This window comes from Apus apus, chromosome 2 (assembly GCF_020740795.1).
Source record: "Apus apus isolate bApuApu2 chromosome 2, bApuApu2.pri.cur, whole genome shotgun sequence".
Taxonomy (NCBI): domain Eukaryota; kingdom Metazoa; phylum Chordata; class Aves; order Apodiformes; family Apodidae; genus Apus; species Apus apus.
In genome coordinates, this window is record NC_067283.1 from 26,175,804 (window position 1) to 26,319,684 (window position 143,881).

General features: G+C 43.3%; 3 protein-coding genes across 4 annotated transcripts; 2 read left to right on the top strand and 1 right to left on the bottom strand.

Moving 5' to 3' along the window:
• The first annotated feature begins 5,954 nt into the window (after positions 1-5,954).
• Positions 5,955-9,639, top strand: DLX6 (distal-less homeobox 6). Its single transcript, XM_051610980.1, has 3 exons — positions 5,955-6,425; positions 7,326-7,519; positions 9,266-9,639. Exons 1-3 carry the CDS (start codon positions 6,065-6,067, stop codon positions 9,515-9,517), a joined length of 807 nt encoding a protein of 268 aa, XP_051466940.1. The 5' UTR covers positions 5,955-6,064; the 3' UTR covers positions 9,518-9,639.
• Positions 9,640-18,110: 8,471 nt separating this feature from the next.
• DLX5 (distal-less homeobox 5) lies at positions 18,111-20,696 on the bottom strand. The gene is made up of 3 exons (XM_051610935.1): positions 20,342-20,696; positions 19,037-19,221; positions 18,111-18,797 (listed from the first exon to the last, which is right to left on the bottom strand). Exons 1-3 carry the CDS (start codon positions 20,694-20,696, stop codon positions 18,465-18,467), a joined length of 873 nt encoding a protein of 290 aa, XP_051466895.1. The 3' UTR covers positions 18,111-18,464.
• A 26,741-nt stretch (positions 20,697-47,437) lies between these two features.
• On the top strand, positions 47,438-114,168 carry SDHAF3 (succinate dehydrogenase complex assembly factor 3). 2 transcript variants are annotated; one of them, XM_051610495.1, is made up of 3 exons: positions 47,438-47,815; positions 89,905-90,005; positions 114,013-114,168. In XM_051610495.1, exons 1-3 carry the CDS (start codon positions 47,654-47,656, stop codon positions 114,128-114,130), a joined length of 381 nt encoding a protein of 126 aa, XP_051466455.1. In that variant the 5' UTR covers positions 47,438-47,653; the 3' UTR covers positions 114,131-114,168. The 2 variants fall into 2 exon arrangements, with proteins under 2 accessions (XP_051466455.1, XP_051466457.1); XM_051610497.1 differs by lacking the exons at positions 89,905-90,005; positions 114,013-114,168 and adding an exon at positions 76,009-76,789 and having other exon boundaries at positions 47,521-47,815.
• Positions 114,169-143,881: the final 29,713 nt, after the last annotated feature.

The window sequence follows — 143,881 nt, forward strand, 5'->3', positions numbered from 1 at the left end:
TTTACCCCCACCCCCCGCCTCCTTCCAACTTCCTTCACACTCGCGGTATGGAAAGCCATTGACGCCTGCCTGTCTGTTAAAATGTTAGTGGGTTGAAATCCAGAGGAGCCTCCGCTCTGCGCTCTCTCTCGCACTGGCAGCGCTCAAATTCCCCAGGCTTTCCGTAAAATAGCTCGTTTCCAGTGTGAGGAGGTGAACTCCTTTTGCGGGAGCCCTTGTTCACTACTCAGCTGCTATTAAGACGATGACACTATGACATGATAGCGGGGGGGGGGAAAAAAATAATAAAAGAAAATTTAAAAAACGAGGCTGTGTGTTTTGGAGTGAACAGACTTGAGAGAGCGGGGAGAAAAAAAAAACGCCATCGACAGATGCCAGGCGAGATATTTTGTTGTAGCCTCTCTGGGAGCTGTAAATAAAGCGGGCAGAGCCGGGGCAGGACGGGGGCAGCCCAGGCGAGCCGTGCCCAGCCAAGCAAAGCCGGGCAGCAGAAGCGCACATCCGTGTGGTGCGGCCGCGGATACCTGCGGAGCCCCGCGGACACCCGCGCAGCCCCACGGTCCCGCGGGGCGGGGGCGCAGTTTTGGCGGCCGACGGAGCCGCTCTCCTGCCTGGGAGAGTCCCGTGCCTCTGCAGAGGGAGCCTCTCCGCAAAAATGCATCTGGAAAGGATCGCCGCCAGCGGGAATATTCGCCGGCTTCCCACTTCTCTCGAGATTTCCCCACCACCGCTCTGCAGGAGATGCCCACTCTCTCCCGAACGCCTTTCGATTGCTTTGTGCATTCCTTTATATCACTAAAAAAAACAAGGGATCCCATTCTAACCTTTTCTTTCCCCCGCCCCCGCATTTCTCTGCCCGTTTTTAAAATCCTGTTGGAAGATCCGCTTCCTGCGTGTAGATGGGCTTCCCGAGGAAAAACACACGCGCTAGTATCATTCGTGATATAAGCCTATTTCGAACTTTCCCAGCCAACCTAGTCGGGGTGGGACAGAAAAACTCTCATAGACTCCGGTGTGAACTGGGAAGGGGGGCATAGGTACTGCCAGAGAGCAGCCCTCAGCCCGTGCGCACTCTGCGAGCAGGATCCCCCCAACGAGAGCATCTTGGGGAGCCTCGCCTGCTGAATGCCATCAGCGATCAAGCATCCCCCAACAAACCAACAAACAAGCTAAACAACCCCAAAGAGGGACTTCGCTCGCAGAGCCCACCCATGCAAACACCAGCTCAGGACTTCCCGGGAAGGAGGGAATGGGAAACGGAACGGGAATGTTTGTTTTCCCCTGTTGTTGTCGTTGAACGCATGAATGAAAGAATGAATGGATGAATGGAACAGAAGGTGCTCGGAGGCATATAGGAAGCCTCTGGCAGCTTATTTTAACTTCCTATTATACCCTAAAAATAGAACCCGGTTTCCTGTTGTTCCTCAGCTCCTTCTAACAGTTGTGTCTGTTGTGTGACATCTTTCGACTCACAAATGTGACCTTAAACCATGCACACACGCTTTGGTCTTTTGAAAGTACCACCTTCAAACATCATTAAAGCGACGCGGTTTAAGGTGACACGGAGGACTGGTAGCACGAAGTCGCCTAGTCCTGGGGCACAGGGAGCCCGGTGCGCCGTGCCACGCTCTCTGCCCATCACCGCGGCAGCGGAGCGGGTGAGCACCGGGGGTGGGGGCGAAGGCCGCTCTGCCCCACGACTCTCAGCCAGCCTGGGGCAGGAGAAGGACTGGCCCTAGTCCCACTCGAGGAGAAAACGCCACGCTGCCTTCCAGGAGAAAGAGCACGACTGGTGGAGTGCATCCCCAGGGAAGATTAACCAGGGTGGTGAGGGAAGGAGAAGCCCGGATAAGGCTGCGCGGTCAAGGCGCGCTGTTGCCTGCGGTCCGGAGTATCCCATCGCCCTCGCCCAGGACTGCAGCCTCCCTCTCTGGGAGCTCGGGTTTGGCCGCAGAAGGAGCAGAGAAGCCGGGCAGCCGGGTCGCAGGGGATGAGCTCCTGCTACCTTTTCCCGCGGAGGCTCGGCTGCTCCAGGGGGCCGGTGCGGATGCTCCATCCCCAGGGCAATTCTGCCGCCCCCTAACTCGCACCTTGCCCAGACGGCCCGGCTGCAGGCCCGCCCGGCCACGCGCAGCTCCCGGGGAGTTCGGTCGAAGCCGGACATCTCCTCCCGTGGGCTCCTGCCCCCGCAGCCCCGTGCCCCACTCGCGGCTGCTGCCTGCTCGCTTTCAGTGCCAGGGGCCTAGGAGGTGCTGGATGTTCGCCCCCACCTCCCACTTTCCATGAGTCATTCACCCTGGAAATGAGCACCCCTCTGCTCCGGTGCGCCCAGAGCCACTGATTCAGGTCTAATTGCCTCAGAAGGAGGCCAGTAACGGAGCTCGGCTGCACGCAAGCCGGAGGCGGGGAGAGCCGGTGCCCGGCAGTGCGGGGTCCCGGAGGGCAAGGACACCCCGGCCACTCCGGCACCCCCCGCCTCTCCTCCAAACAGAAGGGCATGGGGCCTGCCTGCCGCTCGGGAAAGAAATACTGCTGCCACCTGTACCAGGGCACGGCTCGGGTCTCTATTGCCCCACAGAGCCACTGTCCCCTTTGCCATACGCCCCCCGGGGAGGGTAACGGGAAGGGGGGAAGAGCGGCGGGCAACGGGGCGCAGGGCAGCTCCGTCGGGCAGGCAGCAGAGCCATGCCAGCCGTCCCGAGTAGTGTCGGGCATCCCAGCCCCGCTACCCCTCAAGTCCCGGCCCCGCCGCTCTCCCCCTTGTCGCAGGCGCGGATCCTTCGTGCCAGAGCCCACGGGAAAAAGGGAAAAAGAAAATAAAACAATAAACATTGACAAGCAGCGTGACTCCTTGCAGCCGAGTCATTAACATCGACCAATCACCGGCAGCTCCATTACAGAGAGATTTGCCTAATTAAATTGAGGAAATTGTCGGTGTGAGGCTGGATGGAGACAACTGTCCTGACGACAGACTGGGATGTCTGAGCACTGCGGGGAATAGCGGCGTGGGGTGCCCAGCTCTTCCCTCCCGCCGGCTCCCCTTCCACCGGCCCCCTCGGCACCGCCGCTGCCCCCGGCCCGCACGGCAGCCGCTGCCTGTCCCGCGGCTGTGACACCCGGCCGCCCCGCCGCAGTTAGTCCTCAAGCCAGGCTGAGCGAGGGATGCATATGTAACTCCGTTTGCTTACGAAGGGAGAAGCCCCCGCGGACTATCCCTGCCTTTTTTTCTCTTTTGTTTCACGTTGCCTGACTCAGACGTTTTACTCGCTTCGCTAAGGCAGCATCTAGGTATTATTTCAAACCAGTCTCCTCTATTGCCCAACTTTCTGCACTTCCAGGGTCAGCATCCATAATGCGGCAGGAATGACTTCGGAATAAGAAATAACCTTGTTGCAAACACTCCCCAGCCCTTTTTCTGACACCTTTTGTTATGCATGCTCTTGCTGCTGGAGAAAATGCTAGTATGTGCACCTGCAAAAAAACGCCTTCATGATGTTAACAGCAAGCTGGAGGGTATAAAGCAATAAAACTGCCAAATGTACCTGTTCCTATTGAGTACATTACCTACACCTATGAATAAAGACTCTCAGTAGGAATTCCTTCTCTTCCCCTTTCTCTATATTTTTATTCATTGTAGATTTGTACACGCCTGGATCGGGTTACCCTTTCGCGTGTTAAAGTGGAACTCTTGTTAAAGCAGGAGAACAAGGCAAGACACTTACAACTGCATTCAGAGTTACTGAACCGGCTCCAAGGGCTCAAGATGTGAAACAACGATGAGAGGGTGGGTAAGGGGGCATAAAACATCCTAGACGCTCAGGAAGAAAGATCCCCCCACGCCCCCCTGAAATAAGTCAGCTGAACTCTAAGCGCCGAGAGACTGTGGGTTATGTTCTGCCACCGATCGAGCATCGCTTCGTATCCCCCCTTCCCTCCCACTCCCATGAGCAGTGCGGTATTCAAACAGGGGGCTCATATCCCCCGGCTTCCCAGAGCTAATGACCGGGCTGTGGAAAAGCAAGCCCCGAAATAAATTAAGGAAAGTGGAATAAAAGAAAGAAAAACAAACCAAAAAAGGCAGAGTGAAAAATAAAGCCCTTCTAAATAATTCCAAAAGCGATGCGTTAAGAAAAAAAAAAAAAAACAACAACAAACAAAAACCCCCAAACAAATTAAAAAAACAAACCCCAACAAACTGCAAAATCTAGAAAACAGTCCCCAGGCTGCGAGAGGCAGTGTCAGGACCTGCGCTGGATCTGGGGATGTCTCTGGGCTGTGCGGGGTTTTGCGAGCGGCGGCAGCTGGTGCCGGTGTTGGTTTTCAAAGCCCGGAGCCTTCAGCCCGTTTCCCCATCTAGAGTAACTTTCGGATTTCTCTAAGCTTAGCGAGTTCCTTCCTACCTCAGTCTTCTGCGGTGGGGTCTGCCTCTGGAGTTCATGCTTAGCTGGACGCGAGGAGATTTAAGCGAGGGAAAGGGGGGAAAAAAGAGAGAGAGAGTGAGAGAGAGAGGGGAGAGAGAGGAGAGGGGAGAGAAAGAAATCTTCCGCCGTGCTGGATCAAACTTAATGTCTTTCCCCAGTCCATCTTTGAAAGAGAAGTGGTAATACCACCTGGATGTTCGGATATAAATCCCCTTGCAAATAATAAATGGATTAATAATAACAAGGTATGAAGTTCTTTTTATAGAAAAAAGGAGAGAATTGAAACTAAATGCGGCAGTTAGACAACCATTTTGATAAGAGGATAATTGAGGCGACACTGGTGTATAATTAGAGGATAATTTATGCTATATCCACTTTTATTCCACCTCCCAAAATAAACCCAGTCCATAATCATTACAGGCAAATTGTTCTGAATTTTATAGCAGCAATTTGAACAAAGTACTGCAGTTAATCATGGGAGATTTTTGTGTATTCCTGATTAGAAGTCTAATTGCCTCCTTCCAGAAAGTAAAAATAACTGTAAAACGACTCTATTTTTATCATTAACAATGTTGACAATAAAATAAAATCAACTGGAATTGTAATCTAAAGACAAATTTAGGGCGCAGGCACTTTTTTTTTTTTTTTCCTTGCGTCGTTTATATCCTAATCAAGCTTTTGCCAAAACCGCCAACCGCACGTAGCCATTTGCATATATTTGAAAGCGATTACGGGAGCTGCTGCTGCTGCTCCTTTCAGTGGGGAAAAAAAAAAAGTGCTGCGCGTCTCTTCGCCGCAGCGAAAATACCGCGCAAAGGGGGGGGGAGAGAAGAATGTAGGGGGTCATGCGGTGTGTGTGGGGGGTGCCTAATTTTTTTTTTTTTTTGGGGGGGGGGCGTGGGGAGTAGGCCCTCGCCTTTTCCCCACCCGCGCTTGCTCCGCGCCCCCAGCGCGGGTGGGGAAAAGGAGATGGGGGGGGGGGGGAAAGGGGGGCGGGCGCGGGCAGCGCGCGCTGCCGGCGCGGCGGGGCGGTGACGTCACGAGGCGGAGTGACCAATGAGGGATCCGCTGCCCTCCGGAGACGAACCATTCGACTTGTGCGCGTCCCTGCCCTTCGAGTCGAAGCGCCGGAGCCCCAACTTTCCCCGGCTCCCACCTTAAAAAAAAAATAAATCAACAACAACAACAAAAAACCACCCCCCCAAAAAAACCCAACAACAAAAAAAAAACACACCCACGCCCGGCCCTCCCCGCCTTTCCCCCCCTCTTCTTCCCTCCCCCCAAAAAACTACCCACCCCACACGCCGGGGGGATGAAGGGAAAGAGCGGAGCAAAAAAGCGGCGGGAGTAGCCCGCCCTCCCCCTCCGCACACCGCCCTCCCCTTCCTCCCCTCCCTCAGTGAACGAGGCCCCTCGCACAACGGCTCCTTGGAGAAGAGGGGGGGGGGGAAAGGGAAAAAAAAAAAGGCGGAAAAGAAAAAAAAAAAAAAGGAAAAAAAAAAAAAGAAAAGAAATTAAATTAAATCACCGCCGCCTCTCCAGCGGTGCCGCGGCGGGTAAGGGGAGCGGCGGTGGCTGGGCAGAGAGGAGGCAGAGCGCGGGGGGCGAGCCGGGGAGCGCCGCGCTCTCCCTCCCAAACTTTGATGATGACCATGACTACGATGGCTGACGGGCTGGACGCGCAAGACTCCTCCAAATCCGCCTTCATGGAGTTCGGGCAGCAGCAGCCGCCGCCGCCGCAGCCGCCGCCGCCGCCCCACTCCCAGCAGAGCTCGCCGGCCATGGCCGGCGCCCACTACCCGCTGCACTGCCTGCACTCCGCCGCCGGCTCGCACCCGCACCACCAGCATCACCACCACAGCTCGCCCTACTCCGGCACCGCCGGCTCCTACAACCACCGCTCGCTGGCCGCCTACCCCTACGTGAGCCACTCGCAGCACAGCCCTTACCTCCAGTCCTACCACAACAGCAGCGCGGCCAGCCAGACGCGGGCGGACGATGCAGGTGAGCCGGCACCGCTTCCCTAACCCGCCGTCCCCCGCCCTTCATCCCCGGGCCTCTCCCCGGCCACCCCCGGCATCTGCATCACGACCCGCGCCGTCGCCCCCACTGCTGCCGGGGGAGATGCCGGCCCTGGGGTGCGCGGGGCAGCGGGGACAGGAGAGGGGGTTGCTTCTTTCTGCGGCCCCTCCGCCGGCCTACAGCTCCGGTACCGGGCGGCGGGGCCGCCGCGCTCCCCCCTCCGGTACCGCGGCGCTGGGCACCGGCGCCTCCCCGGCTCAGCCGGCGGGCAGGAGGCTGCTCCCGGGGCTCCTTTGTTACGGCGGGACCGGCTTTAGGCAAAATTCCTGCTAACACCTGAGGAGTGAAAGTTTCCAGGCGAGCGGGTCGCATTCCGCTCTGGGGCCGTCTGATTTATGTATTTTTTTTTTGCAGGGAGCCTCGTATTTGTACGTATTCATCCGGAGGGGCACCGCGGGGGGAGGCAGGGGGAGAAAAGCATTGTTAAAAGTCTCGGACTGGTGATTCACTGACCACCAAACTGGCGACGCGAAGTCAATTAGCTGGGTAAAACCTGGATGGCCCTGGAGCCAGGCATCCCCTCACGGAGCAGGCGCTGCACTGCATTTTAAATGTTTTAATATATATTACGATTTTTTATTATTTTTTTTTCCCCCCGGGGAAAGGCAGTGTGCCCACTGCACCCGGGCAGATGTTTTTCCTGCCGATAGCTGCCAAGCAGCAGCGTGTGTCGCGGCGTGCATTCAAGGAGCAGGAGCCTGCGTGTACGCGGTGGTGTCGGACCGGCTTCGGGGCAGGCTGCTGGATTTGAAGGAGCCGTGGCAGCCGAAACGTTAAGTAGCTAAGGAGGGTGGTGTTTCAGCTGTGTTGTTTTGCTTGCAGATCAGCAAAAAACCACAGTGATTGAAAACGGTGAAATCAGATTCAATGGAAAAGGGAAAAAGATTCGGAAGCCTCGAACCATTTACTCTAGCCTACAACTCCAGGCTTTAAATCATCGCTTTCAGCAGACTCAGTACCTGGCACTTCCAGAGAGAGCTGAACTAGCAGCTTCATTAGGACTGACCCAGACACAGGTAATTGCTGGGAATCCCAAATCACTGAAATCCTGCGCGAGCAATAAAGGCCAAGCACAGTACGATGCTCCCTAGGCGTTTTGGCCTCTGTATGGGAAAGGCAGAAAAGGTAAAGCACACGTTTCCCCATCTATGTGTGACAGGACTGATCTAATGCACGACAGAGACCGCTCTACCGCAGGAACCGAATGCTCCCTTCCCTCAGCCGTCTGGCGAGCAAACGCTCCCTTTTGATGCCGCACGAAACATTTTAAAATTGCCTGTATATTCAGATAATTCCAGCACCGAGGTGCAGTTGCCCAGCTATGAAAAGCAGAACAAAACAAAGGCAAGGAATCGCAGGGCCTGAGATAGAGCTTAAAGCAAAGGAAAGCGGCCTCATAGCAACCTATAGGCAGAGAGGAAGCAGGAACACGTTAGGAAATACCTGTAAAATCAATAGTTAATTCATCCTGGATGACTAACGCAAATGCAGTGGTTACCCTTGGGCAAAATGTACGAAAGGTGATAATAGATCTGAAGATCAAAGACAGCCGTGTACAAAATTATAGCAGGTTAAGCCATAGTTAAGTGTGGTTGGAGTAGCTGTGCCATTCTGCTAATTTAAGCTTGAAAGACACGAGGCATTACAGTCTTCCCAGGCTGGGGTTTGCGGAGAAGTGCATGGATAGATGGGATCAATTCGGGTAAAATGTAATCATGTGAACTTATGAGCTTAACAAATAACTTCAGGATTTTATCATTGTCATTGGTAATAGTCCCTTCCAGCCAGAGATTTTTAAATACTCAGTAATCATTAATCATGGGAATAGACCTGATGGTTTTACAAATGGGATTTTAGTGTCCTTAGCATGCATGCTGTCTTGCAGTCTCTCCTTTGCATTCTCTCTCGCACACATGGATTTAGGGGCCCGATCCTGAGCATGCAGCTAGACAAACACCCCTGCTTATGCCCTAACATTACCTCTGCAAAGTCTGCAAGGTCAAAGACACATGTGGGAGTTGTTTTATTTGTTTGTTTGATTTTAAGAGATATGCGTCCGTATATGTCTTATATATGTATCTCGTGCCTGTGATAATTCTGATCTGTCAGAGTGGGCCCGATCCTTGCACAACTCATAGAGTGCAGGCTCCCTCCCTGGGACTTCTCCTTAATTAGGAGCAGGATGAGACCCAAAGCAATCTTGATAGCCAATTACTCTCAGAGAAAAGAGAATTTTATTTTATTTAAAAACAGCTTTAAAAATAAAGCCAAGATCCTGGTTCCATTGTGCCTTCTCTCCCTTCACATCTGCAGGGACTGCTTCATCGTGCATATTTTTGGATGCACGGTTTCCCTGTGAGATGCCCTTTGTCTATTGGCTCCTGTCTCCTGGCACAAAATCATATGATTGCCCGTGTTTGACAACAGTTTGCCCAAATGATCAAATGACCTCCAAAATTCTGAATGAGGCATTTAAAGCAAGAGAGCTCAGAGCATATATTCTGTTTCAGCTCAATCAATCTGGCCTGCCCATGGAAAGTAACATTCCAGGTAAAATCCTGCATCCCTCTCACTTTCCTGCACCACTCTGCCTGTCCTGTTCTCCAGCTGCATCCACAGCCAGCGAGCAGCAGTAGCTACCCCTCTTTCATCATCCCAACTCCACAACCAACTGGCGTGGGCTCTCCAGAGCAAGCCCATGGCCCACGGTGCCTTCTCTGCGTGCCCTGGGTGCTAATTTCTGCTGCGTTTTTTGTTTACAGGTGAAGATCTGGTTTCAGAACAAGCGCTCCAAATTCAAGAAGCTGCTGAAGCAGGGCAGCAACCCCCACGAGAGCGACCCTCTGCCCGGCTCTGCTGCCCTCTCCCCTCGCTCTCCAGCTCTGCCTCCAGTCTGGGACGTTTCAGCTTCTGCCAAGGGAGTCAATATGCCTCCCAACAGCTACATGCCTGGCTATTCTCACTGGTATTCTTCTCCACATCAAGACACAATGCAGAGACCACAAATGATGTGAATTGTCCAAGAGAAATAATCTCCCAAGAACGCCTCGTCTCGACATGGCAAAAAGTTCCCCTGCTTTGCCAAGCCGTGCCAGCTAACAGGCTCTGTGTGAACTTGTAGATGCGGCAAAGAGACAGTGGCTTTTTTTTTTTTTCCCCTTTTTTTTTTTTTTTTTAGTAACCTCAGCGATTGATCTTGAACAGAAAGACACAATTTTCATTCTGGCGCACAGAAGACACTTCTCTTTAGGATATTTTCCTTTGGACTCCAAGGCACCAGCCTCTTTCTCTGTGGAGTATACGTCAAAACAAACTTTTTACAGACTTTACCCACAAGAAGAACCTGAATCTACCATGGCAGCCGTTTTTACTTGTTTAATGAGCTAAAGACATTACATGATGAAAGAGAGACTATTCAAAGCTCCTTCATTTTTATTCACCAAATCCGGACTGGGGAAAAGAATTAAAAGAGAGGAGAAAGGATTAAAAAAAAAAGAGCGGAAAAAAAGGAGAACTGGTTGAAAAATGAATATATACTTTAAGATTAGAACATTGCCACGAAGCAAACCTGCATGCTTTCTCAAAATGCAATGGGCTGTGGCTCCGAAGAAACCACCATCTCTCCTGCGAAGAGCCCCCTCACCCGCACCCGCACACAGCCGGACAGACACCCGGACACGAGCAGGAAAGACAGAACGAGGGATCCGCGGCAAGACCCGCCGCCGCGGTCTGGGGAAGGAAGGTTCAGCGCTGCCTGACGGCAGCCTCACCCCCGGAGCGAGAGGGACCTTTCCCCCGAGCAACCTTTCTGTATATATTGCTGAATTTTAGTTGTACATATACTTTGTATGTTTTTGTCTTCTTTCATATATAGAGTAAAAGCCACAAAACACCCGCCTAGCTCCTATTTCTCTCCACCTTAGCCGATTCCCACCTCCTCCCTACCTTTCCCCCCCCCGAGTTCGGCCCGGGCAGCTGGACGCTGCCCCCCCGGTTGCCTGCACGCACGGACACCACTACCTGAACATACATCTGCCAACAAAGACAGAAAAGATGGGGTTGGGAGGAGGGGAGGTGTAGCTGGTGGTTTGGTTAGTCTTAAGCCTACGACTAAGACAGGAGATACCGAAACAGCAAAGATAAGCCTGGAAGAAGTTTCTAGTTCACCCGGCTATTTCTGCTGCGATTTCATTGCTCCGGTGCTCAGCTGAGCTGAGCTTTCTCGCCGAGGCAAATCTCAGAGCCCTGCCTTTCTTCCCGAAGGTCGGAGACTGCAAATTATTAAGAAAGGAGGCGCCCTCCTTTGTTTTTAAAGAGCAGACAGTGCAAGCTGAGGAATGTTTTGCAAAGCCCTGAGAGGTGCCCAGGCACACAACACGCTGTCCAGCCAGCTCCAGCCTCACCAGTTTGTGGAAAACACAGCAACTACTGACAATGAAAAGCCCTTTCCTCATCCAAGCTGGGTGCCCCATACTGCGAGAATTAATGGCTAGAGACCTGGACATCCTTCAAATTATGAACCTTGAAACCACTGAGCCATTTATCAGAAGTCAATAGAGATCCTCAGAGTGCTCCATATAATGACAGCTACATACAGTCGTGCAAAAGGACAGTCACTATAATTAGACACAAAGCAAAGACTACTTACCAATATACCAGTTTTTGGGGGGGTGTTTTTTTGTTTTGTTTTGGTTTTTTTTTGAGCAACTTCCACGCTCAGTCAGTCTTCAGAGTGGTTTAAAACCGATCAGTCTTGTCATTTTCTACCATTCGTATTGTTACATTAGGAAAAATGTTTTCTTTTCTTTTTTCCCCTTCCCACTGTGAAACTTTGGGTTCAGAGCTCCCCAGGATCAATTCTGAACAAAGCCTCCAGCTGCAGTGCCATCCAATTTGAAGCAGACATTGGGGACAATTTAAGGTTTTTATCCACAAGAAGGTTTTTTTCCATTCTCTTAAATGCAGCCATAATTAGAGTAATTTTTCATGTAGCCCGCTGATTACAGCGTTTTTACCGTCAAAGATAATTACCTGTAATTTTCTTCCACTTTTAATACTAAAAAGCCATCTTTATTTAGATTCAGGAACAGGAAAGGCGAAACAAAAGAGGAAAATTATTCTGTTATTCATACACAAATTGCAGAGACGTAGGGCCTAAAATTGAAAATTAACCAAAATTATAATGCTGAAAAGAATGGAAGAGGCTTCAGAAGTACAGCTGGTAGTGGGGCTCACTGAATTATTCAAATGACACTGGAGAGAAAGCTACCATACATTTAAACCAACAGCACTGGGCGGGGGGGGGTGTGTGCATCCTTCAGAAAACCCTGCTGTACACTCCCCAAGCTGGCCCCCGTGCGGGCTCACCCTCGCCCCCACAAAAGGCTGGTGGGTGCCCAGGTGAGCGAGCCTCGAGCCCAGGGAACCCGGCCCAGCCCCGCCGAGCCCGCACTGCCGGGTCCCGGCTCCCGCAGCCGCCTTAACCCTTTCACTGCAACCCCACAGTGGGGACGGCGGCGGGAGGTTACAACCCTCCCCTCTCCCGCGCTGGCGGGCCCGAGGGGGTGGGAGAGGGGGGCTCGCTGCTTCCCGTTGGCTTCCGGGGGGCTCGTCCTCTCCTGCACGCCTCGCCAATGCCGGCGTGGGTGCCGGCGCGGAAAGCCTCTCGGTGAGACGTGCCCTCCTCCCCCAGGGGTGATTTCTCAGGTAGGCTTAAATAAAGCGCAGGCAACAAGCAAGCAAGCCAGCAAATAAATGGTAATAATTAAAAAACCCAAACAAACTCGAGAGCTTAACGAAGTGGGAGAGGGTGCGGGAGGCTGGCCTTCGCCGGGAGCGGGGTGGGGGGAACCGCAGCAGCAGCAGCAGCGGCAGCGCCCGCTCCCACCCGCGCGGCCGCCGCCCCGGGAGACTCTCGTGAAACAGCGTCATCTATGGATGGAGAGGGGCAGCTCCCTCCTCCGCCGCCAGACCTGTCGGGCCGCCGGCACGGGGGTCGCCCGCCTTCGGGCTCCGCCGCCCCTGGCCCGCCGGGACGGGCGCCGCGGAGAGCCGCGGAAAGACGCGCTGTCTCCGCCCCGCTGAGGGACCGGGCTGGCGCGGCTGGCCCCGGCTATGGCAAGGATTCTCCGTTGGTTGCCGAGCCCTGCACCGCCCCTCTGGGAGCCCCCCCCTCCGCACTCTCGGCACCGCCCGCCACCTCCGGCAGCACCGGAGGGAAAAGGGGGCCCAGAGCTGCCGGCGTCCGACCCCGTGAGGGAAACGACTGGCGCAAGAGCGACGGCGAAAGCGGAGGAACGAGGAAAGATGGAGAATGTCTCGAAGGGGAAGGCGCGAAGCAGTCACAAAGCGACCCCAAGCCCAACCGAGCCCCAAAACTTACCCCCTGTGACAATCTGCTAAGCAAGGATCTGGGTCTAGAAATCTACACTGAACAGAAGCAGTGGAGAATATTTTTCTGAGTCTCAGGGCAGAAGCTCTTTCTCTAGATTCTTGGTTGAGTGAGCACATCCAGGTGTGAAATTGTTTGCACACCCCAGCACCTCTTATATTGCCAGCAAAATTAGCTGTTATTACTGTCACTGTTTAGTGATGGTTAGCTTGATAAAAAAAAAAAAAACACACACACACAAAAAAAACCCTGCTGTAATCAAGACCTGGCGCATCTTTGCAAATTACAGATAATTGTAAACGTCCAGATTATGATAATAGCATCCTAATCCAGCCTGCAATATAATTATTACAGAGTGTTACATCTGAAACTGTCCAGTAGGGCTAATTCAGCCATTATTTAGACCCTATTTTTGCACTGCAAATGGGTTGCTGAGTTGAAAATGTACGATTGTAATTTCACGGGGCACTCAATGAGTAATGGTATAGGGAGAGAAAAATACAAAAGTGAAATGTGAACAGTAGCGATCAAATCAAACTCTGAAGGACAAAAGACTGTTTGATTCATACGGAATGAGAAGAGCGGGAATTAAGAAAATAGCAAATCAGTGGTCTGCAGCGTTACGTGTCCAAATCTCAACGAGTGCGAGCCTGATGTGCAAGCAGGAGCTGATGCTTCGGGCTCCCTTATGCATCAGTCCGCCTCTCGGCTCAGCTCTTCCCAGCAGCCTCTCCTCCGTACCCGGAGGATGCCTGGGCTCCCCACCCATCCCTAAAATCGGGCTCGCCCTTGTGTACCTCCTCTCAGATGACTGAACGTCATTTTCGGGCAAGAAGCCTCGGGAGCCTCATAACTGGGCGGGGGACAGTGCGGGGATGCGGGGTGCGGGGATGAGGGGATGCGGATGCAGGATGCGGAAGCCGGGGCCGGGCACCCTCCACACTAAACTGCGGCTCCCGCGGGCTTCTGCCCTCCCGCATATGCACTGGACCAGTCGCCAGAAGCCCTTCAGGAAATTATCACAGACCCGTCTCAATTGTAACTAATTAACCAAAAGAGCCCGGCTAACAGGACTACCTGCAGCTAGAGAGGTTAACTCATTGGGCTAGTTCGCTTTCGACTCCTGATTAGCTTTTATTAACCTTGGGCATGAAATACACAAACCTGTTTCATTTTTAATGGGCCAAATCATCAAAGCGCGGTTGCTGCCCCGCCGGCAGGTACCGGCAGGGTCCGGGTGCGGGAGGGGGGGCAGCGGCCGGAGGTGGGAGTACCGGCCCTGGCCCTTACTGGCCTCCCCCTGCTGCAGCCGCCCCTGGCAGCCCACAGCCTTCCTCTGCGCGCTTTTCTCCACAGGACTTAATAAAAATAATGTGAAGAAAGGGAAAGGAAAGCTCAGTGGATACCGCGAGGCCAAAGCCCTATAAAACAAGTTATATGGTGCATATCGAGGAGACTGTAAAGATTTCCTGGCACGGAGGGCCAGCTCCGCAGTCAGGCAGACGATGCCGCTGCATGGAGCCAAGTCAGGATCCGGCCCCGCGAGGCTCGCAGGTCCCTGATGTGAAGCCCAGGCTGAGGTTTAGGCAACCTCTCTGGGACTGCAGTGGGGCAGGCAGCAGCGGGAGGAGGGCGAGGAGCCATCCCCAGGCTCCTTCTTCCTTGCCAAGTGCTGAATCAGTAGCAGCTTCTGGCCGGGGCCGACTCCCTGGACCTCACCTAGGGTGAGGGGACCTGGTAGTTTTTCTCACTCTTTGAAGGTCGTGTCCGTGGATAGTGTTCACACAGACGCCCAGGGCGTGGGTGCGTGTCGGGATTTATCAGGTCTATATTCCTGGAAGATAAGCCATTGCTTATGTCCCCCAAACCGCGTGTAAACAGGCATACCGTCGAACAAAGAGCAGAAACATTTAATTGATGTAACAGAGATTGTCCCTAAAATAAAAAGGGTGAAATAGAGGCTTGACGTAAACTCTGCCGTTCCTATTTGTACGGCTCTTGCCTGACTTACAAATCAGGTTATTGAGTTACTGAAGGCAGCCGTTCAATCAACCGAAAGCACTAAAAGAGCTTTCCCCCTCACCACCCCGACTTTCCTTAAGCAGCACATCTCCTTTCCGTAATCCACAACAGAACCACCTGAAGTATGTCAGTCGCAAAAGCTGCATGGTAGAAATCGTTGATCCGCGCCACATGCGCCGTGCACGTTTAGGATCCTGCGCTGCCGGCTGCGAAGCGGGCAGAGCCCGAAGGCCCGCTCAGGCCGGGGGGGAAGGAATTTCTGGAGGTGACCGAAGGGAGCGAGGGGGCGACAGAAATGCCTGACTAGCGGGTGGCCTTGACGCGGTGACAGGTTGGAGGAGGTGGCTTTTTTTTTTCCCCCCTCCCTCGGTTTCCCAGGGAGGAAGGGGAGGGAAACCGAGGGCGAGGAGTCAGCTCTCTCCGGGATGAAGGCTCGTCCCTCCCAGGCGATGCCAAGATGCCCGGGCAGGGAACAGCGGGAGACTCTTCGGGGAGCCGGGGGAAGGTGTTCCCCCGGTGTTCGTAGCTGGGGGTGGCAGGCAGGCAGTCAGCTGTGTGTGTATGGGTGTGTGTGTGTTGTGGGTGTGCGCCGCTTCCGGGAGCGACCGCATTTGGGGGACTTGGGAGGGTGAGGAGTGGGGGGAAATCTGCTGTGGGTGGGAGAGCGCCAGGGGTGCAGGCAGTGACAGGAGCTCTGGAGCTGGGGCAGCTGGGGTTGCAGACGGCTCTGTGTGTGTGCCTCTGTGTATGTGTCAGGCCCTGTGGCTCAGCCCTGGAGCCTCTCGGCACCCACAGGAATGTGGCTCCTCTCGGCTCCCCGAGCTGCCTCGGCTCCACATGGAAGTGGCCGCCAGGAAAAGAGAAGGGAGGGGAAGAGAGAGGGGGAGGAAAAAAAAGAAAAGCCAAAAAAAAAAAAGCCCCAAGCCAGCAATCCGCCGAAGCCAAACCCAGCATCAGACAAAGGACAGTTCATCCCATCCCTTTCCCGGGGAGGCAAGGGGGGAGGCCCGGACAAGCCAGGCTCCCTCCGGCCCAGCCAGAGCCCTGGGGGTGCGCCCGGGCGGGGAGAAGCGCTGGGGTGTGCCTGCCTGTCTGTACGGAGACGGGAAAACAGGAGCGTTCCCCGGGCCCGGAGCTGTCACGAAGAGGCCGGCAGCTGTGAATCCTGGGTGTGCATCGGGGCCGGGGCCTAACCGGGTCTACACTCTCTCGGGAAGGGGTGCCATGCTCTCTCGACCTGTCCAGCACCACCCTGACCTGGGAGGAGGAGAAATTAAGCAAGAGAGAGGGACCAGCATGGAAACCGAGCCGAGCTGACTCGGCTGGCTGGAAGCGGGGAGCGGTGCCGCAGCCAGCGCCGGCAGAGTGAATTCCCATCGCTGTTTGTTACCCTGGCTGCCGGCATCCCGCCTGCCCGGAGCTGTTCCTGCCCTGTCCGCCCGAGCTCTCCCGGCCCCTGCAGGTTACCGCAAGCAAACAGCACCGCGGCAGCTCTTCAGAGAAAAGGGTGGGGGAACCGACTTGGGAAATAGACTTCCACCTCTTAGGCACAAGCCTTTCTGCAGAGGGGAGACCTTGGAAAGGAGACAATGTCTTAATGCAGGTTGAAACAAATATTAATGCTTATCTGGGGGGAAAAGAACGGAAGAAAATTTAAAGGTTTAGCGGTTTTTTGGGGGTGTTGTTTTTTTTTTTTTTTTTTTTTTTCCCCCACAGGTTGGAAGTTAGCAGAAGAGACAAAGACGAACTTTTCAGCAGACCAGGAGTCGGGGAAAGTCCTTGAAACCTTGCAAGTGAAATGAGCAGGAGCCGGTTCCCAGAGCCGCTGCGAGAAGGCCAGGAGGGGCGGGCAGCGGCAGCAGCCTGGCCCGCTACCCCGCAGCGGGCAGGGGTGGGCAGCCGGCAGCCCTCGCCGCCCTGTCTCCTGCACCCACGCATCCCTCCCCGGCGTGCAGGCAGCCGCTTTACCGAACAAACTGGTCTATTGTAATGCAAGACATTTACCAACCCCCAAACCTGTTACAAAACAGCAACCCCGGGTTTCTTTCTTTGGAAAGAAGCACACGCACAGTCACACACACACGCACACCCGCAAAACATGGCAGGCAGCAGCAGAGGGAGAAGAAAGGAGGGGGCGGGCAGCAGGGAGGAAGACTAGAGACAGGTAAGTGCGCCCCAGGGCAGAAGCGTGCCTTTTCAGGCCTCCTCTCCCGGCCCTGCCAGCGCTCTCCCCGGGTGACAGGGGGTAATTTTCTATCTCGGGGATCCTTCAAGCGACGCCTTTGTCACATTCACCGCTGCAGCCTTAGTCCGCACGGCGGTGAATTCCCAGTGCGGCTCCCCGCTCACACCTGATGGCCGGGGAGAGCAGAGAGGTGGCCGCGGGAGCCGGTGCTGCCGTGGGGGCCCCGCGGGCCGCCTGCTGCCAGGGAAAACCCGGTGCCTCTGCTGGGAGCGGGGCCCACGCTCGGAACGAGCTGCCAGGCCGGTGCGCCGAGCGCCGTGGGCAGCGCACTGGCCCCCGCTGGTGCCGTGCCCCCGTCCCCTCCCCGGTACACCGGACCGCGCTTGGGATGTCTCCGCCGCCCGGCTTTTTTTCCCTAAAACGTGTAGACAGAGATTAAAAAACAAAGTACCTCCGCGAAGTCCCTCCTTCAGCCGGAGCCGCCGCAGGCTTTTACCGGGAGCAAGGGGAGCGGGGCCCTCATTTTATCCTTTTTCTCATATTTACTGGCTCCCTTTGACGGAAACGTAATTTGTATAATTAGCCGAGTGCACACGGGCGACTGATGAGAGTGTGCAGCTCTCGACGCTAATTGCTCTCAGGAAAGGATTATGGCGAGAGTGAGATTTGCTTTCTAGCGTCAGGATGGGCAGCTTTCACTTCAGCTTGTATCATTCTGCGGTTAAGGTGCTTGTGGTCTTGGAAAAGCCCCTCTTCCAGTGGGGAGGGAGCATCCTTGCCCATCCTTGCCCTCGGCTCGCCCGTGGGGACCTACGGGGTCAGATCCTCCCAACACACCCTGGCTGCAGTGGCCCAGTGCAGCACAGCGACCGAACGAGAGAGCCCAGCATCGGGCCCCTCAAAAATCCCCCTTTCCTCACTTCTCTCTGCAAGCAGATTTGCATCATTATTATTCTGATTTTCTCCCTTCATATGAACAGAAGAAGGGGTGATTTGGAAACATTTCTCGTGGTCGAAATAATTTTATTTGATTCAGAATATACAGTTTAATTCCTCTATCTACAATTATTTACAGGGTTAAAATAACATTGAAAAAAAGTCTCTGGAAAAGTTGAGGTCATAGATTTCAAGGCACCATTGATAGTGTCCACAGCTGAGCCAAAAAATGTCCGTATTGTATAAAAAATGGTTTCCTCTGAAATGCAATAAGTTACATGCACAAGCTTTACACATTTTCATCTTTTTGTTTTGTTTTGTTTTCCCTTTTAAAAATCCCCCGTATGCATTCTTTTTGTTATTATTCCTTAACAGCAAAACACAGGAGTCCAAGGGAAAAAAAAATAATAAAATAATAAGGGTCAGACTAATAAATTGTCCCAGAGGCCAGCGCTAATGGGTGCTGTAGGGAGCTGTGGGGTTGGAGGTGGGAGTTGATGGAGTTGGCAGCAGGGTACCAGGAACTGGAGCCTTCCAGGTAGCTGGATGCAGGGGACGGGTTGGAGTTTGGAGGGTGAGCGTGTGCGTGGGCATGGTGGCTGAGGGAGCGAGATGAGCCCTGAGGTTCCCAAACTGCAGGCGACTGTGGAGAGTTGCAGGCCATGGGATCGCTGGAGCTGGGGCTGTGCTCTGGAGGCATCTCCCCATTCTTCATGATCTTCTTGATCTTGGATCTTTTATTCTGAAACCAAATTTTCACCTGGGAGGAGAGGAGAGGCAAGAGGGAAGGGAAACCGACACTTTTAATGCCCGCCAGGCAAACCGGCGTTCCACGGCTGCGACGGACCCTCTCCCCGCCACTCTCCCGGTCCCTCCACGGGGCCTGACCTGTCCCCTCCCGCCGCGCCGCGGGGGAACCCCGAGCTCTGCGCCCCACTGGGCCGAGCCGACCCGGGGCAGATAAAGCAGAGCTAAACCCAGCCAAGCCGAGGGCTGTACCTGCGTCTGTGTGAGCCCCAGGGAGGCGGCCAGCTCGGCCCGCTCGGGCAGGGCGAGGTACTGGGTCTTCTGAAACCTCCTCTGCAACGCCGCCAGCTGAAAGCTGGAATAAATAGTCCGGGGTTTGCGCACTTTCTTTGGTTTGCCGTTCACCATCCTCACCTCGGGCTCCGCCACCTCCTTCTCTGCACGAGCGCAAGGGGAGGAGAGAGACATAGACGTTAAGGCGCGGGACACGGCTCCGCTCCGCGACGCGCAGCCTGCGCCGCCGGCAGCAGCGTCCCGCCCGAGGGCCGGGCCGAGCAGCGGCGCCGGCCCGACGGGCCCCCGCGGCTTCCCCCCGGGGCTCCCGCCAGCAGCGGTGGCCCCGCGCACCCTCGGCCGGCTCCCCGCAGTGAGGCGAGGGGGGGCCCCGCTTCCACTCCGCTGGACCCCGGCCACCCCCTGCCCTCCTCCGCCTCCCGCGACCGCCCTTGGCATCTTCCGCGGAGGGCGGCGGCGGCGCCGGCCGCGCAGCGTTGCTCGGCCGGGAGCGCAGAGCATGCGCGCCCGCCGCGGGAATTAGGAGGATTATTGGTGTCCTGCTGGGAAGAGGCCGGCCCGGAGCGCAGACCTATCCAGGGCATCGACCGCTTCACCCGCACGCCCGCGCCTTCCTCCCGCTGCCTCCGGCGTGTCCCCAAGAGCCGCCGCCGCACTCGTCCTCGCCAAGCCCCAGCCACCTGGCTTGGCTACGGGCTGGTTTTACTTCCTTTTTTACCCCGTCTTTTAAATTTTTTTTTTTTTTTTCCCTTCCCCCCTGCCAACAACTTACAAAGAAGTAAACGGAAAGCGCTAAAAACGCGGCGCTTTCTGGTAAAAAACCCTCCCGGCTTCGCTCCCCCCCCCCCCCCAAGTCTCCTCCCCCGCCTCTCCAACACAGGGAAACTTTCTTTGCCACCACGAACCTAGGTTTGAGACACACAACAAGACTCGGCTATTTTCCCCCCTCTTCCTGCGGGGGGAGGGAGGAGGGAGCCAGCCGTGGGGGCCTGGGGGCAGCTGACCGACGTTTGTTTCTCAAAACACTAGTCCTAGGATTTGTGTTTTAGATTGTGCGGGCTGGTCATGAAAACTATATCCATCTTTCCTCTTTTTTTAAATTTATTTTAACTTGAATTTCCCCCCGTCCTTTTAATGATTATTTAAAAAAAATATTTTTTTAGTTTATTTCTCCTCGTGGTTCAGGGAAAGTTGCATCCCCGCAGAGCTCTGCCGGGGCGCGCTTTCCCAGCCTCCCCGCATTCCCCGGCCCCCGGCTCTCACCTGGCTGGCTGGCAGAGCTCTGTACGCGGTTGTAAGCCCCGCTGTACTGGTGGTAGGGGCTGGCGTAGCTGTAGTCTGCATAGGCTTTGGCAGGATAGCTCCCAGCAGATCCATTCATGCCGTGGTACTGATACTGGTAAGGGTTGAGCGCTTTGCTGTAGGAAGCCGAGGTAGGCGAGCAGTAGCCGTGCGGGGCTCCCCCCGCCGGGCTGTAGTAGTCGGAATCCGTAGCCGAGGACTCGGGTAAAGTGGGAGATTCCTGGGACGGGTGGTGCATGGCTGCGGCCGTCTGGAAAGGAACCTGGAAGTCGCCGGATCTGATGTTGGGGACTCTTCTGTCAAATACTCCTGTCATAGCTCGGAGCCGGCTGCTGGCTGGGGCTGGCTGCTGGGGCTGCTCGGGACTAAGCAGACATGTCTGGGGGAGGAGGCTGCGGCGCGGTGTCTGTCTCCGGCAGACTGCTGGCTGGGGCGCAGCATAGGCTTGGTTAAATCCTTAATTGCGCTCTTACGCACAGCAGGGTGGATCGGGTTCCATTGGCCAGAGCAATCGGGAGCAGCGACACCCTAACTCGTCCAACTAGTTTAGCACAACAAAGCTTTGGCTTAAAAAAAAAAAAAAAGAAAAAAAAAGAAAAAAAAAAAGAAGAAGAAAAAAAGACGGGAAAAAAGTTCTATTCAAGCTCTTTTAAAGTGAATAACAACAGCAACCTCCGAGATGGAGCGTCGCGATCAGGAGGTTTCCCGCTTCCCCCCCCAACACAACCGGCGAGACGGCTCGGCCGGCCCCTCCACCCCCCGGGCGAGCAGCCCGGTACCCCCGCGCCCCCCGCCCGCAGCGCCCCGGGGGAGGGCCGCAGCAGCGCCGCTCCGGTTTTCCGTCCGGTCCCTCTTGGCTACGTTGATCGCTTAGGAACAACGCACTGGGTACTCCCGGTTCCCAGCGCGATCCCTGGTCTGGTAGATATAACCGAGATCGTTTCACTCGGACTGTCCTTCCTCCCCGGGGGGACGCCGTCCGGGACGTCCGCATTGGGAAAAGTAAATCACGTTACCCACCCCTCCAAAACTTGAATTTTTACATCATTTCCTCGCACGGCCCGGAGCCAGGCGGGAGTTTCCCGGCAGGACGCCCTGCCGTAGGGCTGTGGGGGAGCTTCTGGGGACACTGGTGGCACCATTCTGGCTTAAGAGCACCCATTCCGCAGGTTTTGCGAAAGACGACCTGGATGTGGCGCGATGTCCGTGGGCGCAGAGGCCCCGGCCCACCGGCAGCGCCGATACCCATATGAGTGGGCCTGTGGCCCCTCGGCCCCACGCGTGGCAGCCCCTCACCGCCCCGTGGGGATGCTCATAATCGGGTCCCGTTCCGGCCCAGGTCAGATGCCCATCACGAGGGGAGCTCAAATCACCCTCACTTGTGGGCAGGAACACTGGGAGGTCGCTGCGGGGCTTCTCCACTTGGAGGCCGTTGCAAGAGCCTACTTTCCGGGTTACAGCCCCCCAGAAGTGGCTGGTGCTGGGCAGGAGTGTCTCTCCCCCTCCCGCAGCACCCTGACCAGCAACACCCTCTCTCACCAGCACCCGGCTTTCCGCGCCCGTTTGCGCTCACAGGTCCCAGGCAATGGGCTCAGGGGCTGGGCCGGGGTAAGCCACGGTGATGCCCGTCCCTGGTGATTTTACAGCAGTGTTGCAAAAAAATGGATCAGATTTTACTAGACACTCAGGAAAACAAATAAAAGGCTGTTTTCAGTATCCTGGAGTTGTAGATTTTTCAGAAGTTGTTTACTTTCCAGATTTAGCCTGTTTGCTCATCGAAGATCTCCTAGCCAGCTGGGTAACACTTGTAACACAACCGTGCATGTTGTACTTGAACTTATTGTTTGCTTTGGAAATGCCCACAGCTCATATAAAATCACATTAAACAAATCCCTAAGCATTTCATGATATGAATCACTTACTTAAATCCATTGGAAATGTCTCTCTCCCCCTTTACTTTTTTTGTTGTTTTGGTTTTTTGTTTGTTTGTTTGTTTTCTAAAGAGGGGAACCGGAGAGCCATACATGTTTACGACTGGGAAGGGGGAAGTAGGTTTATTAAAGCCCCCAATTTGCATCCAGTTGGAAGGGACGGTAGAGATTTTAAACAGATGAAGAGAGGGAGAGAGTAGGGGGAAAGCCCATTTGTGTCATAAATTCCAGGGCACTGCACTTCTACACGTCCGGGCAGGAAGGTGCCTTTTGGAAGGAGAAAACAGGAGAGGACCCGGGCGCTGGTATCGCACCCAGCCTCGGCAGCGTCCGGTCCTGACAAGCTGTTTTTGCAGCTCAGCGGGGAAATCTCGATCGGTTTCCTGCAGCAGAGAAAGTTTGCTCTCGTTTTATACAGAGGCAAGGAAAGAAAAAAAGGCAAGGAAAGAAAAAAAACCCACTTTCTATATTAAAAGCGGAAATAAATAAATAAATAAAGACAGGAATCCACCAGATCCAACCGCAAAACCCCCAAGCTCATTTTTTAGGGCATCGCAGCCCTTGCAGTCCGTGCGAGGATTACTGAGCTGAGGGCATACAAATCCGCCTGTTTGCGGGTTTCCTGTCCCCCGTCATTCCCAGCCCGAACCCGATTTTCTTGACTTTCTGCTCTTTTTTTCCCCCAGCGGTTTTTATTTAACACATCCGGTGGGGAGCGAGCGTTTCAGAGGGAGCCGGAGTCTGTTTTCTATTTCACAATACGGTCATTGTTTACCGGCACATGCCCGCCGCGCCGGCTGAGCAGCCGCCCAGGGCCCCCGCGTCCAGCCGGGGCCCTTTGGGGCCCGAACCCCGCTCCCCCGCGGCCGCGGAGGGGCAGCCCGCCCGCCGCTCCCGGCGCGGGGGCGCAGCTGCCGCGGACACGTCGGAGAGGCGCGGTGGCGGTGCCCGGGCCAAGAGCGCCACGCTGTGGCCGCGCCGGCGCAGCGCAGCCGCGCTACCTGCGCGCCGCCTCCCGCCCGGCCCGGCGCGGCCCGGCCCGTCCCACCGCCCCCGCCGGGGCCAGACTGAGCGGCGGCGGCGGCCGCGGAGTTGGGCGGCACCTCCAGCGCTGTCCCCGCAGGGCACGGGGCGCGGGAGCCGCCGGGCCGGCGGCCGCGGCCGGACAACGCGGCGATTGTTCCCGCCCGCGCCGGGGAGATGCCGCGAAGGCAGCGCTGGGGCCCCCGACGGAGCCCCGCGGTGGGACGGGCGGCTCTGTCCCCGCCGGCCGCTCTGCCCTGCCCCGGTCCTGCCCCGCTGCGGTCCCCCGGGCCGAACCCGCGGCGCTAGGCCTGCCTGGAGAGGGTGGGGGGAGGTTTGCAGGGTGCTCTCCGGCCTTTCCTGGCCGACAGGGCTTTGTTTCCAGCCAACGAGCGAAATATTTCGGATGAAGCCTCTCAGACTTTTGGATGAAGTCTTGCAATTGTTCAGGGAAAATCTTTCACTTTCTGGATAAGAAGTTCTCGTTTGGGCACTGAGTTTTTTGCTGGAAACTTTATTTCCATGGAAGTTGCTGGCAGAGAATGAAAGGATTTTTTTTTCTTTCTTTCTTTAAAAAAAGCAACCCAAGCAGCTCTCAACAGTGGAAACACGGATTAACTCTTTGTTTTACAGCGTCAGAAAATGGTGATTTCCAAACAACTTCAACAAGTGAGGGCTTTCCTGGTGCTCCAGTGCATTGGTTTTAGGCTTGGAATTTGTTTATCCAAGGGAATGTTTTCAGAATGAAGAGGTGAAGGGACTGAAAGTCTTTGTATTTTTGCCCAAGGCTGGGCAAAAAAAAAAAATTACATCTGCTTCAAAGTAAAAATCATTTTTAACGTTTTGAATGAGCGGAAGTTAGTGGGAATCCAATGGAGAGGGCAAGTGAACTACCTAGAAGGATGTTCAGGGGGCAGTGATGAAAGGTAAACATGCAGGAAAGCATTTTTGAAAAAAAACCACAACAATTTGGGAGCAGCAGAGGAGAAATAAACCTGATAGATAACCCAGAGAAAGAGTCTAGCTCTTCTTGGTCAGATTTGAATAGCTTTCTGCAGAGCCTCTGGCTCCACGTACAGCTGGTTCAGGGAGAGGAAAATGGGTATTCCCCCACCTAGGCATGGTGTGCTCTGCTTTGAAGAACTTCCATCCTTCAGAAAAACAATGAGGTTTTGTGTTTCTGTGAAGGTCACCATTTGTGTGCATGAAAGGATGCATGTGTGACCTTGGGGTGGAAGCCTGCCTGGCCTCTCTAGCACTGGAGTAGGTGTTGTTTTTGCTCTGCATCTCAAAGTGTTCACTAAGCTCCTGTTGTCTCCCTTCCCTGGAAGAGTCTTTTCCAGTTGCTTGTGTGTGCCCAGGAAATGCCAGGCCACTGGTTCATGAAGCAAGCCTGTCACTTTGGCGTTTCCATGGCTGATGGACTCACTGTTGGGTTGGCCTCAGCCTGGTCTCCACTGGCCTGGCTCATCTGCCCCGTAAATTGCACTACACATAAAAACTGTGATGTACAAAGGTAGGAATTAGAATTTGCCTTTTAGGGCAAATCATGGCTGTCTCTCTTACTTGCCAAAAAGCTGACAGGAGCTTACACTTGCACCTATTTCTCTCAAATTGCACTGATGTGGTTGAAGGGAAGATCCAGGACTCCCTGTCAGCTGTGTGAGCTAGATGTATGGGACAAGATGATGTTAGAGATGCCTGGAGATGCAAGACTCCTGCCTGCAGCCTCCCCTTCCTTCCTCTCTTTGGGTTCGCCTCCCAGGGTTGCTGAGTGGTTCCTTAACTGTTTCTTGAGGCATCATAACTTTCCCAAGGCAGGGCATTTCTTGACAGCCACCGTTCAGCCATGGTCTGCCTTTCCAGAATGGGAAATACTCAATGAACTTACCCATTCCGTTCCCTTTTGGAGCTCTGTCTGCATGAGCTCATGGGGAAGATGGGACATTGTTCTTTGATTCAAGGGATCGGTGTGGATGTGACCATCTTTATAAACAAGGAGACCTGCCCACCCTCCCAGGGTGGGCAGAATGTTTAAGGAAGAGCTGATCTGTGGATTTCTTCGCCTTTCCAGTCCATGGGCTTCCATCACAGTGTAACACTAACCTCTTTCTAAGATCATGGACCGGGCCATCAGAAACCCCAACTTCTTCCATCTCAGTTGTTGTTCTGCCTGTCTTCTCCCTTAGTAGCTGGGTGTTGTTATTCCAGGACCTATAGGTACTTCAACTGATGTGGGGCCTAGTGGTTTCCAAGAAAGGCAAGACACAAGCGGGTGGGGCCATCTACAGATCAGTGGTTTGGATCGGCAGCCAGAACTGTCCTTGCTGCTCGGCTGTGGTGGCACGGCAGTTGGAGCTGTGGAGGTGCTGGCACGTAGGGAGGGGCCTCTCACCAAGAGCAGAGCAAGAAAGGACCTCAGCTGAGGCAGCAGGAGGGGCAGGAGGGAGCGCCTGCAGGAAATCCAGCATCCTGGATGAGTGGGCAGCTAGGCTGGATGACTGTAATGATCTTTTCAGGCCTTAAAATTTATTACTGCAGCTTTTAGCTCCAAGTAGCCAAAGGCAGTTGCTCCTCAAGGAAGAGGGTTGATTAATCTCCAGTAGGGCTGTTCAGTCTGCTTATTCTCTCCCGCCTGTCACATCTCCTTCAGCCATAACTCACTTCTCAGCTTTTCAGATAGGAGCAGGGTTGCTGCCTCTCTGCAGGACTTCAGATGTGAGATAAATCCCTTTGCATCCCAGTGCCGCAGGAATGCTTTCCCAGATCTCTGACATCCCTGTTAAAAGATGACCAGTCAAAGAATTTGAGGCGTAGCTCTTCAAGTCCTTTGGTGTGTTTTCACCAGAGCAGGGCAGGGCTCGAGGAAACAACACAGATTTTCCCCTGCAAACCTTGAGAATTAACCTTACAGTTTTCGTTTTCCTCTTTTAATAATGATCTAATACATTGTTATCTGACAGAGGTCAGCCAAACTTTGATAATTTAGACCTTGAAGGATTTGTGGACGACAGCAGCGTTAGGAGAACTCTCTGCAACTGCTGTTTAGCTAACATTAAGTTTAGTGTGAGGTTGCCATGCCTGTGCAATCAGCTTGGATCAGGCCATGTTAAACCGTACAAATGAATGCAGAAATGAAGCACAGCAATTAGGTTGCTGGAGCAGTGAATATGAGAAGTGACACTCAACAAGGGTCCAGGACACCTTGCAGGTTAAAGATCAAAATCGCAAAACCACATCTCTTCTCATATGATTCTGCCCTTATGACTTGTGTTACATGGTCTGTCTGGCCTCGCCTATTAAGCTTATCAATATGTATTCACCAACTGTATATACACCAGCTAGCAGTAGATAATATCTGTAAAATGACTTAATAACTCGCATCTGTCTTAAACCCACTTCAGTTCCTCAGTTATAGCTTAGCCTTACTACTATTTTTAAAATAAATATATGCTAGACTTTCCCCATGACTGAAATTCCAGGGCTATATTACTTTATTTCATTTTCTGCATTAGCTTTTATGTTCTTAAATATACGCTGCCATAATCCAGACTTGGTCTCCTAAAAGTTTCCTATGCAGCACAGGGGAACCTTCTCCTCCTTCATCTTTTGCAATCCAGCCTGCAGCTGTGAGCAGCCCTGCAGGGAAACTGGATGTCACTGGCTGCGTTGTCAGTGCTGTCTCTTCAAGGGGCTCTGTAAGGTCACTGTCATATTCATAAGTGTAGAGGAAAAGACTTTTCTTCTTTTTCTGGTCTCCATATTTGAATTACATCTTTGTCCTTGAAAGAGGCCCTGCCACAAGAAGCATCAAGATGCTCTACTTTAAGATTCATTTTACATTCCTGGGAAGATCTTCATTTATTGGAAAAATGGAGGTTATTTTCTTCTTCAGCTCAGATTTCTTCATCATGATGTTCTCTAGTCAGTGACTGAAAAATAGCTCTCGGGGCTGTATAATTTGTGCTTCTGTGAGCCTGCTAGTTCTTTTATTATTAGAAAAATGCCTTGGTTTGAAAATGAGAAAGAAGGTGTTTTTCTTCAGAGACTTTGAGGCAGGCACGTATTTTGAGGTAAAGTATCACCTTGGTGAATATCTACAGAAGGAAAAGAATTTTTTTAGAAGAGATTTACCTGAAAATACATTTGTATTAGAAATAAGATATTTTCTCTTTTTTCTTTCTTCTCCTTTCAAAAAGGGTCCATTATCCTTTTTTAAAAAAACCCAAAGGGTTATTGTGGCTTCGGCTTGACTTGTCCTTTTTCATTAAGATCTTGAAAGTGATCTCACCTTTCCAAGGGAGATCTGTGGATCCAGCAGAGGATGAATGAATGATGCAGACATGACCAAATTAGGTTGCATGGCTTGTGCTGTGCAGGAAATCAGAGTAAATGATTGCTGTGGTCCCTCCTTGCCTTAAAAAAGGTATGTTTTCAGTAATAATGTTGTCAGTTTCATTAAAAATCCATTTTTTTCTCCTGTGCTGCCAAATAAAAGTCCTCATAATTAATGTGCCACCACCCTGAATTCACAATCCCTCTTAGTTAGAAATGGTGGATGCATGGCAATGCCTGGATTTGTGCTTGGTACTTTTCATCACTTGAAGGACCAGCAGAGCATTGGAGCTCTTTACAACAGGGTGTGCATGGCTGCTTTTTTCTTTCCCTGATTTCTGCGGGGAATCCATCTGATACAAATGACCACCATTATCCAGGTTCTTCTAAAACTGGTAGAAAGGGTCTCCTTTGGCTTCAGGAAGGGTAGATAGATGTTTTGTGTGCCCACACTCCCTCTCCTGGTTCAATACCTGGAACCACAGAGCAGTAGCTTCTGTCTTAGCCTACCAGTTTTGGTGCCCATGCCTTAGAGGCTCTCACTTGCCCTCTTTCTTCTCCATCCCCCTTTGCTGGAGGATTCTGCCGTGATGAGCTGGACATGAAATCTTCTCTTCCTCTGGCACTTGTTACTGATTTTAGGCAGATCAGAAATCCTTGTCTTGCTTGCTGTTGCTCTTTGCCGCAGCTTACTTACAGTCTGGAGAAGGTACAGATGGACAGGAGAGCAGAGAAAGCTGTCGCCCCAAAGCCTGTCCTCATCATTTTTACTGTGTTATACAAGAGATGCCAATTATCTTCTCTGGCTTTGGAAAAGAAACTAGCTAAAATGCAGAGATTATAAAGGGAGGCAGTCGTATTACAACAGCTCTGGGCAGTGAAATAACAGTTGTGGATGGAGTGAAAGGATGGTACAATGTGATCCAAAGGTGTGCGGTGCCAGTGTGAGGCTTTCCAGCCACAGTCAAAAGAACTTTATGCAGCCCCTTTCTGTGCTTACACATCATGATATGGAATATTCCATAGACCAAAGTGGCCAGAATGTCATTAGTGTTATCTTGGATAGGATTTCAGGGGACATTGCTCTGAGTGTTTGCAGACAGAATTTGGACTGAGGATCTCTATCAAAATCTGTTTCTTCTTTTGGTGAAATAATAGGTGATGGAGGTTGGTTGGAGCTCGAATGCAGCTCCTTATTGGGGGCTTCACATTATATCTTTTCCCACTAGGACTTCAGAAGATGTTAAAAAAATAGTGACAATCACATAATTCTGCACATTTGGTTTTTATAATTGTGATATTATAGTGCTGTTTACTCAACCAATATAAGCCTGGTGCTCTCAGCGAGCACTTACAATGTGTGTGCTCTGAATTTATTGTTTGCAAAGCAGACTTTACACGCCACAGATGAAAACGCTTCAGCCTCATTTAAATAGGAAATAAAAGGGATTGCATTACTCTATTTCTTTGCAAGCTGAAAAAAAATAAATAAAAGGCATTGTCCTCTTTCAAAGTTCAGATTTCATTTTCTTCAGATGAAGTTGCGGTGGTTAGATTTACAAAACCTCTATTCTTTTTTTTCACAGATCTGCAAATTTCCTATCTTTAAAGTGCTTGCAAAGAGTCAAAAAGAAAACAATAGCTACACAAATCTTCAAGCCAAAAGTTCCAAGCTGGCATGAAAAATGGCAAGAACAAGATTTGAACACTTCTTAATACCAGCGTAACCACAGAATTACTTTTAAATTCCTTTTCTCTAAAATTCTGTATTTTAGTTATCAGGGCAAAACAGAACGTAAAGCAGAAAAGACATTTATAATGATTTCCTTGAACTGTTTAAAGCTGTATCTGAAGCCATATAAACCATAATAGAAACATACAGACAAAATTATGATTGTGTTTTACATTTTGGCATTTTTGCAAACTTCCATAATTATGTCATTTTAGTACATTAAAACAAACAGCAAGGAAATAGAAAATACTTCTTCCACAGCTGTGTTTACTACCTTAAATGTGTTCTTTTCTCAACCAGGCAACCAGTCTGTGATAAGAGGTTTCCCTGCTGTGTAACACAGCATAATCAGAAGCACATGCAACACCCACCTGGAGTATTCCAACGTACAGGAGTAGTGGAAAATTAAAGCAATATAATGGAAAAGCCAATAGCTTTTTTTCAGTGAGACACATTTGACATAGTAATAGACTTACTTTTTAAATATATGAATGTACAGAAGATCTCGGAGGGTTCTTTTGAGTGAAAACCCTGTTTATACAGGGAAAAAAAGAATATTCAAACTTCCTTGAAGAAATCAAAATTTTAATTGAGAGGCTGTAAAACATATCCTTATTTTACCACAATGTGAAACAAGTTTACACTTTGATTTCTTTCATTTGAAAGAAATGAAAGCCTAATCAGCTATTCCTAGTTAAATAGAAATATTTTTTCAAAATTGCAAATATCCAAAGACTGTTATTTAGTTGAAATCAGCAGCATTTTCAGAGATTTCCTGAGGAGTTTTAATCTGCTTGAATATCTATTTAGAAATTAAATGGAAAGTTTTCTTACTGCTGCTTCTGCAGCAGAAATCTCCCTAGCTCTCCTTCTCTTGCCTCAGTTTTTGTTGCTGAGCATGATGTACATGGCAGAGAGGTGAGCAGCTGCAAAATACAAATCCTTCCTCGAAGGATGTGGGAATTTCAAGGCACTTGTGACCATTACAAAGTAGAAAAAATAGATACAGGAATAAATTCATCCTATCTGTGATGCTTAGGTAGTCCTTTCTGTAGGATGGTGTGACAGACAGGGGGATGTGGGTTTCCTCAAGGAAGACAACTGGATAAGAGATGTTTTATTTTTCCTTCTCTCAAAGGAGGCAATGAACATTCCCACTTCATTTCAGAAGAAACCTGCAGTTGCAACTACTTAAAAACCACTTTCTGCAACTCAAAGCACCGATCTTCTCACAGAGATATTTATAGAGAAAATTAGCACAACTTCTTGATAAATCTGTTGGATTAAAAAGTGATGCCTCTGGCAAATGCAGTTTCCCTTTTAAGCTGTTTGAGCATTTCTGTCATAACTAACATTGTCCCCAAATTGTGGCACCTTTTCCTCTCACAGATTTTTGAGTTGTGCTGGAACACACTCTGATATGATTCCCTTTCATTTCTGACACCGTTATGTCATTTTATGGATTTGCACTGACAGCATTTCATTTTGACATCATTATAGCATCTCAACTGACTTTCCACACTGAGTGCACCAAGAGAGTTTTGTGATTATACTATACTAAGAACAGTTAGAATGCAAAATAACTCTGCTGAGGAGTAATTATTTTGCATTAAAATAATCAGGTTTTCTTGCTTAAGTTTTCAGCTGTTGCAAAGTTTGATATTTTCTTTCTTTTAAAATGTCCAAGAGATGCAAGGTATATGAAAGGCTACCCTGAGGCTGGAGGATGCAGAGCCTGGTGGGTGCACAGCTTGCCACTGTGGCTAGCAGAGGTGGGCACAGCACTCATCAGTAGTCAGGAGTCAGTCCATCGTCTCTGGCTCTTTGGAAGTCAGCTGGAGAAAAATACCATGGTAGAAAAATCAAACCAAACCAAACCCCACCTCCCTCAACACACCTGTTTTTATGCCTCTCAGTGCAGAGATTCATGGCTGCGCAAGCTGGGTGTGCAGTTAGAGAGCTACCTCTTTGGTGTGCAGAGGAATCCCAGGTGACAAGCCTAAGCTGGGTGCCTCTCTGAGGCCTCTGTGATGAGGAGGAACTGATCCCACCCAAGATACCTTGTGTGACATCCATGGAAGCCAGCAATGTGGCCATGCCAGGATCATACACATCTCCCTGGCCTCCATGGAGGGTGACTCTGGTTCCCTGTACCCTGCTGCAAAACCTCCACCTGCACCTGACTGTTCCCATGTTCAGATCTGCTCTAAGCAAGGAAAGATATGCAAACTCTGGCACAATTACATTGAAAATTAAAGAGTATTAGGGGAGTGGCAGCTCTAAATACATCAACCCGGGTTTTTATCAAAATGTATGTTACTCAGAAAGTCTTCATTCGTCTCCCATATGGAAGTGTGTGCTAACACGGGCTTTAGTTACAGCATCAACGAATTTTTTTCTTTTAATTGGAACATTTGTGTTGGTGAGAATATTCAGGGCATGCTTAGGAAGTGAGTTAGTTCAGTATTTTTGCTGTAAATTTTAAGTTAGTGATCCTCTCCTTTAGTTACTTTGTTTGGTACAAGTAGAGTCAGTCATCTCTTCATGATCTTTTGCAGGAGTGGGAATTTTCTGGTCTCTGTAGTATGTAAGTGCATTACTAGCCTTGATAACATTTTTCCTCAGGTGAAATGTGATAATGAATAGCATTATCTCTCCTGTTTGAGATGGAAAAATGAGACAGAGGAGACTTGCTGGAGTCCAGATTAAAATTAGCTTGTTGGGCTCCCACATCCATCCCACCAGTTTACATGCCACTGTCTCCACCTGTGTGTGGATGTCCTCAGGCAGATAGAAAAACAGGGCTCTATTTTCTTCTCCTTTGCATTTTGTGTGTGTTTACCAGTGTCAAGTTATAATGTAGTAGTAGGTTGCCTGAGAACAGTGTGTACCTGGAAGTGGAAAAGTTCCTGATGCACTTTTAGTCAGCCAAATCCTCAGTAAAAGGTGCTGGCGAGCCCCGGCTGCTGGGGTAGGGTGCAGGAGTGAGAGGAATCAGGTGGGCAAGCAGGGAGCTGGCAGTGCAGCTTTTCAAGACAGTGGCAGCATGTTTTTTTTATTCTAGATGTACAGCTCAGCTGATGAGAATCAAGAGAGTTACCTGAGGGTGATTTTAATAATCTTACTCTGATGAGAAATCCCAGGTAAATGTGGAAGTCTGGAGGCACAGCACTGGCAGCTGGGCAGCCTGGGCCCAGCTGCAGTTGAGTAGTTCAGAGTTTCCTCCGAGTGCATCAGACAGGGAGCAGCAGTAGGATTTATCTCATGAACGTGGAGTGGTGTGTGAGACATGGGTATGTCACCTGTAGCCGGACTCATGGATAGTGTTAGGATTATATTTTGTCACATAATATTTTTTTCATAAGGGGTGACATTGGAATATTATTAAATATTAAATAAAATTCTGCAGTGCTGATGGCTTGTACATTTGCAGATAAATTTATCTGTAAAGCAGCAGGTGTTGCTGCTGTGATCCTTAGACATGTCCCATGCATCTCACAGCCCAGAGGAAACTGCTGTAGTACCTCTGAGCCCCACTGAGTATCCTTCTACTCATCCAAGTGGAAGGGTTTGGTGGTCTAAGACAGCCAAAGGGGTCCTCAGTGACAGGGTCTCTGTGCCTATGGCATGTGCTTCATATCCAAACTTGGAAACAGCTACAGTTCCCAGCCACAGTTGTGGATGCCCCATCACTGGAAGTGTTCAAGGTCAAGCTGGATGGGGCTTTGAGCAATCTGATTTGGTGAAAGATGTTCTTGCCCATGGCAGCATGTTGAATGTGATCATCTTTAAAGGTCCTTTCCAACCAAACCAGTCTTTCATTCCTCACTATGCAAAAGTCTCCCAGGCCAGTAAAGGGCTTTGGCATTTCTGTGAGAGAGCGAGAAGACGAGCCACTCTTCTTATAGCTCCCGTAGGCATTGCATTTAAGAACATAATTTATTACAGCATCATCTCAGGTTATTCCTGAGCTAGTAGAGTCTGAGCAGAGAGAGACTTATGAGATGGAGCTTGTCCTTTCAAATTCAAGCCCACGCCTTGCAGCTGCCTCACCCCAACACAGATGTGCTGCGCCCAGCCTCCAGAAAACCTGATTCATGGCTTCATCCACAGCCCTTTGCCAGCAAGCAAAAGATTTCCATTGACTTCACTCAGCTTTGTGGCTGGCCCCTGGGACTCAAAACACGTTGCAAAAGGCCAGTTCTCTGCTGAATCTGTCAAGGGTCTCCTGAGTTGTTAGAGCCAGCAGAGCCTTGCTGGTTGCTGCCAGCGAGGAATTTGGCCCTGTGTGCCATTTCTAGCACGGATGTCGCAAGCTGACTTCACTCTGTTCATTTTGTGCTTCTTCTTTAGCTTGGGAAATGAGCTGTAATTGAGAATGTAGCTTTTTAGCTATCAAAGCCTGCTTACATTCATTAGGTTTATGAAAGGATGGTTAAAAATAAAACCTAAATGATGTCTCTTGAGTTTTTGCTGATAAAAAATATGTCAGACTTTCTGGAAAACCCTACCTCTGGGATGACTGCCAAGTGTTTGCTTCTCTATTGCTACCATATTTTGACCTCAAATGGAACTTCCTAATTACATCACAAATATTATTATATCATGCAAATTAGGAAGTTGTTAACTTACTCCAGAATAAAATAACTGAAAAATAACAGGCTGCAGCCACTTTTCATTACACTCTGAAGATCTAAAAAGTTCTGAAGTATAAATCCTCAGTCCTGTGTCTTCAACTATTGAAGAGATTACCTCACAGCAAAGCAAGCTGGTTACTTAAAGAAGCTGGTTAATCCATGAGATGTTATTTCTGTCTTCTTCTGTTGGCATCTTTTGTAATTGTTTATTAACAATGATTTGTGTCCTGTTGAGTAAGCTGTTTGTATAACACCACTGGCAGTATATTAGCTGAGACCAAGGGTACTCTGGCTAGTTAGTCACAGCTATCAAACGCTTGGAACTTAATTTTCACTCTTTTCTGGCTAAGCATCTTCAACAAATATTTTGCTGCAGGGTAGAAAAAGTCCTAAATAGTCAACAGCATTGTTTGCAGGACTGGACATGCATTTGCAGCCAGATGAGTATGTCTGACGCGCTCTTGCAGTGGAAACACAATGACATCTACTGGCCAATGCAGAGGGCTTTTAAGAGCATTTGCGGAAGGGTTGAATGTAGAAAACAGGACAGATTGGACTCTGAGAGTAAAGGCGATGCCATCCTTCTGAGAGGCAGGATGATGAGTCAGAAGAATGTCCACGGATATCTCAAGGAATACAATGGAAACTGCAAAACAGAAAAGATAAGGTATTTTACTTATGGAGTACTTGTTTATATTTAGTTGAAAAACAAACAAACAAGGAAAACATTGGCCAAATCCTCTGCTGGTGCAAAGCTTCTCTATTGTCTTCACTAGTGGCTGTCAGAGGAAAAAAGGAGTTAGAGCAATTTAGCTGGGTATAACCATCTGAAATCCACAAACAAGAACCAAAATGTACAAATGCGCTTCCTCTGCTCTTGAAAGGAGATACATGTAAGCAGGGGTTTCTGGTACCCTAAAATGGCATCTGCTATCCTGATTTCTGCACCGTGTTGGTATAAGTGCCATGATGCCATCCTAATCAACCCCAAATGCACAGTGCTTCAGAAGTAAGGTATTGCTCTTGCAAATAGTGTTATTTAAAATAAATAAAGGAGGCAATTAAAACATGTCTGGTTCTGAAAATGTGAATGCTAATGATAGCAAAAAGAATAAATTTCCTACCAGCTTAGACTTCTTATGTTCCAAGTGTGTAATTTTGAAATCTCTTGTCTTCCATCAGCTCTGCTCCTATAATTTTTACTTCTGTTGCCTCAACAAGATGATGCAGTTCAGCAGAATCAGCACCTCTGAAAATCATCATACTTGCTTTCTAAAATGGGTAGGCTGTGCCAGTTTACACAGCAAGCAGCACTGGGTTGGGAATGTTACACAGATATGGTATCAGCGTAGCATCCAGAAGAGGAATATGCTGTGCTGAAAGGAAGGCTTTGGGTCCAGTTCATGAAAGCAGATCAATCCAGAGCTGAGGGATACAGCATGGACTAGATCCATTCCAGGCTTGTACAGCCCTGTAGGTGGTGAGAAGAAAATCTGGGTTGTCCAAAATGGGCCAATATTGTACATGAACTAGAGCAAGAGCAGCAAAAATGAGCAATGTGTTGATATAAAGTCCTGCATTAAAGGCCATCACCCTAATCCATGGAGACTTGAATATAGTTGCATTTTTATATTAGCTGGAGTCAAGAATGTGCTCAGTGTGAAGCATCATCTTGTAGGCTCTGTTTATAACATAAGCAAATGGTCTAAAGCTCTGTACAATTTAGTATGTTACCCTCTCACTTAGATTTCATCCCTTACAGAGCAGAAGAGGGAATGTGAGCAAAGGGGGAGGGAATTGACCCTCATGTCACAACCCTGCTGCTCAACAATGGGCTTTTCACAGTGCTCTTTGCAAGGAAGAAACGGGAGAGGGGGAGAGGGAGGAGGCAGAAAGAGAAAAGGCAAAACACAGACAAGAAAAAAAAATTGAGGTGTTACTAGTTCACTGTGTGATTATAAAGATCTAAAGATGGTCTTCCTCATAGAAATAGAGAGATTATCTGGGATAAAAATAATCTGACAGTCAAAATATGACAGAAATTCTTACTAGACCATATACAGCAGTCATATCCTTCTGCACATCACATTTAGACATCCCCTGCAAGGGAGGTAGGGATGCTAGCAACAGGACAACCATGGGCTGGATTTCCCTCTTCAAATAATTTCAGGGCATCAGAACTGGCATTTGATTCCTGACTGGAAGCATTCAGAATGCAGGACAAAACAGGAATGTGTGTATCTGCAAAGCTGCTTGTTTGGATATAACATCCTGGCATTTGTTTCTGAATGGCTATATTGTATTGAGAAAAAAAAAAAAAAAATCAAGAGCAAGAAGTTCTTCCATATTTTCTGATACATATAACTTCTTTAAACAGAGCTATTATGGGATGTGAAGTTTCATATTAAACACAGTGGCACCTAATAATTAATAAAAAATAAATCAGGTGCAGATTTCTGGGCTGCTGCCCTATGTTACCAAGCCATCCATGACTTCTGCTAGTGGTCCTGTGTGTTAATGGTTCTCTTACTGCAGTAACTAATTGAGATGTGGCCTGAAAACTCTGTGTGCCACTTATGTCCCTGCTTAGTGCTGGTATAAACCTTCTGCCTTTAACACTGGCAGGTGGGTGCACACGTGCATGTGTCCATAGGTGCATTCCACAATAATTCTGGGTAATAATCAAAAACTCTCTGGAGTCCATCCAGTTAATCTTTTCCCTTGTTTGACTTTTACTTACATTTCCTATGAATGTGAACATGGTTACGTAGGAACTGCTAAGAAAAAAAACATTCACTCAGATAGTAAAGGGTGGGGTTTTTTTAATCCAAACTCCACAAATTTGCCGAATCTCTTGACCAGAAAGAAGACAGTTAGTGGTAACCTTTGCTCCTTCCAAAAAGCATTGCATTGCCTGAGTTAAAATTTTAAAAGGACACTGTGACATCAAACTGGGACCTAAAGATGGTAATTGTAAACTCTGCTTTTTCTAACAAACCGAAGACTGGTGGAGATTTTTCTGTGTTTATAATTTCCAGTGGATACAGGGGATTTTGGTATATCTTTATTACAAATAAACATCTTCCATTCAGCCTATGCATCCCAGACAATGCAGCTTTATACTCATGCATTAGAGTCAGAGAGAGAAAATTATGAAAAATTCATTACTTAAACTTGAAACAGATTAACCCACTTTGTTTGTCCAAGTTTGGAGAAAGAGGACATACAGAGAGGCAGTTACATATTTACTCCCCAGCTTTCCCATACTTCAGGTACTGGGAGGCCACTATAAGGCCTCCCTGGAGCCTTCTCTTCTCCAGGCTGAACAACCCAAACTCTCTCAGCCTGTCTTCAGAGGAGAGGTGCTCTAGCCCTCCGATAATCTTTGTGGCCCTCCTCTGAACCCACTCCAAGAACTCCATGTCCTTTATGTGCTGAGGTCTCCAGAACTAGACAGTCTGGTGGAGTCTCATAAGAGTGGAGTAGAGGGGCAGAATCACCTGCCTTGACCTGCTGGCCATGCTTCTTCTGTTGCAGCCCAGGATACAGCTGGTTCTCTGGGCTGCAAGTGAACATTGCTGGCTCATGTCCAGCTTTTCATCCACTAGGACCCAGAGTCCTTCTCTTCAGGGCTGTTCTCAATGCTTTCATTCCCCAGACTGCATTGATACCAGGGATTGCCCATACCCAGGTGGAGAGTCTTGCACTTGGCCTTGTTGAACCTCATGAGGTTCACACAAAGCCACTTCTCAAGCTTGTTCAGGTCCCTCTGGATGGCATCCTGTCCCTCAGGCATGTCAACTGCAGCACTCAGCTTGGTATGGCAATGACAGATTCCATCTGGGCATATTTCATGAGCAAGCTGGTGTTATTTACCTTTGGGTTCTCACTTTGAGAAATCCTGGAAGAATCTGCTCTTTGGGAGCACATAGTCTGTGCCTTCTTTAGGTCACTTAATTTAGACAACAGAAGTGATGAACACTTTGTTTCCAGCCTTACAGCAACTTCTGTCAAGCCCAAAGACAGAATTCCTCTGAGACATGAAAACTGGACATGGGAGCTCCCTGGGTGAGTGCTGAAGCCAGGAGAGAGAGGTGAGAGTGCTGAAGCTGCTCTGCTTTCACTATGACGTTTTGTTTTTCCTGGGTAAATCTCTTAATTTTCTTCAGTGAGAAGGCAAAAAGGAGACATTTACCCACCGAGGAAGACATAATTACTATGTAGTGAATGAGTAAACTGTGGACTGGGTAAATAGCATAGCCATGCTAATTATTCTTTGCAGCTTTTAGTTCTCATTTCCTTTTAAATATGCATTTTGCCCTGTGGCAATGCTCAGCTGCCTTCCTCTAGTCCTGCAGTGTGGCACAGTGCTGAGATTTGATTTACCACGATCTGGAGGTGAGATGGATGAAATACAAAACTTCTTTTTTGCTAAATGAGCAAACACAAACAACCATCTGTGGCCCTTTCCCATTCCTCTTTACCCTGAAAAGACAAACCAGAGGATGGGATAGGATGCATATAAATATCCTTAAACCTGTGAGCATCTCCCGGTAGGTGTTGTTCAAATGACTTTTGAATGTTTCAGCATATCTTTAGTTCTCTTTGATTCTTCTGAGGTTATATGGGTGGTTACTGGCAGAATTATACAAATACAGTCTTCACAGCTCAGCAATCCTTGGATCCATATTTGGAGCTCAATGTGGGTGGCATAGGAGTAAATGCCAATAAGAAGGCTAGGACAGAGTTGTTACTTACAGAAACTAAATGACTCAGTATAGAGCCTTTGCACGCTGCAATTAAAGAGCCAGAATATTTTGTAACTACTGAAGTGTAAGGGGCAAACCTCAGTTTTTTGTAATGCTGTTTTATTTTCCTCCTTTAATGAATGTTTTAATCTTGCCTTAAGACATATTTCTGTTACTCAACATCAATCAGAGACAAACAGTATCTTTCAAGTCATTTGCTCCTAAGGGCATTTGCAACTCTGCTGTGGGAACATCCTTCAGTTCATTTTAGGGTTAAGACTTCAAATCTCAAAAATTGCATGTTCTCTTTGTTGAGAGAGCCTCTACAGTGTATACAGAAAGATTTTACTCAGCTTCCTATAGACTTTACATTGGTCTCATATGGGTAACTTGTCACATGATAACGAGGTATTGTCCAAAAAGTGTTTAATAAAAGCCATCACATTGACACCGTGACAAAGTGGTGTAAACCTCAAATACAATACAACCTATTGGCTAAGGCACTGAATTGAGGTGCAGGGAAGTTTTAAGTTATTGTACAGTCTCTGCCACTGTCTCACTGAATGTTGTGTTTGCAGGATGTCTCAGTGTCTCAAGTTTCCCATCTGTTGAATAGAGACATGGTATGCACAGGCAAACTTAAGGTGGCTGAAGGCACATTTTGAAATGCAAGCATGCAAATCAATCCCTGAGTGTGAAAATACACATACACAGGGTCCAGTTTATATTGTGGGAAGTACTGGGATGAGTTACTAGAAACAAAAAAGTCACCATATTAAAAATCTTAAAATATCTCATTACAAAGTTAACCAGAGAAATTGATCCATTACTTCAGACTGCTACAATAACAAAACAGTTTTGTGTGCACTCGTGTATGTGTCCTTATGTGTGTATGGGCATACATGTGTGCTTGGAGGGGTATGTGGGTGTATGTATGTATATACATTTATATAAAAACAGCTATACACATACATATGCAGACTCTCCTGGTGTGGCATATCTGTGGCATATCTAGTCTTCTGCTTGTACAGCAGCACATGTATCATACAGACAATAGCTGAGTGGGAATCAAAAGCATTTGCTGACAGCAAGAAAAATTACCTGTGTTCTAGAACCAGAAAAGCAATTTTTTACTTTGTTTTACTCTTTTTCTAATCAATCAGTAGTGCTAAATATTTCTAAACTGGCTTTTTATCAAATTTCAGTAATGACAGTTTGATCAGCTGAAGAGCTGAGCTCAGGATCAGACTGTAATGTATACATATTTCATAGGATTTATACCTTCAGATTTATCTGAGCTGTTAATGAAAAAAACAATAATTAAAATTTGCTAAAAACAGTTCCACAGGGAGGGAGGAAGGACCCCAAATTTGTACCATGAACTGTCCTGCAATCACTGTCATGACTTGAGTTTTCAAGACAATCATCATATGCCGGTGTATTTCAGAGCATATTAAATGCAGTCCTCCTGGGAAGGTTGAAAAAAAGGGGTATTATCTGAAGACCTGCTAGACCAACTGACTTCAGACTTGCATGGATAATGTTGCCCCTGGCTCTGACGAGGTATGAAAGTTTTCAAAACATGTTGGAGATGCCTGTGGATTTTAAAGCACTTTGAAATCCAGGTCTTAAATGAGAAGTTTTGCTCCCAGGGCATAACTTTGAAAACAGAGTGCAGGAAGACAGTAAATGAGTCACAGCAAAGCCCTCTGGAAGCTGTGAAGAGCACAATTTTGATATATGAAGCTGAACAACAGAAGGGATACAATTCATGTCCTTCTGAAGAATTTCTGATGGACTGATCCCCTCCAGTACAGCTCATGGTATGTTCGTGCTCCTCCATGCATAAAAATTAAAAAATGATCCCTCGAATGCAGTAAGACTGGCCAGATATTAATGCTGGGTTAATTTTTTAAGGTGGGATTCATCTTGGGTAGCCATTTTTTAAGCAGCCTGACATTTGAAATATAGACTGTACCCTAGAACTGAATGGGATTCTCCAGTTTCTCAATATGACACAGCAAACAGTTGCATTGTAGAGCTCACAGAAAAATCAGCTGTCCTACAGAATGCTGCTTTCAACATAAGCTCCAAAACTTCATCATTGCACCATTAAAACCTTTGCTTTCAAGATTCCTTGTCAGGGATTTTAAAAGATACATTATTTTTTCTACCCTACTAATTAATATAAAAATATAGTAATTTATATATGGTGAAAAAAAAAAAAATTAGGAGAATAAACAACACCATTACACTTTGTAGCTGCTGCCTCCCATCAGTGGTATCTTCCAGTCTCTTTTTCATTTGAAGAGATTGTGACCATCCTACTGTCTCACACTGATTAAATCAGTTCCTATTTTTTTTCCTACAGCTGGCTTTTACAATTCAATTCAAGGGCTTTGTGCTTTCTTTAGCACTTGGAGCTGCTACTGCTCCATAGCAGACAATATCTCAGTGTAAAAAGAAATCTCAAAGTAGTAAAAAACCAACTGCCACTTTCATAAGTCAGTGAGGAGTTTGTGATCACTAACTTACTTGCTTTTCAGTCTAAAAACTATTCCTGTGGCTCTTTGTAAATAACTTTTGTTTTGGTTTAGGAGAAGTGCAAAGCCATAATTCACAAAGCAAACAGCAATAACTCATTATTAAAACCATAATTCACAGATGTGATCATTTCAATACTAAGAAATGCAGCATGTCTTTTGATCGCTACCGATCCTGCCTTCAGGTGGTTTGGGAAGGGGGTGGAGGAGGGACTGATGAACAGCGATAGGGCTGTTGGATGAAACGGGCTTAAGGAACCTCGAGTATTTATGTTAAAGCTACCTTTTTTTCATGTGGTATCCTACAGTTCCATCCTGAATCTCAACCATTAATACGAGATGTTATATCAAAAAACCACAAAGGAAAATCCTGACTACCAAGAAATGTAAACCCAAATATTACCAGATCCAGTGAATAATGAACCCAGGATGAGTAACCATCCAGATACCCCCCAGCTTGCAGTGTGGTGCTGAATTTCAGGGCAGGGAACAAAACAAACAGACATGAACAGTTTCAGAGCTACACAGTTTCGTGTTGGATTTGTTTTCCTGATTGATTGCAACATCAGAAACTGGATAGGGACAAGAGATGCCTATCCGGTGCTTCACATTAAAGGTGATGCCAAGTGTTTTAATGTAAGGCCAGTTAAGTATTCCAGTTATTGGCCAGTATATTAAATTGTTGTGGACAGATTGTATGCATTCAGAGGGCTAGGAAGAGCCTGAGGTAAGAAATGTGCTTTGCTGATAGCATATTGTTTATGCCAAAATGATTAATTACATTGGATTATGTGTGCTTAATTTTAAAAAGCAGACAATGATCTGGATTAGTGAAGTATCAACAGTTTTATAGGAAAGTCTTCCACCTGTAAACCTGTAACCTCTGAGGAAGGTAGAAGGAGAAATTAAAAAACCCTCAAAAAATGACAAAATTAATATTTGGCTTCAGATTTTGAGGCTCAGCTCTGATTTCTGCTCTGAAGCATGCAGCACGGTCTGGGCGCTCACAGCTGCACCACCCGTGATCAGTGCAGTCAACAGCTCCATTCCTCTCTCAGTGGGAAGGTGGGGGCTCCTGCACTGGTATGACCCATACGGCTCATGCTGCACCTCTGACATGGCATCTGTCATCCATATATCCTAAAAAAATGAGAAGGAATTTCCAATTGATCTATGATTGGTTTACTCGGTAGAGGGAGGGAAGGAAGAGAAAGCTGCTTCCCAGTCCCCTTTGCCACAGTACTGCTGCCAAAACTGAAGCAGCCACACAGAGAGCTGAGGAAACTTTTAAAACTTAATTAGGGAAGAAAGCAAACAAAATAGTACTATAGTGTGTTTACTTAGAGCTGCAATGCTGCCAGAGAAACCACATAGCTTGCATTTGTAAGCTATGCTTTTCATATAAAACATATTTAATTAACACAGGAGACACGACAACAAGCTTTCTTCTGACTTCATTTAAACACATGTTTATGTTGTTTTTTAAATTCCCTTTGGGTTAATATGAAGCTGGGCTAAAAGCTTATAAGTGATGCAGCCTAACTAGTTTTATTGCCTGAGTTTAGACTTTGGGGCCCAAGGGCTTGTCATCAGGAGCTCCCAGGACCCACAGACACCATTGTTCAGAAAGGGCTCACATGTGCTCCCCTCCTGATGCTCCAAGGCTGAGCTACAGTTTTGCATTCACACGCATATGGTCTTTTCTGCAGCTTTATGAAATACTAATTTATTTAGTTTGGCCATCTTCTGCCTTGTTCTGTTTCCCCCTCTGTTACAACCATCAACATAATTTCTGTGCTCTTTTTGTGTTCTTCTGGAAGGAATTTTAATGGATTTGTGGAAGCATCTTTGCATGGCTTCAAGTTTTACAATGACTTACTAAGTAGACCATGAAAGCAAAGCTTCACCCAGGAATGGTGCACACTTTATATTATATTTGAAATAACAAAACATGCTCTTTCAAACTGTACTCATGTGAATTAACAGAATTTATAGCATTTTAATGTGGTTGAACAGAACAGCACACGTGGCAGAATAACCAAGCAGATTAGTAGTGTAATTACCAAAAAGATTGTTTTTAGAAGGAGAAGACACACAGTGATTCTAAATACTGACATTCTCAATTTCTGTTTGAACTTTCAGAAGTGGAAAAATTGTTTTTTTTTTTAATATAGGTGGTCTATTGGGTGTTTTCTTTGAATGTTCAAAATAATAATAGCTTAAGGACAAAAAAGATTTCCAGCTTGGTCTTGATTTGGCACCACTGCCTATAAATGAAGGTGTGGGATTTTCCCCCTAAAAATATTTTGCCTGACATTATGTTGAGTTTGATGCTCTTTAATAATTCCACTGATCAGTTCACTGAGTTCACCCTTTTAGAAAATTTCAGCAGATGTTTCTCAAAATGAAACTAGAGAAAACCCTCACAAGTTCTTCACAATTCTTTTCTCTTTCTTGCACAACCACTTCTGGGCTTCAAGTTCTGGCACTGGACTATGGAGAGGAAAGCTGGAGAGAGGAAGGTGAAGAGATGGTGAGCAGGAGGGTCCACATACAAGCCTGGCACTCCTTCACCATGAAGCTGCATTTGACTCACTGCAAAGCTCTGCTCACATATGTTCAAGCAGAAACTTGATAGAGTTTGGCAGCTAAATTCTATGAAGACACTTGGCATCTTTCAAGTCTGCAGAAAGCAAGCAGAGCTTCCTCAGGAATTGCTTCTTTTGACTGTCAAAAAAAATGTGTTTTGGATGATACAGATCATATGCTTCAGATGAAAGAACAAGAAATCCTGCAATGAATGAGTAGCTCAAGCAGAAGCTGAACCAAAGCAGAACTTCCTTTTAATGTACAAAAGCTATCAGCATGCCAAGCATGCAATTGACTGAAGTCCAGAAACAGCTGTCTCTTTCTTCCAAAATCATAATGTACTTTATTTATTTAATAAGAAATACTTTGTATTATTTGGTTTCATCCTACTCTGAGTACCTGAAGCCATAGTAGCCTGAGCTGCACCACACAGCATTTATTATGGCATCTGAGATGGAGTTTTTGAATGCGAATCATCTGTCCTGCTCTCACTACCATGCCCTGCTGACAAGCCTGGGTAACACCAAGCACAGCATCCAGGTATAGTCATTTGCATGCCCAACTTTTTGGTGGGTTTTGAAGCAGACCAACCCATGCTAGGGCTGATTTTCCTCCTGTTCAATCAAGGACAAAGCTCTGCTCAGCTTCAACAGAGGCAGAAGCATCCTGTGAGTATCCAATTACCTGTACCTTGTTATAAGCTGTTTATGAAACTATTAATTTTGCAGTTGTTTCCCACAAAGAAGGGATAATTCCACGTCTTTTTACTTTATGAGGCACACTGGAAGATGCCAAAGAATATTTAGCAGGCAATTTGTGCCGTCATAGCAGATCTCTGGCTTGGCTTCTGAATCAGAAGAGTCTGCCTGGGTCTGGAATAGTATGCAAAAAAGAACTGTCTTGAATCTATTTGAATATTTAGAGAGTTTATTAAAAACTTAATCACTGTGTAGAGTGCAATTTTGTTGTGATCTACACAATGCAAAAAACAGGAAACATGGGACAGGACAGTATGCTCTTTTTTATTTTATTTTATTAATTTTTTTTAATAGCAGGAACTTAGGCTGTACCTCAGTGTTTACCCACAGTCTAGAAAAGAAGATTGCAGATTATCCTGTGTTTTTGTTTGTTTGTTTGTTTGTTTTAACAGATGACAATACCATTCAGCTTTGTCAGGACTACCAACTATTCTGGAAAGGAATATAACAGCATTACACTCTATATTGAATAATTTATTTTTATTCATAAAAAGAACTCCTCTCAGGATGCTCTTGATAATTTAAAAAATTACAGCAATTATAACAGTGCAATAAATATTTCAGCTTCATCTTCTTCCATCAACGCAGTACTAAAAAAAGGAAAAAATAAACATGGAAATGTTCCTCCAGTCTTTCTACATTTGGAGGTAGGACTGTAGCAAGCATCATGGCCACTCTGGCAGATTCACAGGGTCAAAATCTGTCTCTACTCACACAGTCCTAGTCATGTGCATAGAGATGCAGTATCTTGTCTAAGCCACTGTTCCTGCTTTGGTGCTGCCCTGTGACAGAGCTGATACTCCCTCCCCAGATCCAAAGGCACTACAGAGTATGGTACAGAGGTACTCTGGTATCTTTGTAGGATCCACTCCGATTTTAGCATAACTAACAATAAGCCAGTGCTCAAAAGCCCAGCAGGATGCAGGAGAATCCTTTACAGGGTATCTAAAACACACGTACCCCAATACATCCTTCTATCAACAGCTGAAAAGGAAGGATGAATTGCCTCCACATTCCCTGACAGTGCAGAGCCCTCTGAGGACTTGGGGATATAAAAATTGTTAATGGGCAAAGGCCAACAACTTAGCCTGTTATCAAACAGCTTGCTGAGCCTACAGCTGTCTTCTGCTCCAGGGGGAATTTATTGGCAAATCCCTTGCTTCTGGGGCAGCACCTGGGGGAAGGTGCAAGGAAGAGGCTCAAGAGCTGTTGCTGAAGCAGCCCAGAGGTCCACAGATGCTCCAGGAATCCTCTTCTGCTGCAGGGCTGGAAGCACCTGCCCCAGAGGATGGCAAAATGGCTTTTCATCTCTGAGGACAGAAAGACAAGGTGTAAAAAATGTTGAAGGTCACAGATCTGGTGGATGTATCCTCGTTAGTATTTGAGCCTCAAAGCAAGCGCCCAGTAGAGGGCTTCAGCGGGCCACCAAAGGAAGGGACTCCTAAGTACCACACAGGGTGGATCTATATTAAAAAGATTTAAATAAAAGCTGTAAATGAAGGCACCCTCAGATGATTCCGTGGAATTGCACCACTGCCAATAAAACTAATAAAGCAAATAAGCTTTTTAATTACATTTTTTTCAAAAATTTGAGCATATTGAAGGACAAGGGTAGACAAAATGAATTGAGTCCAGAAATCTTTCCTCAAATAAATGCCTGCAGAACACAGAGTTTGAAAATATAGCGAGGCCAATCAATTTGAGAATCAGGCCTCCCCTGCCAGGGCCTGTCCACCCACCCTGAGAGCAACACAGACACCAAGAGAACTGGAAACTGTCAGTCAGGAGAAGTGAAACTATAGCCATTTTCTTTCACTTCAATAACTGTTGTTTCTGGGAACTTCAGTTTTCCATCACCGAAGTGCTTGGGAGAATAAATAAACATCAGAAGTGGTTGTGAGCTAGAGTCTAGTTTGCTCTTTCCTCTGTTGCTCACATATAATTACTTGTGCTTTTGACAAGCCAGTACATTTTAATGACATTTCTGAGTATCCTGGGAAAGCTTAACATGCTCTGGGCCTATGGAAATGTTTCCTTTTTGTTTTGAAGGGTCAGTTATTTGACTAGCTGGAAGGAGCTTAACAGGCAGCTGTGACGAGGGAGGATGTTTGCCGCTGCCGCCTGATTTTCAGTCTGCTTTTTGCAAAATATCCAGGGCTGTGGACATTTGAAGATTTTCCCATGTGGGTAGGTTGGATGTACATGTTCAACAGCTGAAAAAAGCTGCAAGGAGAGCTGGGGAGTTGCAGCTCAGGCTGTAGGAGGGAGGTAACTGACAGTGGGAGCTTGGTGGTAACAACAGGGTTGCACCAAGTCCTGAGCAGCCCCACAGAGGCAGTAAGATTTCTCACTACATCTCCTCTTGTCTCTCACCCATGCTTAGAAATGCAGCTAAATCAAATTTAAGCTTATGAAGCTTGGGCTGGGTGGGCTAATTAACTAGCACCACATTCTACCCAGGTATGAAGAGCACAGCTCTTTATCTGGTGCTGCAAACAGAATTTAAAATCAAGGGATTATTTATTTCTATCACGGTCCCTGCGGTGCCCACACGTCTTTCTGCAACAACGCGAATTGTCTGTTAATTCTCCATCTATTTGAAGAGCAGTATTTGCAACCTCATTTCCTGGCAACGTTTTCCATACTCTGCAGGCGGACGGTCACAGATCACAGAGCAGACTGGGCTGGCAGTGACCTTAAAGGCCACCCAGTTCCACTCCCCCGGCCGTGGGCACGGGCGCCTGCCCCGAGGCCACGCTGCCCAAAGCCCCATCCAGCCTGGCCCTTTCTGCATAAAAAGCAGGCTCGGACTTTATCCAGCCTTGTTTTGTGACACGTGCGGCAGCACCGCAGCTTCCACACGCTCTCCCCGGCGCTCCCCCGGCCAGCTCGGCCCCTCGCCCCGCCCCGCCCCGCCGCGGCCGCCTCCGGGGCCCGGGCCCGCTCCGCCGCCGCCGCCGCCGCCGCCGCCGCCACCATGCCGGGCAGCCCGCGGGGCCTCTACCGGCGGATCCTGCTGCTGCACCGGGCGCTGCCGGCCGCCCTGCGGGCGCTGGGGGACCGCTACGTGAAGGAGGAGTTCAGGAAGCACAAGGCGGCCGGGCCTGCCCAGGCCCAGCGCTTCCTGCGGGAATGGGAGGCAAGTGCCCGCAGCCCGCGGGAGGCCGAGGCGGGGGCCCGGGGCCGGTGGGATGGCCCGGCCCGGTGGGATGGCCCGGCCCGGTGGGATGGCCCGGCCCGGTGGGATGGCCCGGGGCCTGTCGCTCGCTGCCTGCCCCGGCCGCGACGGGCGGCGGGGCCCGCCGGTGCTCAGCGGAGGTCCGGGCGAGGCCCAGGCAGGGCCCTCCCGGGAAGGGGGACTGGCGGCCGCCCTGCAGGCCGGGCCTCGCTCGCCGCCTCTGCTAGCCCCTCGGTACCTGCCGCAGCAGCAGCAGCGCGCTGGACTTGGCGTTGTGTAAGGAGGTGTGGCAGAAAGGGGGGCAGAAAATGCCTGTGGGCTCATTCTCTGGTAATCGCCCCTGGTGTGGCCGTTGCTGGGGCGTGTGCCGAGTGCCTGGCACGCTCCTCTGAAGGGCAAATTTCTCGCAGAGTTACAGAATTCTTTGTAATTCTACATCTCTGGGCAGGTTATTTTCCGTGATTCTTATTTCTGTGCCTCATCTATGGGTGTTTATAACTATGCACAGACACAAATATATATAACAGAATGACAGCAATTGTATCATTAGCTATATATGCACATATAAAAATACAGGCACAAGATTACCTGTATAATTTATAATACATTATTTAAATGTGTATATATTTATAACTGCATATGTAGCTAATTGTATAATTGTAATTAGCGAAATACATAGGTGTAAATAGCTTCTTCATGAACTTGTATTTCATTTTTGAGTGACATTTTTTCAGAACATATCCTAGGGAAACAAGTCTGATGTGAATATTGCTTCTCTGCTCACCCCCACCTCTCCCCCTGAACTCGGCGGCTGGTTTTGCCAAAGACAGAAAAGGAGACAGCTCGCGAGCAACGAGGGTGTAACAAGGTTGAGGAGCAGCAGATGAGGAGACCCTAGATGCCTGAACTCCAGAAGGTGCTAGCATATTTATCGACTCCAAAAAATCTATAGGCAGGCAAATGTTATAAACCATTCACAGAGGACAACCCCTCAATTAGACCACGGAAACAACTGCAAGAGACAGAAGCATAGACACCTTCCCATTTATTTTCTACTACTGGTAGTATTTTTGAATCTGAAAACTATTTTCCTTTCTGTGGAAGAAAATTGTTTTCTGCTCTGCCCTGGAAGCTGGTTAGCACAGGTTGTGTCCAGTGCCTCACAGGTTACTGAAAGAACGTAATGAAGGGAGATCTGACCCATCCCTTCTACCCACTGTAGCCGAAATATTTGGGGAGGAAAGCAGCTCCACTACCCTTGTGCTGGGGCATCAGGAACCAGCAGGGAGAACACTGCCTGGTAGTCTCTTCAGAGGAAGGGAATAAGTGTATTTTAGTTGCTGCTTGCCTGAAATCAGGAAAATGTATATCTGTCTCTCAAATGCCTGATGCTATTGTAATTTTCAAATTGCCGTTTATTTGATATTGCCAAAATGTTTCTGCATCGCTGCTTCCAGTTTTAACATGAGCTAAAAAGACAAGTTACAGGTTGCTATTTTCAGTGCTAAAATGATCCTTAAAGTAGTTTTAGAAAAGGAAGAAGATGTTTACATTGAAATATAGCAATTTTTGTGAAGTAAGCAAATAATGAAAATGCTTGTCAGTTGTTAAATCATTTAAAAGTAGATTATAGGGAAAACTGCGGAAAAATTAGACTACTTGAAACAGAAGTTGAATTTTGAAACCTGGCATTTAGTGCTGTGAAGTATATGTTCAAGGAAAGGAGACTAATTTAATAATTGTTTTGAGTGTGTGCGTGTAAAGTACTTTGCAAATATGTCTCTTTTCTAACAAGATGCGAGGAGATATTAACACATAGTTAATGTGGCTCATCTCATTTTTCATTTTTGTTTTGTTCTGCGATTTTTTCCCCTCCAAATAATCATCTGTCTGAAGGCTGGAGTTTAAAACAGACTTTCATGTTTATAGCCTGTGGGACTCTGCATCTTACGATATGTTGTGGTTGCCAGACCCCTGAAGACCCAAACTCGGTAACTGAGGCTGGACTGTAGGTGGTTTGGGTTAGGTAACAGAGAAAGATGCTCTAATTCATGTTGGAGCCCTCTTTGCACCCTTCCTGGACAGCAGGACACTTTTAATCAGAAATAGGCTGGAGGCTCTGGAAGGGTTCTTGCTGAGCACACCAGTGTCCCAGCGAAGCACCCAGATCTTGAAGAGCATGTGAATTACAGAGCAACGCACAAAGCTGTGATGTGCTACTTCACATACAAGAGCCATAACTGTACTCCTTGCCTCCCTATCTATTTTTATTAAAAAAACCCCACAAAACCAACCAACCAAAAAAAACTCAAACCCAAAAAAATCACTATGTCATTAGTACAAACTTCTGTTTGTTTTCCCTGTTAAGGTTTAGCCAGTTTTTCAGGAAAAAATGCAGAGTTACAGCTCTGTTAACAATATTTTGGCGTGTTACACATCAAGCACTTTTATTTCCAATTTGCTTCTTTGTTAAGGTATGCATATACCTTACTGTATACACCTTAGTGTTGTCAATATTCAACTTTCTTCATGTATTCTGTTGCATGCAGGATGTCTGGTACAGAATGGCATCATGTCTCCTATTACAGAAAGGTAGTATTTGTAATTTTATATTAAAATAGTATATTTTGATGTATATTCACTAGAGGGTAAAGATTATGGATATGATTATTGTGTCAGTGCTTCTCGACTTTGAATAAGGACTTCAATATGAAGTATAATCTTAATAAGCTATGCCATATGTTTTAGAATGAAAATTTCCAAGAACAACTTACTTTAACATGAAACTCTTAGCTTTTAGGTTGTTTCTTGATAGTCAAACCTTATGTGTGTTTGAATATATTAGTTCATAGTTTGTGGGATGCTTTCTTGTCCTCCAGTTTGATTAATTTTTGCTAACTGTTTAGTTAACAGGCCTGGCATTTTAATTGCATATGGTTGTGCTAATGATTTTTTTCCTCGTTGGTCTTTAAATCATTGTGATTCAAGGGAACTGGGCACATTGTATCTCAAAGAAAACAAGCTGAGCAAATTTCCTTTATTTCTTGTGAAACATGGTGAAAAAACTGTAGAAGTTTACTTTTAAAAGCTTTAAAAAGACCTGTTAAAGGAATCTTATTTTTACAGGGCAATTAAGTAACCATAACTTCTAATACTGTCATAGTTCTTTAGTATTAAGTTCTGTTCTGTGGCTTTTGGGAAGAACCCAAATCTCAGTGCAGGACCTGAATACTCAGCCTCATTCTCAAACAGGGGTACAGGCATTTTGAATACCCTTACAATCCACAGAAGTACAGGTGAAACATTACAGGGAGATTTCTAAGATTAACTTTAAGAAGAAATGTGGGAAAGAAAGAGGTAAAAAGGCTCCCACATTGTCTTGTCTTAGTGTGTGGATGATTTGTATCATTTTCATGTAAAGGAGATGAGAATCACAGAATCATTCTGGTTGGAAAAGACCTTGAAGGTCACTTGAGTCCAACCATCAGCCTAATGCTGCCGAGTCCAGTTCTAAACCCTATTGCTAAGAACCACATCTACAGAATCACAAGAATGGATCCCCCTGTTTGCCATGCACAGAAATCAAAGGGTTTAGTATTAGATCAAAACCTCTTAGAAGGCAAATGTCCTGAGGCCTAAACTGACCTGTTAGTGTTTACCAAATAGGGAAACTCCTTTGAGTATTCTTGGAGGAGTTCTTAAGTGAGTAGGACCACTAGAAATAGTCTGTAAGTATGCATGCATTTATATAAAAGTAGAACAATGTAAATTTAGCAGATTTCCTGTCATTTGTTTTGGATTGGTGGTTTGTGTCTTTAAACTTGTTGAAAGTATTAAAGGGGGATACAAAGAAAGCAAGCTTTGTTTTTCAGGAATTATGGTTGTTCAGGTATATTCAGATCAAGTATATAAATTATTAATATATGTTCCTTTCTATTTTCTAACTATTTAATATTTTAATTAAAATAATTGGTACTAATTTACAGGAGACAGCTGATATAATTAGATCGATAGTGATTATTACCTTGAAATGCTGTTGAATTAATGTTGACAGATAAAAGTGAAATAGTTCAACGGTCTTCTAAGTCATATGGTAGCTGATGAGAGTGCTTATTTAAGAGTAGGTAATATTAAGTTAATATTGATTACTTTATTCCAGGTTACAAATTATGTAATGTAGAATATTCAGCTAAGCAATTTCGATATTTTTTTTTTTTTTTACATCATTTAAGTTAATTCTTCTTTTAATTTTGAAAATGACCATTTCATACTTCACTTGTTTAAAAAGCCTGACCCTGCAGATGGAAAGGTGTGGACTGTATTGAGATGAGCAGAATCATTATGCTGAATTACATGACATTTTCTCATATCTATTAGACTGAATAAATTGCCTGTGAAATGCTTTGGCCACTCTTGACTCTGAAAGCCTTCTTATAGCTTTCAAATTAACTGAGACTGACTTGGGAGCTGGCATCTGCTTTTGTATACTCAGAAGAAAGGTGACGATTTTCTCTTCCCTGCTAACAAATCTGGGCATCATATTGGTAAAATATGATGGAAGCCTCTGTCCTGCGAACCTGGTCACATAGCCTCTGAAGAATGGCTAATTTTTTGAATCTGTATGATATTTTATATGATACAAATAATTCTTCATCAAATTAGTTTTCAATTGCCCATGTAACTTGCAGTGTTTAGTTTGCTGGGATGATTATGGTATGGCCTCATAATATTTCCCAGGACATAGTTGTCCAGGTATGTTTTTCTGCTTGTGAGTGAATAGATACACTTGAAGAATTTTTTGCTTCTTAATTCTTTGGGTTACTATGATCTTCCTTCCCCTTCTTGACTTATTTTTCAGCTTTTAGCACTCAAAAATACGTTGAGAGATTGAAAGGAGAATTTGAAGAGCAAATAGCCAAAGAAAGTTGCAGGGATGGAAGTGGAAGCTGTGGCCAGTACTGGAGTCAGACTGGGATGGAATGGGATGTCTGGTTTGCCCTTTTTACTGTCTTTCAGGAAATGTATAGATTGCATAAATCTAAAACTGCTGCTGACTTTCTGTATTCTGCTCTCAGTTTTGGTGAAGTGCATTATATAAGTGATTTTTCTTTGCTTGACAAAGAAATACGTTTTTTGGGAGTGAAATATGACTTTAAGATTCTTGTGATTTTATGACTTTAATAGAAGTTGTGAAATAGGATTTAAGGGTAGTATTTCATTGTAACATTACCGGATACATTGGAATTTGCTTTTAGTGATTTTTATGGCTATCTGGATGAAAACCTTCTTATTAAGAGTAAATACCCACTGAGACTTATGTATTTGGCCCCCACTAAGGATATTCACTAGGTATTAATTTGCAAGAAGTAAATTGGAGACAGTTTCCTCTCTTTTCTTTGGTATTTCTGAAAAGGCAGGAAAGAATTTCTCACTTTCCTGAGAGCCGTGGAGTTGTGGCTTATAAATTGAGGAGCATATGGTATGACCAGCCATGGGAAATGAGCCTGCTGCTCTGACCTGGCATTCCCGGTGGCCTGCTTTGCTGTAAGACTTGAAGTCTACCTCTGTAAGTTGGTGATTTAGCCTTGGTGTATCCATGATTTTCTGAGTTTCCTGAACCAGCATTCATATGCAGTTGTCCCTTCAACCAAAATAAAATAGAGGCAATGACCACATGGATCCCAATAGCAAAGTTTCACAGTAACAACATCCTTTTCAGTGCTCTTTCAAATCTGGATTTAGAAGCAGGAGCTGGTGTCTGCTCCTTTTTCACAGAGAGTCCAGGCAGTCTGGAAGCTTTCTGATGTGGAGAGCCTCGGGGTAACCTAGTGGATACCTGCTGCCTGGTGCGTGGTGCATGCCCGTCGTGGGAAAGGGACATTTGGTACTTGTCTGGAGAGCAGCAGCATTCTCTTTCAGATTTATCTGTCCACTGCTAAGGCCAGAGATTTACTGTTTGTTTGTTTTCCTGTGTGTGTATTGGTGTGGGATAGTATTTGATTAACTGCTTTTGTTTAACTTTGTTATGTGTAAATACACTGCATTTTTTTACCTATTTGAAAAATTATGTGGTATAGAGTTGAAGGAGAATAAGACTTGAAGGCAAATGTGAGATTTTTAGACCTTTACTGTATTTTCGAAATTCAAAATTGCATAAGCTGGGGCATCAGTGCTCTCAATGCTTCTGTCGCGTTACTATGCCAGTTATCTCTGTGTTATCATATCCATGATTGCACGTAGGTAGTCAGATGGCTGTCATGATAACTGTGCCTGTTTGCAAGTTGGAAGTTTTTATTTACAGCTGGTTTGACACAGCAGGAAATAATGTCTGAGTCATTTGGGTCACATCAGACAGTAATATCAGGTGCTTGCGTATATGTCACCTCAGGTTATAATAAATTGCACAGTGAATTCCACTGAAGAGATAAAACTGTATAAATACATGTGCAAATAGGTTTGAAAAATTTCATGTGATTTGATCATTGCATGTATATGTAAAGTATGTAACGTCTTTGATTTTTCAAGTGTGACATTAATTAAATCCCAGCTGAAATTTGTTGGCTGAGTACAGAGATTTTTATTACTTATAACTTAGATTAAGAAGTTTAAATTGCTGTAGAAGTGAGATAAATCTCTAGTATGTGTAGTGGTTTATTCCTTACATTGAGTAGCACTTGCTTGGGAAATGAGCAGAGTATGTTTATGTTAATGCTCTCAGATCTGAAGACACTGTAGAAGTTTTGTGTATGCCTGTTCATGGGTTCCTTCCTAATGAGTACAGGTTTGTGGCAGCCTGCATGTGATTAGATCTCTAAATAAGAAAATAGAACTAGTTGGACACAGTGGGAGGGAGGGAGCAGAACCAGCAGTGGAGCGTTGATAGACTTATCAGTTAAAAAGGTAATTCAGGTTTCCATCTAGTGGTGGTATAAAATTCTGTCTCAGCCGTATGAGGCACAGCATATGCATAACCGTGGTAGCTGACACACTGTAGTACTTGGGTATGTGTTTGAAACTTTGGAAATCGAAAGCCTTCATTATGTATAAATTATTTACATAATAGCACAGAATTCTCAGGGACTCCAGATTTTTTTAAGTTAGAGCTGTCGTGATAAGGAATCCATTATTTTAGCCATGTGCATTCAGCCATGAGTACTCTTCAACAGTTTATCTCATTTGATGCAAATTAGTTTGATCCCACTTTTTCAGTGTTCCTGGACAGCCATTTCAAAAAGTTTAAGTCAGTACAGGTTACAGAAAGAAAATGGATGTCTTAATAAGTTCTTAAGTTGTACGTGTGCAACTGTGAGTCTTGTTAGATTTCTTGGTTTCCTCTTAGATGTTAGAAAAAAAAAACAAAGAGGGAAGAGAAGATGCTTTGCCCCATCTTGTTCCAGCACTGCCTGCTTCAATTATTTGAAGTATTTTACAGTAGAATTTAAAGAACCTTGCCAGGCTAGGTTTTCAGATTAAGATAGTATAGAAGTAACTAATACACAGATTTTTTGAACTTTATGGTATTTTAAGACAATGTAGTGGGTCAAACAGACAAACTAAGTATGAACTGGAATTGCAAATTTCTAAGATTTCAGCTTGTTTGTATTTTATTGATACCTTCCTTCTGACATTTATTTGGTACTTGAGTAAATATTGTGAGCTTATAGTGTTTTGTAAGCATGGTAGGTTTTACTGTGTTTTCAGTGCATTTCCACTGTCAACACCATAAACACTGCCAACTTTGTACAAGTGCTGTCAAGTACCATATTTTGTAATTACTGCAATAACATTATGAGTGCTGTAATTGCACATACTGTATAGATGTGCTTTTCTGTCCTGTGTAGGTACAAAATTGGTATTTCCTGTGAGTTAAAATGGAATGTGGAGCACATCTGAATAATTGTTTCTGAACAATTTATTATTTTTTTTCTTCTTTCAGAATAATGGGAGGTGTCTGCACAAGTACAGTTATACAAATTGGAGAATCTTTAAAGTCCCAGATGTTTTTATCACAACTGAATGTAGAGCTGTACTTAGGAGGCACTGATGTATTTGGGTCCATTAAGGGATTAAGGCTTTTTTTATACAGTTCACTAATATTAAAGTCAGTTAATCAAATACGGTTTTTTGCAAGAAGTGGAACTGCAGATTTCGACTTCAAAATACTGTGTTTAGTAGCATCTTTATCAATCTTCATGTTGTTTTAGCCATCTTTTGTAATGCCAAGTGTTATGGCAGTTTTAATGCTAAAGCTGACTATACCTGCAACCATACATCTTCTAACTGATATCCTGCTGTTTATGCAGCTCACTTCCGGGAATACACTGAGCAGAAAATTTCTGCTGAAATATTTTTATTTCTGTGTCTCAAAATTGCTAATTTCTAACTATATTTTTTGAAGGACATGATTTGGAAAACATACTTAATCATAGTGTCTGATAAAATGTTCAAATGTATAGGTTTTTAAAGGTAACTTCCAGAAGTAATGTTAATGAGGTATTTAAGATGAAATGTTCATTATGCTAGAAGTGACATAGAAGTAATACTAAAAGCACAGTTACTGAGTGTTGGTTTTTAGGCTTAGTGGTATTTGGGGAGTTTGAGTGCTCTTAATGTGCTCCTGGTTTTTTGCTTCAAGGATATTACTGAGAGACAGAGCAGACTGAGGCTAAAGAGAGCATAGTGCATGTTTTTTCCACCTGCAATAACTAGCTAAATCTTTCACATACCTCCTAAATTTATCTTGCACCCGTCTTTCAATACTGGATAGCAACTGATCCTTAAAATGTAGATGGATGTTCCCTTGCTCCATGGGAATTTCTGAATTATGTAAAATTGATACACTAGCTTAATGCTATTTTATACTATTTTTTTCTTCTTCTGAACTGTTCTATTCCATAAATTAGAGGAAATGAATAGATCATTAGGTCACTGCAACATCTTTTTTCCTTTTCCTTTTCCTTTTCCTTTTCCTTTTCCTTTTCCTTCTCCTTCTCCTTCTCCTTCTCCTTCTCCTTCTCCTTCTCCTTCCCCTTCTCCTCTCCCCTTCTCCTCTCCCCTTCTCCTCTCCCCTTCTCCTCTCCCCTTCTCCTCTCCCCTTCTCCTCTCCCCTTCTCCTCTCCCCTTCTCCTCTCCCCTTCTCCTCTCCCCTTCTCCTCTCCCCTTCTCCTCTCCCCTTCTCCTCTCCCCTTCTCCTCTCCCCTTCTCCTCTCCCCTTCTCCTCTCCCCTTCTCCTCTCCCCTTCTCCTCTCCCCTTCTCCTCTCCCCTTCTCCTCTCCCCTTCTCCTCTCCCCTTCTCCTCTCCCCTTCTCCTCTCCCCTTCTCCTCTCCCCTTCTCCTCTCCCCTTCTCCTCTCCCCTTCTCCTCTCCCCTTCTCCTCTCCCCTTCTCCTCTCCCCTTCTCCTCTCCCCTTCTCCTCTCCCCTTCTCCTCTCCCCTTCTCCTCTCCCCTTCTCCTCTCCCCTTCTCCTCTCCCCTTCTCCTCTCCCCTTCTCCTCTCCCCTTCTCCTCTCCCCTTCTCCTCTCCCCTTCTCCTCTCCCCTTCTCCTCTCCCCTTCTCCTCTCCCCTTCTCCTCTCCCCTTCTCCTCTCCCCTTCTCCTCTCCCCTTCTCCTCTCCCCTTCTCCTCTCCCCTTCTCCTCTCCCCTTCTCCTCTCCCCTTCTCCTCTCCCCTTCTCCTCTCCCCTTCTCCTCTCCCCTTCTCCTCTCCCCTTCTCCTCTCCCCTTCTCCTCTCCCCTTCTCCTCTCCCCTTCTCCTCTCCCCTTCTCCTCTCCCCTTCTCCTCTCCCCTTCTCCTCTCCCCTTCTCCTCTCCCCTTCTCCTCTCCCCTTCTCCTCTCCCCTTCTCCTCTCCCCTTCTCCTCTCCCCTTCTCCTCTCCCCTTCTCCTCTCCCCTTCTCCTCTCCCCTTCTCCTCTCCCCTTCTCCTCTCCCCTTCTCCTCTCCCCTTCTCCTCTCCCCTTCTCCTCTCCCCTTCTCCTCTCCCCTTCTCCTCTCCCCCCTCCCTTGCCTTTTGCCTTGCCTTCCCTTCCTCCTTCTCCGCTCTCCTCCCCAGTCTGGACGAGAAGAAGCCTGGTGGAAGGGTTTGAACTTAAGCCCCCTAAACCACTGCCACTTTGGAGATGTCATGACTGAAGGTGTTCAGTTGCATTGATAGTATTGATATCTGCGTGGAATGAGTCGAAGTAATTGGTTTATTTTCTGTGGACCACCAAATGCTATTGAGCTCATAATCAGTTCCTTGCTTTTTATGATTGTGTAGTGGAAGCATGTGATCTTTGTAATTGAATTGAGTTTGTGTGCTGCTTCATGTAAATCACTCTGTATTGAGGGAAGGATTCATATTACATGAGCAATCTTTGAAACTTCGTCACCTTCTAAGTGAAGACTGCAAGACCCTCGTGTAGTCTGATAGCTGATTTTTCACCTGATGAATAAGTACCCTTCATGAGAGCACAGTTTTTTAAGTGTACACATGATGGCAGCAAATACTTAAATTCAGAAGGCCTGTTCCTGTACTAGAAACACATAGAATATTGATTTTTCTAATATAAACTATAATTTTCAGATATTTATTTTTAAATTATTTATTAAAATATATTTTGAGATTTGTTAATGTACTGCTGCAGATTTAGAAAAGACTTTTTAATTCAGAAACTTTATCATGGTTTCCACCTGGTTTAGCCATAATATTTTCATAATGTGCTTTCTGGTTTTGATTTGCATTGAGATCATTTGCTACCTCCATAGCAAAACGCTGCAGCTACCTCAGTACTTTGCAGTGTTTAGCATGGATAGCTTTTGATACCCTAGCAGGTAAAAGGGGACCTACAGCACTCTCTTATCCATCAAAGTATTGCCTTCTGGTTTCCCAATGGTGCTGAAGTTGGATTTTCTAAAGCCCATTTTTTTTTTTCCTCTATTGAGAAATATATCCGATTTCTCTGCAAAGAGGTCTCTTTTATTTCTGTTCATGTTTCCTTCTTTATAGTGCTTATCTCTCATTTCATGATGATTTTTACTCAAATTGCTTTTCACAATTGGATTAGTAGATAAGTCAAACCTGCAATGGAGAATGAGCCTGAGATAAACACCCTGCACTAGCTTTCACAATACTAAAAAAAAAAGAATGAAAAATATCCTAATCACATCATAGGAATGTTATAGACTGTCAGCTGATGACTGTACTTTTTTTTCAACAGATATTGGCGTGGTAGAAGTCCCTTTTTTCCTCTAGTTGGAAAATTCTTGGAGTTCTTAGTCTTTTTCTCATAGTTTTGTAATTAAATGGTCCAAGATTTATAAATTTGCTTCATTCATTCCTCTTAAAGCTTTTCTCTTGTACATTTATCAGCTTAAATACTTTCTTCTTCCTGTACTCCTTAATAGATGTATATTTTGACATACTCTGTAGTATTTTGTTCCTTGCTTTTCCCCATGGCAGTCTTTCTTTCCAGGTTCTCCTCTTGCAATTGTGATTGGTAAAGTAAATTTTATGGTTTTTTACTAGGTAGAATTTAACGTGCAAATACAAGACAAATTTGTATTTTGCTTAAGGAAGTAAAATACTTTTTAGTTGTATTCAGTGCAGTACAGTTGTAGGCAGTAACTTTTATCTAAACCACTGATAAGCACTGCTTACGTATTAAGACAGGAAGGTCTTCATCTGCTGTGACCCATCGGAGTTTAAACTTGGCCCATGACATCTCAAAAGTGAGTCAATCAACTGCAAAATTCAGACTCCTTTGTCTTAACCAGTGTCATGGTTTGACTCAGGATCGGCAATTAAACCAGAGACAACAAGGAAAAAAAAATCAGTAAAAGGAAAATTGACTCTGATGGGTCACAGCAGATGAGACTGACATTCTGAAATTCATTGTGCACAGTGGCTGTAGGAGGGTGCTGTGTGGGCAAAGAGCAGCCCAAAGAAGCCTGGTTAAACTTGCTTGGATAATGATGGGTGTAAAGGAACTCCTGAGTTCCCTGGAAAAACTAGAGCCTATTTTGGTGCATTGGTATCTTTAAGATGTATTGTATGTAAATTTTGTTGGCTATGGGTTGCTTCTGCATAATGTGTATTTGGTTTCAGGTGAAAAGGAGGTTTTCTTCTTTTCACTTGAATGTTGTACAAATCAGTCTTTGATGACCATCAATTTTATTAAGGAAAACAATGAATGCAGTCTGTGTTTCTTTTCTGAGAAATTGCTGCCAATAAAATTATGCATTTGTTGTGAAATAATAGAATTGAAACCAGTTTATGTGTGCATTCAGTGAAAGCCTGTGTTCTGGTACAGTTTGAATAAATCAGGTCATTATTGAATGATGACATTTTCTTACTAATCTCTTAAGCATGTAAACTTGTCTGTCTTAGTGAAATTTATAGTTGGTTTAGTTGTTTTTATACTTTCACCTTGAGGGTAGAAAAGAAGTTTTTTGTAGTGTGATATGTTCAGTACTGGAACATTCTAAAAAAATCTGGTAATCCGCAAAATCTGTGTTAACTGAGTAGTCTGAAATACGTGATCGCTGACATATCTTTGTGTTCTTTGTGGTACATCTAATAACTTGGTTTCAGTCCAAGAGTAGTAAGTCCCAAAGAATTGAAAAACAGTGTGTTGGGGTTTAGGTAATAATTTGTTTAGTTTTTATATAAATGTAACAATGTAGGAGTGATGTTGTGTTTACTTTGCAACATTGTGTTGCTTTAGTTTAGTTTTACCTGATTTTATATTGAGACACAAGACAGCCATATAAATTATAAATGTGGCCAAAATTAGGGTCAATGTGCTAGGCACTATGAAGTGTAACTGTGACGGGAAGACTTTTATGGCAATAAATAAGGGCTTGGAAACCAGTATTATAGTGGTGTGAAGACTGTCTATATCATTATTAATCTTTATTATATTGTTTGTAATGAACTGTGCACTTGTTTGCACAAATATACACTTCTAATGCACGGTAACAAGAGTAAGTAGGACTAAATTAAACATGAGTTTTAATACGAGTTTGTGCAGATTTTTAATTTGAAAATCAATTCTATGATATACAAAAGACTTAGTTCCAATCTTTCATGGCATTATAATTTTAGGATGCATTAGATAGAATTGATCTAACAGTGCTTCAATTGAATTTATTTAGTAGTCTAGCAAAACACATTCAACTGTGTGTAATGGATTTAATTGCAGTGTGAATGAGCACTTTGAATTTGTTTTATTTGGCTTTATCTTTTTTTTCACCTTCAGATGTTCAGTTCTGTTGTGTGAGATGAAGTTCCCATGACCCCTTGTACTATTTAGCACATCCCATTTGTTGATTAAAGCTTTTGGTACAGTGATGCATCTACCCCTGGCAAGTTACCAAGTTACTTGCCAAAAGCTTCCTTTTTCCTGAGTAATGGAACTTTTTTGATTGTTTTCATTTGTGATTAGATTGCTTGAGGGAACATTTTTGACGGAAGGCAGTGTCATAAAGGTATTTCAAATAGGCATAATAATTTAGAGAGCAATAGTGACAGAACTTTCCCAAAGAAATTCTCCTCCCACCTGATGAAATAGTGTTACTAAGTTGGGTTCCACAAAGCAAGATACTTTGCAAAGCTTTTATTTGTGCAATCACAGATATAGTGGATATAACAAGCAGTTGGGTGAAGATGAGTTCTGTTGTATTTTTCTCACAGATAAACGCAGTGGAGTACAGATGATCCCATTGCTTCCTCTGCCATTGGTGTACTGTCCTGTTTTCAGTGTTTTCCTCTTTTAAGAATTTAAAAGTTCATGTTTAAATGTTATGTGTTGACATAGAGAAGATAAGTTACATTTTTGCTGTTTTTCTAGGGCAGCAGTCAAAGGTCAAGGCTAGTCCTGCACTCTAACAGCAGATGAACTTTCTGCTTGAATTCATTGTAGTGCTTGTGCCTGTGGGTCAGAGATCCCCAGGGAGCTGGGGGAGCTGGGAAGGGCAGGATGGTCAGAGCACCGAAGTGGTGCCTGGCCATGACCTGGGGACCAGCCCCTGCCATAGGGTCATTTCAGCAAGCAACCCTGAAGTGGATTTTGGTGTAAACAACTGTTTGTTCCGGTCTACCCGTATTTTCTGTGGTAGAAATGGGAGATGTCCTGGGATGGTAGATGAACCCTCGCAATGGAATGCTGTCCTGTGCAGGGCAGGTGCTCAGAGCAGTGACCTCTTTATGATGTCAGTGGGTGGGAGCAGTTCCCACCACATCACAAAACAGATGTATTTTGACTAGTCTAAGCTCTTCCCTGGAGTGACCACTTCACAAACACAACAGGAGGATTTTTTTATTTTCCTCATTTAGCAAGCATAATTGTTTTCAGTTACCTGAAACATTCTGCAGGACAGCAAAGCATGCTAATACTCATCCCTCCCTTAAGACTGAAATAAAATCCTACTCAGGATTTACTGTCAGTCTGGTTCAAGGGTAAGCATTGCTGTGTGGTGGGTGATGCAAATATTAAGATTGTTCTGCTAGTGTCATCAGGAAACTTATCTAAGAGTTTTCTCCTGTTTACTATCTTGGCCTGACTCTATAATGAACCCAGTGACTAAATTAAAAAGCAGAGTAGCTTAATTGGGAGTTTAGCTTACATAGGTAGCTCTAAGAGCCATCTTGCAGAGTGGAGAGTGAGGCAAGAAGTCGTCCTGGTTGTCATGTAAGTGCCTACTTGTGGGCAGATATCCACAAGACTCTTCCATATTTTTCTTGGCTAGCAAGCAAAATTCATTAAGATGTATAAAGAACTCAAAAATAATTCCAGTTTTTATTGGTCCTACAGCTTTGCATTGCTTTAAACAAGTTCAGAGTAATCTAAATGGCTTTAAATGTAAGTTGAGATAATTTCTTCATGTTCAAAAGTTTTGAAACACAAATGAAACCTCTTGAATTCTCTTGAGTATTCTCTGAGTGGTAGAAACTTTGAGATAACCGGTTTATTCACATCATCAATGGACAGCAAGCAGAGATATTTCTAGAACTTACATAGTTTGACAACTTCTCCTGATCGTCGACAGTAGAACAAGGACTTCACAGTATCACAGTATCATTCTGGTTGGAAAAGACCTTTGTGATCATTGAGTCCAACCACTTCCCTAACTCTGCTGCATCCACCACTAAACCCTGTCCCCTGGCACCACATCTGTCTTTTTAGATGTCTCCAGGGACTTGTTCCTTAATTCAGTACAAACAAACAATGCAGCAATCTGACAGGGACACTAATGATGTAAATATCACTGTGTTATTGTGGAGAGAGCAGATGCAGATGTGCCATACCAAAATGATTAAATGGTACCTCCTAACTAAGGGCAGAGGTGGTTTATCTCAGGGGTTTTTGACATAGAAGCAGAACTAATATACTCCACTTTCTGTATCTTCTGCACTGGCAGGCTGCTTCTGCTCTAAATGTTAATGCTTTACTCGTAGCTGAAGCCCCAAGTACAGAGCTGTGAAAGCACCTGGGAGACTGGCAGCCAGAGCACAAAGTTAAGCCAGTTTGACCAATCCTAATGTAGTGCATTTGTATTTCTGAAAGCTTGTCTTGATATTTTCCTGGCTCTGGTGTTTTTCATTCTTTTAAATATGCTTTCCTTTACATTATTGATGTAAATTAACTTCTATTCCAGTCCAAAATGTATTTCTGCTTGGGACTGGAGAGCCTGTGGTTGCACAGAGAAAAAGGAGAGGTTCTAGGTGGGTGAGAATTTTTAGGAATAAGCTAGGCCATCTGGATTTTGGTTGCAAAAGCTTAAGTTTTTGTTAACTGAGTGTTCATTTCAAAATGACATCTCTAAGCTATTTTATTTATTTGATTTCCTTTATTACTCTCCTACCCTGTTTTCCCTGTAATTTTCTTGAGCACTGGAACAGGCTGCCCAGAGAGGTTGTGGAGTCTTCTTCACTGGAGACATTCAAAACCCGCCTGGATGCATTCCTGTGTGATGTGCTCTAGGTGACCCTGCTCTGGCAGGGGGGTTCGACTAGATGATCTTTCGAGGTCCCTTCCAACCCCTAGGATTCTATGATTCTATGATTCTTATTTGGAAAACCTCCTGCAGTAGCAGAAACTAAAAAGAAGTAATAGAACAAGATTTAAATGAGTTAATTTCCAAGTATTTTTTACGTAAAGATTACATGAGAACATGTTCAGACTTGTTTGATTTTTTTTTTTTATTATTTTTTTTTTAATCTCTCAACAGTACAACATATTTTAGGGAGTTCTACAGAAGTGCTTTCAGTCTAACTGTCTCTACAGTACTGTGCTGAAATTTTAAAATTATTCAGCAGATCAGTGAATTGTCCCTTTTCCTTTTGTACTTAATCCCTTAGGTCGTCTGTGACAGCCCAGCCTATATTTGCCATATTGTGACAGATGCTATAAAAATCCTCTTAAATGTCAGAGACATTGGATAAAGGGATAAACACATAGTGACTTGCAGGTGATTACAGAATTTTTTTGGTTTTTCAGATTTGAGGGCTCTTACGTCATCCGTAGAGATGCATTATCCTTTATAGCAGCTCTTGAACATAGTGATGACACATTTGTTTTCTTCAGTTAACTTCTGTGGCTACTTCTGAAATAGTTCAGAGATTGTAAGAGAATCTTCAAGTTAGAAACCTGTGCTAAGATATGTAGATTTGTAGGCTTTATATTTTTTTGACCTTAAGAAGCTGCTAAAAAAAATTAGCCCATTTTTAGAGTTATGTTTAGAATGGGAGCTTTTCATTTCTCTGACCTGTTTTTGTCTTCACCATTATATCAGGGGACTTTCTTGTTGCACACATGTTGTTATATCACAATATTTTAAGAAAATAAAGCAGAATAAGGAACCTTCTGTTGAGAAAAAGAAAACTGAAGAAGGAAATACTGTGATTTGTTCTGTTGCTTGGAGTATATGGAAGAATTTTTAAACAATTTATATTATTAACTTAATTTGACAGAGGTTTACTTACGTGTATACAAAGTGCATGTCTAGTGTGCAACTTGAAAGTCATTTCGCATCTGCTGCTGCAGCAGCAAGAACTTTAAATATTTGCACTGGGTCTAGCACAGTCTAATGAGTTAATATTTTTCTTTGCCTTGTATTAAGTACTGTGGAGTAGATGTTAATTACAATAATAAACCTTCTTTACTGTAGAGTGAGTTTGTAATTATAAACAGTACGTTAGTTGTCTTAAGGATAACGTCAGTTACATCAGTATGTATTTATTTTCATAGAGATACCATGTTGCTACTATTTGAAAGCAAGAAGGATTGAACTGTAACCAAATGATTGTGGTCAAATACATTGAGTTACCTCTATAGAGTAGAATTTCCAAAGTACCAGGCTTAATGTCACACTGAAATAAATAACACCTTCACAAGAATTCACCTGTGCTTCCAAGTAGCGATATTTTTTTAAAAGCATATGAATGAGAACACCTGTGTGCAGGCTTTCTTTTATTGCTGGCTATCCTCCTAGGTAGTGCTGTATGAAGCACACCTCAAATGTTTGTACTATCTTGAAGAAGCAGGCAGATAAACTTCAAAGACTCCTTGTCTGTTTTAAATGCCTCCACAGTCACCCAGGTAGAGCTTGTCTCTTCCCTATTTCTAAAGGGTCTGTGTTAAAACTGGCCAGGAGAATCATCCTTTGACTCAGTATTTTCTGTTGTCAAATTTGCTTTGCTATGTTAGTACCCTATGTAATGTATTGGAACAGGGAACAGAATATATTCACTTAAAACTGGAGAAATATTTGTCTGTTCTTAGGGATGGGCCTCACTTTTACGCTAATGACCTTCTGGTCTGTTTATTAAATATTGCCCATGACTTTTTACTTAATTTGTTCAAGCACGCTGTTCTTCCACAGATCCATTAAAGTAAAAAAATTTAGTGCACCCTCAGCAGAAAGGTTATTTGTGGTGTCAGTGAAATCAATGCAAGATGCCTATTTCTGGATTAAATTTTTGTTTATACTTGAGGTTTTGTTCCTGTATTAGGTTTAGGTTTTGGCTCTAGTGAGCATATAGTAATATGACTAATGGAAAAATAAGAATACAGAGTCTCTTTTGGATATATACATATGCTTGAAATGCATTGTTTGGTATAAATCAAGTAGAAGAACATGTATGAAAAGCCTTCAATGTCATCATCTGGCATATGTAATCTTCTGCATGTTCTTGGTTAGTATCTAGCAGTCTGGAAAGTAACATGGTTGTCTTGGAAACCGGCTTTATTTTCCTTTTGTGAATATCTAGAAGTGAAATCATTGTCTTCCTTGAAAATCTTGAAGTAATACTTCTGAAAGCAGTAACTACAAATTTAAGATGCTTGTCCTCTATTTAAAGAATTGATTTGGGAGTCTTGGGAGTTTGTAAGTTATGTTTGCATTGTGTGCTTTAATTATAGTTGTTTGATTATGTTCCTAAAATACTATATTTTTTTAAATATAAAATTTCTGCTTAGTGTTGATATTTGTCTGGAAATTATCTGCTGTGAAGCACGTTACCGAGATTTCCTAGCTTAATATTTAAATAGAAATATTACAATATAACTGATGGATTGAGGAAGTTAAGTTCCTAAAAATGAATGAATGCTATTACTTGCCCTACCTTAAATTAACAGCATGTGACAAAACCTTGAATTTTCTGTGAAATTGTAGCATAGTATTTGCCAGATAAAACAGCAACAGTAGGCAAAAGTGCATATGACAGCTTTTTTTTTTAGCTGAAGAGTTGCCATGCACAGCAGAAAATGTCAAAGAAGAATAGAAACGTAGTCAAGAAATAACTGTCTTTCAAACTGTGGATGATTTATTAGGATTTGTTTGAAAATATGAAACAACGTTCTTGAAAGAAGTTTAACTTCTCTAGTCTGTAGCTTATTTGTCCAGTCACAGCAGTCCTAGAGTTTGTTACTAGTGACAGTGCAATTTCATAATAGTTTTTGTATGTTCAAACTTTTATATAAGTTCAAACTTTAAAATTTCCCATGCTTTCTTCTTAAAATGTTAACTATATTCTGTTCTAATGGAGTTTTAATATATTTATCTTCCAAGTGTTTTTTGTCTTCAATTTAGAAAACTCTCAGACACTGATACTTACTTCAGAGAAGAATGTTCTTGTTCTTTCATAAAAAAGCTCATGCTTTGAATGATACAAACAGTCCAAGGGAAGAGGACCATCACAGGATCTTACTGAGCTGCTGGAACCTATTCACATGACCATCACTTTCGTTCTACCTCCCATCTCTTTGTACTTTGTCTACATTCCAGATTGATCTCTTTTCAGAATGCAATCAGTAATTTTATTTTTTCTTAAATGTTGTTCTTTGACCAAGTAGGTTCTGATTTTTTTCCCTTTCTTTGTCTTGGGCATTAAATAGAAAGCTTGAGCTCGTTCCAGGGAAGGAGCTTATTAACATAAGTGGAGAGGATCTTAGAGACTATGGTTGTTACCAGTGGTGCAGAAAGCTTTTAGTGACCTAGATTTTGGCCCTGATGTACAATACTGACTAAGTATTGTGTGTCCAGAAAGAAATAATTAATCACAGCTTGTTTTTCCACAAATGGCAGTAAAGTCAGTGATGTACTGTAATGCTGTTGTGCTCCATTTTGGACTTAATGGCCTTGATGTATGTTTACCTTGATGGCCAGGCTGCAAACTCCCACTTTCACCTCAAGTTATGATCTTGTAAGTCTTAGATGACGAAAAGACATTAAGATAACATGTTATTTAAGCTATAAACAAAGCTGAGTTAGTCCTTGAGCTTTTTTCACATTCCTCAAAATAAATGTCTTTTCTTCCAGTTTAACAATATTAGTAAACTGCATTCAGAAAAAGTAGTCCATTTTTACCTTCCTGATCAAATAATATTTCTCTGTGCTGGTTAATAAGTATTACATAATTGTATTCCCTGGCTCCATTTCAGCTGAACAATTTTTCATTCTCTCCTCCCAAACTACAAACAAGCAACCAAAACCCAAACTGTAGGGTAACAGTTGTGCATAGTTGCATTATTTGCGTCATTGTCATGCACTGTGGTCAATGGGACAAAATCTAATTGGAGGTCTGTGACTAGTGGAGTCCCTCAGGGGTCGGTACTATTCAATATTTTCATCAACGACCTGGATGAGGGAACAGAGTGTGCCCTCAGCAAGTTTGCTGATGACACTAATCTGGGAGGAGAGGCTGACACACCAGAAGGCTGTGCTGCCATTCAGGGAGACCTAGACGGGCTGGAGAGTTGGGAGGGGAGAAACTTGATGAAATTCAACAAGGGCAAGTGTAGAGTCTTGCACCTGGGGAAGAACAACCCCATGTACCAGTACAGGCTGGGGGCTGACCTGCTGGAGAGCAGTGTAGGAGAAAGGGACCTGGGGGTCCTGGTGGATAGCAGGATAATCATGAGCCAGCAATGTGCCCTTGTGGCCAAGAAGGGCAGTGGCATCCTGGGGTGCATTAGAAAGGGGGTGGTTAGTAGGTCAAGGGAGGTTCTCCTCCCCCTCTATTCTGCCTTGGTGAGGCCGCATCTGGAATATCGTGCCCAGTTCTGGGCCCCTCAGTTCAAGAAGGACAGAGAACTGCTTGAAAGAGTCCAGTGCAGAGCTACAAAGATGATTAAGGGAGTGGAACATCTCCCTTATGAGGAAAGGCTGAGGGAGCTGGGTCTCTTTAGCTTGGAGAAGAGGAGACTGGAGAGACAATATTTACATCATCAATATTTACAAATACGTTAAGGGCGAGTCTCAGGAGGACGGAGCCAGGCTTTTTTCAGTGATGTCTAGTGATAGGACAAGGGGCAGTGAGTGTAAACTGGAACATGGGAGGTTCCACGTAAACATCAGGAAAAAACTTCTTTACTGTGAGAGTGGCAGAGCCCTGGAACGGGCTGCCCAGAGAGGTTGTGGAGTCTCCTTCACTGGAGACATTCAAAACCCGCCTGGACACATTCCTGTGTGATGTGCTCTAGGTGACCGTGCTCTGGCAGGGGGTTGGACTGGAAGATCTTTCAAGGTCCCCTCCAACTCCTAAGATTCTGTGATTCTGTGATCATTATGTTCACTAGCCTGAAATTTCTTTGATAATGACATATTCTAGCATCCTTTCTGAATCTCCTAGGAAAACATTATCTTGTTAGAATTATTGTGGCTTTCCCTTTCAGGTTAACCTTTGGAAAAGTGTGAAGTTTTCTGATTATTCCCAATCCAGTGACTTTGTCCTGGAGAGGAATGTTGGAAGAGAGGGTGGAAGCAAGGACAGGTAGCCTGAGAGGTATCCAGAGAAAGGGTCTGAGCAGCTTGGGATCAGGGTAGGATCAAGCTGGGAAAGCTAAAGCCCTGATAAAATTACATCTGGCCATGGATGTCAAGGGCAACAAGAAAAGCTTCTACAGGTACATCAGTGACTAAGGGAGCACTAGTGAAAATGTGGGCCCTGTCTCAAAAGAAACAGGAGACCTGGTTACCCAGGATATGGTGTTTTCCAGAGTTGCGTGCAAAGTCCTGTAGTGTTTTTTGAAAGATTAGAGAATAATCTTTGAGATTTTGCTCTTGCACTCACAGTAGAGTCAATAAGTTATTTTGCAAAGTCTCCAAGCACTAACCACTCACCCTGTGTCATTCAGGATTTCAGCAGGAGCAAGTTTTCAGCAATCTCAGATCAAGATTCCCATCTTCATTCTGTTGCCCTTTTCTCAGCAATTACTATTTTAATTTTTCACATAAGAAATCCCACTAATGCCAGCCATATGTCATTAGCTGGTACCATTCAATACCATTTGATGTGCATTTTGAAAGGCAGGAGGAAGTCTTACCACCCTTTATACTATATTGTTAATTTTTTTAAGTGATCATGGTGTGTCCTTTTCACAAACAAAGGTGGTTTGACATTTTCTGAAAATACCTTGTTCCTACGTGTGACTACACGTGGCTATTTATATAAGTTAGGTAATTTATTTGACAGTAATTGTATTTTATACAATTTAAAATGTCTGTGAGCTCTTTGAAGCGGTCTTATAAGGTGAAATGTAGATTTTTGTGGTTTAACATATATGTGAGTGTATGCAAATGCCCACTGAAATGGTGGATTAAGCTGAGTTTAAGTGTGGTAGAATTTTCCTGGGTTTGTTATTACATTTCTAACTATACTTACAGCATCAGGTAAAATATATTAAGGTACTCTGGAATTTCAAGAGGTGTATCTCCCATTTAAAAATTACTTCTACAAAGATTTCTGTCTTTTGCTGATAATGTTTAACAAACAAAACTGTTTTGTAGTAAAAAAAATAAATGAATTGTAGAATTCTGTCTGAGCACACATAATATATTCAACAAATTTCTGCACGGTAATCAGAACAGGTTGTTGCTTGCTGTGCAGTTTGTTCACAGTTGTTTCTATTGCCCTAGCAGCATGTATTTGGTTTTGTGCCTGCCTGTGTCTCTGTTTAATGGACAGGGCAATCCAAAACACAGAGAACCAAACTGCTTATTATTACTCCATCCCCCCCCTCCCCACCCCCAGGGGAAGATAAAAAAGAGGCTAAGTAAGAGAGACTTTTTGTGAATTAGAACTAAAACAGGTTTAATGGCATGGGGATGGGATAGTAACTAGTAGGAAAGCAATGAAAAATATACATATATATATATACACACACACACATACACATAACTAAACTCAATGGTAGCTCATATAAAAGTTGGTGGAACCAACACAGGGTAGAAGGACCAGGAATCTTCTCAGCAATGGGTGGAGTTGGATTCTGCAGGCCATGTGGCAAGCTGGAGACTAAGAGCCAGGAGCCTCCTTCCCAGATGTCTGCTGGAAGACAGAAGGGAGCAAGGTCCAACTTTCCCACTCTCCTGACATTTTATAGGGTATGACTGAAGATGGGAGGGAATATAGAGGTCATCCAGTCCTTTGCCGTTCTGCCCCTTGGACCTCTTTGTGGTCCTAGCTAATGCCTTCTTTCTCTCTCAGGCTTGGTAATCAGAGGTAATTGCATCAATGCCATAAAATCAGTTTCTGCCCTATCAAGCCATAACATCCTAGGAGCAGCAAAAGAATTTGAAATGCTGCCAGTTGAAGTTAACTCCATGGAGTGACGAGAGTGGCTAGACAGGCCATGCTTGATTTTTTTGATGTCACCCTGAGAAAATGAGTTTAAAATAATTTGATAACATTTTTCAGTTCCTGACTGCCCTATTTATTTAACATGTCTGAGAGTGGCGGCTTCTGATCCTGCCTAAATAATGTTGTTTGATCAGTGTTATCATTAATTTGACTGCAAGTGGAGATAGTAGTTTGGAATAGGCGAATATATTTGCTTTATACTTTTAACAGCTTATAACATAGAGGGGAGATTAAAATTTTAGACCTTTTAAAAGATAAAATCAGCAACAAAGTGAATCGTACTGTGGAAAAACATACCCATTATGACCCTTTCTGTATTAAATGAATGACAATCTCTTAGAGATTTTTGGACTGCTCTTCTGAAATACAGTGTTCTACATGTTAAACCTACCTTTGAGGAGGACATAAAATAAAAAACAAATTATTATTGACATTTTTCCCAGTGAAACCCATTTAATTGCATGATTAAATCATGAATGTCTGTCAGCATTTTGTGTTTCCAAATGAGATGAATGTCTGTCAGCATGCATTGGATCAGGTAGGAGTCTATACATCTGGCAGTCAGGGAATGGGGCTTTTAATTTTGTGGATTTTTTATTTTAATCCTTTCTCAACTTTGAAAACAAGAAGGCTGATACCCTTTATGTAATGTGTGGTGTTTTAAAACCTCAAGTGTCATCCATCCCCTTGCCATTTTGATCAATTGGAGCATTCTGTGAATGCTTATGAATTAGCAGAGGAAAACTGTATATTCCCTCCAGTTAGTGAATGTAAATAAAAAACCCTGTGATTATTGATTGCAGCAAATACTTTGTGTGTTTTGGTAGAAATCACTTAGAGGTTCAAGTATTTAATCATGCAGTAGGGTTTTAAGAGAGTCTAGTGGCCAGATTCAGCTTGATGCTGTAGATGCCAGTGTGATGTGTGGGCAGAACCAGCATTTCTGAGGAGTGCATAAGAGCATTCAGGTGAGGCATCTGCCTCTGCATGGGCAATACGGAAGGTTTTGGGGTGTCTCTGTGGTTGCTTGTACTGTTCGCAGTGTAGGAATCTGGCCAGTCTGCATCTTGGGCTGTTGCCCTCCCCTCAGACTGGAATGGATACTGGGAGGAGCAGGACTCAGAGTACCTGTGATATGGAGATTCAGTAAAGGATAAGTCAGTTTTCTTTTGATGGTAAATGGTCAGGAGAAGATGTCTTGACTTGAACCTGATTCTGATCTCCTTTGTTTCTGGTGGCAGTCAAATACACACGGCAAAGGCTTTTACCATTGAGCTGCTAGTTTGTGTTTTGTTTTGGGTTTTGGTTAGTTTTTTTTTCTTGTAGGTGCCCAGAAAGTGTACAGCTGATGCAGGCAGGAGGTCATTGCAATAAGAGCTACTTACAAAGGAGCAACCAACCTATAAAACCCTAAGGTGCAGATGTCCCTGACTGACCTGCCATACTTGACTGTCCATGCAAGGCAGGAGAGCATCTGTGTGCTGCTGCCATTGTTGTACATGGCAACCCTGCCTCTGTGAGGGTGCAAGTTTACTTGCCTTTCACTTTGTCTCTCCTGTCTCTGCTTCTGTGGGCAGAATGTGAACCATAAATGGAGTAAGATGCCCTTGAAAAATCTGCCAGGGATTTTGTGTCATGATTGACAAAGGAGCTTTGCTGTGTTTGGAAGATGTAGTTGTATATAAAATAAAATCAAAGGCAGAAGCATAGAAATTTTCCTTGTTTGGGAAGGCTAAGCAAGTTTGTTTCAATTCTGCTGGTAAGGAAGATGACAGTAGGAAATAGTTAAATTCTATATGTATTAAATTCTAATGAAAACTAGAGCATACACAAACATGCTGCTCCTTCTTATTGCCTGAGAGGGACTGTGATCATCATATTTTGTGACCTAAGGTATATTATTGAAAGAACAAATGTTAGCTTGTTGTTTTGGTTTTTTTGTGGTTTTTTTTTTGTTTGGCTTTTTGTTGTGATTATTTGTTTTTTATTATTAAACTTTTAAACCTCTTACTGAACTTTGCAATTCGACATCTTAAAGTTCATGTGCACTTATCAAAATGGCACATTTTCAGTATAGGAGCTGAATCTTGAATTGCAGAACTAGGTACCAGCAAATAATATGGTACCTTTCCACAAATCACTGATCACATAATAACACTGAATTTCTGAGGCACCAGTAATGTGTAAAAGACTTAAATATCCCAAGCTTTGTTTGTTCCTCATCTTGCATCACAGGCAGAGAAAATTAGATATGTCATATAGTTGATCTTTTTCCAGTACTTTTGTAAAGGCTGAAATATATTTTCTTTGCTGCATCACTGGCTTTTGGTAAGATGAGGAAGTTCCATTTTCTGTCATGAGCCATCCAAAAGCCAGCATGTTTTCAAGCTCCAATTTGGAATTTTTATTCACTTTACGAATTGATGTGAAACCATAGCTATTGAGGCTTCTGGTGTGTACGAAACATTTGTTCAGCTACAAAATGAGTGGGGAAAAAGAGCCAGCTATGACATGTCCAAATGGGAGCATGTCGGAGTGCTGTGAAGCAGCACATCTTCCATTAAGGAATGGACAGATAGTCCATCGCTGCATGTCTGGGTTCAGGACATCTGTGAGACTGGGCATTGTGGCTTTGTCAAGGACCAGTACTTCCAAGATCTGGATTATTTAACACTGATGCTTTGTGAAATGTGATGATTTGATGCTAGATTTAAAAAAACCCCAACATTGCCAATATTTATTACCAGTAATTTATTTGATATTTTAAGAAAATATTACCTAGTTAACAAAGTTTGTAAAATTATAACCAGTCTTCAGTTATTTCTGGGCATCATAGCCCAGCATGCCTGCAGCAGTAGCCTCCAGCTGCTCCCAGATGGTTGATCATTAGCTGTGGGTAGGACTTTCTCCCAGTGTGGAACTTGCACTGGTGGGATATTGTATGGTCTCTTGATAAGACATGGAGGGTTTGAGTGTTCTTTCTGGGTTATACGCTGTAAATCTTGCTTGATATTACGAGAATTTCTTTCTTTGGAGCCCAGAATCAATACTGATGGATTGTTCTGTGTAGAAATGTGAAGGTAGAGCAAGGTGGAGCAATTGATATGCACCATGTGTGTGTGCTGCTGGTCTGCTGTCAGCTTCAGAGATCACATTTGTCCATCTGCCTTGATAAGAAATTCTGTAAATCACAGAGTTGAAGACCTTTTAATATATTGCTCCTTTCTCTCTTGTTGTTACTGTTTGGTTGTTCAGTCATCTAGAAAATAAACTATTTAGTTCCTCCCAACCTTGGACCAACTCTACCATGAGGCAGACCCACTGGGGTGTAGGATTACTGCAGAGGTTAACAGTAGTTAATTTTTCTAATTGTGTGTTTAATGTAAAAAGGGGAGGGATGATGTGAGGGAGAATCTTGCTATATTGAAAGTAGTTATTTTTTCTTATTATGTAACTTTCATGCAAAGTTGTGCTGCTACAGATCTCTCCAAAAGAAATGAGGAATTAAACTAATTCCCATTCTTCTGGAATTATTAGACATACAGTTGAAACAGTGATTTTTAGTAACTTTGCTAGTAATTGTATTATCAATTTAGTAATCCATAATGAAGGTCCTTCCAGCTGAAAGTTTGAAATTAAAATAAAGTTTATATCTCATTGCCAATACTCCGTGTTTTTGAATACTACTGATATTAACCCTTTATTAAAAAAAACCAAAACAACAAACAAAACCAACAAAGTGTTACTATATAACACAGTCAACATTCTTTTTCAAAATAGAGGTTCTTTTGTTTAAATTTCTTATACTGTATTCAGTATGGAAACTTTAAGGATGCTTTAAAGGATACCTTACTAAACTAGGAGAGAAGCCTCTATTTTTTCCAATAAAAACTAATTTTTGAAATTAATTTTTTAATTGTGTAGTTTGTTTTCTAAGTTCCTCCTAAGAAAAATGAAAGTTTAGACTAACTTCCATCCCATTATTTATATATGTGATTAACTTTTAAACATCTGAGTAGGTTCAGCTTGGATGGAGCTTTAAGGCCAGGTGGGATGGAGCTTTGAGCATCCTGGTCTAGTGGGAGGTGTCCCTGCCTGTGTAGGGGATTTGGAACTAGACGATCTTTAAGACCCTTTCAACCCTATGGTTCTGTGATTCGCTGACTTCAGGAAGTACACATGCCAGGAGGCTTTTGACAAATTCACTCACTACGACTTCTTTGTGGGCTGCAGCAATGGGGCTGGTGCTGGCCAGAGGGAGCTGAGGATCCCTGCTGGTGAGCTGTGACCACAGCAGTGTCACTGGTAGCGCCGCTGGCCGCATTCAGTTTGCAGAACTGCCATCCTTGCAGAACCTTGAGTGTTGTAATTTAGGAAGGTCATAATGGTCCATGATTGCTCCAAAGTGGTGAGAAAGCAGTTTTCCAACTGTGCACACATTACTGGTGTAGCCTGCCCTTGAGGAAGTTTTACTTTTGTAATGGCCTCAGCCTGGTATTGATGCAACACATACTGACCATTTTGCCTCAGTACAGAAAAGTGGTTTTGTTGTTTGTTTTTTTCCTTTAGGGGATAAGTAGGCAATATGGAGGTACCTGTCCTTGAAACTCTGTCTTATTCTTCACTAACTTTTAATTTTGGTAACTAACTTTTTCCAAAGCTGACAAAGTGACGGAAGTGTTACAGTTGCTGAATTTGTACCACCTTTGGAGCAGTTCAGGCCTGGGTGCAAATGACCTTATTAATTCCCAGAAATGCAGAGAGTGATTAGACAGAAAGGCTTTAGGACATTGTCTAATTATAGATAGATTTTTCTAATACATATATCTTCAAGAATAATAGTTTTCCAAGTTTATTAAGTGAATCCTATTTATATCCTGATATATATTTTAATAGTTACAACTACATAAAAATATTGATCTATAATTACATTTGGTTTTGTTTCAGTAGTATTTATTACAGTAAAATTATATTATTAAGTTGACCTGAATCCTGCATTTGTCATTTTTGTGACCTTTATATTCCTTCTTCATTAGAACTATGCAGCACTGATACAGCAACAAATTAATGAGGACAAACAAAACTTGAGAAAAAAGACTGTATATGGAATCCAGCTCACAGAAGAAAAACTTAATGACTTCCGTGATGAACAGATTGGGCAGCTGAAGGAACTGATGGATGAAGCTACTAAACCTGTAAAAAAAATCACCATTTCTAAAGACTCGAAACACAAAAACTGAAAGGGTTTAAAATTATTGTTTTAATGCACACGGAAACATTTGAAACTTCCATTTCCAGTTGGACTTCAGTGTGGTTTCTGTGGAATAATGGGTGCTGCTGATGCCAAAACTTGTCTGAAATGGATGTCTCTGGTTCTCTGGTTGTCTGTGCAAGAGTAAATATCAAAATGGAGTAATCACAACAATTTTATGTTAATTGCAGTGTTTTTCTTCTCCTAATGGAAGGTGAAGGCTTAAAAAATTTGGTGAAAGTAAGTTGACAATTTTAAAATAGAAAGTTTTATTTTTGTAAATCTTAACACCCACAGGGCAGAACATCTTTCTGTTAGTGTATCATCCTCTGCCTTAAGGAAAAAGATACATTTGGTGTTTGTTTTCTGATATGGATTCAGTAGAGAAAGAACAACACTATGGTACTAGAGTGGACTTATTTCAGTGGAAAGAAATGATCAGGATTTGAAACACACACACTGCTTTTGAAACTGAAAGTTGCCTCTTTTTTTTTTTCCTGAGCTTTATTGTGAAATGTGCTTTAAAATAAAAGATGTAGTTAACTATTAAATTGACCTTGAAGGAACCACTGGCTTATGAAAAAGATTCTGCACATTATTCAAAGTGAAACTCAGATTATTGTTAGTATCTAGCATTTTTTAAAAACACTCATGAATTGGTTTTGCTGTACTTGGAATTCAAAGGCTCTTTAAAAGATTTCCATCTGTCTCAAGCTGTAACAACCTGCAGTTTGCCAAAGCTAGGCTCCTGGATCCTAACGGGGCAGTTTGGGCAGCAGCCTCCTCTTTCCCTTAGCTCTCTTCCCAATTCTTTGCTAAGATTTTAGGTTGCAGGTCATTCATGTAATTAAAATGCTGATTGCAAGACACCTGTGTGACTTAGGGTTGCTTTGCTACATGTTTCTCTGCTGCAACCTTGGCTGCTTCCACAGTAGGAACATCCTTTAGTCTCAAGTGCCTGATCCACACAGGGACAGAAGGGTGGAGATGACATCCAGGCTGTAAGGCTGAGGTCCACAAATCCTGGCTCTTGACCAAGGACATGGTTGGAGGGAATGGTGGCTCATTTCTTGCCTGCTATGTACCTAGGTCTTGCCCCAGCATCAGACTGGGAAGCGGATGGGGTGTGTGTGCTGGAAGCTTGGAATTGTCTCTGATGCTGCCTTTTGCACATACATAAAGCTTTTTTCTTTTCAGACTACAAATACTGTAGAAGTGTAATCCAACTCCAAATTTTAAGGGCATAAGGATGTATTCTTTTGCACTTCCATCAGATGTACAGTAAACTTTTATTTTTTGTCACTGGATCTACTCAGTTTTAACATAAAAATCAGTGTTTGAGGAAAGAGTTTATTTCCACTCCTTGATTGCTATAGTACACGTGTGCTTACTTTCCAGTCAATGCCCAAGTTGCTTTAAATTAATTTCAAGTACTGCAATTTAGAGCACAGTTGTTTTATCAACGCATTTAATGAAACTTTGTTAGTTCAATGAAACTAGTTATAATACTTATTTTGCCTCTAAATACTCATGTATGTACCTGGATATTGCACATTTCCAGAGGCTTAATTGATTTATAATGAAAAATTGCTATTTGGTATGAAAAATGTAGGCTTAGAATGAGACCTCAAGTGAGTTGTAAGTGAGGGTAAATATATTTACATCCTCAGCCCCTTTTCTAGTAATTCTTCTTTTTCCCTCCCTCCCTCCCTCCCTCCCTCCCTCCCTCCCTCCCTCCCTCCCTCCCTCCCTCCCTCCCTCCCTCCCTCCCTCCCTCCCTCCCTCCCTCCCTTCCTTCCTTCCTTCCTTCCTTCCTTCCTTCCTTCCTTCCTTCCTTCCTTCCTTCCTTCCTTCCTTCCTTCCTTCCTTCCTTCCTTCCTTCCTTCCTTCCTTCCTTCCTTCCTTCCTTCCGTCCTTCCGTCCTTCCTTCCGTCCTTCCTTCCGTCCTTCCTTCCTCCTGTCCTCCCTTCCTCCCGTCCTTCCTTCCCCATGGTAGCTTTTGTTTTGTACAGTGTGTGTATTCTTGTTTGAAACAACTTTTACAAAAGCTGAAATTCCACCATGGGAGTGAAGCATCTTTAAAGACTGCTGGCTTTAAGACAGCCAGTGCTCATAGTAAGGTATGCTCTGATCAAGCAGTGCTTACACAAGTGGTGGGCAGGGGAAGCCCCACAGAACCTTGGCAATGCCACCCCCACCATGTGTTTGTGGAATTCTTTGATTTACAAGTGTGGTTAATGACAGTTAAGTTGAAGACAATGGGCTTCTCATCCTGTCCACAGAAAGGCAGAGCGACACAGGTGCTTTTTCTCTATTTTGTTAAGGTAAAGGATACTTTTTGTGGGGAATTTTACACAGGGTTTGATGGATAATGAATAAAGGAAAGCATCCATCAAGATTACTTCAAAACTACAAGCAGCGTGCTATTTCAAATGGCAAAAGAGTTGCTTAGGAGAAAGATAGTAATCACCTTATAATGAAAAATGTCTATGATCACTTTAGGAGTACAAAGTACTAAGCTGTGCTCTGAGTGTGTTGGTATGGATTGCTGTTACACAACCAAACACTGAAAAGCTTCTACCACCTTTGAAAGACCTCTCTCCATTCAGCTGATCCATTAAGAAAGATCCTTTGTATTTTTTTTTTAATCTTAAATCCATTTGGCTCTTCTAGAACTAAAAGAGAATGATAAAATTCACTGGTTAGTTTGGCTAATCCTTATTTGTGGTAACACTTCATGTCATTGCCTGGCAGCTGGTAGGAGTGTGAGGGAGCTGAAGTTTTCAGATAGCTGGAAAATGCATGAGCAATCTTCTCAACAACTTGTCTCATCAACAAGCAAAACAATTTTCAGAAATCGGTTCCATTAAAAATTAGCAGTTTTGATAAGCAAAATACAAAGTTATACATCTTAAAAAGAACAACTAAAAATGTCGTTCTTTTAGTGTTTTGTTATTTCAATGATATTGATTAATACTTTTTTAACTGCCTGTCTAGCAAGAGGTATTAGAATGTGATGCTTCTCACTTAATGATTTAACATATTGACAGTAGGATTTATGAAGGAGTTTCATTTCTTAGCTATGTGGACCTACTGAAATATTTTTTAATTATTATTGACCTTATTTCTTCATTTTGAATATGTATTTATGAGAGGCTGATTATTCACAAGTGAGTCAGCGGCCAAGTTTTCATTGTCTTCTAGGTAAAAGTACTGAACAGTTAGTGAAGGAGTAATCCCATGCCTTTCCCTGCCTGTTATTACCTGTTTTAATTTGTACTCTCTATAGCCAGACTAATAGCAGAGGGCCGGTTGAAGCTCTCAGCAGACTGATTTACTCCAAGCATGAGCACAGAGAGTCCGTGTACCTTTGAGGAAGGGTGAAAGCTGAATTACTGTAAAAGGCATCTCCCATTCTAGGGCAAAATATATCTCTACATGCTGTCCTGCTTAACTGTTGATTTTCAGACCTCTTGTAAAGGGTTTCAAGGTAAGTCCTTCCTGCTGGAGGATACAGATGCAGCAGCACAGGTTTTGCAGGGCTGGTTTAATAACAGAACTCCCTGACCCACCTCATACTGACCTGTGTCCTGTTGCTGCACTGGGCTCGGTGTTCCTGCCAGCGTTTGGAACCCAAGAGCCTTACTGTGAGCAATGGTGATACTGGGCAGTTTTCCTCTTTGAGCCACATCAGGAAACTCTCTGTAAAGACTGTCACAAATCAAATGGCTGGTGTTAAAGCAACAACAACTGCATTTGTAAATTATATGCTGTTGTTCATGGGGGTTACATACCTGCTGCAAAACCACTGGCTTTGGCAGGAACATTTTCAGCAGTTTCAGTAGCCACAGCTCTGCTCTGGGAGCAGACTCAACAGTGTTGAGTCCTTCCAACTTTTCCAGTGGCTTGTGTCTATTAAGTAAGGCACACAAAGATCACAGAACTTAATTTTATTTGGATACAACCATTATATATCAAGTCTTCTTTGCTCATAGAAATTGAGATGTATTAAGCCAACATATAAATTCAGTGTAGAAATGACTTAGAAATGTATGCTTTTGCCACTTGTAGCAGTCAGTGTGCATTATGAGTAAATGTCAGATATTTCAACAAGCCCATTTCCATGATACATGATCCGGTGCAATAAATATGTGCACCTGGGGAGTTCAGTGTTTAATCTGCTCTCTAACAATTTCAAAGCATGTACTTCAGACTATAAAACAAGAATATTTATTTAATAAAATGACCTTTAGTTACTGAATATCTGTCAACTTGTAAATGCTGAGGAACACTGAGACAAGTGCAGAATACTGTAAAGCTCTCCATAAGTAGTTTGTTGAAATACCACCACTTGCAACACCATTTCCAGCAAAAATGGCCTTGTTTTATGACAATTACACTCCTGGAAGGGTGAAGTGAAGTCTAAATAATCTTAACGTATTTTTTCCTAAAAGTTTACTATTTGTGTTTTTGACTGGAAAAACAACTAGTACACAGTATAAAATAGTATGTATTTATCCTGAGAGATTAGCAGCAAAACCAGTAAAAACACTCCCCTGGACTCGCTCCAAGAGCTCTATGTCCTTCCTGTGCTGAGAGCTCCAGAACTGGACACAGTACTCCAGGTGGGGTCTCACCAGAGCAGAGTAGATGGGCAGAATCACCTCCCTGGTCCTGCTGGCCACACTTCTTTTGATGCAGCCAAGGAGATGGTTGGCTTTCTGGGCTGCAAGTGCACATTGCTGGCTCATGTTGAGATTTTCATAGACCAACACCCCAAGGTCCTTCTCAAAGTTGTTCTCAATCCATTCTCTGCCCAGCCTGTATTTGTGCTTGGGATTTCCCCAACCCAGGTGCAGGATCTTACACTTGGCCTTGTTGAACTTCGTGAGGTTGGCATGGACCTACCTCTCAAGCCTGTCAAGGTCCCTGTGGATGGCCTGCCATCCCTCCAGCATGTCGACAACACCACTGTCCATGTCGCTAAGATGTTAAACAGTATCGGTCCCAGCACCAACCCCTGAGGAACACCACTTGTCACTGGTCTCTGGACATTGAGCCTTTGATCACTACTGTCTGAGTGTGACCATCCAGCCAATGCCATATCCATTCAGTGGTTCATCCATCAAATCCATATCCTTCCAATTTTGAGACTAGGATGTCATTCAGGACAGTGTCGAAGGCTTTGCACAAGTCCAGGTAGATCACATCAGTTGCTTTTCCCTTGTCCATCTACACTGTGACCCCATCATAAAAAGCCACCAAATTTATTAGGCATGATTTGCCCTTGGTGAAGCCATGTTGGTTGCCACCAACCACCTCCACATGTCCCATGTGCCTTAGCAGAGCCTTCAGGAGGATCTGCTCCATGTTCTTGCCAGGCACAGATGTGAGATTAACTGGCCCATAGTTCCCTGGGTCTTCTTTCCTTCCGTTTTTGAAAATGGGGGTTACGTTTCCACTTTTCCAGTCAGTGGGAACTTTGCCAACCTGCCAGAACTTTTCAAATGTGATGGAAAGCAGTGTTGCAGCTTCATCTGCCAGCTCTCTTAGGAGCCCTGGAAGGATCCTGTCGGGTCCCATGGACTTGTGCACTTTCAGGTACTTGAGATGGTCTTGAACCTGCTCTTCTCCTACGGTGGGTAGATCTTCCTTTCCCCAGTCCCTGCCTTTGCATTCTGTGACTTGGATGGGTGGTGTGACCAGAGCCCTTACTGGTGAAGACTGAGGCAAAAAAGTCACTCAGTACCTCAGCCTTCTCCATATCCTGCGTGACAAGGTCTCCTGTTTCCTTCTGCAAAGGGCCCACATTTTCCCTATTCTGCCTCGTATCACTGATGTATCTGTAGAAACCGTTCATATTACCCTTGATGCCCCTGGCCAGGTTTAACTCTGAGCATTAGTTTTCCTAGCCTGATCCCTAGCTTCTTGGACAACTTCTTTGTATTTTTCCCAGGCTATCTGTCCCTGCTTACACTCACTGAAGACTTTTTTTTTTTTTTTTGTCTAGGGATGTTGAAGAGCTCTTTGTTCACCCATGCAAGTCTCCTGGCATTTTTGCCTGCCTTCCTCTTTCTTGGGATGCATTGCTCCTGGGCTTGGAGGAGGTAATCTTTTAATACTGACCAGCTTTCTTGGGCTTCTCTTCTGTCCAGGATTTTATGCCAGGATACCCTACCAAGCAGATCCCTGAAGAGGCTGAAATCTGCTCTCCTGAAGTCCAGGGTAGCAAGCTTGCTATGGAACCTCCTTGTTGCCCTATGGATCCTGAATTCCACCATTTCATGATCACTGCAGCCAAGGCTGCCCTTAAGCTTCACATTGTCCACCAGGCCATCCTTGTTGGTGAAAATAAGGTCCAGCATAGCACATTTTCTGGTTAGCTCCTCTACCACTTGGAAAAGGAAGTTGTCATAAATACATTCCAGGAACTTCCTGGATTGCTGGTGCCTTGCTGTGTTGTCCCTCCAGCTGGTATTGGAGTGGTTGAAATCCCCCATGACTTTCTCTGAAATGGCCATGGATAAGATCTTCCCTTGGTAGACCACTATTGGAGACAAAACCTGCTGCAGGAACTGCATGGCAGTGTAGTGAAGCACAAACACGTGTTACTCCTGGGACATGATCAGTGTGGGTATGATGACACTGCATGAAATCTACACCCTGCTCTATTGTAGATAAAAGCATGAAGTGTGTATGATCACATTGCTACAATAAATAGGTGATTGCAGTGTTTTCTGAGGCATAATTTTGAAAGCAGCTCTAAAACGTAAAAAATGACACATCTTAAACATAATAGTTTGCCTTTAAAAAAAACAAAAACATTTCCACACCAAAGAGAGACTCTGGCAGACTAAAGCTGTCGCAGGATTTAAACCCTGGAGCAGAGGCACAAGGCATCCCTGACACAGCTGTCAAACAGGTTTCAAAGCATCATGGAGAAATATCCCTTTTGGTTTGGATATTGAAGTCCTGTGCTGAAGGAGCAGAGAATGCAGATGCACAGCCCCATCCCTAGCCATTCAGATCCATCAGCCACCCCTTCCAGTTGTCCTTATTCAGGACACATCTGAATCCCTGTGCTTTCCCACAGTGATGTGTGTTCATCCAGAAACAGAAGCCCACAATCAGTTTCTCCATTGTCTCTTCTTCTCTGTTCAAATTGGCTCTGCAAAGCCACAGCTGACTCCCAAAGCAAGAGGTGCCCTCCTGGCTATTCATAAACATCTTCTCTAGCCTCCATACTTTTAAGAGCAGCCAGGCTGAGGGCTAAAGGTGTGTATGGACTTCTGTGCTGACTGGTAGTGATTTGAAGACTAGCTAATGGCTTTCAGAAACAAAAAAACCCCACAGAAGTGAGATGTCAGGGGTTATAAGAATTTACCAGTTTGATCCCTAGTGCTGAACTGTGGTAGCAATTATGGGGACAAATTTAGTTGGTGGCCAGTCACCAATGGTATCCCTCAGGGCTCAGTTTTGGGCCCAGGCTTGTTCAATATCTTCATCAATTATCTGGATGAGAAGATTGAGTGTACCCTCAGAAAATTTGCAGTTAACACCAAATTGAGTGAAAGTGCTGATCTGCTTGAAGGTAGGAAGGTTCTACAGAGGGACCTGGACAGCCTGGTTCTATGGGCTGAGGCCCAATTGCATGAGGTTCAATAAGGCCAAGTGCTGGGTCCTGCATTTCGGTCACAACAACCCCAGGCAATGCTACAGGCTTGGGGCAGAGTGGCTGGAGAGCTGCCTGGCAGAAAAGGACCTGGAGGTGCTGGTGGACTGTATCAGGAATAGTGTGGCCAGCAGGAGTAGGGAAGCGATCGTGCCCCTGTACTCAGCACTGGTGAGGTCACACCTCAAGTGCTGTGTCCAGTTCTGGGCCCCTCACTATAGGAAGGACACTGAGGTGCTGGAGCGTGTCCAGAGGACAGCTACCAAGGTGGTGAAGGGTCTAGAGAACAAGTCATATGAGGAGCGGCTGAGGGAACTGGGAATGTTTAGTCTGGAGAAGAGGAGGCTGAGGGGAGACCTCATTGCCCTCTACAACTTCCTGAAAGGAGATTGTAGGGAGGTGGGTGTTGGCCTCTTCTCCCTGGTAAATAATGACTGGACCAGAGGAAATGGCCTGAAGTTGTGGCAGAGGAGGTTCAGATTGGACTGTAGGAAGAATTTCTACACTGAAGGTGTGGTTAGGCACTGGAACAGCCTGCCCAGAGAGGTGGTGGAGTCACCATCCTTGGAGGTATTCAAGAAATGTGTAGATGTGGCACTTCAGGGCATGCTCTAGTGGCTGAGGTTGTATGTGGTTTTTTGTGGTTTGTTTTGTTTTGTTTTGTTTGGTTGGTTTATTTTGTTTTTTCTTTTGTTTGTTTGTTTTTTCCTGAGGGATTTTTGGTGGAGTGTGTGTGGTTGTTTGTGTTTGTTTAGGGTTTATTTTGTGCTGATGGTTGTACTCGGTGATCTCAGAGGTCCTTTCCAACCATGATGATGCTGTGAATTTTGCTACGTATCACATTAAAAGCTCACTAAAAGCCATACAGTGAGATGAAGCAAGGAATATTGACCTGGAATGCCAAGGGAGTAGTTGGAGTCAGAGGCAATTCTGTGAAAGCTATTTAGATGTTACTGACATCCTGCAATATAGATAGTTATTTTGAAACCAATATTCTGCAAGTTTATAGGCCAAAATGCAATTCCCCATCTCAAAAACTGGATGAGCTCTAAAAGTCCATGTAAAAATCAATCTCAAAGGAAGGGAAAGTACAGCAGCTCCTGCCTGAGAAAACATCTAGAGAGCTAGAAGGGAGTCTGGGATGTGCACGAGGTCCCTCAAACCCCAGGGTGTCTTCAAGCACCAAGTGCCTATTAAGAAACTGATACTACCTTGAAGTCAGTTGTTCTGTGAACTACGGTGCTTTCCCTCTGCGGTGAGATCCAGGCAGAGCAGGTCACACGTGGCTACAAATCTTTGTAGCTCACGGGTGACCAGGGAGTTAAAAGGGCTTCTGAGAGCAAATCCCAAACTTTGCCAAACCTGCTTTCTTAAACTTGTGTGAGTTGTGATAGTTAAGCTGTGACATAAGTTTCCGGGTAAGTAACTTGATCCTGACCCAGCTTGTTCCTATCAGGTTGGGATGGTGGTTCTGTTAAATTCTATGAAGGTGAAATTAACCTTTGGTATGGGAAACCTAGATGATCAGCTTTGCTATTCTTCATATTTGACTTAGCTTAATTCAGCTCTTTATTAGCACAAGAACTACTTGATGTGTTAAAAAGTGAGGCTATTTCTTTACAAGTTTAGGAATAATGACCAAAACTGATGCCAAAGGTTCTTCAGACCCCTGTGAAAAAGTTCCTATAAGTAACTAAGATGTTAGAAATCTAAAAATGCCTGGGCTATACTCCAGAAAAAAAGAAAAGGCATTAGAAAATGAATAATGTTGTTGCTTACTCCTGAAGATAATACATGTAGTGAGCTATCTGTGCAGGTCTTTGCATGTGTTACATGAACCTGATGTGTGATTTAGAGTTACTTCTGGGTCTCACCATTACCACATAACCTCTTCTATTAAAACAAACTGATTACTATGTAATTAGTTACTGTGTAGTCACTTTTAAAAGCAAAACTTTGTTCCCTGCCTAGGGAGAGCTATAAACATGAAATATCAGTGCTGCTTGTGGGATTCAATTGCTCTTTTCCAATGACTGTGATGCTTACCAGTGTATTGCTGTAGCATGGACGTTTTGGGAACATGAGACATGATGCGTAGCTGTGATTAAAAGCTAAACCACATGCTCTGGCTTTCATTTGACTTCTTTCTAAATAAGGTTTCACTGGATGTCACACCCTTGCAGCATCCTTCAGGGCTGAAAGGAGTGCTTGTGCCAGTGGGAGCTGGGGGCCATCCCCATATGGGGAAGGAGGACCCAGCCCCAGGGCCATTCCCTGTGGTCCCTGAACCTCTCTGGCCAGTGTGACAAGTTTCAGGGGGCTTGGAACAGCCACCTTTGTCCTCTGCATGGTGAGAAAGGGCACTTCTGGCATGGCACGGGAAGCCAGAGGGAAATCCTATCATTATCCTGCAGGGATTTGCCCATTTCTCTTGGAGGGCTGAGGTTTGAGCTTCAAAGAGTTCACTTCTTCCCCATGTAATGCACCAGTGAAGCATCTCCTGACTGGGGTGGTGTGCCCACAGCTAGCCTTTATCTTTCCTGCAGGGGCAAAAAACTGGAAGAAACTGAAGACAGAGTTGAGACTGGATTTAGTTTGATGCAGTTTGTTCTAAGGATTTTCCAGTCCCAATGTGGCACTTCTTTACCAGAACTGTTTGCTTTTCAGCTGAAAAAAAAAGAAAATTCTGGCTTGGAAAGAAGATAGTCCTTAGCTTTTCCCCTTTGCAGGTAAGCAAACCTGCTTAAGGTTTGCAAACCTGGTTAAGATTATTAAAGTTGATGCTATTGTACTGATACATTTGAAGTTTCAGGAGGCTCAGGACCCGCCACACCGAGCTCTGCACAAACGGTCTCCTCTGTCCAAGGGCCTCTGAAGCCTCTCCAAGGGATCTCTGTGGCTCTTATGACTTATTTTAAACATGCTACAATGGGGATTAGAAAGGAAACTTTGTACCATCTGTCTGTCCTGGACTGCAAGTGAACCTTTCTGGAAATGGCTCAGATTCTTTGCTGTGGACAGGCTGCTCAGATGTTGATTTCCTGTGAACTGTTTGTCCATCAGCTCTGGACTCAATGGGCTATTGCTGCCTCTTCCTATTCATCAAAGATCAAAGCACTTCCAGGCTGTTTTTTTTCAGCCTAAGGGCACTGCACGATACCTGTAACATCAGCGTTTTAAAAAGAATGTCCTTAAAATACCGTGTCTTTAAATAGAACTTTTTAATGAGCATTGACACTGACCCCCAAAACAGGCTGGATATTTTATTTTTTTAGAAGCTATTCTCACTCCCTATGCCAATAGAAAGCTCTATTACTTATCTCATAACAAGTAACATCATCTGCTGCATAGAAAGCACATCTGCTCGGCAGAGGGAGAGGGGGCAAGCACAGAGATTGCCTCTGGAGACCATGGTAAGGGGTGGGGATAAACAGATGTGAGAGGCTGTGGAGGGTGTTAGACATTCGGTACAGCTGCTCTCTGGGCATCCTGCAGCATATCCTGTTCCCTTGCCATTCTTGGTTGCCCTCCTTTAGCACAGAGGAGAATGTTTCCCAATCCCAAGGAATGGGGCTCATCACTAGACTAATAGTTCCTGTCCTATATAAGAAGGTTTTCTCCTACTCTTTCCATGACATTCTGCCCAGATTCTGTGCCAAGAAAGTTCAGAGCTGCCCCAGAGCCTTGGAGTGGTGTGCTGTCAGAGCAAAGCTTGAAGTGTGTTTCCCCCCTGACAACAGCTGGGACAGGCAATTCCTCCTGCTCAGCTTTGGACCACAGGCCTTGCAGCATCTTTGGTTTCCACTGTGCTTCATCAGCGATCGGGAGTGGCTGTATGAAAGAATTTATAGTACTTGGCATCTTTCTATGAAATATTTATAGAGGTAATATATTCCAATGAATTGTATTGCTGGCTCATGCAATTCAAATGAGAAAAATGTCCCATGTAATTTATGGAAAAAGAAACTGTCGCTGCTGTAGAAATTAGATTTGCAACGGGCAGTGTCATCAACTAGCTGGAATCCAGGACATGAGCAAGCACTGTCCCTTCAATAAATCCCAGATACAGGGGAGAATCATAGAAGAGTTGGCACTGAGAAGGTGGCAAACTTCACCTGCACCCAAAAAGCTGGGCTGGTACTGCTTGTGCTAGTGATGGAGACTGGTCAATGCCTCAGACCAAGAGTGTTCCTGGACTTCCAGTCAAAGCAGTGACAGACCATGCCCAAGGAGCAGCATTGTTCACACTCATGAGGCTGGTGTAGAAAAGAACTGAAAACGGCTGACAAATAAATTCACAGTCTCAGCCTGCTCTGCTGAGTGATAGAAATTGCAAGGATCTGTAATGTCTGTTTAGAGACAGGAATGATATTTCATTTGGTTAAAGGGAACCTTTCAGTTCCCTGGGCACACGCATAAATGTTGGTGCAGAAAAGAAGAGGAATGAGTTTTCATCAAAAGCAGAAGTAAGCTATGAAATTGTGTTCAATAAGCAGTGATTTTATCTTTTCACTGCAGGACAGGACTCCAAGGGATGCAAGACAGAAAGGCTTGAAATGAAAGCCTTCCCTTTCCACAGAAATTTTATTTTCGTTCTTTCTCCCTGCCTTTTTTTAGTTTCTTGAAAGTATGTTGTTGTGTCAAAGTCTCTGGCATTGCACTGGTAGTTCCCCCCACAAGAAAAGGAGGTGGCAGTGAATCTGTCTCCTCCTCGCTGCTCAGCCCGGCCATGCCCCACTCCCAGGACACCGCTCTGGGGCAGAGCTGGCTTTGGGGAGGTGCTGGCTGCAGCCCCTGCTCCCCCCATCTTGGTCTGTGTGAGGTGGGGTTGAGCTGCCTCCCTCTTGGAGAGATATCCCAGGGCACCTCAGGGGTTGCTGTGCCTGGTTATCCTCCTGTCAAAACTGCATCTGGAAGCCAAGGGTGTTTGTGTTCCTCAGTGCTCAGTCAGAAGCAGACCAAGCTCTTCACAGGGAGATTTTCTGTATTTGGAGGTTTTTCCAAATACTTTTATGCAAAATGAAAATAAATCAGGTACTTGTAAAAATTCTCAAATAGCCAAGTTTAACCAGTCTCTGATCTAATCATCCAGATAATGAACCTGCCATCATCTGGAAGGTATGGGAGAGCCCAGCTCTGTCTGTGGGGATCTCTCAGTGGGGATTTTAGGCAAAGGGCTGGCAGATGAGGTTGGGTTTGAGGACTTTGGTAGGAAGCTCTGTGTACTGGCAACGCAGCACATCGTGTGGGATAGAGGTGGTTGTCCACTGGTAATGTTGACAGGGTTCTGCTGCTGTAGGGCATGGTCCATGACCTGTGTCTGTCACTGAGGTGGCTACAGCTCCTGAGTCCTCCTAGGACCCTGCTCCTCAATGGACTATGGCTTTGACATTTTGAAGGCCCCCTCCAGCCAGGGGAGGTGACAGCTGTAGCAAGGGCAAGCAGTGGGGGTCTCCACCCAGGAGCTCAGCTGTGGTGCCCTGTCTGCTCCCACGCCTGCCTGCATAATCCAGAGGGACATAACTGGTAATACAGCAAGGGCCAGATGGGCACTTCCAGGAGGCTCCTGCACTTTTTCCAATCTGTTGGTAACTCACAGCAGCTGGCATCATCTGGCTTCATGATAATAGCAGCTTTTGCTTGCAACAGGAATCCCATTACACAATCCCTCTAAATCAAGCTGATATTAAAGAAGAAACAACTGCCTCAGTAATTAGTCAAAATTAACAGTTGTTTCATTTGTTTTATATTTTCTGCTTTTTTCCCCAGGACTTTTTTTTTCAGGGCAAAAAATGGTGTGCAGGATTAGGTAAGGAGGAGATGAATGAAGTGAGCTTTGGATCAGGGGATCTGAAAGAAAAAATGGCTGGAAAAACAAAACATGGGATTTATGATGGGACTTCCCCTTCCTTACATGCACTGAGAGCAGCACATGGCCAGGTCTGCGGGAGAGCAGGGGACATGCTGGGCAGCTGGATATCAAGGATTAAGGCTGTCTTCTTTTTGCAGGAAAGCCACCTCCTGTGTTGCAATTGTCCTGTTCGGGACCTAAGTTTGGACTTGGTGAAACCAAACGTGCCCCACGGTTTTCTGCACTTTGAACTTGCAAGGTACGGAGATCCTGGAAAATGCCACTGTTTCCTCCCCTCCAGGCTCACCTGAGTTTTCTCAGCTGTTAGCAGCACAAAATCCAAAGTGACATTTTCTGTCATGGATAGATCTGCAATCATTTCAGGACCACCCTTACTTTAGTGTAGCCTTACATGAATTTGTCTTCAAATCCTTTGGATGGCTTATTTGTCTTCGAATCCTGTGTAAAAGCACATGATGATTCAGTGTTAAATAATGATCACTATACTGGCTACAAATAGTTTGATCTTTCTGTAAATAAAGAAGTAATTGAAACTTGCTATTATCAAACCAGACCAAGTTTGTTCAGAAGAAAAAAATAATAATTATTTTATTATTGTACAAATTGGTATAATGAGCTGTCTCTGCACTATTATTTCTGAGCATTAACTGGCTCTATTATGCAGGGTAATACTCTGAATAATTATTACTTATCTGCATGTACATACATCGAGTAATAAAATAATTAAACCTTTTAAAACAGGATAGAAAATATTCCATTTACTGTAATCCTGACTTTCTGATTATAAGATTGGAAGAAATAATGTAATATTTTATCAGCATGTGAAGCCAGTAAACACTGAATTTACGGATATTGGTACAGGCTGTATGTAAGGTATGTATTTTGTCAAAGTCTAGAATGAGCAGAGATTTACATAAGGATGTGAAGGATCTGGGCTGTTGAAATTCAGAGGTGGATGAAGACTGCTGAGAAGAGTGTATTCTTGCTAACTGCCTCTCCTGCAACAGCCTGTGTGCAGAGAGAGAGGAGTGCTCAGGGGCTCTGGGGCTCTTGCAGAGGTAGAGGCTTGTCCCTTTGCTCCCAGCTGGGCCAAGGCTCATCTCTTCTCTGGGTGAAGGGCTGGTCCCTTCACTCCTGGCTGGTCAAACTCTTCCTGCAGCAGAATGAGCACGGCCTGCCCAGTAGCTCAGGCTGACTTCTTGTAGTGTTGGCCCAGCCATTGCTTCTGAGAAAAGCTGTCTGGGCTCTTGGATGCTACCTGGACACCAGATTCTGCTGAAAGTATGCACTTCCATGGAAGCTCCTTACCTAGAGACTCCTTGCTCTTAGTCTTTGGTCTCTGCTCAGCCTCCTATCTGCTTGGTGTGGCAGCTAGAGCCATCTGCTTCACACAAGTGCTGTGATGACAAAAGTGGTAATAGTGTTAAAAATTGTGATAACATCACAGATAGTTACAGTTCCAGGCCTGGTATCCTGGCAAAACCCCACACAAACATGGCCAAAGATCTCCCTGCAGGAAAGGACTGGTGAGCCTGGATATGACTCCTGAGGCTGTCAGCCCAGGAGCAGGACCTGTTGGGTTGCACAGGGCAGATCCCTCTGGCACCAGAGGGTGACTCAAAGCCGGGAACCAAATTGTTTGCTGAGCACGTATGGGTTAGGCATTGTCTTTAAACCTGATTGCAAAAGCAGACAGTCTGTGGGGATCATCAAAGCTTCCTCACTTTACTGGTCCAAACAAAGTGTAACTTATGGGAAATTGGATACTGCAGAGGACAATATTAAAATGCTGTAATGGGGAGGTGAGCAGTACTTCAAGCTTCCCCTTTGAGGCTGTTGTTCATTATTTCCTAGAATTGCATTTCTGTGTATCGTGCACCAAATGTTCTTGCCTTTACTCATGCTCCTTCATGAGCAGGTTGAGCAGAGCCAGGCTGGTTGTACGTTTATTCTTGGCCTGTGATTGATTTTGTTTCATTTGTCACCTCAAGAGTGTGACCTTTCAACTGGCATATATGCTGTGAAATGGTCCTGAGGAATGGCAGTGGGTGTTATCCATTGCTCAATGGATAATGATTTTAAGGAGGGTTTGTTTGCTTGCCTGTTTTTTTAGGACACCTTGGGAATAGCTGAGCAATGTCAGATAATGAAGAGAAACCAATTAATCTCATGCTCTCTTGCAAGTCCCAGACACTGGGTTAATCACACAAATTATTAGGAGCTTGAAGCAGACTGGTGGAAGATTTTAATTCTGTTTGTTGAGAGCTGTAAACATAATTGATTTACATTTTTCTCCAATAAGTTAATTTGAGAGAGTGCTCCCATTGTGAATAATATCAGATCCAAGGCTATATGGCTTACAAACCTCAGTGACTCCACTGGAGAAAATACAGATCACTCCTTGCTGCAAAAAGATGAAAAGCATAAGGACTAATGACTGGTAAATGTTGGCTTCCTGTAAACAGAAAATTACCAAATCTGACAAATGCTATACATTAGCACTGTAACACAAGCAACATGCTCTCCATTATCTCTGATAAGTTAATGGATTAGTGCTGAAATTCAAAAGAATAAATCAGGAAAATCTTCTTTGGAAGCAAAGTCTCCAGCTTGATTCAGAATAGTTTTGGATTTAGAATCTTCTGTTTCCTAGAAATATTACAATTAACTGAAAGTTTGGTGTATGAAACATTTTTCCCTCATAAAATGTATATTGGCTGAAGATGAAGATACCTACAGAAGGGCATCCTTTTACATAAATTATTTTGTTTTCATTTTGGTCAAAGGGAAAAAGGGAGCTGAGGACCAAAATGTAGCAGACTCAGACTCAAACTGCTGCTGATGCTGCTTATCTGAGCATTCACTCGCTCATCTAAGCTCTCCCTAATGTATATATGTTTCCTTTCTTTCTAGAAAAGCTCTCTTTGTCATTTCTGCATGGAACCAGATCATGTGTGATTTTTTTTGAGTGAAAGAGGTCTTTTCTGGCCAGTCGTGAGCCCCCCCCTGAGAAGGCAGAGGAAACACAGATACTGTGAAAGGTCCTTTGCATGCCATTGTTTCCTACTCTTTGTATAGAAGGGTGAAGCAATTCAAAGACTAGAAGGGCTCAGAATTCAGTTTCATCAAAAAAACACAAAAAATTCCATAACTAGGAAAAAAAACCCCAAGTCCCAAAAAGCCTGGTGGGACAAAATCACCCTTACTAGCATGATACAGGCAATTGGGTAGAAAGAGCAGGAGAGGGTCTTATTCATAGTCAAAAGAAGTTTAATTAAATAATGCTTTAAAGCATTTCAGCAAATATTGATAATTGCAACCATGGAAGAAATTTTCTTCTGACACAGCCTAATCATGGTGACAGGCAAAACAATTCCCCTTCTTAGGGTGATCAGTGCAGGTCAGGGTTTGCCATGTGCACTTGCAAGCATGGCTTGCATTAATCACATGGATGTTGCAAGCAGCTCTGCCCTTGCCAACACTTGTATCCACAACTCCCTCATATTGTGGTGGCTTCCCCCCCAGCAGTGAGGCAGCTGGGATGGAGTGCTCAGCTTTGCCCACCCAGCCAGGTGAGCTCCTTTGGTGTAGAGTGCTTGGGGTCCCAAGTCTGTCTTCTTAAGGAAGAAATTTTGTCATCATCTTCTGCGGCTGAAAACATATGAGGAAGGCTCTTTTTAGCAGAAAAATTTGAAGATATTTGTAATTACCTTGGGTCTTTATCTTCTTGTCAGTATTGCTACAAAAACAGCTCACACACACAATACCTTTTAAATATTCCTAGTAATCCTAACTGTCCAAATTTACATCTGAATCCCTTACATCTTGGCTAGTAACTGAACCACAAAATGTTTTTTTAATATGGTTATTATGAAGGTGCAATTAACCACCATGGTAAATCTGATTCTTTCTAGGCTAAGTGTTTGAAAAAGGAGAAAATAGTAGTTTTGAAATGCATCTAAAAATTCTGCTGCTTCACTAGAAAAGACAGGCTGGGTATTTTCTGCCTCATCCAGTGAGTTACAGGGATGCACTAGGATGCACAGGATGTGGATGGTGTTGGGGTAGGTGCATGGAGGGTGGGGAGTGGTCTTAGCACCTTCTCCTCTGCCAAAGCTGCAGTGTGAAAGATGTCAAGTTCTTCAGACTCCCACCTTTCCAGACACAGGAAATGCTAATTACTTCTTAGCTTAAGGATCCTGGCCAGGACACCCAGAAACAACAGAGTATGAACTGTCATGAGAAGTGGATGAATACTAAAAATACTGCCATGAAATGCATCAATGAAATGTTAATATTTTGTTAACTAATGAAAGAAGTAGAAAAGGACCTTGTGCTGTGAAATTGTACCTGCAGTCAGTGCCAGCTGACTGCTAATCACAGGGTTAGGTAGGATGCAGATCAAAGACTTACCCAAAACTGCCAGCCTGAGACAGACACAAGTCCTGTCCTTTCCTATTTTCTAGTAATATCCAGTGTTTTTTTCCAAACTTCACCTTCTCAGAGACATGAGAGTAATTGCCCCCCCCCCATTATAGATGTATAGGGTCCTGTCTATCTCAAATTAGATAAAGTTCTCTTTGCAACGTGCCAACTCTGTTTCATCCTGGTTTTCTTGCTGTGAGTTTGACAGCACTTGATCGGTACAAAACATGCCCCAGTTTTTGTGTCATGTCTTTCCCATTTGGAGCTATTTTTCAAAATCTGCTTTACTCATGAAATTATGACAATGGCATATATGTTCTGAATAGGTCACTGGTAACCAGATATGAGCTCTGCTTATGATTGAGGAATGTAAATCTGGCCTAATTTCCACTGTGAAACCAAGTCACTCCTCAAGGCCTCAGAAAACATGATCCTGATTTTGTACCGATTAGAATCATAGCATGGTTTTTGTTGAAAGGGGCCTTTCAAGGTTATCTAGTCCAACCCCCCGCAGTGAGCAGGGACATCTTCAACTAGATCAGGTTGCTCCTGTCCATCCTTACCTTGAATGTTTCCAAAGATGGGGTGTCTACCACATCTCTGGGCAATGTCTTCCAGTGTTTCACCACCCTTGTTATAATTATTATTTTCCTAATATCTAGTCTAAATCTACCTTCTTTCAGTTAAAAACCATTACCCCTTGTCCTATCACCACAGGCCCTGCTAAAAAGTCTGTCCCCATCTTTCTTGTAAGTCTCTTTCATGTATTGAAAGTCTGTAATAAGGTCTCCCTGGAGCCTTCTCTTCTACATTTTTGTTGCAACTGATGATTCTGATGACTCTTGCAGCACAGGAAGCCAGTGCCTTGCCTGCTCTGAAGCCATGCCAGCCAGAGGCTGCTGTGCATGCTTATCTGGATCAAAGTGCTTCAGAAGTGCCCAGGTTCACAGACCAGCTTGCTCAGCCTCATGTCATATTCCCTGGGAAAAGGCAGATTCATCTTGCTGCAGAGATAGGTCATATCCAGCGCAAATCATTCATCAGTGCTTTCTGACAGGACAATATGTCATGGATGGAAAAAAACCCAACCTTTTTTAAACAGTCCTTCACAGGATGAGCTGTTGCTCCAGGCTATTCATCATAGTGATTCATTGTAACTTCATTTCTTTTGGGAAGCACTCTCACTGCTGCTCTAGACCACCATGTAGCAGTATCTATCAGATGGGACAGGCTAGCTTGTTCCATGGGAAAATCCTACCTGGCATTGGTAGGATTTTAAGATGTATAAAGAATGGGAATTATTGATTACTTTCCTCTCCAAATTTCAGATGAGTTTCTGCAGAGAGATGAGTGCACACGACATGCCTTGTTAATCAGTTTATTCAAAGTGTACTAGTTTTTCATGGCTGGAAGCACCGTGTTTGCTTATGCTCTACCCAAGAGCAGCTCTGAAGGACACTGGCCCTCCTGACACTTCAATTACAACCTCTGCCTCAGAAATTCTGGAAGTCTGCTAATTAAGTAGGTGGCATATTTGTCTTGCATTCGTTTTTATCCAGTTTTACCAATAATTTGAGACAGTGGAACAGAAGCTCTGGAAACAAGGTTTGGGAAATGGTGGGCCTCTCTCCATGGCCCTTTACAGCCTAACCAGCTGTAAAACTTAGAGTGACTTAGAAAAAAAACACTCAAATATCTGTCCTGTCACCCTCTCCTCTAATCTTTCACCACTTGCTTACCTCTTGTGAGGTCAGCCTTGGAGATTAACTCACATAGGGCAGTGCTGAGGGGCAGCCAAAGGCCCAGAGCAGGGGTGTGCCAGCAGGGCTGCTGGGAGTGCTGGTGCAGGGGCCAGAGCTCAGGGTGAGCCTTCCAGGGAAGGAAGAAGCCCCATCTCCAAGCTCACCCCATCTCTGCTTCTGCAGCTCAGCCAGCTCCTCTGTGTGGTGCCCAGGAGGTAACACCTGGTCACTGGATCTTTTGCTACTTAAAATCATTAGTATTCCCACTGGGGCACAGACTTTGTTCGGCGCACAGCAACTATTTATGTCTTGCAGAGAGCTTTGGACTGCAAATTGGGTTTGATTTTGAAGAGATGTCTGTGTTTCTAACATACACATGAGACAATAAAAGGAGCATGGAAGAGATTAAATAATGCCCAATGCTCTTTGAATTTTGTGTAGGAAAAAGACTCCATCTCTTTTTCTGATGGTTTGTTTGCACAGCAGCTCCTTCAGAGGAAGAACAATTTAAAGGTTTCTTTATCTGATTAATTTTGGTGACCACTCAGATAAATAAAACATATTCAGATATTAATTTAATAATAAACTTATTTTTTAAAAAGGTAATCCTTCCTGAAAATTAAACAGGCCATTTCATTTTGGGGTCAGACAAAATATCTGGATATCAGACTATCCAAAACAGTTCGGATTTGATTTTCCACATTTAATCCAGTGAACTGAAAACTTGTACACAACATGCTGGAGGTGTTTAACAAGGTTTACCAAGCCTGCCTGTTTCTGGTTATGACAGACAAGGTAGATGCTTACAAGCTATATATCTAATGTCTGATTTTAAGTATCATATTTTATGGCAAGTCTGTTCTAACTTATCCAAAGGATGCAAAGCAATAACAATGGGGAGCATTGGACAAATTTGACTGGCTGACTCTAGCAGTTGTTCTCATGCAGTAAGTAGTGTTCCCTCAGTCCTCAGTAGAGCTTTTCAAATGAGATGAGATTTTTAGTGCATTGTGTTATCAGTGCATAAAACCAAACACAATTAACTTAATTTCAAATTAACTAATCATATTATTTCTATCAGAATCTGTAAAAAATATTCCACGGGTAATTTGACACCACACATTAGTATTGCAGATATAAATATTGACTTAAATACAATTAGAAATAAATCTACATGAGCTAGCTAAAAGATTAAATAAAATTATTAATCGAACTAAACCAATCACTTTTGGCCAGATACCTTAATCATTGCACCTCTTATCTGCAAACAGATCACCCATATAACAACAAAAAATGGCATTCAAATACTTTCTTTTTCTGGAATATATAAAATAGATATTTACTTGCTTCTTCTAATCTTGGTGTGGAAGTCTAGAATGAACAAGATACTAAAAAGGCTACAAAGCTGTTTCTCTTTTCTGTCTTCTTCCCAGTATGTAGGATTTTTGCACTTTTTATGTATTAGGTGGTGTTTCATGTGGAATAGAATCAGAACGGATGGGAGTTTTTCTGATGGCTTCACCCCAGGAATTCAGCTGGGGGTTATGATAAAGTCTTCTGAACGTGTAGCAATACCTGGTTATTGCTGGATAACTTCATGTGTGGATATTTTTCCTCCAAATTGAAAATGTCTCTCTGCTAGCTTAGCTTGATGCACTTTCAAGGATAGGAGGTTTAAGCAGTGGGCAGGCAAAATCACTTGTTGCATGCCTGGGACCTAGAGATTAAGGATACTAAGACAGGCAAAAGGAGAGAGGTAGAGGCAGCTCCAGCTCAGTGCGCTGTGTAGATGGGTGAGGGACTCCACCTGCAGAGCAGTGAGATGGCAGCAAACAAGGAGAGGCAGAAGAAGTATTATCCAGCTTTTCTTACTGCAAAAGCTCTCTGAATGATTTTATTATAGCTGCCATTCTCAGGTGCTCTAATTGCCGTGAGGTTCTCTTAGGGTAGCAAACACTTGTGCCAGATGTGTTATGTATAAGTACATCTTGTAAGCAGAGCTATTATCCCACAGAAGCGTGTTGTCTATAAGCACCATACAGACAGATTTTCCAAGTGGGGAGTGTTACAGTTTTCACTTCTACAAATAATGATATACTCTACAGATACTAGAGATAATATACTTTAGGCTCTTTTCTTGGTTATTATATCCTCCTGCTTTTAACACAGGAACTTGTGCTTATAGGTAGGCTGTGATCAAATGATTGCATGAGCTTGTGACAGACAGTAGGGCTAAGAAAAGAGCAAGAGACTGACTATAATCTGGTCCAGCCACTGAAAAATAGATTAAGATTTGTATATAAAATGTTAAGGTCTGAAAGTGTACAATTTTTGCTCTTCTTACTGTCACTGGTCTTTACAGCAGTGACTTGCTTTTCTAAGAGAAGCCTTGGGGAGAGATGGAGCAGCCTGGGATGGTGCTGGTGCAGCTGGGCTGTGTGAATGCTGGGGCTGCAGTGAGCAGAGCAGCTGGCTAGCTGGCTTCCCGGGCTGCTTGTGGATGCACAGCAAAGTCAAGCTGCCATCAGTTTTTAAGGGGATTATCTCTGTGCAGTTCTGTTTTGAAGAACCTGAGATTAATTCTGTTTTGCAGCACAGTGACAATGGTAACGTACTCTAAAATGTATATATTTATGCATATTTTTTAAAGATAATTACATTTCTTTCTAATCATGGGCTGAAGTAAGCAACATGCAGTTTGCAAACAATGCAGTATATTCAATAATGTCTGAAGAAATAAATAATAGACCTTTTATGAGACATTACTCTTAAGTAAAGAATAAAGATTAAAATTATTTATTTATCCAATTTCTAAACACATGGTGGCTACTGAAAATGCAACATATCTTTTTAACCTAATGCATTTTGATACTTTATAAACAGAAGGGTGCTATGTTTTTTACTGCCAGCCAGTTCTGTATAACTGACTTGAAAACAATGTGAAAAAAAGGCTTTAACTAAAAAAATCTTTGAAATATTATAGTGTCAGTTAAAAAATCTTTCTGGTATTTTGTTGGTGTTCCTGCATCCAGCATCTTCCACTCAGATTTTCCACAGGAAATGGTGATTTCTGCCATCATGAGAAACAATATTATCTTAATCTTTAGTACACAGCTACCTTTTAGGTTACTCCAGGCAAGATTTACAGATATGGACAGGAGGCTCTTGTATATTAGGATCCTTAATTGCACATAGTTCAACTGATCTCAATAAACACTGGATATTAATCACCAGAAACTACCAATTTCTAACTGTAACATCTCGTTCAGATAAAGATGCATTGAATTAAAGGGAATTAAAATCTGTGCTTCATGTATACATGCATTTAAATCTGAAAAGGGATGGTTTGCAGCATATCCTTATGTACGTCACTTGACTGTGGTACTGGTGTGTAATTTTGACTCTTGATGGAAGCAGTTCTTCCAGCTCTAATATCCTAATTTACATTTATTCTAGTGGCAGGTAATTCCTTGGTATTTGTTAGTCCAGTTTCTGAAACAATCTGTTTGTTATTTCTTCTGATATGGAAAAATTACAGAAGAATTATTTTGCATAAGTGGGAAAAAAGATGATGAGGAAAATAGCTCAACTCAGGTATTAATTTTGTAATTAAGCTGAGAGCAAAACCAGCATATTCTCAATCTCAGTCATCTACATGAATCTGCTTTTGCCTCACACGTCCTGCTTGCTTACTTCAAACCAGGTGCAGATTATACTGGAATCATTGCCACGGATTCCAATCTTCCCCACCCACTGTTTCCTGAGATGTCAACTCTATGTGAGCTTACACAGTGAAAATATAACTAGACAAAAACACCTAAGTGATGGAACCCCCCCATCTTTATGCAGTTTTTAAGAATCAGAAGTGAAAACCAATCCCTTCAATCCAAAGTGTTATATAAATTGAATATCAGCATAATGGAATAATTTGGGGCACCTGTGACCCCATTTGTACATGTCATGGGAAGTGTGACAACAAAGTGTATTTCACACGAAAGAAGTCAAAGATATTTTTGGAGAGCCTTTCTCTCTGCTATGAACTAACGTATCACCTTACTTTCACCAGCCTGGCCAGACATCTGCTTCACTGGAGCAACTTGTTCTAAACCAGCAATTTTGCAGATCATTAGACACTGACCAAGCATCAGCTTGAGTCTTTCAGAAGATTTATTTTTAAAGATTTTTCAAAGCAGAAAATTCAACCACCTTTAAAACTAATAAAAGAAACAGTTATATTGAAAGGCCTAATTTACAGTCTGTGGGGCTTGCATTGCAAACTCAGAGGTCTGAATAAATTCTAAAGCAGGTCTTCATGCACTTCACCTTTCTTCCCAGTACTGAGGCAGAAAGCTTTTATTCTGATTAAGGACAGGAAGCTCCATGAAAACAGGTCTGTCTTCAGTAAGACAGCCCCTGTAGATTGAGACTCACAGAAGGAGAAGCATCTATAATTATTAACTTGCAAGGTAATAGAGCAGCAGAGAGAAGTCAAACAGTAACACTAATGGCATGACAGCAGGTGATAAGTTCAATCTTTGTATGAATGAGCTCAGTGAGAGCAACAACCTTCTAGGGTGAAGCATTTAGCACTGACACAGTTGGCACTCTGGTGGCACAAGATAACATAAGTTACATTCAGTTTACAGCTACAGCACTACAAAGTGCTCTTGCCTTCTGTTCCTCAATTCAAAGCAAAATATGTGGTGTTTTTTTTTTTTTTCAAAAATTGAAAAGATTATTTTTTTAAGTCTTCTCTTTTGTTTTTCAAGTGAAGTTTTCCAGTTTGTTTATTAAGACAAAATCAAAGGTACCAAAAAGTAAATTGGAGAAAAAATGTTGATTTACTCAAACCTTGGGAGACCAGTTTGCTTCTGCATAGACATTTGAATTCATATCTCATGTCATGAAGAAGAGAGCCTTAGCCATTCATGAAAGGCTAGCTGAGGTGCTGAGAAACGTTAGCCTGTGTCCTGACTGTTCTTATGCAAAGGCAGCATTTATGCACCCGGGGTGAAAATCAGGTGCTCCCCACTTCCAAGTGACCTCCTGAGCCAGCAATCTAAAGGGTCATTCTCAGTCTGTGTCACAGTGAAGGCTTACTTTACATCAGGAGCCCAAGCTCAAGAGAAAGGCTTGTTGGAAAAGCCTTGCTCCACATGAAACAGTGGCTGTTTCTGCCAGGGTGTCCTCTGCTGAGGTGCTGCCCAGCATCTCTGCCCAAAGAAAAAGTACAAGCAGTTTGAGTGAAAGTGCATAAACGGCATATAGCTCTTAATTAGAGGCGTCCTTCACTGGCACAACCTGGCTCTCCCAAAGGGAATGGAAGACGTGATTGCCCTTCGCACAATCCCGTGGGAGCTTTGGGAGGCTCTCTGCCTAAGGGATGCCTCTTGGAGGGATGCAGGGCATCTGAGCCCACTGTTCCTATTTGGCACAAATGAAGCTGCTATGATTAGCCATGCAGTGGAGGGACAAAGCCAGCAGCTAATCTTCAGTAAGTAGAAAAAGCCAATGAGTTAACGAAGATGTCACTAAGAAGAAAAAGATCTGGAAAACACATGTGCAGAAGCAAAAGGCTACTGGCTGCTGTTGTGCAGTGGAGAATTGCGCAGGTTATGAACTGGAGACATTTGTGGAAATAACTTCATACATTCCCAGCATCAAGGCTTATTAAGCTGGATCTAACAGTGAGGGAGAATGGAAAGGAAAAGAGGTAAAGGAGTCATTAAAAGATTCACATGCTGTTTTATAAGGTAACACAAAACTGCTTAAGGTTTTCATTAATTAGTCAGGTTTGACATTTCTGATGGGATGTTTTGACAAGCATCACTTGGCTGAAATGAATCAGTTGAGTCTGCTCTGGACTTTGGTGGAACCAGAGTTTAGCTTTGTTTTCCCCAGCTCTTTATTTTTATTTTTTTTCCTTCCTTAATTCTACAATTTTAATGTTTTCCCTTATTTTATAAAGCAGTTTATGAGCATTCTGCTAGAGTACCTCACTTAGAGTGGGAAAGCTCTGGAGGTCCTCTTTAACAAAAAAGCAAAAGGCTACTCTAAACTTCAACCAAATGCCTTAGAAGTTGGATATTTTCCCATTATGTGGATTTCAGGAACTTCATTTGATGAAATAAATTAATTTATTAATGCAGCTCCAAGGGAGCTGAAGCTGCAGAGAACAGGAAAGTTGCTGAAGACAGTGGAGATGCTTATGGCTTTTCTGCTATTACATGTGGCTTGGCAGTTACTGAAGTATGGAGTCATGGAAATTTATGGGGTTTGCCTAATTGGAACCACCCAGTGAGCTACAGGGCAAGTTTGTGTCTTTGCTTAGAACTCAGTTGCACAAGGATTTTGGAAGAGATCCTGCCATTGTGGTAGAGTGCTTCCTCTTTTTTAAGGAATAAAACCATAGAAACATTCAGATTATTTCTTTCTCTTCCCGTGTTTTCTGACCATAATTGTTACTTCAGTGCCAAAGTGTGGTCACCAGGTTAGAGTACCTCCATGCAAGCAAGCTGCAACAGGGGATGTAAAAATCCCAGCTCAGAGAAACAAAGAAAGCAGGAGACTTTCAGTGATTTTGGTTTCTGTACTTGTCTCCTGTGGCTGGGTGAGTGGAAGGACACTGGGTTCTGGCTGTGATGTATTTCTTTCACTCTTGATTCACAGAATCACAGAATTGTCATGGACATCTGAGATCACCAAGAACTGGCAGCACAAAAACCCAAAATCAAACAAACACAAACAACCACACACACCCCATCAAAAACCACCCAGAAAATACCCCATAACCTTGGCCACAGGTGGTCAGGGTGGTCCAATCCCACCTAGGACTACTGGAGTGATTCCAGCTGTGGAGAATGTGATTTACAGGTTTAAACACTGGTCTACAGACAGTTGGAAGAGGCTTTTTGAGTTTTACCTGCTTCTCTGACACATGGTTCTTACCTCCTCAAGCAAAGGGATCATCATGGGTTGACTCCTTTCATGAGTTGGATGATGCCCACAGCCTGCCTGGTTTTTCACTTTCCACAAATAATTCCTAAGTCATCCACAGAACAATAAACTTCCTTAGTGTTACAATTGCTTGATTTCTTACTCCTGCCCTTCTTCCTGGCAAAGATTCATCAAACCATCCATCAAACTTGAATTGAGCTGTAAGGATGCAGTGACAGCAGGACATTGACTGTGTCAAAGTTTGCATGCATCAGTGTCATTATTCTGATGCTTTTGGGAGCTGATGGACTTTACTTTCCACATTAGTACATTGATTTTAACAAGTTTTGTGGCCATCTGGTACTTAGGAAGAAGTAATGCTGCAGTCAAGGCAGACAGGATCAGAGGAGTTTAGGTGTTAACTGGGCATCCTTCATTATCTTCCGTTCCCCCATTCAGATGCAGGAATTACCCAAACAGGTCAGAACACTGAACTGAGTGAAGCAGGACAACAATGTCAACAAGGTGGCTCCCTCCTCTAGTTTCCTTCTCAGACAAGAAGGTGTAGTTAAGCCTGCAGCTCTGGTATTCTGTGGGTTCTAGCCAAGCTCGGGTTTAGGATCAGGTACCCAGCCATTACTCATGTATGTCAGTTTTTCAAATAAATAGAGAAAGATATAAGTTCTCTGGAACATTTATTTTTACAGGATATTGAAGAAAAAAACAACTTTACCTGACATCTAGAAAAATTATTTGTTCTCTTCTTCCATCTTTGAAAACTTGTTGAGATCTCCTCTGTACAGAATCACAAGACACGAATACCATGGGATATACTGGAAACTCAGCTATTCATTTGGCGTTGCAAGTCTCCAGTTAAAAAGGAACTAAGCATTTTGAAAATGTCACAGGATAAAAAGAACATTGTTAAACACAAATTTATTATTTTTGCTTTAGAAAGTAAAATTTGGTGTTTACTCTGGAAACAATGAGTGGAGAAAAAAGCTAATCTCATTAACAATGCTGCTTACTAATGAAACAGACTGCCCCAAAGTGAGGGTAACAGACATAACCTGAATAAACTGTAAACCACAGAGAGCACTGTAATGTATTGTATAACAAAAATAAAAGCAGAGAATGCTAAAATTCTATCCCTTGATTTTAAAAAGTAAAATAAAAAATCACATTGTAGCAATGTAAATGCACACTAGGAGGATAAGGACTAGATTTATTTAACTGTCAGGTTTGGGCTGGACAGTCTGACTTTGTGTTCCCAGTCTCCATTCAGACTGCCACCCTGACTCTGTGCTGGTTGCACTGATACTCTTGTTGCACAGATGCTCTGGTTGCACAACTTGTCACAGCAATTCCCAAACAGCTCTAGGAAGCAAAACTAGCCCAGACAGCACATCCAACAAGTCTAGAACAGATGTTGAATTATTTTCCTAAAGAGCAAAACTGGAGCGTACTTATTAATCATAAAGAGCATTGCTCCACATTGTGCCCTCTTTCCCTGTCACTTCTCCAGCAACTGATTATATATTGCTGGTTTTGTTCACTTTTGCCAGCACACATTGTCTGTGCATTCCAGCTGCCCTCTCATTATCAGAAGTCTGTAAGATATATATATCTGTTTGTTTTTTGTTTTTTTAACCAAATTATATATTATTTTATTAAAAAGAAGAGATGTCTTGATAACCCATACCCTTGGTATGTGGTTTTGATCGAGGTGAAGGCAGCACAGAGGAATTTTCCAAAGAATTTATCTGTGTCATATGCTGTGACAATTTGTGTCTTTCATTGCCTCTGGTTTTTCTCAGCAGCAAACATTTTTCACATTTAAATGGCTCCTGTCTTGAAGTATTATTCTTTGTATTTCAGAAGAATCTAATTGATGTCCCTGAAGGAGAAGATGCAAAGCCTAATGGAATCTACTTAATAATATAAGTTAGCAAAAAGTTCTCACTTATCTCCCAGCTTCCTCATCTCATACACAGCTCAGAAAATGGATGTCAGCATTGAATTAGAAAACAGTGATTGGCTCAGTTCTTAGTGGAAGTAATAGAGGATTTGTCCAGAGAGAATAATAAATCCTTGAACAAGCCATTTTGTGTTAGGAAAAAAAAAAGAAAAAAAAATAAAGAAAAAGGGGAGAAATCAGATTGCACAATCAGGTTGCACCGGTCTGGTCTGAAGATCCGATTTCAAAGTCTAACCTGAGTCCCCTCTGAGGTGGCACATTTTGTGTTTAGAATGTTTAGAATCTCAGTCTAGCTCAGAATTTTTCATGACAAAAACTCCACAGAGGTTTAGAGAAAGAATCACTAGAACTTGGTCCAGTGTGCAGGGCACTGTGACAGAGTGCTCTTTAGGTCAAGTGATGAACTGTACATCACGTCAGAAATGTCACTGTCACAGCAGAATATCTGCTTTGCAAACGTCTTCTGGTGTTACCGTGTTGAGAGACGGGTGCTGAGGGCATGCAGAAGGATTTGTGAGCCCTTTATCTGCATGTCAGAAAAGCTGGGCAGCCCTCAGCTGAGAAATGGAATATGATCTTGAATAATTGCTCTTCCTGTTACTTCAGCTTGCCCAGGAGAGTGAATCCTTTGTCTTTATTTCAAATGAGAAATTCTTAAATTCCCTGCATAGCGTGCTTGTTTGTGTAACGTGGTATGAATCCTTGCAAGCTTTACACTTCCACAGCCAAGTTCTGTTCCTTCATGCTTGTCACAGAGACAATGAATCTGTGGTTTATGGCTGTCTCTTTGGATGTGAACATGGAAATGTAATTGCACTTCTGTATCCACTGAAATGAGTTATAATTGTACCAGGGCATTCAGCAGGATCCTGACCAGGCAGCAGGCTGAGAACTCAGACCCCTCACAGGGGGCAATGTCCACTGGGTCTGTGGGTAGCATTAATGTTCTTTTTGCTGGATAATTCAGTCAGCCAGTACTCTAGTAATATAGTACGCAATATACAAAAAAATATGGTCATCTGGTGTAAAATCACTTGGATATTCCAGTACTCTGCCTTTATAATATATTCCAAATTATCCTCAAAGCTGTCAGAATATTTCCATCCTCTCCTCCTCCCCTGTCCCGCCCTCCCCCCCCCCCTTTATTTTTTTGTTTTTAATGAGGAAATCACTTTTTGAGATAATGATTTTTATCGTTGCAACAAGTTTTTACTGCCAAGGAATTTTAGTTTGGTGATACATTCTTGTGATTCAGTGTAGTGTGGTAGCAATTTTATCCAGGTGTACTACACCACTGGCCACAGCCAGTAGTGAAAGAAAACTGTATTTCAATAAATGTAGTGAAGTTCTGAGATAGTCTCTTAGGGAGTATGATGTTACTGAGTTGATCCCACAGTCATTACAAATATAAATTAATTTTCTGGAGTTCATGTGCTTCTGGGGAAGCAGGCACCCTGGAGTATCATCAGAATACAAAACTACCATTCTTTATATTTGCAAACTTCCCAAGCAGGGTACTTCATCTGCTGGACTTCTCTCATATCCACATTCAATTTTCTAGTGCTTTGTGTTATAAGTAATTTAACAAATATTTTTAATTTTGGTTTATAGAAAAATTATTTCTAGACATGTTTAGATCTGTAATTTTAGGCTATCAAACACTAGGGAATATATTTTACACAAAAGAATCTTGAAATTTCTTTCCATACTATGTGTTCTAGAACCTTTGTAGCTGAATAGCTTCCAAAGGAATAAGAAAGAGCTTGAATTGCCAGATTTAAACTCATACAGGATATTTATATTTCACACTATGTACGGGAATGTTCATTTATTTTGTAGAATGTGCCATGGTTATAGTAAATGAAGAATAATCCTCTAATAAATAAGGCTATGGGAGCTTAACTTAAAAATTCACCTTCTACAGTGATAATATCTTCTTGAAACATACTGAAAAATTTTCTAAGTGGTGGAAATAATGGTAAATTGTAGTCATTGCACATTCATTAAGTCTAGTTTACTTTCAAAAGGTGACATTCAGTGCCAAGCCCATCTGACTGGAGCATGAATCTCAGACTAGTCATTAAACATTACTGAAAAGGAACATAATTCTTTTATTTCATACCAAATATTTTATGTTTACCATGCTCTAAATCTTCATTAGACCCTGAGGTTAAATAGTAAATCGACAACCATGTTTGTATTCAGAAATTGTAACAGTAATAAAAAAGGATGTTAGAAATGTTCAAAGCCTCAGTCGTTCCAGTTCAAAGGCAGAAGTGTTGCTGTCATACAGGCAGATCAGGCACTGCAGCCCTCCTTGGATACATATACTGCTGATTTGGGGTGAGGGAGTCTGGGCCCTCAGGGATCTCCAGGAGATCATCATAGATGCTGGTCCCCCCTGTCACACTCTAAATTCCAGGCATCATTTTGTCTGCTCAGGTTTCTTACGAAATGTGTGGTGAGGATCCTACCTCATGACTGGGGGGTACACGTGCCTTGATAAGACCCAGTTTGTAGTACAAACAGATGGTTGTTGTACCAGGTTTCTGATTTTGAATCTGACTTCTGTTCAGATAGAGAAAGAGCTTGCACTATTTTCAAACTAAAAGTTACAAACCCCTTGTAATTCTTAAAGAGAAATCAACTCTTCTGGTATTTTGAAAACTACACAGTGACAAAAAGCACATTGTTTTTACATATTTTAAAATGTGTTACAAGGTGAATGTCCTATTTCGCAAGAAGAAAAGTCAGGCATTTTTTTCCCTACAAGATAATAGCCTGTCATGCCTGTGCTCACAATATATACTGTAATCTATAGATACAGCTGTAATCTATAGAGCGAATCTACCAGGAGGAAACAAGGATTAATAAAAGCTGCTAGCCCACCTCACACCCCTGACCTTTCAGCAGAGGTAGTTCTCTGGGGGATCTGAGCACTCTGCCTTCCAAGTTTTAAAATACCTAGTTTGTCATCAGAAAAGTATTTCTGGTACATTTCTTGTGAGACATGCTGGGAAAGTCAATTAATCCTATTGGTTGAGTAGCGGAGTGCCAGCTCATGTGTTTAATTCAGGCTAGTGTTAGGGAAGGTGTCTCTCCAGCAGTGCCACTGAAAAGCTTAATCTGTGTTAAAGTTAAATGCAGTAGAAATATCATCCTGAGAGCCAAAATGGGCTAAAACAAAGGCTGGAAGAGATTCCAGCCAAGGCCAAGCTTGCATGCTCAGAGAAGGTCACAGACCCACACCTCTGGTTGGAAAGGACCCTGCAAGCCCTCGTGGTGCCCATGCTATGGGGCACAGAGCCCCTTCTCCCCATGCCCCTTGACACTGGCACCCAAAGTGATTCCTGGTTGTGGGCCTGTCTAGACTGCCCAGCTCCTGACAAGGGTGGTGGGATGGGACCTGTACTTCTGGAGACCTCCCATGGTTCCTGGTCTCCAGGGACCCTCCCAGCCTGCGTAGCACCCTAGCACCCAAATTCAGTTCAATCTTACACATCTCCTTTTCTCCAGTTTTTGGTGAAAAAAGAAAAATAAATAAAAAATTGTTGTAGAACAGAGTGATGATTCATGACTAGATATTAATAAATTCATGTGGGTAAATATTTGGTTCTCTTCAGCTCTGTGGAGAACAATTAGATGATGAACAGATTGTGACTAAGTACAATTAATAGTGCCAGAGTGTACCTTTACAGGGGAATAAATGCAACAATTAGTGTCTTATTTTATCGATTGTGTAGGGTTGTTTCTAGCTATAATGGCATTCACAGAGCAGGCTAAGACTGCATACAAAACATCCACCCAAGTCCCAGGACTCTGTAACGTGGGAAGAATAAAACCTACTTTGAGACCAAAACTTTTTCTGGACTGGTCTAAGCTCAGAGACCACTTTTGCTTCTTAGAAGGCTAGAGGATAGTTGGTTGAGGAAATTTTTGAGCTCTAAGCCTGAGCTCCTACCCAGAAACTGGTGACCATCTACTCAAGGGACTGGGAAGTGCTGGGAGTCAGGGGTTGCTTGAAGGAGCATGGCATCCTGCTGACCCAGCTCTGTAGCTTTCCCACTGGCACTGGCCATGCCCTTCCTGGCTTGGAGATCAGTTTCCCCTGGACTTTCTGCCCAAGCACGTGCTGGGAGCTGGGGTCAACAGGCTAGGATGCAGGCAAGCAAAGCTGCAGCATCAGCACTAGCTGCTCAGCCTCCTAACATGTTCCCCCCATGAGGTGCAGAGCACCTGCCACTGAGGTAGGAAACACCTCTGCAACTCCAACCAGCTCATGTTTAGCTACAGATTATGTCTAATTTTAAATTACAAGGTGACACTTCATATGGGATCACTGCTGTCAGCTGAAGCTTCTCATCACTGGGTGAACCTGAACAGACCTTTGAGGGGATGGGAGAGAACTAGCTTTACCTATCCAGCAAAACCCCATGGAAAAAACTGCCTGAACTCTCAGAATGGGGAAACCAGCTCTCAGGAATGGCCGTATAATTTTCATTATTATTTCTCCCCTCCTCCTGCCTGTAAAAAAGCCTTGCAACCTTTAAGTGAAATAGTCTGTGTTATATTAAGATGGTGATGGCTGAAACGAGGCTGCTATAATGGGGGGCATTGGAGAACCTCAAAGTCAGGTTTCCACCTGCTACATCAATATAGATGGAGGGGAATGTTGGTCAGTGACTGGTTGTATGCTGGTCAATAATCCCATATTAGCTCTTGATGTCAGTGTATTTCCTTCTATTTTTGCTAATCTTGAATTTCCTTTATGGATAAAGAAAACATGATCATTTCCATGCTCTCCATGGCTTCCTGACACTGTTGGCAGCACGTGTTGTTGCATTACTCAGTCTCAAATGGATCCCTGCTTTAATTGCTCTCACACTTTCCTGTGCACTGTTATAGCACTCAACAATTACTTCAAAGGTGCTATTGTTTTTCTAAAATGTATCTTATTGTTAAAAAGGGAGCTGAGGTGTTCTATGCAAATGCTGCTGTTCAGCTTTTGCCTTTGCTTTTAAATGGATTGTTTTGAATAAGGTTAACCAGTACTTTGCTAACTTAACTACTCTTCACATGTAGATAGATGGGGGCAAGGAGGTGCTTTCAGCTATAGGCCTTACACCAAACAACCCCCAACTCCAAGGGCAGTGTCCCTGCCATGCACCCCTGCCAGCTCCAACTGGTTTTGGACAACATTGTGAGGAAAGAATATGTCATTGGCAGACGAATGGAATGGATGCCCCTCTATCCCTACCCACTCAGCATGTTAACGGTTGGAGTGAGGAAAGGGCTTTGAGCCCATCTGCCCCTGCTTGTGCCCTGAAATCAGCCCCTCATGGGATGCAGGACAAAACCCAGGCAGAACTGGATGGGCCCGACCCACTCCATCTACCACCCTCTCACTCACGGTGGTGATTCATCTCTTCTTAGACACTGAACATTGAAGGAGCACAGCAGCAGAAAAACATCAGGTGCGATGTGAGGCAAGAACAGAAAACACAATTTAAACAAAAAAAGAAGCTTCAAGAACTACCACCAGAAGCAGAACGAATATACGTGTATATATTTACATATATTTTCTATATACTGTCATGGTTCATTCTGCTGATCCAGTAATAACTTAAGCTACTTCTGCACCCCACAAAAAAACCCTCTTTCAGTGTGTCTTTTGTACCAAAGGTGATATTCAAAACTGAAAGCCGCTGTTCAACCAGAAAGGACCTTTTGTAATTTAAATTAGTCTGAATATGCTTGAAAAAGCATTTATTTTAAAAAAACTTGTCTTGGACTCTTTTCTTAGAGGCACACAAAACTTTGGCTGATTGAGTTTAAGAAATGAAGATTTTTTATAAGGCTAATTTTAAGGAGGCAATCTTCTGCAGCCTTCTTCCCTCCTCCAAATAAACTTTCATAAATCTTCAAAATGATTATTTTCAGCCAGTCATTATACATTTTCTCTTCTTTAGGAAGACTTACAGAAGTTTCAGAGCAGTGTATTTCTTGAACTTAAATTGATATAAAGTTTTACATTAAGGTGAAACCTTTATAAAGTTCTTTTATTTTCTATAATAAAAGCATTTTCTGCTGCTTTCTTGAGGCTGTAGCACACTACCAGTGCTCTATGCTATAACTTTTTTGTCCATATCAACTTGCAAAAGAACTTTGTGTTCAGCTTCAGCTCTCATTTACCAGAAAAAAAAGCTCTCCTTAAATTGTCTTTCCTCTCATTGATTCCAGCACATTGATTAGATTTACAGTGACTATAATGAGTGCATAGACTAAGACCAGACTCAGTCTTTGCAAAAAACTCAAACCAATCCAGAAACATCACATGCTGGTGACCTTCCATCTCCCCTGTTACTGGCCCCCTAAAAATAAAACACATGTAATCCTTCTGATTGTACTAAGTGAAGCAAGTCATCAATAAGCTGCAAGCAGATTTGTTATTAAACTTCACTCACAAAACAGAACAAGGTCCCAAATTCTCCTTTCTTTCTGGTCTCCTCTAAGGTCGCTGTCGTGGTCTCAGGTGTATGTTGCATTTAGACATTTCTGTTGGTTCAGGTAGGAGCTAATTCACTCTAGTACAGAATAAAAATGGAAATAAAAGAAAGATAGATGGATTCCAGATTGTTTCCTGAGCCCTTGTTTATTACTCTAACCCTACACTGAACATCCTGAAGGCTTTGTGAATTTATGATAGCAATTCCCATCACCACCTGGTGAACAGGTCTTCTGCCAGAAGTGATTTTATGCTGTTGACCCAATGTAGTTGTGCATGAAATCTTGAATTGCAGAGGTGTTCTGCCTTCCCAGGGATTATAGAAGTAAACACTATAAAACCATTAACTTCAGCTGAGCTGCTCTCCTCTATTGTCAAACAACCTCAGGCAGCCAAGATTCATTCTGCTCCCCCAGGAGCCACTATTATGTCAGCATAAATTAATTTTACTTCAATAAGGTTCCTCTTCACTTACACAGCACAGAGAGATCAGACTGGACCAAGTGTCTTCAGCAATGTTTTTCTTTGTTGCTGGATAGATAGCATATCCAAGGTTTAATTTAATAAAATCAGCCTATCTAGCATAAACCAGATGAACTAAGGTTGGTTGACAAAATGAACAGATTATTTTCAAGGACACTGATTCATGGTCTTCCAACAAAAAACAGCATTTAGCAGGTTTATTGTTGAATAAGCAGCAGAGAAGCTGGGGAAGGTCAATTTATCTAATGTTATTTTTATAATTTTAAAAGCCTTTTACTGGATATCAGGCAAAAATCAAATCTTTTTTAAATTGTTTTTTAGAATTGCAGAAGTGTGTAGGCTGGAAGGGAGGCCATCCTTTCCAAGCCCCTGCTCTAAGCAAGGTCAAGGTTGCTCAGACTTTGACGAGTCTGTCTTTTGATGTCTCCAAGGATGGAGATTCCACAATTTCTGGACTCCTGTTCATGACCACCCTCATGGTCACACCACCCTCACCCTTCTTTTGTACTGCTGGCCTTTTCCTTTCTTCATCTTGCGACTGTTGCCTCTTTTCATTTAATTGTGCAGCTCTGAGAACAGGATGACTTCATCTTCTCTATGATTTTCCATTAGGCAGCTGAAGAGAGCAGTAAAATCTCTATTTAGCCTTCTCTTTTCAGGCTGAGCAAACCAAATCTCTCAATGTCTCTTTATCTATAATGTGTCCCATGCCTCTAATTTTGGTGAGCCTATCCCTAGGACTCCCTCCAGTATGTCAGAATCTTCTGCTGGAGAGCACCAAACTGCATTCTTGCTTCATGAAATCTTCTCTCCTGTTTTCCTTTTTTTCCCTTCACACAGCCCATATTTCCAAAAATTATGAATTCAGAAGAAAGTGTTGGATCTCTAAGACTCTTCCAGCTGTTAGCTGCAGGCAGCCGTTCCTGGAACTGAGAGGATGCTTCTCAGTCTTTAGGAGCTCAGAATCTTCATACTGTTTATGTATCTAAATTCACCAAAGATGAAAGACGATGCTGGTGGGTGAAGCCAACTCTTTCTGAAAGATCTAGGTGGACATGTATTGCCTTTGTTATCCACTGAATGCCTCAGACAGGCATATGAAGGCTCAGTTAGTTTCCATTACTAGCTCTAACTATGTTCCCAGCTTGTGTACATCAAAATGAAATGGTGCCAGTCCAACAACAGCATCAATTCTGGTCAAAATACGGATCAGGAGAGGTAACTGAAGTACTTCTCCAATTGTTACAAGGGCAAAATGAGGATAAATAGCAGGTCTTCTCCTTCTTCTGAGATACAGGGAGGACGTCCTCAGTCCATGACTCTGAAGGGCCTTTTTTCATCCTGCTGCCCACTGGTGCATCACCTTTCCAGTGTGCTTGGCCAGACTCAGGGTCAGCAACTGGCTTACTCATGGGGTTCTTCTTTTAGGGGCCTCTGAGGATTCTCTTCAGGCATTCCACAGCTCTCTGTTGCTGTGTGAGCCTGCACAGCTACAGTTGGGGCAGTCTAGAAGAGAAGCTGGGATGCTGTGGGGCACCCCAGTTGCAGCCCACATCACATTGCTTTGGCTTTGGCTGGTGAACCTAGCTGTGAGCAAGGGCACCACTGACAATGAGGAGTAGGAAGGCAAAATGAGGTTCATGAGACAGCTGCTGTGAGGATGGTACTCTACTCCATGCCTGCTATTAATATTCATGCTGCTTTTCAAATCTTGTATTGGTTAGACCTTCATGGGTAAACAAACAAATGAGATGGTATCTTTACAGTAAAAACTTGATGTTCTTGAGAAAAGCCTCTGTCTGCTGTGTATCTCTGTTTGTATATCACCTCTGAGTATTGGCAACATTATCTGGACCTAATATTTCAGCAATTTTAGCAGTTGTGATAGTCATGCAGTTCCATCTATCCAGAAGGAAGGCTCTTCAAAGGACTTCATTTGGTGGGTTGGCAAAGCTGCATCTGTACAGAATAAGAAGCATGTAGATATGAAATATTCCTTGCTCTGTTAAGTCAATTTCAGCCCTTGTGTATCGAAGTTGCATAAGTGAGCAAAGCTCAGAGTCCTGGATGAACAGAAATTTTTTCCACCATAAATGACACTGTACCTCTCAAGGAACTAGCACACTTGCACAGGCAGGTTCTTTTAATCTCTCACCATTTTGCCTTCTCTTTCCAGTGAAGTGCCAAATCCTGCTGTCATAGATTGCTATCACTGGGCTTCTGCCATGAGAAACAATAGAAGGACAAGCCAAAGCAAAATGATGGCTGCAATATTCACAACAGGAAAGGAGTAAAGAATATGTTCTGCTTCCCTCAATATTAGTTCAGCCACAGCAGGTACATTTTAGTTCCTTGTTCCTGATTCTTTCTTCTTTATCTCCCTCTTATCCAGTCAGCTCTATCAATTTTGTGAACTGAAATTTTGAACTTCAGCTGCTCAAGAATAAGAGGCAGGGCAAGGCACTAATAAAGTGAGTGGGCCTTTCATGGGGGAGTGCGACATTTTGTGTCAACTTGATCAAAAGCAAACTCCTCCTCTCAAACATTTAATAATTATTGAAATATATTTTAAATTCTTAAGAGAGGGCTTGAAAGGGCTTTTGCAAAACAAAACCTGACAGAGAAGTGTCAGTTTTTAGAAGCACTTAGCACTCTTGCAAACCTACACACTGCATAAATGCTTTCCACACATAGACATATGTACGTATATCTAAAGAGCTTTGAAAAGTATCGTATTTCCCACTCTAGGATTCTCACTACAACAGTTTCCAGAATTTTGCCCACAAGACACTCAGACATTATGGAGACAGTGCTGCAAAACGACTTGGGAAGACAGACAACTTGACAGTTTTGCTTCATTGTGCAACAGTGGCTCAAATTCTTGCACAAGCCTCCTCCCCTTGGGCAGAGCAGCAAGGCAGGTCCCATGCCCAGCAGAGCACTATGACGGGAGAGATGAGGGCTGAAAGCCAGGAAGCATGGCTGGGTCATCCATGAAGCACTGTCTACACCACCATGAATGGGATGCAGCAGACCTGAAGGCAGCCAAGTTTGCAGAACAAACATTTTGCTCAGGTAACTAGAAGTTCTATCATGATATGTTCAAATAAGTCTGGCTTTAAATTGCATGGGCATCCTTAGGCTGGTGTTCTCTAATTTCTGTGTGCTTTGCTGTGCAACTGGAGTGGTGTAGCCCTGTTGGGGTAGATGTTGTGGAATTAACCTTAATATTCAATCCAAATGCTCTCCTAGGGATGTTTCAGGAAGCAGAGAAAAAAGCCTGGCCCAAAGTACCTTTCAGAGGCAGCTGTATCCACTCTTCCAACATGAGAATCAGCAAAAGGGTATGGCTAAATAGCCATGCACATTTGGGTTCTGAAAGAAAAAGGATGCAAGAAAGAGAACACAGACAATCCTTTCTGACAGAGTAGGGAGCTTTGGGTTTGTTTTGCTTGAGCACCCTATAGACCAAAAATGGAAATTCAGATAGGTTAAATTGAAATTCAGGTAGTGTTTCTCATGCTGTTTCATCCAGAAAGAAAGATCTGAAAGACAAATAGGAGAAGGTAGGAGAAGACGAAGCATTTTATATTATGTTCCTAAAAAATGAAGTTGTTTACTTTTTGCTTAAGGAAGCAATCACTGGAAAAGAAAAAGCTTTTTTGGCTGGTGTCCCAGCTGGGATTCTACAACAACCTTGCTGTTGTTGTAGATCTACCTCTTTGACAAACACAAAATTACCTCTTTCATAAAGGAAGACGCCACCTCTATGCTGGTAACATATTTTGCCATGGACTGTATAACATTTCCCTATAGTCAGTACTAAAAACGGATCCAGATCACTTATATTAGGTAAAAAATGCATTTCCTTTTACTGTAAATTTCCTTTCACTGTGCAGGATGAACTTTTCACCTGGGCCGTGGAAGCATTTTAGAAAGAGTCCCCTGTGCAGGGCACAAAGTCTTCAGCACCTTTTGGAACAAACTTACACTGTACCATATGATAGAATACTGCTTTTGCCAGGTCATCTGCATCAGGTATGCTGGCACTTACAAAAGGGCACACAGTAATGTTGGAAGTGAGAGCAGTGTTTTGGAAAAAAGTTTTCATCACAAGTCAGTAAAAATGTCTGTTTCAAAGCTATTTAAGTTCTAAATGTATTCATGAAATAATAACAAATTGTACATTAAAATATGAGCATCAGCATTATGAAACCCATAGCATATATTTCACTGTTTTCAAATAAGCCAGTCTGATTTTTTTTTTTTTTCCCAAGTATCTAAATGTATTTTTAAAAAATCCATCAAAATGGTAAAAAATATAATTCAATTTGAGGTTGAGCAAACTGTTTCTTCAACCTGGACAAGCATTTTAGGGACTGGGAGGAGACTGCCTTTTACAAGACATAAAAATAAATTATTTATACAGCTTAAATATTCTGTATCTATTATTTAGTATAGCCTTGGTGTTTCAATTTCACGTTAGGCAGATGGCAAAAGTGGAGAAAAAAAGGCTGCGGTTCTGTGAAGTATAATACAGGTTCATCACATTTGATATGGTAGTAAATGATATTTGTCTAATAAAGTGGAGTACCACAGATCTGTAAAGGGGATTACCAGCAGTAAGAAGTGCTGTGTGAGAAAGCAGGAGAGTTCTGCCTTGCAATCCTACAGAAGAAGCACTTTAGAGTTTGTGAAGCTGAGAGCTGCTCTCACTGACATTCCTGCTGTCAGTCCAAGGAATTGTTTCAACAGGTGCCATTGATTTTTCTAAAATGCCAGCAGGCTGACTCCTGGCTGCCTCAGCTCTGTTCTCCCACAAAATGCAAGCTGCAGAAGATGAGAAGGCATCCCAAAACAGAGGAATTTAATGGGCTTGGAAGGACTTTCTTGCTAGAGAAAATTCCCCAAAGCCTGCAGAAGAGAGGATGCTTTTGGGGAAAAAACTCAAAAAAGGAAAGCATAAACTATTTATGTTCTGATTTCTATAATAAGTCAAAAGAAAGATAAATTTTAAGTAACAATCTGCTGAGATTTACCCTCTTCTGACTTACAGATTGGAGAAAACTACCTGTATCTTTCTCAGAGCTGGTTCCCGGGGCAAATATATACCAACAGAAGAGGAACTGCTTGTTGGATTCCCTGCCAGTCTCTTGTCTTTACTCCATAGATGTTTTATTATCTCTCTTGCTTCTCTTTCCGCAGTTGCCTTAAATTCTCCGCAAGTGCTCTCATGCCAGGAAGGCATACACAGAACAGAAATGCCTCCTTACATATTTTATGAGGGTCCTTAACCACATGTGTGGAGAATGTTTATTTTATAAGTGTGGAATTGTCCCCTGGGGATGTTTTGCTTCACAAATGAGCCTAATGAGCATTAGAAGAAGAAGAACAGTTTTGTTCAGGAAAGTGGTAGGTTTTTTTCTCCTTTAATTTTTAAATTGCAGTCCCCAACCTGAAGGAGTAGCATGAAACTATAAACAGATCAGGATTACCAGCAATGTGCCCTTTTCATCAGTACCATGTTGCATGGAGGTGAGGCAAGGTGAACTCCTGATCTTCTGAGTGTCAGCACAGACCTTGCCACTGTCCCCTCAGGAGCCCCAGTCCCCCCTGCTCTTTGCTAGGGACTTTGGTGGGCTTACAGGCATCTCCCTGACATGAGCCCCATGTAATACCGCCACTGGAAAAGGAAGACCTGGGCAAGTACAGGCTGGTCTGTCCCACCTCGGTGCCCAGCAAGATCATGGAAGAGACCCTCCTGGAAAATCTGCCAAGGCATACGGAAAATAAGGAGGTGACTGGTGACAGCTAACATGGCTTCACTAAGGGCAAATCATGCCTGACCAATTTGGTGCCCTTCTGTGACAATGCTACAGAGATGGTGTGTAGTGGCAGAGCAGCTAATGTCATCTTCCTGGATTTGTGCATAACATTTGTCACTGTCTCACAGGACATCCTGGTCTCCAAACTGACAAGACATGGATTTGACAGACAGCTGTCAATGCATATACAGCTGTGCCCATTGCCAAAGGTGGTGAGACACCTTCCCCTAGCCCCAGATGGAAGGAAACCTCCCTTTCCCTTCTTATCTATTTGCTTTGCTGTTGTTCCCTCTGACTGAACACAGGAACTTACTTTACCACAACAGATTATATAATTTTCTTGTCATGCTCCTCCTTAAGGTTACTTGACTAGCCAGGTTACATGCCTGTAGTTTACCATAAACAGATTTTTCCTAATGGTACAGTGACCTGATCAGCACCCAAAAGACAACTGGCTTTTTCTCCTGAGATGTGGTAGTAATTTCAGAGGGGTGAAATGGGGTGCACCCACAGGTACCATTAAGACAACTCTCCCCTACAGCACCCCCAAACCACCTGGTGGGCACGAGAGCTGCCAGGTCAGCTCCTTGGCCAGGTACCACCATCCTTTACAACCAGAAGCAGAGATCTCAGAGCAAATATCAGGCTGCTTTTCACCACTATTATTCTAAAAAAAACCCAACAGCTTTCCTCTCACTGCTCCCAATCATGCTACAAGCATGTCAGCACCAGCCATGTCATATGTGTATACAGGGTATAACTATTATCTAAGTATACACACCTATATTGGGGTATATCTATTTTAATAATTAGTATTTATTTTAAGTCACACAGATTGTCAGGCTATGGTGCTGACCTCTTTGCCTATCAATGTTTTTTAATGAAAAGGGGTATTTTCAAACACCTACAAGAATAACTAGTATTAACAAAAAAATCAAGGTAAAAATGAAGAAAAAGATCTTTTTTGGAAACTGTTCTTGGCTTTCATGTTAAATTTATTGTACTAGAAATGCACCAAGTGAACCTGGTATATAAAAATTGGAGACCCAAAAAACCCCTCTGGTCGTGTATGTATGTAAATATTGATGTGTACCTCTATTTTTTTCACATAAACACACACAAAACTAGGCCCATCTGTAGCTGTTCTCCTTGTGGAATTTTTTTATGCTAGGGACATGGAACTGCTGAAGCAGAAGTGAACAGAAGTGAGAGTGCTGAGACGGGGAGTGGAGGCTGGGCTTCCGAAAAGATAGAAGTTCTTCTCTCAGTAAAAGCACAGTAGCAGTAAGCACCCCTACCAGAAAGCACAAATGCATGCCCTGCACAAACAGGCATTATCAAGGGAACATCAGATTTCAGCAGTGTGAGTCCACCAAAAGGCATTTTGAAAATGGAAAGCTGGATCCAAATATAATTGGGATTTTTGCTGGTGCCTGGAGAGTCCTTAATGTTTTGTATTTCTGAAAACAAGCCATTTTATCCTAGTAGGAGAGTGTCTTACCCTGTGCTGACTTTGCTCAGTGCTGTTTGCAGAATAAATGCCTTTTTGTTTGGCATTCACTGAGTATACAGAACATGAAAAATGGTTTAAATTGTACCAGCTGTTAGCAACACCACGGTAATGCATCTGTTGCTTACCCTAGCACAAAAAATCTGCCCAACTCTCAGTGGTTCAAAGTGTTCCTATTTTCTCTTCTACTTCTATCCCATTCCCCTTCGTGATCAAAACATCAGAAGTCAGATGTCATAGAATCATAGAATCACAGAATCATAGAATCATAGAATATGCTGAGTTGGAAGGGACCCATGAGGATCATCAAGTCCAACTCTATGTAGGGCACCCAAAGAATCACACCATGTGTCTGAGAGCATCATCCAAACGCTTCTTGAACTCAGGCAGGCTTGGTGCTGTGGCCACTTCCCTGGGGAGCTTGTTCCAGTGCTCAACCACACTCTGGGTGAAAAAACTTTTCCTGATATCTAACCTAAACCTCCTGTGATTCAGCTTCCTGCCATTTCCCCAAGACCTGTCATTGGTCACAGGAGTGAAGAGATCAGTACCTGCCCCATCTCTTCCCCTCACAAGGAAGCCACAGACTGCAATGAGGTCACCCCTCAGCCTCCTCTTCTTCAAGATGAATAATCCAAGCGACCACAGCCACTCCTCATAAGTCATCCCTTCCATACTTGTGGCTCTCCTTTGGACACTCTCCAATAGCTTGATGTCCTTTTTATATTGTGGTGCCCAAAATTTCAGGCAGTACTGAAGGTGAGGATGCACCAGTGCAGAGTAGAGCAGATGATTCTATGTACACGTTGCCTTTACAAAAAGGCAGTTTATGCTCTGTCCCTGCAGTTTTGGTAGTATTTTTCTTCTTACTGAATATGAAGCGGGAAAGCACATTTTTTTCCCTGGGAAAAAGAAGGCTAGTTTCTACAAGATGCTCTTTTTTTTGCTCAACTAACAATCATTGGAAAAAGTGAACAACCACCTTTTACCCTGCTGTTCTTTGGCATGTAGGTCTTGCTAGGCCCCAATATGCAGGAAGAAGGACATTCTTAAGTATCACAGACATTATATTTGAAATAATATAGGATTTTTTATGCATTAAGAAAGAATAGCAGATAGTTTAAGAACATTTGTTCCCTCATCTCAGCAGTAATTTTACTATTTTTTTTAAATAGGTGAAAATCCTTATAAAAAGGGTCAGATATTAACAATTTCATGTCTTAAGTGCCTGTTATCTTGCTTATACTTAAGTGATGGCAGGAACTTTCATTATTTCTAAGACCTCCCCTGCTGTGAAGCAGTTAATTTTGACATTGTCAAAGAGGTGACAACCCCTTTGAACAATGAAAGACTTTTGATTCAGTGCAGTGATGGCATTACTTCTGTACATAGCATCAAAGTGTGAATCTCAGGGTGAGACACACTTAACACAGTAGGAGGTCTTGATGGGATATAGGTTGGAAAAACTGTTTGCATTGTTTCAGGGTTCTAGAGAACAAAGGATTTTGGGAAAGAAAAAGTAAGGAACATTAGGCAGCCAGGATTGCTTGTTACCTTCTGACTCCCTTGGCTCTACTGCTCCTGAGATCTCAAGGAAAGGAGTTATTGAAATTTCTTAAATATATTATTATGCTGTCCATAAATTTCTTCTTACAGTGCTAAAATAAGTTAGATTCTACAAATCTGGTTTCATCAGCATTTTTTTTAATTTATACTGTATATCCATCATCTTGTGACTTAAAAGTGTGGCAAATGCACACTTGAATTGCAAGTCTGTTAATTATAATGTGTTTTGAGAAGACCTATTATGCAAATGCCTTTTGAAGTCTAACAGATTGAAACAGGCTTGGTTCCTCCCTGTTAGTGAGGTAAATAGTTTTCTACCTGGTTAAAGTGTTTTTTATTTCTCAGAGCTCCTTGTTGCTAATGTACCTTATTTCTCTGTCTGCTCCTTTGCATCCTGGTGTTATTGAAGGCTCCAGCCAGGACCAGGGCTCTGTGGCACAAGACTACGCAGAGGAACAGAAGGCAGGACAAGCACAAACGTACTGATGCACAGTAGCACCTTCTCCCAGTTTTTAGTCTTCTGTAATTTGAAATTATACTCTCCATTTTATAGCAGCTTACCAGTTTTTTAGACTGTATACCATGTGGCACTATTGAAATTTCAAAACAATTCTGGAACTATGCAAAAATATCCCATTTAGCAGGGAATACCTTGGAGTTAATTATCCATAGAATTCCCAGGCAATGATAGCAGAAAAAGATCTGCTAGATACACATTGCCTTCTTATCACCAGAGGATCTCCAAATACTACAATTTCATTTTTTTTGTCCATATAGGTTTAAAAAAACCCAGTGCTCCTTGGTGACAAGGAAATCACTGAGGAGATTTTCACAGCCAATTGTTCCCCTCATAAATCCATTCCAGGTGTTTTCTGCTCCCAGAATGCTGTTAGGAGAAAAAGCTCTTTGCAGTATTGATTCAAAATATTTTGTGCCTTCTGACACTAGACTGGCAATGAAAAGTAATTACTTATATATGCACAAGATAAAGCATTAGCTCAAACCAGCTGATGATCAGAAATTAGAGAAACTGTCAGGATTTCAGCTAAATAAACCTAATTTTGTTCTCATATTTTAAAACCATCTGCTGCAATGTGTTAGATGAGAAAAGGCTTTAGAAGAAATAAAGTAGCATACTGAGCACAGAGATTACACTACCTTCACTTTGAAGTTCACTAATTATTTTTCACTTCTCAGGACAGGAGCCTGAAATATATCCTTGCTGGTATCCTCACCTCATATTCACTAATAAATCTTTGGAAGAAAAGAAAGTTAATAATTTAATGTACTAAGAAATTATTTTGTTTGATTTACTTAAGGCTGAGATTTTAATATTTTTCCTTTAAAATGTGTTATGAAAGTCTGACTTGTGATATATTTGATTGAAAACAATACAGAGACTGAATTTTTAATTGTCCTAAAAAGTCATTATGTGCAGAAGACAGGTATGTTCATTATAGCTTACTACTGGCAGCCAAAAGTTAAGATATCCTGCTGACCTCAAGATACCCACTCATGAGGTGACAAAGAGCATTTTAGGTCCTGAAGAGCAGTGATAGTGAAATGCTCCCTCTCTGAGGCTGTCATCTCAAGCAGCTGCCTGCAGCTCAGCCCTGGGCATCAGTTCCTGCATGCTGATGTGCAGAGCTCTTCCCTCAGTCAGCCCGAACTATCATTATTTGAAAAAAAAATCCTTGGATGAGAATAAATAAAGCAGGGAAGCAGATGCCCTGGCAGAGAGATGGGGTTATGAAGGGTCAGCAGCAGGGAGGCAGGTGGGAGAGAGGAACCTGGCAGGGGGCTACTGTGGCTCTGCAGTATTTCCCTTGGCATTAACTGCATCGATTGGACCAGAAGTGCTGCAGAGAGACTGTTTTTCCATAAAGAGCTTGTGAGCATATGCATGGAACTGCATGCCTCCTCCTTTCCCCTGCTCCTGATACACAGCACAAGCCAAAGCACGTGTGCAGTCTGTTGCTCCCAGAGCTTCACAAGTTTTCATCTCTCTTCCTTACTACTCTGTTTCAGTCCTGGTAAACTTTTGCATAAGCAAGAAAAATAACATGTCTGACTGATTGAATATTGTGCTTTTTTTAGCTGATTAACACCTGGGTACAATGAGTGGGAGTGATTCCTCTGAGGTTTCAGGCCTAGAAATGAATACAGAGAAGGTGCTTTGATGGTGAACAAACCCCAGTGATGTGTTGACTGACCTCCTCTTCACTGTGCTGATCCCAGTGACACAATTTTGCAGAAGGAGGACAGAAACATCACCATGACAATACGAAGTTGTGTTTTCCAAACTTTCTTAGACTTCAGAATTTTAGTTTAGCTTCTAAGTTTGGGCAGCAGGAGAGGAAGGGCAACCAGTTAGCACCCAGGCAGGAAACAGGAAAAAGAAGGGAATAAATGCAGCCATAAAATTTTCCTACCTTCTGTTTCAGCACTGAGACGTAAATCCATGGATGCAGCCCACCATAGCAGCTTCTCAGGAGATTAAGAAATCAAGGTTGCAGAAGAGTCTTGTTATCTCTAAGCTCCTTGAACATTTGGGCTCTTGTGTCAGAGATGCGGTCACATGAAGTAATAGGAGTGCAAATGCATTTTGTTCAGTTTTCTCCTTGCCTTCCTAGCCTGCTCTTCAGTTCCCTCCTTTACTGTGTCACACATGTTAACAACTTTTACATTTAAAAAATACAAGCACAGTTTCTGTTTATTCTTGCAGGTATGGAAACCCATGAATGTGTGGAAGAGAAAACCTGCGGAGTCAAGCCAGTGCTCCTGGGGTCAGTGAGCACTTTGCCTCTCCGATGCACACCGTGAGTGCCTACACTCCCTGACTGTGAACAACTCTGGGTCTGCTAGATTCTACCCCACTGCAGTTTTGACTCCATTACTTCCACAGGGCTGACACGTGAGTTATAATCATGCATTCCTGCAGCTGAGTTTGCCAGTATGGACGGAGCCCTCAGATCTTTTAGGTAAATGAGTGGGAAGCAGTCCACACCACAGTGTCACTAGGATGAATCTTCCCCATAACACTGAGCTTCAGGAGATTTAAACAGTGTGAAACAGACACTGTAGTGATGACACACTATACGGACTAGCATACAAACAGATCAATGTCTGGATTTGTGGGCATCTATTGAAAGACAGATGTATAGTTACTGTTGTTACAACAATTTTATTTGCTGTTATTATTTCCATCCTAAAATGGAAAACTTTCCCCTATTTCATCTTTGAGTTAGTGGCCTTGAGCACCTCATGAGCTTTAGTCTTGGTTGACTGAAAACTTTTGCAGAAAGAGCAGATTGTTAAATGTCATTCAAGGACATGTATCGAGCTTAAAAAGCCTCTTCTCTGCTTAATAACCTGCTTAACCTGCTTTTCATGTTGTGCTTCACTGCTAAGCCACTCCATGCCTTCAAAGGCACACTTCTGTCTGTATCTGCTTTTCAGGTCTCCCCCTTCTTTTATTCCTCAGGCATTGTATTTTAAATACTTTGGAGCAGATCCCGCAGGATGCAGGCACGGCAGCATGTTCTGCTGGTGGATGTCAAGGCATGGTACTGAACACTTGAGCACATCTCTGGGCAAAAACAATGTGATTTCAAGTTGTTTGGCCATTTGGCTCTAATATATGTGTTTCATAAAAAGCTGCACAGATTGGAGTTTATTTCCTTTCCATTATTCATGTGTACTAGAGACATGCTGCCTGAAAAATGCTTATTGGACAAAACTGATCCCACTTCCACCAGTGAGCACAGCATAGGAACAATCTCTTGAGTGACAGAAGAATATACAATAAAGGCTTGGCAATAAGCTCAGTTTTCTTTGTTTGTTCACACTGAAATAAAATGTGATGGGCTAAGATGCTCTGGTTTTCCAAACAACAGATTTAGGCCATGCTGGTAGAACTACTTTTTATTTTATATTAAGAGTTAGTAACTATTATCGAGCTTCTAAATAATTTTGAAACTTCCACAAACCTCAAACCAGAGAGGTCTCATTTCCTGCAGTTCCCATTAATTTCCTTTCAAAATGTTCGCATTCAGCAGGTGTGAAATCTAGGCCACTTTTCACTAGAAGTCAATTCAGGAGCCCAAGTTTAGGTGTTCACTTTGATTCCATGCCATACAGAAGACGAAACTCTCCCTTGTAATTCCCTGTTGGATGTTGTTGTTCCCTGTTGGAGCAAGATGAAGCCCAACCCACTAAAGTAATTTTCTTTTACCTAGTGTTAGAAAAGGTCCTCTCTTTCTGACCAGAGTGCTATAGAAATGGCAAGCTCAAATGTAAAATACTCCTTTCTCCGCATCAAAGTAGATGTGACAAGGGAAGTTATCATTCATTGCAGTTCTGTGTAAAAGAAAATTTTCTTTACTAATTTGGGCATGGGCATCTTCAAGCCTCCAGCAGAAATTCCAAATTACATTTTCTGCATACATGAATAAGGACATGAACCACTAAAATTGATTTTAAGATATTGTTAGCAAGTCAGTAGGAGCTGTTATTCAACATGATCTTGTTTGTTGCATGCACATAAATAAGGTATTAGCTTCTTCTCAGGTCCTGGGTGTCAAAACTCTTGATAGGCAGGAATCAATTAATCAGTATTTCCAACAACATTATCTGTCCAACACATTAGCACAGCTTTCTGTTTCTGTGCAATACTTGTGTAAAGAAATACCAGATCTCAAACTTGCCTGATCAAGCTTTTGGTAGCCACAAAAAATACGTTCTTACAAAATGCTAATAAAGTGGTGATATTGTGCTCTCTGTTATGCACATGAAATTACAGCTGCAACTGGATTTACTCTGGTCTGGTGTTGCCATCTGTCACATTGAAAATGTATCCTCTGAATCAGACATATTTATCCATTCATTCCTGTAAATTTGCCAAGTATCAAGTCACTGGATAGGAGTAAAAGAATTTAATAATTATAGCTACCCGACATCTTCTGCTGATGCAGTGGTAGGGTAAAAGCTGCACAGAGCATAAAACTTATAAGGACTGAATGTAACCCCCACCATTTTCAGAAATAACCGGAGGGGTTTTTTTAAGAAATAAAACTTTAGAATGTTGGGGTGTGGAAGCAATGCCAAAGTTTCAACTAGAATAATCTGGAGTACCTGTGGCAAGAGAAAATATGTTTCTCATCAGGTTAATTTGCATGAGTAGCAGAGCCTGGGAGAGGGAACCATTGCTCTGAGCAGATAATTAAGTTAGGGGCCACTCAAGCAAATTAGATGTATGTAAGCCCATGGGATCATCCAAGAATGCTGAAAGAGCTGGTCAATGTCAACCTGAAACCTTACTCTATCATCTTTGAAAGGTCATGATCATCAGGGGAAGGTTCTGATGATGAGGAAAAGGCAGCTGTTACATCCATTTTCCAGTAGGGCCAGAAGGGGATCTATAAGCCAGTCAACCTCAGACCTTTGAGAGGTGAGTCCAGGCACAGGATAGACAAGAAGGTAATTTGGACATCAAGCATTGATTTACCAAAGACAAATCCTTCCTGATCAACCTGATTGCCTTCTTGGCTCTGGATGAGGCGAAAGTTGTGGATGTTGTATACCTTGACCTTTAAAATATCCTTGACACAGTTTACCATAATGTGATCAAAGCCACACTGATCAAATAAAGCCTAGATAAGTGGATGATTAGGTAGGTGGAAAATTGTTAGGACTGTCAGGTTTAAAGGGTGGTGTTCAGCCACGAGAAGTCCACCAGCCAGCCAGTGACTAGCAGCATCCTTCAGAAACTGATGCCAGGGCTGCTATGTTTTAAAATCTGGATGAGGGGATGTACAATTCTCAGCAAGTTGGTGGACAAGGTGAGCCCAGGGAAGCCATGTGCCCTGGCTGCAGAGGAGGCCAACGGCACATGGGCTGCCTTGGCAGGAGTGTGGCCAGTAGCACCAGGTAAGTGGCTCTTCATCTCTCTTCCCCCAGTGAGACCACACCTGCAGCACTGGGTCCAGTTTAGGGGTCGTCCATAAGAGAAAGACATTTCCACACTGGAGCTAGTCCAGTAGAGGGCACTGGGACAGGTGGGGCTGCAGCACAGGAAGGGTAATGGGACCTGGGGAAGCTCCCAGACATTGTAAGAGCTGGAGATGATGGGACCTTACTGCTATCTTCAGCTGCCTACTTGGAGGAGATACAGTAGTGGGAGCCAGACTCATTACTGAGGTGCATGTGAAAAGACAAGGAGCAGCAAATTCAAGTTACAGCAAGAAATGTTCCAGATAGATACTAGGATGAATGAAAATTTACTATGAGAATGGTCATGCAGTAAAACAAGTGCTCAGAGACACACCTGTGGAGATGGCTTTGGAGGTACTCAGATCTTGCCTGGGCACTGCCATGAGCAACTTGGTCTAACTTTAAATTTGACCCTGTTTAGGGCAGAATGTTGGGACAAATAAACTCCAGAGATCCCTCTTAAGGAGCAGTGTTTTGTGATTTTACACACAGCAGTTCCTCAGGTATCCTTCATGTGTCCAGACATGCAGCACTGCACTCATCCTGGGGCAGTTACATGTCTTACTCAGGTGATGTACATTGATCAGTGCTTTATAAATCCTTACATTTGTTGTAGGCTCACTTACATATGCAAAAAACCCACATATGTATTTATATATATATATATATTACATTTTCCCCAGCAATTAGTTTTATAAAAAAGTGGTCTTACATAAGATGGAGAGACAGGCAGCCTTTCATCACTTCTGTGTGCTGAGATTCTTCTGATAGCATTAACAAAAAATAAAAACACCAAAAAAGGGGGAAACAGCTGTTTACTGACACATATATTTTGCCTGATAGAAAAATCCAACATCGTTGCCATGTTCTCAAGCACAAAATGTGTCAGCACTGCTCTGACACTGATAAATATAAATTACTACTTCTTGACCATGCTAAGCAGGGGCAGGAAGTCTTCTGATTGCTGAGATTACTAAATGATAAAGGGGAAGAGTTCTTATGTGTTCTCTGCTTTTTCTCTCCTTTATTCTCAGTGGGCAGGTGGTTATGATTCATAGTAAGCCATAGCAAAACTACAACTCCTAGAAAACAGATCATTACTTTTACTTCATGAATACAAGGTAACATTGTCTCTGAAGACAAGAAGCTGCTGAGGTCTCTGCCTCCACAATTCTGCTGTGGTTTTTTTGCTAACAGCTACACTTAAACTTTATGCAACCTGGAAAAATACTCGTAGAAATCGGGAACTCCTTCCTCTCTCATTGCAGTATTTGCATCAACTCCCTAGTTAACTGCTACTTAGAGCATGTTAGAGAATAAAATCCACAGTTTCTTTTTGCTTGAGCAGCAATGGCAAATTTTAAACCTGATGTGCTCCCTGCATGGAGACCTGCTGCTCTGTATCACACTCATGTAATCAGTGACCCTTAACAATGCAGATGACCTGCTGAAAGCAGCCTCACAAAATAAATTAAATATTTCTATTATGCTTTTGAATATTCACCAGAAGGCCACTATAGCTTGCTTGCTCTCTAAATCACTTCTGGCTGCGTAACCATTTCCTTAGCATAAGGCCAGTGTCACAGCAGAACAGAGTGCTTAGGCTGTCAATCCCTGGCACCGGAGGCTTAGCAACAGCTTCTCAGAGACCACTCAGGTTCAGATTAAACTGGACCAGAGAACCTCTTAGGATCCTTTTAATTCTTTACTTCTGTGAGTCTGTGAGAAGATCTAACCTGCTTACAGAAACAGTTTGGTCTAAGTCAATGGTGTAACCCAGCCAGCTATTGTTTAAATACACAGAAAAATGGGGTGTCCTGTCTAGTCAACCACCTGTACTTGTTTCTTGTTTTATCTGTCTTCATTGTTCAGGTCTTTGCTTATCTGCCTGGTGTTCCCCTAATGCAGCTCTCTCTGCACAGCTGAATTTTTTACCATTGTTCAAAATAGCAAAAAACATTAAAAACTTAATTTGCAAAAAGCTACAATTCAGCAAATAAATAATTTATCTGTCTTTGTGAGATATTAAAATGCGTGGTATTGGGAACTCAGAACCTATGGGAATACAGGTTGAGAGGATCCTCTTGGGGATTTTCTTTTCTCTTTTGAGGCATCCTTTGCATCTGCTGTGCTTTATATCGTCACTCAAAAGCCTTTGTTATTGATCTCACACAGACAAAGTGTTAGGCAGATTCACTGCTATTAAGAGAAATGTTCCCAGTGGTGGTTTGTACGTCTTTCTTACAATCTGGAGGTTAAATGAAATGTGAACTCAGGAAGGAATTTTTTCTTGGGTTGGGCTGGTGAATCACTGAGCATTTCTGCATTCCAATTTTGGCAGTGGAAATTGCAATTTCACCTAAAAAAATTCCCTTCCATTCCCAAGACAGTTCCCAGCAGTGCTTTTGGGAGCTTTCAGGTGGGCAGCCTCAAGTGATGGTGCCACCTCCCTGACCAGGCCAGTTCTCTAGTACCATGAAATGCTCTAAAGGGAGGCAATTTCCTGCACTCTGCCTTCCTCGTCTCAACCTGAAGAAGAAATTAAAGTTATGGATGCCAGGAACAGCCCCTCATCCTTCTGCCATCATAGCTGGCATTTAGTCTTCCAAGGGGAAGATTTTAAATTAGTGGAAATCTGCTGTAATTAAATTTTCTTTCATTCTGGCTGCATTTTTAATACACAAGCCACATGCCCTTTCAATACTGCAGTGGGCAGCCCCTGACTAACACTCCTGCAAAATATCAGAGCCCAGAGGGTTTCAGCAGCAGAGAGCAAATATTTAGGGTGCAGCAGCTCTTCCTTTTACATCTAGTAAATATGCAGCAGGGTTCAGGGTCTGTCCAGCAACCAGGCATGCCTTGGGCTTTTGATGCCATATGCTTCAGGAACAAGTGACCAGCAACAAAAGGCTGGCTCTAGCAGAGATTTCTTCCTCCCTCTTTTTCGTTTGGGGGGAGTAATCCCGAAGCAGGGCTAGGGAGGGAAACCCAAACTGGAGCAGCCCAGCCAAGCGTCAGAGCTCAGGAGGGGGAGACAGAGACCTGGCAGAGGCAGAGAGGGTGAGTGGGCAGGGGCAGGCAGCAGGGAGGACAGCCTGGCAGCTGGACTGGGTTTCAGCAGCTGGTGTTCTCAGACTGGGCAGAGCTGCCTCCAGAACAGCCCTGAGGGCAGCTGGAGTGGCTCACACCTACTGCGTGCTGCACGAACCCCACCCCAAGAGAGCTGTCCCAGTTGTACAACAACAGTGACTGTAATTCTTTGGAGCTATTTATCACTATCTTTTGAAAGCCAAAAAAATGTGGGGCTTTTTGGTTTTGTGTGTTTGGTTTGGTTTATTTTCTTCTGCAATAACGTCTCAGAAGGTTGCAGAACTGAGAACACACAGTGCTGAATATTAATTGTGGATATTTCTGTGTGTATGGGAGGGACATTACTGGAGCCTAAGGACAAGTCACCCCTTGTAAGCAACCAGATGGAGATGTGCCATGGTGGTAACCTGTTTCTGTGCAGAACAATAGATCATGTAAAAGTATTAGCATGAGGCAGGAATGGTCCCCTGGTATGCTGATGTGGAAGGCAGATACTGACCACAGAAGCAAGTCTTGTTCAGGGGTAGGGGAGAGGAGGAGAGTGGGGGAAGCATGGTCCTGGTTTGGGATGCTAGACAGTGTGGTAAAATAGCAGAGAAGATATGAATTGCTGGAGGAGACGCAGGAATAAAGTTTATGGCAGATGTTTCCTCCTCTGCCTGCCATGGACTTATTTTATTATTAATACTTAGAGCCTTTCTGTTAAATTAAGCAGGAGCTAGAGCTCGAGGCACATGGACTCCTGAGCAGCAGCCTTGCACAGAGGCAGAGAGCAGGGTGGCTACTGAGAGTAGAGCCACAGGAAGCGGACGTTTTAAGGACTAACACAGCCAGATCTCTTTGAAAACAGCATCCAGACTGACTGGAATCAATGTCAACACAGTAGATGCTCTTACGCCTAAGATAATTAAAATTGAGGAATATTAAAATTGAGGAACTGTGGATAATTTTCTAGGGAAATGGCCAGCATTAAAGAAGGTGGTATTATTAAAAGGAGATGCTCTCAAAGCCCTTAGGAATGCACTGAATCAAGAAGACACAATTATGCAGAGGAATTGCACTTTCAGAAAATAATTCCTGTATTTAAAATGAACAAAATTGAGATGACAAAAAAATTACTTGCTCCAGCAAGTTCTGATGCAGCTATCACAACACAGCTGTCATGCTGAATGAGTGAACCCATGGAGACACAGGAGCTTTCCTGCATCTAATGCCACCACTCCTGGACAGAAGTGAGTCGTAGAGAGAAACAAAGTCTTTGGGTCAGTGAAGGTCACATTTTCCCTCCACTCCAGCACTCTCATGCTCAGTTTTGCTGAGGGAAGCCCAGACAGTGAGCCCTGCCCAGCCAGGGCTCCTCATGTTTGCCAGCATCTCTGTGTCCATTTGGGAGGTAAGACCTGGATGGATAGCACCACCTGTGCAATGACCTGCTGCAGGTCAGGCAATGGTCTGGGGAGAGCTTGGCTCCCTTTTTGCATTTCCCTAAGGTGCTTTCCAAGGACACACAGCATCTCCTGGCCGTGTCTGCCTCTTGAAAGTCACAGTCATTACCTCTCATTTGTGAAACAGGACATCACATGCAACCTGCCTGTAGGGAACAGTCCTGGGAGCCTGCTGGCTCCCAGACTGTTCAAAAAGCTTGCCTGGAAGAATGGGCAACTGTGCAGCACTGGAGGTGACCATGTCTTGAGCATGTCACCAGCATGGCCACTCTGCAAGTGCCAAGGTCTAGCTCCCGCATGGCATTTGAGCTACAGGGACACACATTTGTCTGGGTGTGCAGCAGCAAATATTGTGCTGCCCTGAAATCCAGGTGAAACTGCAGGGTGGAAGGGAGTTTGCTGAGCCCTAGTGCCCCACCAATGTTTCAAATTACCTCCCCTGCACATCTGCAAGTGCCAGCTGACTGGCACAGCATACTTGGAAGTTTCTTAACACTATAAAGAGTAACCTGGAAGGGATAAATTTTGTGTGGCTCTAGTGTTCTCAATATTGTATCTCAGCCATGATTGCCAGGCAGGCATGAGGGGACACTGTGATTCAGATTTTTAACTGCTAGTGCAAAATAAAGGCTTCCAGGAAAGCTGGAAATAATTGCCAACTATCGTAAGAGCTTCTGATAGATGGAAATGTGATTGCTGGGAGAAAATTCCACCTCTGCCTTGCTGATTCTGGAGCTATGGCTGCTGCAAGGAGAGGAAGGTAGTTATGGCATGGGGTTGGACAGGTGAAACAGCATGGACAACCCTTCTGACTCCCAGTGCTTAGGGAACAGTGTGTCTAAGCATCAGCTTTCCACTGGCTGGTCTCTGTTGTAAGATCTGGTGATGCTTCCAGGCTGAGGACAGAGGCAGCCTGGGTCCCAGCTGCAGCTGCTATGAGAGGATGACCTCAACCTACCAATGCTGGACCTCCAGCCACATCTTACTGCTGCCATCTCTCATCTCCATCTCAGGTTGCTCTGTGAAACAGTCAAGTTTTAACTGAAGTTCCTCACCAACCATTGCTGGTTATCTTTACAAGCAGATGCTTCATATCAGGGATGTCTAAAAGCCTGGATCCTGCTGCTGAAAGTTTGGATGAAAGGCTGGCTAATAGGATTGGAAGCAGATGGGTCCAGTGACTGACCCTTTCCAAGAGGCAATGCAGACATGTGAGGTGCTTGGAATTAGATACAGCAAGTTCTTCCTGATGAAAATACCTATTTGTATGTAAAAGGCAGTATCAACATTGGCATTTGTGATGCATAAATACATTTGGCTATCGGAAAAGAAGAGGGATCAAATCCTAGGAAGAATATACACACATTATTTCAAGTATTGAAAATGTAGTGGAAATACAGAAAAGCCCCAAGGCTGTTAGCCTGCATGGATTTGAGGGTTACTATGTAGGAAAACATAAAAGCCATGTAAGAATAATAGATAGAAGGATCCATCTAAGCAGAAAATCAAAATACTAAAAAAAGAGGGAAAAAAAAAAGTATTTTCTTCTGCTTTACTTAGCTTTCAGTCAGAAACTCAAGGATTCACAGAGATGTATCCATAATTCACAACTCATGAGGATTGTTCAGGAAAGATTTTGCCTGCTCCTTGAGCAGCAAATTTGATAATGCCAGTATGGGCTTACAAATAAACTGATCAGAACTACTTCCTGATTTCCAGCATCTCTCAGATGGACACAGCTTTTCCAAACTCTTTAAAAGAATAGTGGCTATTTTGAGAGACACTGTTCTGCTTTCAAATTCCACACAAAGCAATTCTTTAATGAACAGACTAAAGCAGCTGTGTGCTGCTCAGAAAAAGCCCTTGAACATGTATTTCCTATTCACTTTTGCTGTTGTCAGATTGCAAAGAATCATAGAACGTTTTGGGTTGGAAGGGATCTTAAAGATAATCTAGTTCCAACCTCCCTGCATAGGCAGGGACACCTCCCATTAGATGTTCTTCCAGTACCCACACGAGTTATTTTTACTATGTTTGCACAAAACATCTTTAGTATTAGCTGCAACTAATATTTTGATCTTGGCCTGCCTGAATGACCGGTGGAGAAGGAAGAAGAATCCATCCCATCCAAAGTGGGATGATCTGCTTTGTGAAAGTACCTGTCTGCCTTCCCAGGCTGGAAGAGAACTGCCTTCTCAGTGATGGTTGGGTGTGATGTCTGCAGGCTGGCAGCAGCAGCTCTGCCAGTGCTGGCAGTGCCAGGGCATCTCAGTGGGGCTGTGCTCAGCACCAGCCCCTGCCTTCACTGTGCAGCCTTGTACCCCACATGGGACAACTGATGTAGGGCCATTTGCAGATGCCTTGTCTCTGTGCCCGTGATGGATTTAGATGCCCACTGAGGTAACAGAAGTTCAAAGGACCAGTGGTTCAGCCACCCTGCTACGCAGAGCTGCTGAACTGTGCTCCCTGATACCATTGGCTTAGCTGCTAAACGAAAGAAAGAGCTCATCTTCTTTTAAGCCCTAGTTTCTAAACAATCCACTCCCTCACAACATTAGGTTTCAGACTAGACTTTATTGCATCTGTCAAGGGATATTCTCACTGCTCACCATGCCAGGACCATCCTACAGACTGCTTCTCTATTTCTAGTTGTTATATGGGTTAGTTTATGACATATGGGGTTATAAGACTATTATTCTGATGATATTCTCAGTGTTACTGGCTGTCAGATTACACAGGGTCCAATTAAAGCCTTTCTATGTTCATTTCTGACCAGTCTCTCACCAACCACTTTTGAAGCATCACGGGTCCCTTTACTGCAGTCAGACACAACTTGCCTTATTAACTCAGGTCAAAAATACTCTCTCCCAGGAAGGCACGAGAAAAAAATATATGGGAATTGGACTTTCTAGCAGTTTGCTGTCTATATCCATGCTCACAAGCATATTCCTTCAACTTGGTGAATAGAATACCAAGACTTGAGTCTGTCATGAAGACAGGGACACTTGCAAAAAACCACCACAAATACTTACAGATCTACTTTATGTAGACATTTTGTAGACAATTCTTATTTGTTGACTACAGAAAAAAGCTCCTCATTCTTGTATCCAAGTTTATTTGGATCAATCCTTTACACATTTCCCAAACTTGCATCGCACTCTAAGGAAGCAAGTTAACATCTCTTGTACTCTATGCCCCAGTTAGCTAGACCTGGTAGAAGAATTCTGACCACAATTCAGTCACTGAATTCAAACTGAAAACCTTTTAAATAAATAGATCTTTCAGGACTCTACTTTTTAAGGTTGAATTTCTTCAGTGTTAAAAATTGCTTGACAATACCAATGATATATGTCTGTGGGTTAGGAAATGTTCCATGTTACACAGGGACTAAAATAAGGAACTAAAGCAAACTGGTTTGGAAGACTTACCCTCTGAAGTCTTTGTTGAGGTAGCACATGCTAGTACATGTTGGCACTTGTGGTACCATGTGCCAGACACAGGTGGACAAGGATATTTATAAGAAGATTATTCAGATTTCAACTGATATCCAGACAAAGATACGGAGCTGCTGCCTTATGTAGGGTCTTCCAGGTTCTCTTCATTCCCCTGCACTGAGAGCAGGACAGACCCTGCTACAAAACTGGCAACTCTTTCCTGAGGTTCATCTGAAGTTATCTTCGATGTGTGACATCCTACCACACAAAAGTGGAGGTGTTGCTACTGAGGAGGGAGAAGCAGTACATCCTTTGTCCACATAAAGGCAAAAGCTTCACACCCCAAAAGCCAGGGCAGGTATGGCATGGACACAGGAAGATGCTGTGGAAAGTAGGCAAGCCCTGACACCATTTTACAATCATCAGAGCCACACTGCTGCAAGTAGACACTTTATCCTACCTTTTTCCTCTAAATTCTGGTGTGAACACACAAGAAGAGCTGTATGATTTATTTCCTTCTTTTTTTTTTTTTTCCAGACAAGACTTCTAAAGAACATTCTGAAGCACGAATTTAATTTTCCTGCATTGATTGATATGCTTAAACTTCTTAATTAGTTTCAGCGATTCAATAAGCATCATATCTGCAAAAGGAAAACCAAAACCCAGTTTATTTTCCCATGTTTACAAAATAGTAGATATTTTTGTCCCATGAATCCCATTTCATCATTGAAAATAATCTTTTGTTACATTATCTGTCAGATGAATGCTTGCTCTCAAAATGATTAATTACATCTTTGTGAATGTGTTTGACATAAACATGTAAACTAAAATTAAATGCTATTAGAAAAAAAACAACTATGTGAGCCAGCTTCTTTGCTGATATAAATGCCTGTTGCCCTTTCACTTCCATTGCTTCACAGTGTGTTCTCTCCTGGGGTTTCCAAACTACTCTGTTAACACATTACTGTAAGTGTAGATTGTCGTGGTCACCCTAATTGTTCAAGCATGTCCAGTTCTCCTCTCTATCATCCTTTATCTTGTGTTTAGTACCTTTTCAGTCATCTTTACGTTTTCTTCACTGTTGCTTCTTGTGTTTGGGAGGAACTCATTCTGAATAAACGCAGACCTGCTTCTTCCTTTTTCAGGAAGGTCCTGCTGGATTGAGAATGTGTCATAGCTGTGAAGGGCATAAAACATCAGGATTTCCTCTGCTGCAATGATAATAGTGTCTTCCATCATGATTAGAACCGCCTACTGTTTTTTCTGTAGTAGCTGTAGCTATGTGTTGCCTCATGTCTTTGTTTTGGTCCCAGTTTCAAGAAACTGGGACTGGTGTTTTCTTCGGCTGTTGCGCACAGAGGGTCCTAAATCGCCATTTCGAATGCTGTGGGGATGTCAACAATAAGTATTATGAATAGGTTGTTAAACTTACCCCAGTCACTCGGCATATCCACCAACATGAATGAAACTACAAACGTGATGATTGCTTAGAATTAGAGCACTAAGAAACAGCCATTAACTTTGTTAAGATTTATTTTTTCACAAATCTTAATATGATTAAGTGTGAACTGCTACACCCACAAATAGCTACATTTCTCCACCTCCAGCTTCATTCCAATGTTAGAATTTACTCTTCAGGTTTCCTGTGCTCACTTCTTAGTTAAATGTCTTCATTTACATAATCACTTCTCCACCTCCAAAGAAATTTTGACTATTTCAAATATTTTTTAGACTGACAACTTATTTTCAAAGACTATTTTCAACAGGCAGTCAATAGATAATGTAATTGCCTTATTTTTGTGATATTCAGTATTTAATTTCAGATCTGGATAGTGCATGTATTATGTACGTTTTTTTTTCAAATATATGTAGATTAAAAATAATTTATTTTGGCTCCTTAAAGCATCTTCTAAAGTGTCTGCTTCTGAATGTTGCATTTTGTCTCTAAACAGTCCACACCTACATGACCACAGATTATATTTTGCTTAAAATCTTAAGGGGAAAAAAAAAAAGAGAAAAAGAAAAAAATAAAAGGAAAAAAGAGCATTGTAAAAAGCACAGAAGTAATGCAATACTAGTTAAATGCTATAGAGAAGAAAAATTAAAATAAAAATGCATAATGCTTCTTCTACCTACAATTCATTTTAACTGGGTAGATAGGAAAAATCGATCTTGGCAGAAACACCCAAGGTCAGAGGTTCTCCAATTTAAAGGCAGACATTACGTGACTGAAAAACGTATTCCAGTTTTTGTCTATCTAATGTTACCTCTGCTGTCCTTAAGCCAAATGAAAGCTACATAAATAACATCATTTTGAGAGAGTAATGCTGTCTCAGAGAAGATATAATTTCAGCTTTTAATGAAATAGCTCACTATTTCTCACTAGTAAAAAACCTTAAGATGTAGTCAGTGAAATACATGTCCCATACTCTAACAATTTCTAAGTATGCATGATACATATCTGGACTGGAAAAGTTACTTTTCTTCATTAACTCTTCCAATCAAAGGACAGTTTTTCCTCTAAAAACCAATCAGAAAAAGACAAGAAAAAACAAAGGATTTATTTGCCAATTGTTCTATTTTTTTTTTCCCCTCTACAACACAAAAGGTTTATAGCTATTCACATTCTTCAATAGCATTCCCTTGGATAGATTAACGATATATTCCAATAAAAAGAGTAAAAAATAGATTAAGTTATTTTCATTTAAAAAAATAATAAAAAACTACTGTGGAGACACAGACAAATCCAAAAAGAAAATAACTTAATTGCAGTTTCACATTAAAAGACCGGATTTTTGAAATACATTAATTATATTTGACTTCCTTAATTTTAACACAAAATTTAACCCTGAGGTTGATAGCTGACCTAATGCATTATTATCTTGTTTGCTAATCAAGTGTAAACAATGTAAGGATTCATGGGTCTCTCTTGCTTTGTCTAACAGTGAAACACATTTTTCATTTAAGACAGCAGCTACTAAAACATAGGTAGTTCCACAGTTTTTTTTCAGACAGGCTTCCCACTATGATTCAACTCTTCCCTAGTAACAAAACCCACTTTCTTCTAGAGTTACAATTTTTTTCTGGGGATCAAAATACTTTCTAGTCATTGTGCAGCTCACACAATAAAACATCTACTACCCATATACCACATTTCCTTGGCCTCCTCCTCTGGCAGCCTGCAAAGGTTCCCCAAGACACATGGTTCTGGGCAGATGCTGCTTTTTTGTTTTTGTTCTTTGTTCTGTTTTTTAGAGAAGGTAAATCCCGTTCTAGCTGACCATGAGCTAACAATGTGCCCTTGCAAAAAAGAAATCCAGTGGTATCTTCACCTGCTTTAGTCAGAGTGTGGCCAGCCAGCTGAGGGAGGTGATCCTTCCCCTCTGCTCAGCACTGGTGAGACAGAACTGGAGTGCTGGGCCCAGCTGTGGGCTCCCCAGGACAAGAGAGATGGACATGCTGGATCCCAACCAGCGAAGGACTGCAGATGTGATTAAGGGACTGGTGCATTTGTCATATGAGGAGAGGCTGAGAGAGCTGGGGCTGCTCAACCTGCAGGAGAACAAGCTCAGAGGGTGGGGGAGGGATCTTCTCAATGTGCATAAAAAACTGATAAGAGGGTGGAAGGAAGATGGAGCCATGCTCTTGGAGACATTCAAAACCCTGCTGGACACTGCTCTGAGCAATCTGCTGCTGCCAGCTTTGCTGTGACTTAAAATTCTTAGGATGACATTGACAAAGCAATGATCTGGAACTGCAGCCCCCCCTGAACAAATCTCAGTCTTCATTGCCCTCAGACACAGCAGTCTGTTGTCCAGACTTTGCCAAATTTGGACATAACCCATGGCTGCACAAAGGGATCAAAGGTCTAGTTAGCAGAGAGTCGAACAGTGGCCAAAAAAAGGATGTGCAGAGATGGGTATAGCAGCAGAGCCAGCATACAATATGTCTATTAAAGTATATCCCTTTTCCCAGAATACCAATTTCTAACAGCTGGCTGCTCAGTGACTTCCTGTTTTGTTTTAATAGGAATCCATCAATTTGCCTTCTACTTACTTCTGTAGTTGCTAGTTCAGCTCCATGAACTTTTAACACCCAGAAGCTCCTATGGCAAGGGGTCACAAAAGTTAACTAAGCATTGTGAAAGGAATCACCCATCTCTGGGAATCACAGGGTGAGTAACCCACTGATTGCTGAGCTGAGATTCTTTCTTATCTTTATCAAATACATTATGAGCAACTAAGTACTTTTTCTTATGATATATTATGGTTATGTCTTCTATTTCCTTTTTTGTTTCAACTTTGTTCTTCATTATAACAGTTTTCTTTTGAGCTGAATGTTCTTTCTGTTCCGCTTTTTCTTCTGAGTTCCTCTAGTATTTTTACAATAAGAAGAACATCTTCAAATAATCTTCAGCTGACAATCATCCTGGCTCTGATTCAGTGTATACCAGTAGTTTGGTACTCCCTCTCCAGTAGTCAGCCTGACATGATACTGCATGTCAGTCTTTCACTTTGTGCCTCTTTGAATGCATGTCCCAAAAACCAGATTGACTCAATTGGAATAAAAAATATCCTGGAGTAAACAACAAAACCAAAGCCATTCTGATTGTCCAATATCATTTCAGAATTTAACATGCACAGTACTGTCAAGATTTCCTTAGCTTATTGAAATACCTTGTTTCTACAGATAGAAATTGTCAGAACTAGCCCCATAGATATGTACCTGCTGCTCTGATATGCTACTCAGAGAAATTAAACTGATGAGGTTGCTGAAGGTTTCCATTAATATAATGAAAAAGTGATTCTAGCCCCAGCAACTGCTGTGGGAGGAAGGCTCCTATGTGACCTGAGAGGTTTATGGTGATCTGCAGACACACCTCAGATATTTAGGGTTTTTTTTTGTTGTTTGTGGCAATTATATACACACACTAGGGCTCAGGGTTTTGATATGTATTCACAGAGGTAGCAAATATGATGATTTTAAACAGTATGGACTACTTAATGATTCCAGTGAGATTTGGTCAGGCAGATGGTGAGAGCTGTTAGAGCTTTGGTTAGAGGTTGATGATAGCCCCTCAGGGTTCAAAGGATCCACAGGCTGGGACGAGGGCAGGGAAAAGCACTGCCAAACCCAGGAGCACTCAGGTTTCCAAAAACAGGAGCTTGAAATTATGTGAAAACAGGTCACCTCAGATAGAGGCACATATCATGGCTTATTTTTGGCCCTAAAGTATGAGGCTAGTCTCACCAAATTCCATCTACGATTAACGCAGACCAAAATGCACCCCACAGAGTAGCACAGGACCCCAACATGGGCCCTGCCCTTGATGCCCATGGGGAGGTCTCTCTGTCCCCCTGAAGGACTGCTGTTGTGTTGCTCTGTCTCTGGCTACAGATCTGGGATGGATTTCTCTTCAAAGTGCCTTTCCCAAATCTGCCCCCCCAGCCTGAGACTCTGCCAATCTCACCTCTCCCTGCAGAGCCAAAGAGGCTGAGCCAGCTGTGCTTGTGAGACCACCGAGTCTAAAATCAAAGTAGCCACTTTGGTGAACTGAAATGATGAAATTGCATTTTTCACCTTAGTTTTCTGTTATTTGTCTTCTCTTTATGTATGTGTGGCTGAGCAGTCCACTTTCCATTCAATGTGTATGACCACTGACGAAGTTGCCACCTTGGGTTTACTCGACAGAGCTTGTAATAACTTCTTAAAGTATCAGGCACCCTTGAGTAAAATATGTGGAAATGTAGCAAAACTTTGCAGTTGTAGCCCGAAAGGAAAAAAACAGTCTCTCTGCTTGGGAAGGATGGGTACATCAGAACCACAGAGGTTCCGGTGGGTGTAATGAAACACCCCAAGGAATTATCTGTATGACTTGACATCCAGAGGAAATGCTGGATAATTGCCACCCACAATTTTGAAACGATGGATGACTAACAAACTCAACTGCCAGTCAAGGAGACAGTTTTGTGGGAAGGATGATTCATGTAAGAACAATATCACTTTCTCTTCTTCTTTTTTATTTTTTTTTTACCCTACCAACTAAGGTGGTAAAAAACAGTCAAAATAATCACTAGTAACTGAAAAAAACATGAGTTATAAAAGGTCATTCCAGTTTTTCTTGATGGCTGCTGGTTGTTTACACTCATACTGGAAACCCCAGAAGCTTTTGGAGTCCTCAAATGAGAGTGAAAAAAACATGGGGCTAATGCAATGTCTGATATTTTGCTTGATTTGGTAAGGACCCATATGATTTTAGGGTGTCCACATACTTCCTACCATGTGTCTTCACCTCACATGGTGGTGTTGGTCTGGATCACAGCTCCATGTTATGTCTATCCAGGATGAATTGCTGTTGGTTTGAATAAGCCACTTCTGCGGCAAGTATTCAATAGCTACATCAACCTTTATAGCTAAAACTGGTGTAAACTACTTCTGCTTTTGAACATCCTTGGAACTGAGGGCATGAGTCCCCAGTAAAGTACCACAAGTGTGGTTTGCCAATGTAGACAACCCCCTACCTGATCCTTTCCAGCATTAATGTTAATTCACATTGTCAAACTCCAGAATTCTCATCAAGCTCTTCTTGTAAAAACTTTGAAGTTTCATTCCTATGGCATGAACTGCTTCATTCAATGTCAGCTTTGACAACATTTCTAAATATTGAGGTCAAAATCTGGAAACCTATACCCACACTGAGGTGCTGCAGTACATTATAGTCTCTGCCACTCAGGGGAGTTTCACTCAAAAATTGAAAGTGAGAGGTAAGAAAAACTCTCTCTACCTCATCAATCTGCGAGTGAGGTGTCTAATCTAATTGTCCAGGTGGGAGGAGCTGGCTCTCAAAGTGCCCATTTCTCTCTTGACTATAAAGAGTTTGTATGACAAACAACTTTGAACACCTAACCTGCAGAACAGAGAAATCCCATTCACTTTATCTGCCTTGTAGGTAGGGGGATACTTAGGGGATACATTTTAGGGTTTTGGCTGCTGCCAAGCAATAATGGACAGTACAATGTTTTAACCCATTCACAGTGATGTACCACACTGAAGGAACAATATTCCCTCTTGTTTGTGGTCACAGCCAGAATATTAGCTGTATCTTTGAGCCCTGCTGCAATCTCATTCAGAGTATCATTTTCAAGTGAGGAGCTTCCACCTGGCCTTCTAGCAATGCTAGGTCAAAACCTGCCCCTGTGCTGGCACACACAGGGAAGTCTAGTGCTCAGAAAATACTTTTTAGGATCCATGGTCAATAAAAATGTTGTAAGATGGAATATTACCAATATATTCAAAAGGCCATAAGAGTCATCAAAGAGTGTTAAAATGGGAAAGGGCCTCCATAGCTCTTTGTTTTACTTATCTCAAATTATGTCCTTAAGATTTATGTAGGTCCTACTTTTTCCAGGTATTGTCAGCCATGGGACACATGGTTCTACTTGTTTTCTTGCAGATTCTCTGTCCACCATCTCCTGCTGTCCAAGATAGAGGTTTTCCTTGTATCTGTAGCAGTCTTTATGGTTGAACTCAATGTTCTTAAGGGTTTTTTCCGACCTAAATGACTCTATGAATCTATGATTCTGTTCTCATGCTTTGATTCATACAGCAGAAGCAAGACACTCATGTTAAAGACAGTATTTCAGAGGCCCTGACACCTGTGAGCTCAGCTAAGCATCTACGCCGAGTATTCTCCCAGCTACATAAGACTGACTTTATTCTTAAGTGCCTTTTAGTACACAACAGAGGAAAAAACCCCTCCATAGCATATACATAACATTACTGGTAGCTTGTACAGTTTTAAATATGTTTTTTTCCTAGTCCCTAGCTCCAAATCCCTGTATTTACTAACATTCCTCCAAGTGAAATATGCAATCATCTCATAATTCAATGAGAGGATGTGATTAGAATAGGAGTCTGAGAACTTCATTTCCAATGAGTTTCAATTATCTCTGGTACACAACCAGATGCACACAACCTGTTACTGAATACAAACTCCCTATTAATTTCCCTCTGCCAAAATTATGTGCATCCCACTCAGAGACAAGAAATCAACATTTCAAATAGAAAAGCAGGTCTCCTAAATAGATGGGTTTTTTTGTTGTTTTTATGCAAAACACTGAAAGACATAAAGAATCTTATTTGGAAATCTCTATTTTTTTAGTAAAGCAGAGAAATGTTTTCATTAAAGTCAATTTGCATGAATTGCTTGCTGAGCAGATTGTTCCTCACTATTGCCTATGGAAATAAAGATTCTCCACAATTAAAGTATCCTGTTGCAAGCTCAGTAAAACATTAAAGTATATGGTTAAATCCATGTTCTCAGTTATATCCATATAAAGAATGGAGTAAGAAAATGTCTCCAGCATTTAAGCCTGTGCTAAATGCTATATTGATTCAAAGCTTGAAATTAACATTCTTGTTTTGAAGCTAGCTAGAGTTAAAACTTTATTAATATTTTTATCCTTAGTGCATTTAAGATTATTTCTGTGAGCCTTAAACAAAAACGTTTCATTCTCATGTACCTTTTATTTTAATCTAATTTTTTGTCATTATACACTTGCAAGAACCATTCAAATATATGGATAAATTTGTAGTTAGTCCCTTTCTGTTCCAAGTATGACACATGCAAATCCCACCTACCTGTTTGGTAGTGCACTCTGTTTGTTGAATTCAGGATGATGTGATCTGGCAATTGCCTAATAAGAAGTCAAGCTAGCACGACTGTCAGGATTAGGAGAGACAAGAGAGGAATGACAGAGTTACAAATAACTGTCCTCAGTATGGGGTTTGTGGTTGTTTCAATCTATTTTGAATCTTTCAAGCTTGAAGTGCAGCGAAGAGAAAAGGCAGCCCAACTAAGATAGGAAAGCTGTTTTCAATTTACTGTATCAAAGCTTGCAAGGTCCCTGACATTGAGGGAGTCTAGTGCTCTTGAAAAAATTGCAGCTTCAGGAAAATTTGAGTGTTTATCTAGTCTAATTTGAATCCCATTAGTGAAAGTCATATACATTTCTTAATGTGGCACAGAAAATATTTTGGCATCCTACTGAAGATATTTTTTGTGCCAATTTTTTTTCACTGTTTGAAGTTATCAGCTGAATGGGCAATTTAACAGGTGATTTCTATGGTAGTGTTGTCATTCTTAACACAAAGTGTTTCCAGGATCTACAGACTGATGAGAGTA

Bases quoted from the DNA above. Each gene is read 5' to 3' on its own strand.
- DLX6 (XM_051610980.1), top strand. From the start codon at position 6,065: ATGATGACCATGACTACGATGGCTGACGGGCTGGACGCGCAAGACTCC. The intron at 6,426-7,325 runs GTGAGCCGGCAC...TTTTGCTTGCAG, and splicing joins GACGCGGGCGGACGATGCAG to ATCAGCAAAAAACCACAGTG. The intron at 7,520-9,265 runs GTAATTGCTGGG...TTTTGTTTACAG, and splicing joins TAGGACTGACCCAGACACAG to GTGAAGATCTGGTTTCAGAA.
- DLX5 (XM_051610935.1), bottom strand. From the start codon at position 20,696: ATGACAGGAGTATTTGACAGAAGAGTCCCCAACATCAGATCCGGCGAC. The intron at 19,222-20,341 runs GTGAGAGCCGGG...GCGCTCGTGCAG, and splicing joins GAGCTCTGCCAGCCAGCCAG to AGAAGGAGGTGGCGGAGCCC. The intron at 18,798-19,036 runs GTACAGCCCTCG...CTCTCCTCCCAG, and splicing joins TGGGGCTCACACAGACGCAG to GTGAAAATTTGGTTTCAGAA.
- SDHAF3 (XM_051610495.1), top strand. From the start codon at position 47,654: ATGCCGGGCAGCCCGCGGGGCCTCTACCGGCGGATCCTGCTGCTGCAC. The intron at 47,816-89,904 runs GCAAGTGCCCGC...TTCTTTTTGCAG, and splicing joins GCTTCCTGCGGGAATGGGAG to GAAAGCCACCTCCTGTGTTG. The intron at 90,006-114,012 runs GTACGGAGATCC...TTCTCTTTCCAG, and splicing joins CTGCACTTTGAACTTGCAAG to TGAAGTGCCAAATCCTGCTG.